Genomic DNA, 142,682 nt, shown 5'->3' on the forward strand with positions numbered 1-142,682 from the left:
CTCAGACTCTATGTTTTTGTGGGAAATGTCCCCACCCCCGCTCCTTCTTAGGGGATAATAATCATTATGTTTCGCGTCAGGAGGGACGTCTCACAGTGCTTTGCAAGAAAGTGTAGTGACTGTGGCTTTATTGGTGAATGCAGCAGCCTATTAGTGCGCATAGCCATGTCCCCGCAAAGAGCCATGAGGTGAAGAACCACCGATTCTTCGGGGGGGGGGGGGGGGGGAGGTCTTTAACACCTCCGTCAGAGGGAACCTGGGTCAAACCCTTGACATGACATCGCGTCTCAACCTTCCTCGGAACCTGAAATCTCCCTGCCCGACAGCGGATTTCTCAAGCAATCCAGTTAAGAAATACCGCAAACTTGCGCAAACTTCCCCTCCCGTCTTCACACAAAGCCAAACAAAAAAAGCACGGCGCTCCTCTCGCTGTTGTGACTGCGAGCTCACGTCTTAACGCTGGGCCTCGACGCCCACGGACTCCGGCGGGGCCGGGTGTTGAGAGCGTTACCGACTGAGCCGAGCTGACACTCGCAGGGACGGCAAACCAACAAGCGAAAGGGGATTTGTTACAGATATAGGGGCTGCCAAGGAAAGTGGGATTGCTTCACAGGTATTGAAATTGGAAAGTGTGCTGCTGCGTTAATGTTCCCTAGTGAGGGCGCTATGGCTCCAGGAAGTAAAGGTTAATTGATCGCAGCCCCTACAACTGTCCCAGACAAAACAGATCTTTTCGAATCCGGGCTCTTTGGTTTCCAACTTGTACCAAAAAAAAGTTTGTGTTCGACATCAGGGATTACAGATTTGGTTTGCCTTTTGTTTTCCACAAAACCACAAAATTTTTTTTTTTTAAAACTGCGAAGCGCAGTGACTGGGTATTTTGTAGGCAATTGGTGGCAGCCGGTCAGTTCGGGTTTACTCATCATGATAATAATCCTTTCGTTTGATAAGGCGTCTTCGAGACGTTTCAAAGAGCTTCACAGAATATGCCGTAAAGTGAATTGACGGTATGTTTTGTGGGCGAAATGTGGCAACCAATTGCGCACGGCAGTGTTCCACAAACGGCCATGGATGGAGTTATACATAGACTGATATCGGCCTGTAACATAGTAATGTCTCGAAGCGCTTCGCAGCTCTCTGTTGTCAAGTGTAGTGACTGTTGGGGGTTTCTTGTAGGCAGACATGGAGGCCATTTTGTGCAAAGCGAGAGCTCACAAACAGCCACAAAGCAAGGAGCCAATTTATCTGGAGGATTGACAGACAGGATACAGAGTGAGTGAGTATAACCTAATGTGCTATCTCTGTCTCTCGCCTCCAGCACTTAAGAGATAAGTTCACAATATGAAAGGTGCTCCGTAAATGTAAACTGTTTGCGTATGGTATTCCATTGCCAAATGTCGGTGTGTCGGCATGGCTCGGAGGTAGTGCACCTGCCTCTGAGTCAGAAGATTGTTGGTTCAAGACGTGGAATTACGTTTAAGCTGACACTCCAATGCAGTGCTGGGGGTGTGTTGCATTGTCGGAGGTGCCGTCCTTCGGATGAACACGCTACTCTGCGTGCGGGGATGCCGTGTAAATGCAAGTCGTTGCCGTCGTTGATGTGACAGCACGTGCCCAAATGATTCGAATGAGTTTTGCGAGAAGACATGTGGGGTTCAGTTGCTGGTCATGTTATCTCATCTTGATGTGACGGTAGCTGTTTTTTGTTGACCTTGAACTCTCCAAACTGGTTATCTTGGCTGCCAAAAACACGACATTTGTCTTTTGCTGATTGCACCTTAGCGGATGATCCGAGCTCTCCCACCCCCCCACCCACCCACCCCCCCACAGCTCAGCAGGACATTAGCTTGTGTTGGATCAGCCCTCTGGTACTGCCTTAACCCCTGGTGGTTTTGCTAACGAAACCCATACAATGGACAAAGGAAATAGTGTGATAGAGCACGCAAAGGAGAGTTATACTCTAACACTGGCTTATATACAGCAGCGTATTGCCTCTGTAATACATATACAGGGGTGCCCTGGCCACTACCCACTGCCTCCTCTAACACTGGCTTATATACAGCAGCGTATTGCCTCTGTAATACATATACAGGGGTGCCCTGGCCACTACCCACTGCCTCCGCTCGACTGGCTAGGGCTTCCTGCTTGTGCCTTGTGCCCTCCGTTCCACCATCAGCTTTCAGCCGCTACATCCCGAAGCCCTGTAACGCTCTTCCTTTATTCCTCCGCCGTGCCCGCTCCTTCCCCATCATCAGGTCGAGCCTGAAGACCTTCCTCTGCGAGCGTGCCTACCTACGGTCAACCTCTCCCCGGCTCAACGTAGTGCTCCGCCACCGTCACGCGGCCCCCCGGCACTCTCCCCTGCGTGAGGGCGCTATATATACACAAGTTGCGGGAGAGGGATGTGATATCTCTGTATGATGCGCAGGAGCGAAATATCTCTGTAACACAGTGTCGCGAGCTCCTTGGTTCGACAGTCAGTCACACACACACACAAACAGTGGTGCGACAGAGCAAACCAGCATCAGACACCAGCTTCCTCTCTTCTGGTTTCCCACAGCACAGAGACAGCTCATTGTGGTCGCTGTACCAAGCCACCTGAATTTGCCAGTTTTTGTCTCGTCTCTGAGAAGGTTTTCAGACACTCCGCTTCCCCTACCATCGCCGGCCCCACCCGCCCTCTCGCTAAATCCCTCTGCCTCGCTATCTCTTTAACTGTGCCTTCATGTCCCCCCGCCTTTTCTAACCTCTGACACTCCCTCCCTCCTCTCCACCAACTCCCAACTCCTGACATCAAAGGCACTGTATCAAACGCAAGGATTATTATTTATTAAAGCCCCCCCCCTCCCCCCAGTCTCTGAGTACTGAGCCACACAGCCCAGAAGATGGCTACGTGTGTGTGTGGGGGGGGGTGTGGTAGGGGGGGGGCAGCACTCGGAGATGGGGCAGGGCGGAGGCTCAGTGCCCTCTGGATTAAGTGGTGAGAAGATAAGAATTTGTCCCGGTTCCCTGCTCCCAAGCACTTCTTCTGATCAAGCCGTGGGATGGGTGTTGGGGAGAGTCAGGACAAGACAGGTCCAGGCTTGGGGTTGTGAAATATCCCGAAACTCTCTCTCTCAGGTTCACACGTGAAAAAAGCAAAACCTGGGCAAGCGGCCAGCAACTTGTGGAACTATCTTCCCTCCCCCACCACCTCACCTCTTTTCCCACCCCACCCACCCCCCCCCCCCCAACCCCCTTCCTTATATCAGTGATGATCTTAAAGCCATGTCCAATGGCTTCTCCCTAATTCCTAACGGTCTCTCTTCCCCCCCTTTCCCAACCATGGTGGGGGACGGACGGTGGGGGGGGGGGCAGACCAATCACTGGGGGCAGCAAATCCTCTCACTCAGCTACTGTTAACCCTACAAACCAAAGCCCTAACGTGTGGGTTGATCCCAGCTGAGACAAGCAGGAGGAAAGCTTGCCAGATGGAGATATTGATGGCACGCTATGCGGTTTTAGCTGGTTAGACTCCAGCAGCTCACCCCAAGCCTTTGGCTCTTGCCAACCTGCACCTAATACTTTCCGGAATTAGGTAAGAAGGATGTGTCCCTCCAGGGAGAGATCGCGCATTCCATTGCAATGATCGGTCTCCGGAATGTCCACGTGTAGGTGGGATGCAGGGAATTCTCAGTCGGGTTTGGATACTCCGAAGTACGGTGATGGGTTTACGCGTGTGTCAGACGCTCAAATCGCCCCTCAAACCCCCCCCCCCACCCCGCTCCTCAGGGCAATTTCGACCACCTCTCATCCCATCAGGGTCGCTTTTGACCCTTCACTACCGACCCAGTGAATAAAAAACAGCCCGGTCTCCCGGGCGTGAAACCTCCCTCCGCCCTGTGCTGGGGAGGGGGGGGGGGGGGAACGAGGTGGGGGTGACGATGAAGAAACAGATGAAATTTGTGTATTTCACAAGTTTGTGTGTATTTCAGAAACAACCTTGCCGCAAATGTGTCAGCCACATTTTTTCTGCAGCAATAGCAGCAGCGCACACACAGACAGACAGACAGCCACATATATATATATATATATATATCCTAGACATAACTAGAGTTTAGGGTTGGGCTGCATGTGGTATTTGCTGTAATTATCGGTAGACATGTTTTGACTACCAGGACTATCTGTCTCACTGTCATCAAGCAAAAGCAATCAGATAAAGCGCACAGCATCACCCACGCCACTGACTCTGTGCAGAATAAATGAAAAGCAAATTCTTCTTTCCTTTGTGGATCAGACTTTCTCACTCCCTCTCCTTTTCACTCTCCCCTGCTTTCTCCCTCTTTCTCTCCCCCCATTCCTTTTCTCACAAATTCCTCCCCCCTCCTTTTCTCTCTCTTCCTCCCTTTTTCTTTCTTATTCGCTCCCTCTCAACACAATTCTCTTCCTCCCTCTCTCTCGCCCTTCTCTCTCTCATTTATCCTTCTGCTTACACACACTCTTCTTCTCTCCTCCTCCTTTCACTCGTCTTTTTCTTATTCCCTCTCCTTCCCCCCCTCTCTCTCTCTCTCTCTTTCCCACCCTCTCTCTCTCTCTCTCACTCCCCCTCTCTTTCTCACACACATTCACTCACTCTCCATCTCCCTCCCTCCCTTTGCACAAGTCAGAAAATGCAAATTGCCGAGCTAATGAGTGGGTGGAAGTCGCGAAAGTTCAGCCCAGCGAAAAAAAAAAGTACAAAACATCTGTTTTTTTTTCATTCGGTTCAACAGTTGAGAAGCGTGTGAGCTGCGAGATTTGGTTTCTCCTCCCCGCCGACCCCACAGCTGGCAGGACTGCCTGGCTCTTTGCCTTTCCTGTCCAACTCCATCCTACAAGCGGACTTTTCTTTTTTTTTTGCACACACATTAAAATTACACTGATTTCCTCTCCTCCCACCCTTCCAACCACCATCGCCGATCTGTCGCCTGTTCTAATGTGTTTCACCAAACCCCCCCCCACCCCCACCCCCACCCCACACGCGCGCACACACACACACAGATACACACACAACAAATTACAGTTGTAGAGCGCCTTTCACGTCGGGGAGGACGTCCCAAAGCGCTGGACGGTCAGGGATTTGGACCCGAACGGGGGGGGGGGGGGGGGGCGGGTTGGGATCAGCGGGGGTGGAGGTAGGGGTAGGAGGTGACTAAATATGCGGTCGAAGAGGAGGGTCTTGAGACGTGCGTTGAAGGAGGCGAGAGGGGGGGGGAGCAATTTAACACACACATATACGCACACACACACACAGTGTTTCATTTTAAATGCTTTATTGGTGACTTCTGCTTAAGAATGGCCAGAAAATGGGGTGGTGGGAGAGGTGGGGGGGGGGGGGGGGGGGGGACGGGGACTTGGTTCCCTTCCCATATAACAAAATATTTTCTGTTTCCCTTCCCCTCCTGCTTTTTTTCTCTCGAGCCATCAAAATTGCTACGGCTGGTAAAGAGCTTTTTTATTTTATTTTTCTCTCCCCCCTCCCGTTTTTAATTCAAAGGAAATAATACCGTTTAATGTTAATCGACTTGTCAGGTTTTAGGATGAGGCTACTCATTCATCGTTATAAACTCAATTGATTGCTTAGAAATTGTGGGTTCGAGCCCCAGTTTCCCCCCCCCCCCAACCACCACTACTTTGAGCTCACAATCTAGGCTGCCGTTCCAGTGCAGTGTTGGGTGGGGTGCGGGTGAAGAGACACCATCCTTTGGATGAAACGTAGGTGTAAACCCAGATATAAAGTCCGTGCCCTGTTCAGACGGACGTTAACAATCCCGTGGTGTTATTGGAAAAGAGACGGGAGTTTCTCTCGACGTCCTGGGTGACCATCCCCATCCCCACCCCCACCCCCATCCCGCCGACGTGGGACGTCTGTCGCTGTATGCAAACTGGCTGCCGCACGTGTTCGCCTACAAGACACACAGCCACCACAACACTCACTGTAAAGTACCTCACAGAAATCGGAGACATTTTTGACGTTGGCATTACAAGGGCACCAATGTTAGGCCCCTATCCCTATCCCTCCACGATTCTTGTTACAGTTTAAAACATTGCTTAAGTTTCTGTACATTGCCATGTAAACCAGAGTCACTCCTTCACTCATCTTTAGAGAGAAAACAACACTCAAGACAAGCTGTGGACACTAATTACAGCACTCTTCCCCCTGCCCCCCCCCCTCCCCCAATGGTGTGAAGACTTTTGTCTAGACTCCAGACAGTGGGGTTTCACAGCTTGGGGTGTCAGTGGGGATGTTTTGACAAGCCTCGTGGCTCTGTATGGTGGGCGTGTACTGGCTAACCCGTGGTGTTAGCAGGCTGGGTTTTGGCTCCGTCTGAAACCCCGGGAGGTTGGGCTATTGGGGCTTGGAGGAGCCGGAGGCACGGGGGGGGCGCTCACAGTGTGGGATAGTCTGCCTGTAAGAGGGAAGGAAACATGAGCTGAAACACTTCCTGTATCAGCTGAGCATGTTTCCAAGACATCAGCCAGTGATCAGTGCTAACAAGCCAACTCAAGGCTCCATTTGTCTCGTGTTCCTCCTCACCCCCACCCTCAGAGCAGCCTAAACCATTGAGGTTTACACAAGGAGACGCAAAAAAATGGTGTTTTTAGAGCGTCTAAAACTATCAAAACATCTCCAAACCGCTTCATGTGGGCGTTTCACCAGCAAAACACACTCAGTCACTCCACTTCACGATGAATCCTGTGAAGCGCTTTGAGACATCTCGAGGACGTGACAAGGCACTGTATCAAATGCGAGTTTTTTTTTATTATTTGGGAGATTGCCTGTCAGCCAGCCAGGGCACCGTGAGAGAGAAACTCCCTTCTCTTTTTGAATAGCGCCGCTAGAACAGGGCACAGATGAGGGGGTTTAGTATCTGACCTCTGACAACACAGTGTTCCAAGCCACTGACACTGAATTGGTGCATCAGCCTTAGACTATGTAAGTTCAAAGTCCCACCTAAATGAGGGCTTGAACCCACAACCTTCTGACTCAGACGTTAGAGCGATACCGACTGAGCCACGCTGACTGTGTTCTGGTAAAGAGGAAAACCACATGTCTGATTATTGGGTGGGTCGGGGGCAACAGTCAGCAAGTGAAACACATTCCTCACTTCCTTTCCTGGGCCATATTTAGAAGCCAGACATCTTCACACGAGAAAGGGCACAGGCTGAGTAATAGCAACACGCTGACTGCACTGTCACCTCAGCCACATCAAACACGCTTCTTGTGTTTGTAGAGCAAAGTGCGAGGAGAGCAGAGCAGAGGTGGGGCAGCGGTTAAAATTTCATATTGATTCCCGAAATGGATCAAATTAACTCGAAGTCGCTAACTAACCCCCTCCCCCCCCCCACCCCACCCACCCCACCACCCAAAGAAGATTATCTTCTAGTAAAATTGGGTGGAAAAGGAAAGGAGAAATAGCAAGTAAAGCTATTTTGTTTTATATATCTTGTGTTCTAGAATAATAGGAAAGTTAAAAAACAAAATAGAGATAAGAAAATATATAGATAAAGATTTCAGCAGTGAAATGTTAGCGATGTTGTGGTCTGGAACTCTTACCCTTCTCTCCACCGCCTTCAAAACACTCTCAGGAAACCTATCTCTTTGACCTCTGATCTGTTTCTCTCACACTGCTCCCCAATGGTTCCCAAAATCCGTCAAACTTTCAAAAGTTTTGTCCAATAATTCGAAGTTCTTTCTTTCCTTCCTTCCCTCCCTCCCTCTCTCCCTCCTTCCTTCCTCTCTTTCTCTCTATCTATCTTTCTTACTCCACTCCACATCTTCTCTCTTTGCTCTCTGTGCAAAGGGATTAAACGTCAGATCTCTGTCGGTTGCGAACACCGACCGGTTGGCCCTGCGTCGGGTCTAATTACTGCCCATCCTCTCCGATATCAACAACAACAACTTGCATTTAGATAGCAGCCCATCATGCAAGGTAGCGTCCCAGAGCGGTTGACAGTTGTGGAGGGGGTGGGGGGGGGCAGTTTGACTCAGGTCAGTCAGACTGTGTGATCATGCCCACGTGTTCACAAAATGTTGAGCGGTCTCAGGTTTTGCTCTGGTCTGCACCATTGTCAGCTGAGCCCTCCTGTGCTCCCCCCTCAAAATACCTCCACTTCCAAACTGTATAAACCTGTCTCCTTGACCTTCCTTTGCTGAACACCCTTCTTTCCCATCTTGCTCGACGGCACCTCTGGGTGAGGCCGGCCCCATTCTGTTGTGAACTCTCATGTGACAATAACAGTATAACTCCAGATAAGTGCAAGGGTTTTGTTGTTGCTGTTGTTGCGATTGAATATTGAATGTGTCCGGAATGGTTTCAAATAAAGTGCTACGGGGTTTCGAGGCTAGGCCGTCTATGTTTATATCACATGACGACCGGCTTGATTTTTTTATATAAAATTGTTTTTTTCTAATGAAACGTGAAGGTTAACGGCTCAGTGGGTGTGAAGAGGAAGTGGCGCTGAGTCATACAGTCTGACATAGTCTCGGGTTTTATTCTGGTCTGTACCGTGTGAGCCAACCTCAGCCGCGCGTTACAACTGACCTCAGTTTCACTAGGTTAGAGGGAGGGGCACAGGGGGGAAACCAACCGTGTCCCCTGCCCCACCACCCATAGTGTAGTGGTTAGTGCGCTCGACTCGCGAGCGGAAGGACCGGTTTCAATTCCTGGGTGGTGTGAAACCTTAGGTAAGTTTTCTTACTGCACACACGTAATGTACGTCTGTTTACCCAGCAGTAAGTAGGAACCCGGTTGTTAGTTGTTAGTGGATCGCTTTCACAGGGGGGTAAAAATCCCTCCAGAAAAATAATAATAAATTGGTCACTCAATCCACGGCTGTTTGTGGGACATTGCTGTGCGCAATTGGCTGCCGCGTTTTTCCAACAAAATACACAGTCAATCCCCTTAAAGTATATCCTGTGAAGCGTTTTGAGATGTTTCGATGATGCGATAAGGCGACCTATCAAATGTAAGGATAAGACATATCCGGTCAGACATACCCTTGGACCAGACATTTTGTGAATCAGCTCATTGACTGTGTTAGCGGAATGGGACCCAGTCATGCCACCCCTCGGGGTGAAATTTCTCACAACCTGTCCATTCCCAGCCAACCACAACCACCGAGCTCACAGCTGTACACGACTGGAACAAGCAGTGACTTGTGCCTCTTCCTGTCAGCGCCTGGAGCTCAGAGAGACTAACTCTTGGCCCTGGTTGCCAAATCCCAGTGTGAAGCCTGCCTGCCTCCAATAGAATGGACGTCTCTCTGATCTTCTTCTACCCCACTCCCCTGCTCGTCCCCACTGCACTGCTCAGCCAACTCAGGCCTGTCTTTCAACAACAACAACAAATTACATTTGTAATAGAGCCTTCCATGTCAGGAGGACGTCCCAGGGTGCTGGATAGTCAAGGAGTTGCACACGATTTGGGATCAAGAGGGGGGTGGAGGGCAGGGAGGGTTCGAAGTTATAAGAAGGTGACCGAAGGTGCGGTCAAAAAGGAGGGTCTTGAGACGGGCCTTGAAAGTGGCAAGGGAGGGTGTGAGGCGGAGGGACTCAACACCTTTCCCCCCCAATCGTGCCTCCCCCCAGCTCAGGCTCCCACTCCAGCCTCTGTAAAGCATGTTGAGATGTTCCCCTGTAGTGAGAGGTGCTGTGATTTGTTGCACCTCTGTCAAGAGGCCATTATTTGCACATGAGCCCAGACGATAAGAGTTGTCAGGGAACTCCAATGGTGGCGGTGGGGGGGGTGGGATGTGCTGAAAGCAAGTCAGATAGCGATGAAGCCAATTGTAGCACTCTTACCCCACCCATCTTTGGCCAAGTGTTGAACCCATGACCTTTCCTGTGTGTTTGGGTCACTGATGGTTGAGGCGCTGGAGAACTTCTTTGCTGATAGAAGGTTGGGCTTGTCTGCATGTGCCGCTGCCACTAACACCTCTTTAAAACACTCAACGGGGCAATAGGCAGGTGTTGGCTATGCCTTTATCTCAGCAGACAGGGCTATTCACATGCTAATGACTTTATGGGACAAATGGTGGCAATTCACATCGAGTCTCAATGTCAGGACGTCTAGGTGCTGCTTGTTGTGAATTCAGGTCAGGTCGCTTTGTAACTGACTTGGTTTGGGGCTGGTTATGTTCCTCTCCTGTGGTGGGGCAGGGAGAAATGACTGCACAGATGCCCCCAGATGTTGTTCACACCCAAACCTCGATGGTGAGATGATCAGCGTTGGAGCAAGGCAGGCTTGGGGTCTATGTCTAGACGTACACATTCCAGCAGTGAAGAGCAATTGCCTTGGCTGACCCCACTCTAACCCTTGGGATGTTGAGTCCTGTAGCGTAGTGGTTAGAAGACTCACCTCGGAAGTGAGAGGATTCAGGTTTGATTCCTGGGCAGAGCGAAACCTTAGACAAGTTTCCTTACTCACACACCTCTGTTTAACGAGCAGTAAGAAGGAACCCGGTTGTTAGTCGATTGGTGGATTGCTTTTCCGGGATAATATATTTTAAAAAATCCACGATTGTTTGTGGGACGCTGCTGTGCACAATTGGTTGCCGCATTTCGCCCACAAAACACACAGTGAATTCACTTTACAGTATAGCCTGTGACGCGCTTTGAGATGTCTCGAAGACCTCAGGTGCTATATCAAATGCAAAGATTATTATGATTATTGTCAGCCAAGACCACACAGAACCGGTTTTGGAGGAGCCAGTCTCTCTGCGTGATCTGGAATTGTTAAGGCCAAACGAACGAACCGGTGTCGCAGGCTAAGACCAGGTGGAATTTTGGGCGTCCGGTGCTGTTCTGAGTAACCACGGGACGAATAAATACCCTTTAAAGCGATAACAAATTGGTCTTGAATCGCAGGCAAGCGGACCCATAAACCGCCTTCAAAACGTAACCAGCATTACTCAGACCAGTTCCGAGCAGACTGTTTATGTAGTGGGGCGTGGAAACTGGAAGTCTCGATCAAACAATGCAGTTGAGTTTTGCAACGCTTCGATAGCTAATCGTGGGGCTGATACCGATCGCAATGCGAGCTAACACGTACCAGCATCGCCGCCATAAAATGTTTTGCACTGGAAGTACAGTCGGAATACCCGGGACATGTTGGTCAGGTGTCAGTCGGTCGGTTGCGCTCTCGCCTCTAGTTTCACAATATTGTGGGTTCAAGCTCCACGTCGGGACTTGAGCTCACAGTCCAGGCTGACACTCCGGTGATGTGACATCCCTTTGGATGAGACGAGATACCAAGGGAGTGTCTGATAAGACATCCCACGGCGCTGTTGGAAAAGAGAAGGGAGTTTCTCGCCCGGTGTCCTGGCTGACCATCTCCCTCGTCCCCCCCCATAAAATGAGTCACCTGTGCTTGTGGGCACTTAACAGTATGCAAATCGTCTGTCCCAGTTTCCCCTACTAAATGCACAGTCACTACACTTGGCAGCCAGCCTTCAATGTTGCAGGTGCTGTGTCGAATGCAGGAATTATCCTTTTTTTTTTCTGTTAAGAAAGTCCACTTTTATGAGAGGGGGAGAGGGGGTATTAAAGATCATCAGAGAGGTGGGTATTGACCCAAAACGCCCAAGATTTTTTAAAAAAAAACACACAAGCGAGGATTTCATTCATCCTTTCCTTTCGTCGATTGGTAACGGAGAGAGTCCCCCCCCCCCCACCCACAGCGAAATCCACAGAGAGAGAGAGAGAAAGAGAGAGGGAAAGAGAGAGAGAGAGAGAGAAAAAAATACCCTCCCGACCGCGTGCCACAGAGAGCGGTTGTGGAGGAGAAGTGAAACACAAAGACGAAGTGTGTTCTGTGTCTGAACACAGAGAGAGAGAGAGAAAGAGAGAGAGAGAGACACACAGAGAGAGAGAGAGAGAGAAGGTGACTAATCCTGAGAATAAATGAAATCAAATGAACTTTGAGAGACCAGAGAGAGGGGAGAGAGAGAGGAGGGGGGAGAGAAACCCGACTGTACAGTACACAGCACTTGGAAGGAGGTGAGTGAGTGAGTGAGTGAGTGTGCGAGGAGGAGGAGGAGGAGGAGGGGGGCGTTTTGTGTGCAGTGTGGGCTGTGTGGGGGGGAGAGAGGAGAGGAGAGAAAGGGGCTTTAAAATACTCCTTCGAGAGTGGGTGAGTGAGTGAGAGGGAGTGGATACAACAGATAGAAAGAGAGAGAGAGAGAGAGGAGAGAGAAAGAAAGAAATAAGAGAGAGAGAGACAGTGGCCAAGAGAGAGAGAGAGATAAGAGAGAGAAAGAAAGAAAGAGAGAGAGAAAGAGAGAGGAGAGGAGAGAGAGAGAGGAGAGAGAAAGAAAGAAAGAAATAAGAGAGAGAGAGACAGTGGCCAAGAGAGAGAGAGAGATAAGAGAGAGAAAGAAAGAAAGAGAGAGAAAGAGAGAGGAGAGAGAGAGAGGAGAGAGAAAGAAAGAAAGAAATAAGAGAGAGAGAGACAGTGGCCAAGAGAGAGAGAGAGAGGAGAGAGAAAGAGAGAGGAGAGAGAAAGAAAGAAATAAGAGAGAGAGACAGTGGCCAAGAGAGAGAGCGAGAGAGAGAGATAAGAGAGAGAAAGAAAGAAAGAGAAAGAGAGAGGAGAGAGAGAGAGAGGAGGAGGCGGTTCTCTTGGAAGAATCCCCGAGGGAGGAGACTTTACAACGCAGCTTTGTTGGCTCGGAGCCCGAGTCTGACCCGGACGGACGCCCTGTGAGCGGAGAGACCGAGAGGGCAGTCTGAGCTACAAGGTCGGGACGTGCGGATGGATGGGATGGGTGTGCGTGAGGCTCTCAGCCCGTCCAGAGAGGACTGATCCCTCTTTTTTTTTAACACACACACACACACGAGAAGGAAAAGGGGGAGAGCGTCTCTCTCTCTCTGTCTCTCTCTCTCTCTGTCTCTCTCTCTCTCTGTGTGTGTGTGTGTAACAGTGTGTGTGAGAGAGAGTTACTGTGTGTGTGTGTGTTACCGCTTGGAATCTACACCGTGAAACGTCTGCGCTTTGGGATTTTAAAGCACATATATACATATAAATATATATAGATATATGTGTGTGTATATATCTCTGTCTCTCTCTCTGTGTATTTCAAGGGGAAGACTATAAGCTTCAAGAAGGATTTGTCCTGTGTTTGGGGGGAGAGGACAGAAGAACTTATCTACGCCTCCTGGGGCTTGTTTGGTTGGTGCGCGTTAATATTTTTTTTCCAGTGGTGGAAGACGGACAGAGACGCGCACAGACACACACAGAGAGAAGAGACAAGAGAGAGAGAAGAGAGAAGAGAGAAGAAGACGAGAAGAAAATACAACTTAAAATTAACGCCCGACAGCATCGAGAAGGATTTTAAAAACAAGGACTTGACGTGTCTGGGTCGGTGGATGGATAACGAAGGCGACGACAAGAGAGGAGACTGAAAAAAAAAGCCCCCGAGACTGGGAGAGAGAGAGAGAGAGAGAAAGAGACAGAAGAAAAGAGAAAGACAAGACAGACGTCTATTTTTTTTTGTTGGGGCGGGGGGGGGGGGGTGTGGGGGGTGATGTTCTTCTTAAGAGTCCCAGTGACTTGGCTTTGAGCTGCTGTTGTTTCTGGGGCTGAGAGAGGCTGTGACTGAGAGGGTTGAGTACTGTTCTGTGTGTGTGTGAGAGAGAGATTTTGTGGTGGTGGTGGGGGGGGGGGAGAGGAAGAAAGAGAAGGGGTCGCGTGTGTGTGTGTGTGTGAGAGCTTTGTGTGTGTGGGGGGGGGGGGAGGTGAGAGAGAGAGGGGGGGGTGTTAGTTGGAGGGGAGAAGGAGAGGGGGGAAAGGGGGAGAGTGAGAGAGGAGGAAAGGGGGAGTGAGTGAGTGAGTGAGAGAGAGAGAGAGAGAAAGAAGGAGCTGGTGGTTGTGGTGGAGAGGGAGTTGTGTGTGTGTGTGAGGGTGTGTGTAAGGGGGGAGGGAGGGAGGGGAGAGGAGAGGAAAGAAGGGAGTGGGTGGGTGGGGGGGAGAGGAGAGAGAGAGAGAGGGGGGGGTGGGGGGGAGAGGAGAGAGGAGTATGGAGACGGTACCGAGGGCTGGTTACCAGCCGCACCCGGGGCTTCAGCAGACGCTGAAGCAGTTCCACCTGAGCAGCATGAGCTCCCTGGGGGGGCCGGCGGCCTTCTCGGCTCGCTGGGCACAGATGATGTACAAGAAGGAGGGGGTCGGCAAGGAGGAGCCCCTCCTGCACCTCCCGGTCCAGCAGCAGCCGCCGCCGCCGGGGGTGGGGGCCCGACCCCCCCCCACCACCACCACCACCACCCGCCCCCGCCGGCCATGCCGGGCCCCCTGTTCATCCCGTCGGACCGCTCGACCGAGCGCTGCGAGACGGTGCTGGAGGGCGAGCCGGTGTCGTGCTTCGTGGTGGGCGGCGAGAAGCGCCTGTGCCTGCCGCAGATCCTGAACTCGGTGCTGCGCGAGCACACGCTGCAGCAGATCAACGGCGTGTGCGACGCGCTGCACATCTACTGCTCGCGCTGCACGGCCGAGCAGCTGGAGATCCTGAAGGTCATGGGCGTGCTGCCCTTCTCGGCCCCCTCGTGCGGCCTGATCACCAAGACCGACGCCGAGCGGCTGTGCAACGCCCTGCTGTACGGGGGCAGCTTCCCGCCGCCGCGCCGCTCGCGCAAGGAGTCGGCGTCGTCGTCGTCGACGGCCGCCATTGCTGCGTCGTCGTCCTCCTCCTCATCGTCGTCGTCCTCTCACGCTCGGGCCCACCTCGAGCTCGAGGTGACCGAGCGCAGCTTCCAGGTGTACCACGAGTGCTTCGGCAAGTGCCGGGGGCTGCTGGTGCCCGAGCTCTACACGGCCCCCCACGCCGCCTGCATCCAGTGCCTGGACTGCCGCCTCATGTACCCGCCGCACAAGTTCGTGGTGCACTCGCACAAGGCGCTCGAGAACCGGACCTGCCACTGGGGCTTCGACTCGGCCAACTGGAGGGCCTACGTGCTGCTCGGCCAGGATTACACCCGCAAGGACGAGAAGGCGCGGCTCGAGCGGGCGCTGGAGGAGGCCAAGGCCAGGTTCGACTACGGCGGCCGCTACAAGAGGAGGGCGTCCGGGGTGAGTGCCTCACCCTCACCCCCCCCCCTCACTCCCCTCTCACTCACTCGGTCACTCTCTCGGTCACTCTCACTCAGTCACTCTCTCAGTCACCCTCAACTCTCTCACTCTCAAGTCACTCTCTCACTCACTCTCTCTGTCACTCTCAAGTCACTCTCTCTCTCTGTCACTCCTCTCACTCTGAGTCACTCTCTCAGTCCCACTCAACTCTCTCGCTCTCAGTCACTCACTCTCTCACTCGGTCTCTCTCTGTCACTCTCAAGTCACTCTCTCTCTCTGTCACTCTCTCACTCTGAGTCACTCTCTCTCACTCACTCTGACTCACTCAGTTACTCTCTCAGTCACACTCACTCTCTCACTCGGTCACTCTCTCCGTCGCTCTCAGTCACTCATTCTCAGTCACTCTCTCTCACTCGGTCACTCTCTCTCTGTCACTCTCAGTCATTCATTCTCAGTCACTCTCTCTCACTCACTCAGTTACTCTCTCAGTCACTCTCACTCACTCTCAGTCTCTCACTCGGTCACTCTCTCACTCACTCTCAGTCACTCATTCTCAGTCACTCTCATTCACTCAGTTACTCACTCTCTCACTCACTCTCTCAGTCACTCACTCACTCTCAGTCACTCACTCTCTCAGCCACTCATTCTCTCAGTCTCTCACTCACTCAGTCTCTCTCTCTCACTCACTCACTCACTTCTCTTCCTCATCTCTTCTCTCTCCTCTCTCTCTCCCCCCCCCCCTCCCCTATACTTGTTGTATAAAGTCGTTTTAAGTTTAGGCAAAAAAAAACTTATTATTGTTATTATTTATTTATTATTATCATCGATGATAACCAGCACTTTTAATTCTCTCGTTAATGCCAATCTAATGGCAATTATTGTTTGATTGTTACTGCAATTAATAGCGTTCTTGTTAATCACGAACACTTTGGATTCTCCTATTAATACCAATATAATGGCAATGATCGTTTGATTGTTATTGTAATTAAAAGTTGTTGTTATTAATAACAAGCACTTTTAATTCTATTATCAATACTAATATAATGACAATTATTATTTTATTATTGTAATTAAAAGTGTATTGTTATTAATGGTAATAATATGATAATTACAATTTATCATTGTAATTAAAAGTATTATTGTAACAAACACGAGAGAAAAGCACTCGGGGTAAGTAAAGGGATCACTTTATCATCTCTCTCTTCCAGCCTCAGTTTTATATTATTTTTATTTTGGGGGCTTGCAATTAAAAGTGTTCTTCCAATTATTTATTTTACTATTGTTATTAAAAGCGTTAGTGCTCTCCCCATCATATACAGATTCTCTCTTTCCTCTCTCTCTCTCTCTCCACTTTTTAATCTTATCCCAACAAAATCATTAGCACGTTTATTCTGTAGATTTTATAATAACAATTATTGTTGTATATATACATGTGTGAGTAGATATATATATATATATATATATATATATATGCCTGGCCACAATGTCGCTTCCTCCCCCCTACTTTCTCTCTCTCTCATCATTTTTAAAAAAAGTTAATGTTTCTTTCACAACGCGTTCATTATTTACTGCTTAACCGCAGCACTTACTATACCGGCTCTCCCGATTGATGGTTTGGTTAAAGAGACGATTGTTTATGGGGCGGGCGGGGGGGGGGTGGGGAAGAAAGAGGAGGGGACGAGCCATGGTATCAAATCGTGTGCGTTTAAATACCCCCCTCCTCCCCCCTCTCCTGTACCCCTCCCTCCCCCTTCAGGGCTCATGCATGTTTCTGGTTTAAAAAAGAACACACACAATTGATTCTGTTGCTTGCAGGGGAGGGCGGTGCGTGTATTTATAAGTGTTTAGCGCCGCGTCTTAGGGGTGTGTTCGTTTTCTAAGAAATGTGTATTTGTAGGGAGGGGGCGGGGGGGTGGGTGGGGGGAGGAGACTTCTCCGTGTTAACAGGCTGGTCAGTGTAGAGGGTATAATTTTATCCACTCCACCTCTGTTCAGATCTTGGAAGAGATGTCATAGTCGGGGGTGGTGGGGGGGGGAGAGAGAAGACAGAGACTGAGAGAAAAACTCTTAATACATCTCTCCCCCCCCCCCCTCGTCCCCGTCCCTCGAATCAGAGAGAGGGAGGGAGGGAGGAAAAAAAACACAGGAATTTGGTTTTCAGTTGAAAGGAGATGATTTAAATGCACTCAAATCCATCCACGCTCAAACCAACTTATTTTTTGAAGTTGAAATGTTTTTTTTTTTGAGGTGGGGGTGGGGGGAGATTGTTAATAATCGCTTTTAAGGGCGGGGGCGACAGGAGTTAGTCTGTGAGATGATTGAGTTTTTAAAAAAAACTATAAAATATTTAAATCGCGCTTAGTCTCTCTTCCCCCCCCCCGCTCGCCCCCCACCTCCTATCATGTTAGAGACGGTGCTGTGATTGTTAATGGTGGGGGGTGGGGGGAGAGAGGGGATGAGAAGAGGGTTGGGACATGAATTGAGTGTTATCTCTCAAACTGAAATGAAAAGGGAAACTTTTTTAAAAACCAGGCGGGCCGTTTGCATCAATTGTGACTTTTGATGGAAAATGAGAAGAGCAAATGGAGCGGATTATTATAATAATAATAATTCTTGCATTTGATATAGTGCCTTATCGCGTCTTCGAGACGTCTCAAAGCGCTTCACAGGATATACTGTATATTGTACGGGCAGAAAACGCCAGTCAAATTGGATCGATCAGCCCAGATGGGGGAGGGGGGGAATTTGCGGGAGTTTTTTTTAAAAAAAATCATTTATTGTAAAATGATGTTTTTTTAAAAAAAACATTTAAGAGAAAATGGATATGTGTGTGTGTGTGTCCGTTCGGTTCCTTTTTGCTGTGTGTACATTTGAAACCAATTTCCGTTGAATGGGGAGCGGAGAGACGAGTGATGGGCAAACGGAGAGTGAGACTGAGAGGTGAAATACACAAGCTCTCTCTTTGTGTGTGTGTGTCTCTCTCTCTCTCTCTCTCCCCCACTCTCTTTCCTTACTCTATCCCGTGCTACCTCTCTCTCTCCCCCTTTTCTCTCTACTCTCCCTCACGTTCCTTCTTTTCCCCTGCTTTCCTATGACCCTCCCTCTCCACTCCTTCCCTTTCTCGCTTTCCTCAGTTTCTCTTCCCCTCTTCTCTCCTCCCTCCTCTCGTCCCTCTCCCCCCCTCTCCCTCCCTCTTTCCCCCTCTCCATCCCTCTTTCCCCTGCTCTCTCTTCCCCTCCTCCCTTCCTCTTCTCCCCCTCCCCCCCCCACCCCAGGCTGAGAGCTATTACTGCTACACAGAGACAGGAAGCCGCGGTAAGGGAACTTGTCTGGAGATTGCGAAAGAAAGGGAGAGTTTGAGCGTTGCAGGCGGATTGCGAAATACCGAGGACATGAAACTTTACTCTGACTCAGACTTGAACCTTGCATTCAGTCTCTTGCACGCACCTGTTCCTCCAATTCCCAATCCATGGAGAGGGTGGGGGGTTGGAATCTCACATCCCGTTATCTTCCTGCTCCTTCTTGTCATTAAAGTGGGTGGGGGTGTGGGGGAGGGTGAGATAGGAGGGGAATCAGAGAGAATTCCCCATATTACCATCGCGCTCTCTCTCTCTCTTTTGCTTGTTCTTGTAACTAGTCAGTGCAATGGGGGAGACATGTTTTTAAATTAAGAACAACTGCCTCAATTACTTAGATAACCGAGGAACGGATCATGTCCTAGATAAGTTCAGTCGATTAAGATCCATAAACAAAAGCGCAAAAGTTCCCAAATCCTGGTGAGTGACGAAGGTTAACTTGTTGGGGTGGTTGGGTTGAGTGGGGGGGTGGGGTGAGAAAGAAAAATTAAGAGATATTAATCTATCCGACAACTTTTTTTGTTTGAAAAAATGTTTTCAAACTTGCTGTTTAATAATAAACCTTACATTTGGTATAGTGCCTTATCATGCCGTTGAGACGTCTCACAAACGGTTGTGAAATGAATGACCAATTTTGTCTGGGGGAGAAGGGGGCGGGCGGGTTGGTGGGGGTGGGCGCGAATTGTCGTCCAGGACACCAGCAGAGAGAAACTCCCTTCTTCTGTTGCGACACCAGGGGATCTTAACATTGGCCTGAATAGGGCACAAGATGTGGAGCTCGGTTTAACATGTCACCCAAAGGCACCTCTGACAATGCGGTGCTCCCCCCAGTAGAACATCAGCCTAGAAGGGGTAAGAGTACTTTCACTCAGAGGGTCATTACCGCATGGGGAACTTTGCCACAAGAGCCCATTGAAGCCAAGAGCATAACATGCCACCGGCAATTGGATTAATATTTATACAGGAACAGTATTGGAGGAGAGAGTTAAGGACCGTAATTGGGATTGAAGTCCAGTGGAGGAGCTCGCACAGGCTCGACAAGGTGAATAGCCTGTCTTTCTCTCTTTCCGCCCAACCAATTAATGTGTATCTCAACTTCCAAAAACTCAAGAGACAAGGTCTGACTGTCTTATCACCAGGTGAACCAAATTATTTACCAATGGCCAGGCTGCTTTACACAGCCTTTACTCCACATTGGGCTCTGTTCTGGGTTTCACACAGTGATCGTCAACCACAACAAAAAAAGAACATTATGTTCATATAGTGCCTTTCATGTCGGAAAGATGTCCCAAGACAGTGGACAGTTAAAGTTAAGGGATTGCACCTGAACTAGTGGTTGGAATCAAGAGGGGTGAGAGGGCGAGTGTAGGAGGGTGGCCGAAAGCACAATCAAAGAGAAAGTCTAGAGACGCCCTTTTTTTGAAGGAGGTAATAATAATAATAATAATCCTTGCATTTGATATAGCGCTTTTGGGAGCGATTCTACATTATTTAAATAAAGGAGGCAAGGTGTACCCCAGAGGGTGGACGTCTCGAGGTGCTTGATCAGGGCGATGGGGAACATTGAGTACAGAAGGAGGGGTTTTGGGGTGTTGACCAAAAGCGTTGGTTTTAGTGTTGGAGATACCGACTTCAGGTGGGATGTTAAACCCATCTGTGCGTCTGCGCCCTGTTCATGAAAGATTCCATGATGTTACTGGGGAAAAAGAGAAGGGGGTTTCTCCTGGTGTCCTAACCGGTGGTTCCCCCAGATAAATCGGCCGTTCACCTTGTGGCTATTTTATCCGAAAAGGTTGACCATAGCAGATTTTTAATGCAATAATGTTCACCCAATCTGCTCTACAAGTTGATAATATAGCAATAATCCTAATATATGATGCAGCGCCTTTCACATCTGGAAGACATCTCGAAGCGCTTCACAGGATTTACCGTGAAGTGCAGTGACTGTATTTATTTGGGGAGCGAGCACGGCAGCTGGGTTGCCCACAGCAAAAATCTCACCCACAGCCGTGAAGCGAGTGATCAATTTTTAGCGAGAGGACACCAGGAGAGAGAAACTCCCTTCTCTTTTCAAATAGAGCCGCGTGGAGGGATCTTTAACGTCTACCTGAACAAGCAGACGCGATCTTAGTGTCGCATCTCATTCGAAGGCCGGTGCCTCCCAACAATACAGCGATCACCCCCACACCCCCAGCACTGCATTGGAGCATCAGCCCACCTTATGATAGAACGCCACCCTCAGCAACGTATTGTAAACAAGAGCGTGTGTGTTTTTTCAAAAGTAAATGAAAATTAAGCAACGCAGCCCAATGCACTGGCGTTTAGATGGTGCAAACGTGCCTTGAAAGTTGCTCAAAGGAATTTACGCAATTGGCTGCCGCATTTTGCCCACAAAAACACAGTCATTCCACTTCACAGTATATGCTGTGAAGTGCTTTGAGGCGTCTCAATGACGTGATAAGGTGCTGTATCGCATGCACGGGTTAGTAGTATTGTTATTATTATTAATAAGCAATTTCCACGCTGTGGGTTCAAGGTACCAATCATTGTGGTGTAATTCCTCGTGTGTTTTACTCTAAATATTTAGCTCGAGTTCGAATCTTAAAGAATTTTTAATTGTTGTGAAAGCCTCAATGATATGCAAATGAAGTCAATTATATGTCGGGTTTTTAATTAGCAGCCAGGTTCATGTGTGAAGTGGCTCCGATTAATTATGTGACACATCTGCTGCTGTAATTTGCTTGATTCCTGCAGACCATCAGAACGGTGAGATTTGCATCTTTTAGGTAGTTTTAACAAGAAAGGGAAGGATTTGCCGACGGATGAGCCGTGTTGCGCCCCCACTTTGTGCGGTGTTTCGACTTTTCAAACGGGTTGAATGGAGGGAGACGGGGCGCTTTGATTGCGGAGTGCAAATTTGTTTTAGCCTAACGTTCTGATGATCTGCCGCTGCTCACACACGCTGCCTTGCGCATGCTCACATACAAATACACACGAGCGCCCACACATACATGCTCACAAACTCGGATATGTATATACAGACGCCCACAAACTCAATTATGCACCCACATGTACATAAACGCATGCCCTGTACATACGTCAACAACTTATGTATATAGTGTGCCTCACGCAGGGTAACGTCCCAGCGAGCTTCTACAAGCCCACATAGACACGTACACATAGGCACATGCACATACACCTGACCCGAAACGCACACAACTAGTGCATGCACATACACACCCGCGTATATATAATATATAAACATGCAGCCACTAGATTGGTCCCAAAGAGAATTACACCGAGAAACTAAAATCCCCAAACGAGCCTTGTTTTCTTTGAAGGAGAAGGAGACGGGATTGTTTTGTAGGAAGGTCACTCACTCTGGAACATCTCTAGGGGCTTTTCCTTACACACCGGCATGCTTGCTTTGCTGTTTGTTATTCTTTTATTGATTGTAGTGAAACAACTCGAAAGGGTGTGCGCGCGTGCGCTTGCGTGCCTATGGTGTGTACCTACTGGTGTTGGCGGTTGAATGAGATACAGGCGTGTGAAAAGGTACTCTCTGACATGAGCACGGTGACCGAGTTCTTCTGTGGGGAATTGTAAATACACGAGACGGGCTGACATGGTGAATCATGCCTGTATAAATTGCGTGGACTCTCCTCTCTCTCTCTCTCTCTCCCTGAATTTCACAATAATGGTCCCGAACTGCAGGGACTGTGTGTGTGTGTGTGTGTGTCTGATCTACGCCAATCGTTTGTAAGTTCATTGCCCGATGACTGGGTTTGGCGTGATTCTGAACTGTGGAGAGTGTGTGTGTGTGTGGGGTGGGGGGGGGAAGAGAGGGGGATGGGGGGGACAGGACGGGGGAGGGTGGGAGAATCATGAAATCCTCAACTAATTGGGAGTTCTTTTGTGGATTGCTGTCTCCCCACTTGTTCCACCATCTATAGAATTGCCGCTCTTCCTTTTAAGCGCTCAGAGACACTATGTTATTTAAAGTTGTTGTTGTTGTTCCTGTTCTCTCTCACGTGTGAGCTACCGGCTCCGACCCTGCTCCAGCCCCCCCCCACCACCACCACACACCTCCCCCTCCCCTCCCCTCCCGACCTCTTTTGAAACTTGGTACGTCCCTCTTACCTATCGTGACTATCACAGAATCCCTTCGGGTTACCATGACCTCTCGCTGTGTGCTTTGTTGTGTAGTCTCTCTGTGTTGTTATACAGAGAGCTGTGACGCTCGGGGGGGGGTGGGGGGGGGGTATAAAGTTCAGGTGTTTCGTTTTGTTCGGTTACCAGTAAACAATCTTGTCTCTTTCTCCGTCGTGCGGTTAATATCTGACTGTAGGGGAGGTGTGGGGTGTGTGTGGGGGGGTGGGGGGTGGTCTTAGTTTGCGGGTTGGGTAACGGCCTGCGTACACAGTGTGCACAGTCGTGCGAACTAAACGCAAGTGCGCAGAGGGAAATTGCAGCTTCCCTTCACAATCACGTGATTAATCGAGAGCACTAACTCTGCACCCCGCACGTTAATTGCACAATTACATACACGTGTTTGCACGTGGTTAACCCAACCCGCAAAATGTGGGCTGTTAACCCAACCTGGAAATTGGGGTGTGGGGAGGGGGTGGAAGATCTCCTCCCACTTGTCTTTGGTTAGTTGGGTTTGCCTGGGAGGTTAGGGGCTATCTCTAAGCTTAACTTGTCCCTTATCATCCTTGCAATTTGATAAAACACCTTTTGAAGTTGTCTCAAAGCGTTTCACGGGGTGGTGGGGGGGGGGAGGTTAGCAGCTTAGGTGTAGTGACTGTACTTGTAGTGCTCCGAGACTCTACGCTGCGCAAAGGGCGCTCGATGAATGCAAGTCGCCGTCGTCAGCGAACGCGCCAGAGCAATCGATGATAGAGTTAATCTTTGCATTTGATATAGCGCTTTACCACATGGTTGGAACGTCTCGAGGCGCTGCACAGGATAGGCTGTAAAGTGTAAAGCGAATCGACTATACTTTGTGGGCGAAAGGTTGGCAGCCAATTGCGGAGAGCGGTGGTGGATTGAGTGACCGATTTTTATTTGCTAACAGTCCTACAAATGAATTAAGGTTATTAGCAAGCTGATCTCCTCTCCCCCCCCCCCCCCCCATCCTTGTTATTTGATGCTATTGGGAATAATTTAAAGCAGTGTTCTGTGCGCGCGCTCGTGTGTGGGTGGGTGTGTGTGTGTGTGCGGGGCTGGTGCCTAGCGTCTGCCCGGCAGGAACGATGTTCCAAGCACTGACACGGGCAGCCAGTCTGTCTGACTTGCGGAGAATGTTCAATAAAATCGGCGTGGGGAGGGTGGTGGCTCGAAGGGATGGCGGTGGGGCCGGGGGAGGAGGCAGGGGGTGCATGTTTGTTTATGGCACGACTTGGTGAAATGTTTTTGACTGCAGCGGGGAAGGGGGGGTGGGGGGGGTGCGGCTGACTGTGTGTCCCAGACACAATGTCCCGAGTTCTGCTGCAGTGTATCCACTGGCTTTGTGCAGTGATGTGCGCACCATTCCCATGTGTTTCCCGGAGACTGAGAGAGGAGGGGGGGTGGGGTGGGGGGTGGGAAGGGGGCACTGACGCATGACCCTCGTGCCACTCCTGTCCCGCCTCTTCAAAAGGGGTCTCAGGAACGCAGATGTCAAAGGGGGTGGGGAGGAGAGGGGGCAAGAGGACAAAGAAACGATCATTGGCGAGGGGAGGGGGAGGGCGAAAGGGAATACCCACCCCCCGCCCCCCCACTTCCCGAATAAAATTGGTCGTTCTTTCACTACGTGGCTGTTTGCTGTGTGGAAAGATCAATTCCGATAACTTATTTAAGCTGAAGGAGGGCGGAAGCCACTTCAGTAAAACTGCACAAGGGTTAGTCTGTCTGCAGTGAGGTGAGCAACTCTCTCCCTCTCCAGTCCAGCCTCGAAGCTCGACTACAATAAAAATATAAATAAATAATATTAATTAATTAATCCGCGCATTCGATACGTGCGGGCGCCTGAACATCCCGTCGAGACGCCTTTCAGTGTCCGGGTTCATTGACTGTGTATAGGGGTCGGAAACCCCACGTTGTCCTCAGCAGGTTCCCAATGTTAGTAACGAGCGGCAACACTCAACCCCGCAACCCCCTCCTTCCACTCGCTCTCCCCACTCCTCTCCACCTCACCCCCTCGGCACACCCCCTGCCACTCACCCACACAAAAAGAAAAAGTTCCGAAAAGTTCTATCCCACACAGTCGCTGCGGATTAGCATAAGAGAAGAGCCGCGATATGAAAGGAGGACTCGATTCCCAAGGTGCCCCCGCCGTCCCCAGTCGCTCTTTTGTCTGCCCGTTTGAATATTAAAGGAGGAGGCTAGAGTTTCACAGACATCTCGTCAAAAGACTCTTCTCTTCCCCTCCCCCGCCACCCCCACCCACCTCCCCCCCCCTCCCTCCCCCACCCATTCAAAGATTTGTGTTCTGTTAGCCTGGTTGCCAAGTTCCTTCACGCCTCTCCCCTAGTTCTCGCTGTCTGTGTTTTTAAGAGAGAGGCACACAGCACAGAGACCATGCGTGTGTGTGTGTGTGTGTGTGTGTGTGTGTGTGTAAGGTGGTCGCTCTCCCCCCCCTCCCCCCCCCCCCCGATCAATAAGGAGCTGAATGTAGTTACTGATTATTAGGCCGGTTACTGGGTTATTATAGTAAGTCTCCCGCCTTTGATACTGTGCCTTATCACGTCGTCGAGACACACATGGCAAAGCGTTGCACGGGGTTTTAAACCATTACATGGAGTCTCCGTGTGAGGTTGCTCTTGCGAGGTGCTCGGACGTAATGCTCTGTTGGTTACTGTCCTCTCGCTGTGTCGAGGGTTGATTTTTATATTCCGTTGTGTTGCTATACTGTTCCAACTTTGTGTGTGTGTGTGAGTGAGAGATTAGGCCAGAAAGCAAGGGTTAAATTTGGCTTCCATTCCCCTCCCCCCCCCTCTCGTACACGTATACACTCCTGACTTTTAGCTCACCGGGAAGAGGGGGCGGGGAGGAGGGAGAGATGAATGGCACTGGGGTTAGAGTTTAGATTTCTGGGTAAAGTACTTTCGGAGTAATGGCCGAACATGTGTGAGAGCTCAGCGTATGGTTCTGCTGTCCTCTGTGAGCGCTGACTGCACAGTCTATGAATGTTTGCGGTGGCCGGCAGTCTGGTGTTTGTGTGTGTGTGTGTATATATATATATATAAAAAATCTCGTCAACAGATGTGCGGAGACAGACGGTGACCGACCGGGCAGTAACTGTTTACAAAGGTTTAATCCAGTGCTAAATATTTTTGAGTGTGTGTGTTTGTGTGTGAGCGAGTATCTACATATATAGATACTCACACACACACATATATATATATATATATGCTCCGAGACACTGCCCCATGTGAAGGGCACTGTATAAATGCAATATTAATCCAGTGCTAAATATTTTTGAGTGTGCGCGCGAGCGTGTGTGTTTCTACATGCATCTGCGTCCTGAGTGTATGTGTGTGCGTGGTGTGTGGGTCAGAGCAAACCACACTGACACACACACGCACGGGATCTTTTAACTCTTCACAGGATCTTTTAACGTCCACCCGACGGTCACCGTCAAGATTCACCTTAAAGTCATATTTATAGTCGAGGCTCTTTTTCGGGGAACTCACTGGGTGGATGGGATGTGGGGAGCTCCTGAGATGGGACAAAGACAAGATGTCTCGGAAGTAAGATAGGGAAGCATGTGTAAACTCAGCGCTTCTCTTGCTCTCTCCCACACTCTCTCTCTCTCTCTCTCCCTCTCTCTCTGTCTGAGGGAGAGAGACGCCGGGAACAGAAACGTGAGCACGTCTCCGGAAGAAAGACAGAACAGAACTGGTGGCGGGTCAAAACCAAGCGAGGCTGGGGATCTTGGAAGGGGTCGGGTGTGGGGGGAGGGAGGGGGCTGGGGCTGAGGTGGGGGCGGGGAGGAAGCAGGAGACAGATGGGAGAGAGGAACAGGAGGGACAGCTGGGGGCGGGGGGCGGTGGGGGGGATGGGAGGAGGGGTCAGGGCACTAGCCGAATCCCAAGAACAGAGGGGAGCTGCTGATGAAATGCAGCCAAGATACAAAGGTTTGACAGCCTGGGCCAATTCCAAAGCCACTCAGACAAGAGAGGCCATGAATGGGCGGGGAGGGGGGGGCAGGCGAGGGAATCAACCCATCGGCAGGTCTGGGGTGGAGGGGGGGGGGGGGCTCAGTCCAGCAGGACTTAGGAAGGAGGTTCTCTGCCACTGGGCTACACAAGTCTTTTTTTAACATATAAATTTTAGACCCTCGAGCGCGTCACAACAAAAGTATTTTTACGACAGAACTCCCCCCCCCCCCCCTCCCCTGCCCCCAGTGCAGAGGTCACCCTGTCTGTCCGTATTATTCATCGGTGTGAAATATATACTCTTTTTTTTACTCCACCTCCCACGCACACACGCACACTTAGACACACATACGTAGACACACACACACACACAGACAGCCTTCCCTCGAGTGCTCCCTCACACACGTGCGTGCACACAGAGCCCCGTCTGACACGACTGTGATCAAAACTGCTGTGATGAGGGCTGACGTGTGCAGTGTGATGTGGTGAGGTTAGCCCGGGGCAAGCGGGGGAATCTGTGCGCACGTTATGGTTCACGTGTACCTCCACTGGCGGGGTACAGAGCCGGTCAGAGGGATGTGGGTTCGAGCCCCTGAAGGGTGCTTTGATCTCACCAAGAACAGACTGACATGTCAGCGTTGTGTGTGTGTGTGTGTCTCTCTCTCTCTCTGTATGTCTCTTGTCTCTGTGTGTGTGTGTGTCTCTATGTGTGTATATTGATGTGATCGGACAAGGACCTATGTATTAAACAAAAAAAAAACTCCAGCTTAGCCTCTTTGACCTCTTTGCTTTTCACTGGACACTGAACCCATGTACCTTTTTTTTTCCCCAACCGGATTTCTGACCCAATACAATGACCGACTGTATCACAGGCTGGGATCAGCTGCTTCCCCGAACTGTCCCCGTACCCCAGTGCCAGTAACACGATGTGCCCGGCAGCCGTGATCCGCACACTGTTCCATTTTTCATAGATTAGATTAGACTTTTTAGAATTTGGTCGGGTTCTCTAGAAAGGGAGGGGGGGCTGGGGGGAGGTGGGAGGGGGGGGGGTGGAGGGTGGGGTAGCGTTTAAACAAAAGTTGAGAGTTGCTTTTTTTTTTCCGAACTTGGCTCCGACCAGGTTTCAGCCTGGCTCAGTCGCTCGTTCCTGGTTCTGGGTCAAAAGGTTGCAGGTTCCAGCAAACCCGCCCCCCCACCCTTGTTGGAATTTTGTTCCTCCGGAGCAGGGAATGTCGGATGTATTTCTTCTCTCCTCCTCCCCTCTTTCCCTCTCCCCATGCGAGACGGAAGGGGTGAGGAGCAGACAACAACAAATAAATATACAGTGCCCTTCGCCTAGAATAATGTCTCGGAGCACTCGGCAGTGACTGAGTCGGATGCTGAGCATGCGTTACGTGTGTGACCATCGATGCAGTCGGAATTTTTCTGGTGAAATCCGAAGGGAGGGGAGGTGAGGGGCAGGTAGAACGGGATTTGCGGAGATGTGGGGGTACGACGCCACCAACAACTTGCATTCATATAGCGCCCTTCACGCGACACGGAGTGCTTGCGTAGTGAGGAAAGCAGATCAGAGAGAGAGAGAGGTGTCCTTTAAGAAGCCATATAGTTGGAAGTGTCATCTGTTTTAGTTCAATGTAACGTCGGGGCCCTGGCTGTGTACCAAGTGTCAGCCTCAGTGCGAGTGCGCACGAGACTGATTGAGTGAGTGTGTGCGCGCGCGTGTGTGTATATATATATATATATATATATATATAATACACATATATATAGCGTGCATTTTATATATAGATTTTATTTTGAGATGCAGCAGTGGTAGACGAGAGGGTTTGTGTGACGAGCGAAACGTGGTGTGATTGTAGTCCCAAGCACAGAGAGAGGGGGGGAGAGGGTTATGAAAGTGGCCAGTGACAGAGTCCCGTTGTCTTGTTTTCAGGACATGTAGTGAAGTCTAATTGGCACAGGCCAATAAAGCCTCTGTTCTCAGCAGAACTAACACTGTTGACAGCGAAGGCACCTGGCTGCGCTCCAGCCTCCAGTCCCCAGCCTTGGTAATAGAAGCACATTTTATCACTTGGTATTATGCTGCATGGTAGGTATTTGAGCCCTTGTGAACGGCTGTGATTATTCCTCAATGCCAAGTGCTTCAGAGAGTTCAAGCACACACAGAACAGAATGTACAGTCAATACACTGGGTGATCAGCCAGCGCTTGGGATGGGCGGGGGAGGAGTTGGAGCGGGGGAGAGGAGAGGAGAGGGAGGGCGGGGGAGAGGAGTTCAGCGGCCTATTTATTCCCCTCTTTATTTTTTTGCCTCGCCTGTACTTTGTAACTTGACCACTGCCCAGCCTGCTGCCTTATCAGCCAGCGATGCGGCCTGGAAATATTCCATCGTGAAACGCGCGGAGAGAGAGAGAGAGAGGGGGAGAACGAGGGGGAACGCGGGTGTGCGCGTTGGTGTTTTTTTTTCCGCGTGCGCGCTTTGGGGGGAGTGAGGGTTGGGCGCGGGGGGAGAGGTTGCGGGCGGCTGAGATGGTAGAAAACAACTGATCCTATGCCTCGGGGCTCAGGGTGGGCTTGCAAACAAGTTTTTGATGTAAGATATTTGTCCTGGAAATTCTGACCCGCCCGCCCCCATTCCGCTTCCTGAGCGGCAGCGGAATTCCCCACCGTGCGGGAACTTCCTGCGTTGACTGAACCGCTTCCTGTGTAGAGAACACAAGCCCAAGACCCCTCGCCCCACCCTCCACCCCCCCTCGCCCCGCCCCATGTCATAACAGGATCGCCTCGTCTTGCTGTGTGCATCTTAGACCAAAGGGGAGGGATTGTGCTCTGGCCGCTTAAAACTTAAAACATGACAGCTCTGCAAACACCTCATGCGCAACGGAACAGGCTCGTTCCTGAATCAAAAGGAACTTATTGCTTTCGGAGTTATTCCCGGGAGCAGACGATCCGCTCCGGCTGGATGGACGTGACACTTGTGTCTCTCTTGACGGCAAAGACGGGATTTTCTTGACCGGATCAGATTCGCGACAAGCGACTTCTTTTTTTTTTAATGTGTGAGAATTGCTTTTGGGAACGCGCTCCCGTTTTTGATTCGCTTAATTTTTCACGCTGTGAATGTTTACCGTAAGGTAACTGGTTCAGCGCTAGTTAAACTAGTTACGGACTGGCCCGATGTCAGGGTAGGCGGGACATAGAATAATAATAATCCTTGCATTTGATAAAAAGCGCCTTATCGCATGTTCAAGACATCTCAAAGCGCTTCACAGAATACACTGTAAAGTGAATTGGCTATATTTTGTGAGCAAAACGTGACCCACAAATAGTCGTGGATTGAGTGACCAAATTTTCTTTTGAAGGGATTATTACCGATGACCGGAGCGGGCGTGTGGACGGGCGTGCGGGCGTGTGTGGGTGTGTGTGTGGCGTGTGTCAAATTGTGACGAAAGTGTTAATTTAACAAAGGAAAACCCTGCGCGGGGAGGGAGGATTTGCAACAAGCAAAATAGGAAACCAGCACAGATTTTTTGTTGTTCTGTCTGAGATTTTGTTAGTAACAGGATGCGGAGAGAGAGAGAGAGAGAGAGAGAGAGCGTTGAAGGTCGTGCGGGGGTCAGAGGAACAAGCCCGTTACATTGGGCGGCCGAGAGGAACCGATTTGTCCTGTTCCGATTTGTTCGGGGACTGGGTTAGGATTAGCCTCTCGGGTGGGGCGGGGCAGGGCGGGGTGGGGTGGGGTGGGGTGGAGGGAACCCAAGGGGGTAATCTGGTTCAGAGTCGGATTAGGCGCAGTGTCAAGTTTCGGGGATCCACTCTGTTGGATGGGATGTTAAAACTGAGGTCCGCGCCATCTCTGTGTTCCTCGAGCTCTCCGGGACTCTGGCCCCCATGAAAGGGCAAGTTGTCGCCGTGTTTACTCGCTCCTACTCACCCCCCCTCCTCCCCCCCCCCCACCCACCCTCTCCGTTGAGCTGAATCAATGTGAGACGCCAGGGACTCACTCTCCTGTTTACCAGATGTCACGAGCAAAGCTGCAGAAAACCATTTGTGCAAACAATTTACTGCTGATCTCGAGACGGATTTATAGCACAACCCTTTATTGCCAGCGGGGCAGGGTGGGGGGGTGGGGGAAGGGAGAGGTGGAATCCCAGTGGAACGGGAGGGGGTGGGTTGGGGTATATATCCGGAGGGCTCAAACCCGCGGTGGTCTACGCCCCAGAAGTGAGACTGCTGGGGGGTTTCGGTGTTAGATTTTTCGCTCTGGAGCGAAGTGTTGGATGTAAAAGTTTTTTTTCCCCCCTTTGGAAGCGACCGAAAGGTTTACAATTGTTTGCGAGTATTCCGAGTTGTAAAAACTCTGATGCCACAGTTCCGACCTCCTTTCCTTTCCCCCTCTTCCCCACCACCACCACCCCCCGCCCCCCCCGCCCCGGCCCCAATACAACACAAACCCCCACCGTTCCGTTCCGCGGCCATATTAAACGCTCTCTTTTCTGGCCCCTCATGCGCACGAAAAAGTTCCTGTGGCTCTGCAATCAATAAAGGCCCATTCGGGGCAATTAAAGGCATCCAGCTCCTACTGATCACTTTTCAAGATGGGAAGTGAAAGCTTGAACAAATTTTATACATATATATATATATATATACAATATATATATTAAAAAGAAGAACCAGACAGGATTTTTACAGCTGCTTTGCCTCTCTAAACCCTTCTCTCTGCCCCAGTGGGGCGACAGAGTTAGATTTGTTGTGTATATGGTGCGTGTCTCCTTTTATTTATCTCTCTCTCTTCCCCCCCACCTCCCTCTTTATCTCTCCTTCTCTTCTCTCTTTATGTTACCAGTGATGTGTCAAAACAAGTGAACTCTGCCTCTCCCCCCCCATTAAATGTTAAACCTTGAATTGCGTGCAGGCGGAGGGCGGGCGGTTGGAGGAGAAAGAATATAATTGCAACATGAAGAGTTACTTCCAAACTTGTTCCTGTTATTTATCTTCTCGCCCTCCCCGCCGCCCCCCCCCCCCACCTCCACCCCGCCGATTCCTGTAGGGAAACCATGGTTTAAGGAGGGCGTAATTATGCCAAACTCTTCACAGTGTCGAGAGAGAGCGCACTCCATTCCAGCCGTCTATCGCTGGGATTTCCACGCTGCGTAGGTGGGATTCATGGAATTCTCAGCTCGGTTCAGCTTGGACTCTTCAGCACAGTCGTGGGTTTCGTGCTCATTGACACAAGCGTTGCGAAATATCGCAAACTTTGCCCCCGCATAATTGCACTCCTGAGACGTAATCCCACGTCGGAAGGTCGCCACATTAGCACCAGCTCCCGATAAACTATCGGAGGCTTGTTACTGTAGGGAAGGTCTAGCAGACAAGGGAGAACAACAACAAAATTACATTTATAGAGCGCCTTTCACGTCGGGAGGACGTCCCAAAGCACTGAGAAGGGAATAGAGGGGATTGGAAGAGGTGGAGGGAGTTTCCGTGCTTGTACAGGAATTCCACTTGGGAATACACGCATTCTAACTTACTTAGCACTCCATTGTGTCGAGCTTGGGTCCAAATTCCTGACTATCCAGCAACTTGGGACGTCCTCCCGACGTGAAAGGCGGTAAAACAGTGCAATTTGTTGTTGCCGTCTAGAGTTGGGCAAATTCTTACAGTCTCGCAAGTTCTTTATAAGAGCTGAGGAAGTGGGAGTGAGTCTAGACTTTGGTGGGAAGGCGGCGATGCGCGAAGTGGGACAGGATAGTACCCTCTCACTTCACCGGGGATAGATAGGGACCTTGTGGTCTCGGAGTCACGCACGTGTAGGGATAGGGAATTGTGGTTGCGTCCGGCCGAGGCACTGGGGGAACCTCTCGCTCACGAGCTGCCTCGCTGGAGAGGTCACGGGATCAGGTTGAGAAGGGGCTCTGTCACTGGGGACTCGCTGTCCATCTGTTGGCCATAAAACAGTTAATGGCCCGATCTCTTTCTTTTTTTGGAAGACGAGGAGGAGGAGGTTGGGGGGAGCGGGTGGAAGGGTGGGGGAAGTTAGGGGGGGAATTGAGGTGGGAGGGGGGAGACAGAAGGAACAAGATAGAGTCCAGACTGTTTGAAGCTAGTCCATTCCACCGACACACCAAGTGACGGACCCTCGCCCCCCAACCCCCCCCCCCCCCCCGCCTGTATGTCTGGGGAAGGGTCAAAAGTTCGAGAGGGCCAATTTAGAGATGGTGGAGCTGGCAGGAGGCCTGGAATGTTGGGCAGTAAAAGTAAGTTTCTCTCCTCCTCCTCACCCCCCCGACCCACCCCCCACCACCACCGCCCCTCCTCAATGTGTCCTTTCACTGACTGCCATCCTCCGAGCCTTCAGATGCTGTGAGTAGTGAGGAGAGGAGAGATCAGCTGTTGCCCCGGTCATAGAGGGACAGAAACCACTCACTGCCCACTTCCCCTCCACCGCTGACTTAGCCAAGGCTTTTCCATTGACTACACCGGCACAGGGAGGGCAAGTTGCAGAGAGAGAACACGGGGCTTGATTCTAGAGGTACTAATCCCTCTTAATCCCCCGCCCGCCCCCCCCCCCCCAAACAAAAATCCACGACTGTTTGTGGGACACTGCTGTGTGCAATTGGTGACCACGTCTCGCCCACAAAACACAGTATATTCACTTTGTAGTATATCCTATGAAGCGCTGTTGAGATGTCTCACCGATGCAATAAGGCGTTAGGTCAAATGCAAGGATTATTATTGTTATGATGACGTTCGGACGGATGTGCAGGGGTGGGGCGTATTTCGAGGGTGGTGGTGGGGGGGGAAAGAGTCCGGAAATAGGGAGTTGCTGAGTTTGGGCTAGGAAGTCAGGAGACTCTCAGGGCGCTTCCGTTGCAGAGCAAGGACAGGACCTCGAGGGAGGAACCAGCATCAATCCTATATTATAATGGGAAATCTATGTGTATGTGTGTGTGTTCCCGGCAGTCTGCGTACTCTGCTTAATAAACCTTTTATCTTTCTTTTTCCAACTTTCTCTTTTCGCTTTCACTTTTCCTCTCCCTCCTGTCCGGTAGTTTCATTTTCTTCTTTTTAAATTTTTTTAAAAAAAATTTCATTTTCTTTCCTCGATTCTCGATTCCAACCTTCCGACGCAAATGGGCGGGTTGGTTTGGTGGGGGTGGTGGCTGTTGGTTAGATTGGTGGGGTTTAGGAGAGCATTGATCAGATCCACCCTAAACTTGCTCACTCTTGCGAAGGGATGGAGGCTCTGCGCAGCCGGGGGGAGAGTGGGGGCTCACCAGGGGCCGGTGGTGGATGAAGCCGACTCGATCGCTGAGGTGGGGGGGGGGGGGGGGGGGTTGTGCGTTTCACCTTCCTCCTTCCTATTTAATGAAGATCTCCCGTGACTATTTCAGTGTGAGGCAGATCTAGAGGGGAGGTTGGGTTCAAGTGGGGGAAACCATTCAAAGACAACGACAACAACCTGCATTTATATAGCGCACGTCGCTCAGGGGAGCGACGACGGTTTACATTGGCGCTGCGCTCTGCACGGTGGGAGGACGTCTTTTAAGTGCTTCACGCAGCTGCCTGGGATTCAGTGAATTGGTCAGGTTATTACTGAGGTGAAGCGAGGGGGGGTGGGGGGTTGGGGGGGAGAGGGGAGAGGGCCCCTGACTCCACTGTTATCTGTTCAATGTGCATTGAGACAAGAGTTCAGAGGTTCAAGAGGTTGTGACCTCCTCTTTACTAGGCACTGCAGATAGATTCCTGGAACTCGGAGTGTGTGTGTGTGTGGGGGGGGGGGGGGTTGGGGGGGAGAGGAGGAGATGGGGGCGGGTTGGTATAAGCAGCAGTGGGGTTGTATATCACCTTCAAAGCAGCAGGCGACCTTATAACCCTATGTCTACTGTACCTACAGCAAAGCTTAAGTCTGCAGAGAGAGAGCACCTAGTGCTTTGAATTCTGATGCAAGACCAGACGAAAGGCAAATTTAATAACATTTCTCTCCTCCTCCCACCACCCCCCCATTGTTCCTTCATTGCCCCCAACCGACCTTTCGTCCCTAACCGTCCTCGCTCTGGGACTCCCTCCCCTTTCTCCCGTCTCCCTCCCGTCCATTGCCGAAACCTCAACGCTCTGGAGCCAGAGGTGTCGAAAGGTGCTGAGGAATAAGGAGGGATAGGCGCGAGAGAGGGAAAGAGCGAGTGAGTGAGTGTGTGTGTGTGTGTGTGAAGAAGATTAATTACGAAGGTTAATTAAAAAGCTGGGAAAGAGCGAGTTTGCTGGGCTAGTTTTCCAAAGGCTTCACTCCACATCGTTCTCTAGCAAGGTCGACCGTGTTATACCTCTCTGGTTCCTATGCTGGAGAGCTTCGCACGCACGCACGCTTGGCTTGCACATTCACAACCGCCTTCTACCTTGCTGGTACTCATGCTCTGAACTGGAGGGTTTCGCATGCACTCGCACTCGAGCACTTGCACATGTTCTCTGAGGCGATCGCACTCTGGCCAGCCTGTACCCCGCAATCCGCACCCGTTTGCCTACACAGTCCAGCACCACACTTCATAATACGATGTCAAGCACGTTTCAAGACGTCCTCCTTTCAGGAAAGGCGCTGTATCACATGCAAGGATTATTATCACTATTATTATTGTTGTGCGATTCCCTCAGCTAATCTGTCCCACAGGGCGAGTGTGAGAGGAACACTCGGTCGGAGGAATACCTTATTAAATCGTAATGTGTAACTGCACTGCCTTTTGGTCGATGTGGCATCGCGAGAGAGAGAGAGTGTGTTGTCTGATATGGCAATGCTGTTGCTACAAAGCAAGCTAATGTCTTACTCTTTTTTTCCCCCCCCCCCGGCCCCTCTCGTTCCTTTCATGTGCTGCTGGCTGTCCTTCCTCACTGTGCTGTGGCAACCTTTAGGTAAGTTATCTATTGGGGTTTTCTCTACAAGGTGGTGATGGGTGGTGGGTTGGGGGACGGGAGAGACTGTCTAGTGAGCGAGCGGGTGTGCGGAGACTTGATTAACACATTTGTCGTGGCGCCTTCCCAAATTATCTGAGCTGTAACTGAGTTCCTTGTGGTGAAACTGAAATCCTTCTCTTCCCCCCTCCCCGCCGCCCTTTTCTTTCTCTCCCCATCCCGTCCCCACTCCATCGTCGCCCTCCTTCCCAATTCGAAAAGAGTTTTTTTGTTTGGAAAATAATGGGACTTTTAAAACTCTTCATTTTCCTCTTTCGTAATGAGGGTTAAACAAAAAAGAGAGTGGGATAAATACACGTCGTTGTTGTTTGGCCTCTTTGGTGTTAAGGCCAAAGGTGGAGCGGAAGCATTGGGTGGAGGTGTGGGATTTGGTGGGAGGGAGGGAGAAAAATGTTCCAATTCAGGTCTGAATTTGGAACGCCGCCTTTCCCTGCAGTTATTTTAATAATTAAGAGAGAAAAACAAGAGAGAACGACTTTAAACTGTTCAAGAATGGATGGACAATAAGTTATGTCCATTGCAAGACCACTCTTTCCCCCTCCCTCCCCTTCACTCCCAACCCCCACTCGTCAAAAGCTCTTGCGCTTAACGTCAGAAAGAATTTTTCGGGCCTGTGTCTCGGGAAGAGGAGGAGGGCTGTGTAAAACATGCACACAATGGGCTCCTGCTGTCCTCAAACCATTCACCAACCAGGCCTCCGCTCGCTGGCTCCTCTGGAGCTCCGAGTACCAGATGGGCTCTTTATTGCAGCTGCACAGAGCGACCGTAGTCAGCGTCTCTCTCTCTCTCTCTCTCCGACCCAGCTTTGTGCCCTCGCACGGGCTGCTCCAGAGATAACAATAATAATCCTCACATTCAACACAGCCAGCGCTCGTAACATCTCAAAGTAGCTTCCTGGGCAACTGCCGGCAAGTGTAGTGACTGTGCGCATTCTCTCCTCCACACACACACACACACCCCCCAACCGACTACTTCCCGCTGTCCTACCCACCAGCCTATCTTTAATAATAATAAATTATTGTATTTGATAAGGCGCCTTGTCGCCTTATTAAGAAGTCTCAAAGCGCTTCACAGAATATACTGTAGAGTGGATTGACTATATGTTGTAGATTTTAGGGGTTGACCACGGGATATCTTAATTAAGGGCGCAACGCTGCAGCCGATGTTTTAAAATTTAAATGTCTTTTTAAATTTAAATTTCTTCTCAATTTCAAATGTCTTAAATCTGAACGCCTCCTCCTGTACTTGGGAGGTGAGGAGTGAGGGTGGGGGGGGGGGGGGGGGGGGTGGATTTGATCGAGACATTTGGGGTGGGATTAACCAGAAGTAAAAATAAAAAAATTTCAATTACTACCCCCTTTTCTCCCCCACCCCCCCGACTCCCAGTGGTAAATCTCCGGGTGGGGGAGGTGTGAGCCGGGCCGGGTGTTTGGGCTGGCTCCCTGGCCTCTCTGGCCCTCTTGTTGCGGGGCGGGCTGTGTATAAATGGAGCTCTCTCACTCGCAGGAAAGAGAGGCTGAATGTACAGAGCTCCTTTCAAAAGAGACTTTGTGTTGCTAATCAGGCGTGCAAAATTGCTCAGTCAGGCAGCGGTCTGTGGTCACTGGCTTTGGGTGAAAGCCTCACTCGTGGTGTCTGGTTTTAATCTGCCCCAATGTCGCTCCCACAACCTCACAGCACCTCCATTTATTACTGTGTGCAACTGTTTGTCACTGTGTGTGCAACTGTGTGTGTCTGATTGACTGTGTGTGTGTGTGTGTGTGTGCGTGTGACTGATTGTCTGTGTGTGTCTGTCTGTCTGTGTGTGTCTGTCTGTGTGTGTGCGTGTGGGGCGGGAGGGCGTTATTGTATTGTACTCTGCACATAGCCTCTGGTCTAAACTTCCTCTTGTGTGTCGTATTGTGGTATAAAGTTGCCAGAAATCAATTGCAGCAAAGCTCGTCTGTCGCCGTTTGTACACCTGTGGTTAACATTTTCTTAAAGGCTGTGAATTTGCTAAAGTTCAGACCTCCTCCCAGCTGCTCTTCCTCTTTCTCGCTCTCACTCACCTCCCCACACCACCCCCCCCCCCCCCCCATTTATTTATTGCGCAGTTCAGTAGCAATGCGCCTGCATGGTAACTGGTTGCTTGTGGGCAGGCAGCCAGCACAGAGGAGCCGGGTCTGTGAAGACCATTGCGGCTTCAGGCCACGTCTCGGGAGTTGGGGTGCAGAGGCTCAGGGTGGTGACCTGAGCTCGCGGAGAGTCTCTCTTGGTTCCAGTGACCTCTGCCCTCGGGGTGGGGTGGAGGCGGATGCAGACAGGGTGTCGAGAGAAAGAGGGGGGGGGGGGGGGGGAGAGAGAAAAGAGCCTAAACACATCGTCAAATTGGGTGTAATTCCCTGCTCTTCTGGGCGACGTCTGATCTCTTAATTTGTTGCCTTTTTCTTCACCATCAATTTAGTAATCTAGTTGGCCAGTAGCCTTAGAAAGCTCCCTTTGTTTGGCTTTTTTTTCCCACTTCTCCTCCTTTGCTCTTCCTCAACTCCCTCGATCCCTCCCTCCCTCCCTCCCTCCTGAAAACGTCTGTCTCCCCGTTTAATTTGTGGTGTGTGGCGGGGGTGGGGGCGGTTGGCATTGGGGATTTGGGTAATTTAATAAGTAACAGGGACGAGACGTCTCCTCGTGGACCTGCTAAAAATGGGACAGTCGCTCCCAGACCCTGACTTTTCCCCGTGACCCACATTGCAATGCAGATTGGAAGACATTGAGACACGTGGAGAGCCAGATCATCTTCCGTTGCCAAATTTTTAGTGTGTGTGTGTGTGTGTTTGTACGTGTTTGTGCATGCTCATGCGTGCACACGTGTGTGCTTGTGTTTTCCGTCCGGGATAGTAGCAGTGGAACTGAGTTCTGTGCTTTCCTGTGGAGCTTTCAAGATTTATTCCAATCCTCCCTGCGCGCATAGTTCAATGCCGTGCATTCAGTCTGTGTGTGTTTGCGTGTGGGCGTATGTTTTGCTGGTTTGCGGTTCCATGGGTGCTGGTTACTCTCCAAACTCCCACCACCCCCCCCCCCACCACCACCCCCTCTGCCCAATTGCCCAATGTTATGCCATGTGACTGTAGGGGGCGCCACAGCCGGGCCTGACCTCCCCCCCCCCATCCGGCTGCCACGTTGGGAACTTTGGGATCACAGTCCAAACTGACGTGCACTCCATCCAGGTCAACACTGGGGGTGGGGGTGGGGGACTGCTGCGTTGTTGGACGGGATGTTGAACCAAGTTCCGTTTCCCCGAGGCTGTATTGGAAAAGAGAAGGGAGTTTTTCTCTCTCTGTCTCTCTCTCCCAGTGTCCTGACCAACATTCCCTCCCTAATAAAATCGTTCAACTCACTCTTGAGGCCACAGATTGGCTGCCGCGTTCCAGCCTCCGATTTATTAATCATGTAAAGCCGAGTCCTAATACTCTGCCGTTGGGGGTGGGGTTGGGGGGGGGGGGTGAGGGAGCGAGACTGGGATGGTCAGCCAGAGCCAAAAGGGTGCGAGGCTCCGTGTTTTGTTATGTATGAAGGCGTTTGTTCCCATTTGCAAATGAGGGAGAGTGCGTTTAATATCCATTCTGGGAGCGTGACCCCCAGGGCACGAGGGTCTCCGAGCCCCAGTCACGTAGGCATTGTGTGCCTGTCACTCACAGGCGGTCACCATGACGACATCCTTGCCCGTTCCCAGGCTCGCTATTGCACATCGTTCCCTTTCTCCCCCCCCCCCCCCCCCCCACCCCCAACCCCCCTCCACACACACACACACACACACCGCACACCAATTCCTCCCTCTGTTCCCACCCTCTCTCTCTCTATCACCCCGCCTCCCTCCCGCTCTCTCTCTCTCTCTCGCTTCCCTCTCATTTTATTATAATAATAATCTTGCATTTGTTGTAGCGCCTTATAATAATAATAATCCTTGCATTTGATATAGCGCTCTTCACGTCGGGACGACGTCCCAAAGCGCTTCACAGAACACACTGTAAAGTGAATTGACTGTATATTTGTGGGCGAACGCGGCAGCCAATTGCGCACAGCAATGTCCCACAAACAGTCGTAGATTGAAAATGACCAATTTATTATTGTTTTTCGGTTTTGGAGGGATTATTATTAGGCTCTGTGTGGAGTAAGGAAACTTGCCCGAGGTTTCGCCCTCTGCCGGGAATTGAACTCAGGTCTCTCGCTTGCAAAGCGAGTGCTCTAACCACTGAGCTACAGGACTCCGACTTATCCCGGCGTTGAGACGTCTCAAAGCGCTTCACGGAGTGTATTGTAAAATGGATTGACCGTACTTTGTGGGCAAAACGCGGCAGCCAATTGCGCATGGCAGTGACCCACAAACAGTCGCGGATTGAGTGACAACATTTTTTGGGGGAAAGATTGTGCTCTCTCTCTCTCTCTCTTTCCCTCTCTCTCTCTCTCTTTCTCTCTTCATTCCCCCACCACCCCTTCTGCCCCTCTGCAGTGGCTGTGGTTCTGTGTAATAAATGGTTTGTCTAAAACCCTCCCAGTTGGTGCAAATGAAAGTGGATCAATGTGTTTTGGCAAATCCGGGCTCTAATGATAGCTTTTGTTGCAATGAGAATTTCTGTTTTGGATTTTGTGGAGGAAACTGCTGTCAGTTGTGCTTTCAATCCACTCCCCGAGAAGCGATGCCAAGACTCGGGCTCCCACTGGTCTCTTGCTTTGCCCGGTCTTCACGTGATGAAGAACGTTTATCCGATGAGACCTTAACCTTCCTCCACCACCACCATGTCCTGCCCTTTCCGGTAGAACAGATCTTGATCGTCCCCGTTCACCCACAGTGCACACTGTCGCGACACTTGACGGCGTATCCTTGAAGCGCCTTGGGAGACAGCTCGACGACGTGATAATTTGCGGTGGCAAGCAAGCACACAGATTATTATTGTTGTTATTTTCTGGCACAAATGGTGGAAGTGCTTCGCAGCAGAGCAAGCTTGTGTTGCGCTTGTCAATACCAATAATTCTCGCGGTCCCTGCCCCTGCCACATCTCAAAACTGCCCTTGCTGAGAATTGCTGTCCGGTGACCCCATATGTACACTGTGTAGTCCGTGTTAATCCCATCTATAGCCATCCTGTGGTCTGTCTCTCGCCCCCCCCACCCCTATACACACACACACACACAATTGCTGGTAAGTCTCCACACAATGACGATTCACCCAGGTATTTCTTTTATTAACTTCCAAGTTAAGATGGAAAAGAATATATAGTGGGCTTCGCCTGTAAATATATAAAGCGACCCATTGTGTTGTTTGCAAAAGCCTCATTAAAGCAGAAAGTTCTGGAAGTTTTACAAATTTAATTTTTTTTATTGTTATTTCTCGTCGAAACCTCTCTCCACGGTTCAAATAAAGGCTTGCGTTCGGTGCCAGAGACCACAGTCATGCTGTGTGTGTGTGTGTGTGTGTGTGTGCGAGTGCGTGTGTGTGTGTGTCTCTCTCTCTGTGCTGCTGTGTGTGTCTTTCTTTCTCAGTGTGTGTCTCTCTCTCTCTCTCTCTGTCTGTCTGTCTGTCTGTGTCTGTCTGTCTATCCGTGTGTATGAGTCTCTCTGTGCTTGTGTGTGTGCATCTCTCCTGTTCTCCTGTGCGCTCTCTCTCTCTGTATCTTTCATGCTCAGTCTTGCCCCCCCCCCCCCCCCCCCCCCAACCCCCGGCTGTGGCCCTGCTGCTGATTGTGGTTGGGAGGCAGGAAGAGCTGAGGAGAGGGGGGGGGGGGGGGACCTCCACAGTCTGGCCTCAGGCACACTGGCTGGCTTCGCTGGAACTTATTCTGAGTCGCTCACCAGTGCTCCCATCTCTTCAGAGAGGGTTGGCTGTTTTCCATGCCCTTTCTACGTGACCTTGCCTGGAAATAGCACATAGGAATTCTAGAACGAGATGGCTACAGAGTGCAGACACCAGTTTTTTTTTAAAAAAAACACACGCTCGTCTCTTTCTTCCTCTCTCTCTCTCTCTCTCTCTCTCTCTCCCTGTCGCTTCCCCTTTTTCTCTCGCTCCTTTCTTTTTCTCTCTCTCTCCCTCTTTTTCCCTTTTTTTCTCTCTCTCTGTCTACCTCGCTGACTCTCTCTCTCACTGACTTTTTCTCTCTCTCTCGTGTTCTCTCTCATTCGCGTGCACTCTATGTGTGTGTGTGCGTGTGTGTCTCTCTCTCTCTCTCCCCCCTGTTTTTTATGCACGGATGTGATGCGGTTGCCCTTGGGTGAAACAAAACTAAAGGTGGGGGGGAGAAAAAAAGTGTGGTTGTGTAAAACCATCTGTGATTAGAACTTGTTTTTCCAGCTCAGTTATTGTTGTTTATGTCTAGTGCTGTCAGCCTCCCAGGAGCTGAGCTTTCGGGATCTTTATATTTCTGTAATTAGAGTAAACGAGCAGTGCGGATCCTGTGTCTGCGGTCGAGAGAGACATGTAGACTGAGGGAGAGGAGAAGGGTTGAAGGGAACACAAATGTCTTACTGTGGCGAGGTTTCCGTAGCACGAACACAGAGTTTCGCCCACAAAATGCACAATCACTCCACTTTACGGTATATCCTGTGAAGCGCTTTGAGACATCTCGACGATGTGAAAAGGCGCTATATCAAATTGCAAGGATTATTATAATCTCCATCAGTGTAACATAACAACAATAATCCTTCATTTTCCGTCAGGATGGGTTCGTGGAGAGCTTCTTTTACTGTAAAGTGCAGTGTATTTTGTATTTTGCAGGCGAGCGCGGGAGTCAGTTTTGCACGCGCACACACACAAATCAGCGTGAAGTGAGTGATCAATTTTATCCGGAGGGGGGTGGGGGAGAGGGAGATTGTCGGCCAGGACACCAGGGGGGAGGGAGAGAAACACTTCCTTCTCTTTTTGAACAGCGCCTCGGGATTTTTAACGTCCGCTCTGAATGAATTCCCTCGTAAAGAAGCTGTGAGCTTTGCTGTCCAACAACGTCCAAATTGTTGTTGTTGACGTTGCGGCCGTGAGTTTTTTTTTGTGCTAGAGGCGAGCGCGAGGCGGTCAATGTTGCGCAGGGTCATCCTTACAAATAGGCGTGAACGGGGCGGGGAGGGGGGGGTGGTCTTGAGGGAGAAAGTGGCAGGTAACAGAGCTTGTATGGTCTGTGTGTGTGTGTTTGTGTGCAGGGGTTTTAGTGTTTCACCCTATTGTGCCGTGTGCTGACTAAACAGATGGCTGGTTGAGCCCATGCATGGATCAAGCAGGGCTCCGGGCAGACGGGGAGGAAGAGAGAAGCAGGCTGGATGTTGGGGGGAGGGAGGGGGCTCGGTGTGGGGAGGTGTCGCCTCCGCTGTGTAGTCCCACCTGGCTGACACCTGCTTGCGTCTCTCGGACCCGCCAGCCACTGTCTCTCCTTCTGCTCCGGCCTGGGCCTCCGCTGTGCCAGGACGCGCGCGATAGAGAGTGCAGTAAAGCATAAAGGGTGCGGAGCGCACAGCCGCGAGCCGGTGGCGCTTTCCAAACCACGAGCATGGAATTGGCTGAGGGGGGAGGGAACGAATAATGTGGTCACTCAATCCACGACTGTTTGTGGGGACGCCGCGTTTCGCTCACAAAATACACAGTCAATCCACTTTACGGTATGTTCTCTGTGAAGCGCTCTGAGACATCTCAACGATGTGATAAGGCTCGATATCAAATGCAAGGATTATTATTATTATAAGGAGGGAGGGCAGAAGATTGGCGACGAGTGTTCTCCTCTCCATCCCTCCTCTTCTCCACGCTCCTCCTTGTCCCGTTTCCAGCTGGTGTATCATGGCTGTTGGGGCTGAGAGCTGCTGTGTGAAGCGATTGCACAGACACTTAAGTGCGTTAAGCTGTAACCGAGCGCTCAGCCAAAGCTCGCACCCCACTGCATCGTTAATGACTAAAGTAGTCCTGGGATAAGGACTGATTAATACCCTCAAAGGGATTGATTGGCGTGCCTGTCGGTCAAGCCATTTATCAGCAAAAAAAAATAGGGAGTCTTGATTTTTCTCGGGGAGGAAAGGAGAGAGTGAGGCAGACCCAGAGACTGTGGCTCTAACCTGCTCGACAGGAGAAATGGGGGAAAATGTGAAAGAATTAAAGGAGCGGATTCCGCGCTCGGGCTCCTGTGGCGCAGAGATAAACTTGGGTATAAACCCTGGCGTATCATAGAGGGAGGGAGCGAGCGGAGGAGATGGGACGGAGAGAGGAGAAGAGGAGATGGGGGAGAGTAGAGCATCCCAGAGCATGTTTGTGGGGCCGATGCTGTCCGCAAATTGAGGGCCGGCATTTACTCACAAAACACACAGTAACTCCACTGCACCGCAGGTTCCCGTGAAGCATTTCAGGATGTCCTCCAGGTCCCCTTTATACGGAGCCTTTCACATCAGGAGGATTTCTCCCAAGTGTTTCCACAGGAGTTCCTGTAAACTGTAGTGACTGTGTTTGAAGACTTCTGTACAAGTCTGGTTTACCAAGAGACTGAAGTCTGAGCAGTAAACTGCACTTTCAAATATATAGGTCATATAATGGGGAGCAAAAGCATATATGTGTGTGTAGATATGTCTGTATGAATATAGATATGTCTGTTTGATACTTGTGTATACAGAATATATAGAAGTGTATCTATATATAACATGTATAAATATGTATATATATATATCTGTTCTATATTATATATAGATGTGTGTAATATATATATATTGATGTTATATATAATATACAGATGTTGGCCTATTTATAATGTATATAAAATTATTCAAGCGATCAAGAAAAAAATCTGTGTCAAGTTGACCCGGCTTTGATCATTGTACAGACAGCGAAGCGAGCGAGTGAGCGAGTGAGTGAGTGGTGGTGGTGAGCCCGCACTGATGGAGGATTGTATTACAAGCCAAGCCAGCCAGCGCCGCTGAAGTCTGCAGACTTTCCCCTCATCTCTAAAGCAGAGCTTTTGGGCGAGAGCCAAGATCATCCCACTCTGCAGCGCTTCAGCATGCCAGGAATGTACAGAGCCCCGGCAAACACAGGAAATACCTCCTCTGCTTAACAAGCACTGCAGCTGCATTGGGAGGGACTGCGGGAGACAGCTCATTGGAAAGAAAATGGCGAAAGGAATTTTACTTCTAGGGCAGGGGTGAAATCAGGCGAGGTTTACCCCTTCCTCCACCCCCCACACTTCCCTCTGTGGAAATGTTAGGCAAGTTTCCTTACTCCACACGCCTCTGTTTAACTAGCAGTAAGTAGGAACCCGGGTTGTTAGTCGATTCGCTGATCGTTTTTCCGGGGGTTAATAATCCCTCTTTCCCCCAAGAAAAAAATAATAATTTTGTGGCTCAATCCACGGCTGGTTGTGGGACTCTGCTCTGCGCAATTGGCTGCTGCGTTTCGCCCACAAATACACAGTCACTCCACTTTACGGTGTATTCTGTGAAGCGCTTTGAGACGTCTCAACGACGATAAAGATTATCACTTGGACCGTGTTTTAAGTGACCGTTCTCCACGTGGCGAATCCGAGTCCCGACCACCAAGTTTGCTTCGAGACGCAGTTACACAATTCTTAAATTCGCTCTCTGACCAGAGGCTGTTTTTCTGCAGCTCTGAAAACCTCTGACTCATTTGTTGCGTGCGCGCGCCTACCCATGCGTGAGTGCGGTGGTGGGGAAGGGGTGTCCATGTGGGTGTGGGTGTGAGAGCTCACAATTGAGACACACGAGTGTGGGTGTATTTGTGTTTGTTCAAGTGGATGCGGAGGAGTGTGTTTATGTGGCGCACCCGGCAACTGTTGACAAATGGGATGAAAAAAACCAGTTTGGGGGCATTTGAGAGTATCAGCCACGTCTCACCCTGAAACTCAGGGGTGTAGGCGGGGGATCGAACTGTCTAAACCAAACTGACCCAGGGTTCACTAACGAGTCACAACACAGGACCGTCCAAAGAGGGGATAATAATAATAATAATAGTAATAATAATTTTACTTCTATAACTTATTATTATGATAATAATCCTTGCATTTAACATGGAGCCTTATCATGTCGTTGAGATCTCTCAGAGCGCTTCACAGGATTAATTGTAAAGTGCAGCAACTGTGTACTTTGTGGGTGAACCAGTTTGCGTACAGCAGTGTCCCACAAACAGCCGTGGAGTGAGCGACCAATTTTATTTGGGGGATTTGTTGGCCAGGACCGGTGGATGGTGATGGGGGAGAGAGAATTTCCCTTCTCTTTTCGAATAGTGCCATGGGATCTTTAACGTGATCAGGCAGATAGGGAGCTCAGTTTAACGTCTCATCTAATAGACAGCGTCTCCGATAATGTCATCCGAGTGTCACCTTAGACTATGTGATTCCAAGTGCCGACGTGGGGACTTGAACCCACAACCTTCTGACCCCGAGGAGAGAGTGTTAGCACTGCGCCAGGCTGAGATACACACACAGGGGGAGAGCGGGGGAGGCAGCACTGGGCTGTACGTACAGCGAGAGCAATCGCTGAGTGAGCCTGGTGTGTGCCGGTCCGCGCCTCGCGGATTACAGTCTCTCCTGAATAAATTGAGCTGTGGAGTTCAGTGAACGGATTAATGTTTTACACAGATGTTTCTTATCTGGCTCTTGGGATTCGGGGCGTAATCTCCAGTTGGGTCAGTCTGAACGTACACGGTGCTGGGGCCCTGTTACGTAAGGCTAAACCGGCTTTAAATAAAGCGAATCACAGAGGGCGTCTGGACAATCTCAGGACAATGCCCTCACCTTCACTGCACACACGTTGCTGTTTCCTGTTGTCGTCTCTATTCAAATGATGTGGTGCTACTACATAAATACTTCCAGTGATTAGAGGAAAATCTGTTGGAATGGGTCCCAATGTGGCTTTATGCATTGAACGTCTGGTATAATCCTCGCAGCTCCCAATGCCTCAACCCGTCTAGTTGTCTCCCCCTCCCCACCCACCCTCCATCCTCCCAGGGATACCTGGGCTGAGGGTCTCTGTGCTCCTCCGGGATCACTTCAGTGAGCCTTGCGGGGCTTCTGGGCAAAGAATTCCAGGAGGCTCTTTGTTAAGCTTCTCCTCCTTCCTCTATGTCCTCTCTCAAAGAGGCTGAGTCTTACTCTCTGTCGGCTCCCAGTCCTTACTCACTCTGTCTTGAGGAAGAATGAGCAAAGTTGGCCTGTGTGTGTGTGTGTGTGTGTGTGTATGTGTGTTTGGGTGGGGGTGGGGGGGGTGTGTTGGGGGAGTGGGGAGTGTGTGTGGATGTCCTTGGGTTCTCTCTTCTTTCTCCCCCCGCCCCCAGTGTTTCCAGGGAAAAATGGACAGTCACTTATGATAGAGATTCTGCAAATTCTTGGCATATCTCAGTGGGTGAGGGGAGGAACAGGAAGCCTCACCGCTTTTTCCCCCTCTCCAGTGCCCCTCAGCTCAAGTTGATGGCTGTGGTGACTGTGGTGTTTGGAATAATTGTGGGGAGGGGGAGTGGGGGTGCTGAAGAGACCCAATGGAAAATACTGAATAATCCCTGCACCGCGTATTTGTCGTCAGGAGGACGTCTCTCAAAGCGCTTTGCAGGATTTTACTGTAACGTGGGGTCACTATTTTGTCGGGGAACGCAGGCGAAGATTAGCACATGGCAAGTTTCCTGCGAACAGCCAAGCAAGTAGAGAGAGGCATGGCAAAAAAAAAAGAGAGAGAGAGGAAAGAAAGGAGAGTGAGAGGAAAGAAAGTAGGGAGAAAGCGAAGGGGAAAAAAAAGAGAGAGGAGAAAACGGAGAGGGAGAGAGAGAAAAAAAAATGTGCTGCTTTTACCACGCGTTGGGAGTTTGTGCACAAGGATTAGGAGAACAGAAGCCCTTTTCAAACATAGGAGTTGGGAGTCTTTGAGGCCAGTTCCTTTTCATATGTGTGTGTGGGGCGGGGGGTGAGGGGTGAGGGTGGAAGGAATCTTAAATGCTCTGGTTTCGAGAGCTGATCGTCACTGTTTGTCCAGTTGGAGCTTGGCTGGGTTCCACTGTTCTGACGGTTGCCATGGAGGTAAACACTAGCAAGTGGCGCATTCAGAGAGAGAGAGAGCGAGACAGGGAGGGGGAGAGACGAGAGAGAGAGAGAGACAGGGAGGGGGAGAGACGAGAGAGAGAGAGAGACAGGGAGGGGGAGAGACGAGAGAGAGAGAGAGAGAGCGAGACAGGGAGGGGGAGAGACGAGAGAGAGAGAGAGAGAGAGAGAGAGCATGGTCTGGCTGGAAATCTGAGCCCTGGGTTTCAGGGTGTGAATCGCAGGACAGCTTCAGGCAGCAGGAGGTTTCATTTCACAACCTCCCTTTCTTCTCTGTCTCTCTCTCTCTCTCTCTCTCTTTTCCCAACACCCCCCCCCACCCCCATCGAACTAATACTGACAGACAACTTAAATTACCTTTCAACCCGAGGTCAGGTTCCAACACTCGTCAGAGTTTGTTTACAGAACAGCCCGACAGACACAGACGTGGACACAGACACACACGCAGACGTAGATACACAGACGCGCGCGCACACACAACCGCACTCTTGGACAGACACACAGACACGCACACTTAGACAACAGACAGACGGATGCAGACGTAGACAAACATACACACACACAGCGCTTTGCAGGGAGGGGCAGGTCCTGATTGGCTCCAGCAAGTAATCAGTTGAAAGCGATCGTATTATGTGACTGCACCCCCCCCCCCCAAGCTCATTCTGTCGCACCGCAAAAATACTTTTGGGGGTTGTGGAGAGGGTTACTTTCGGATAATAATATATAATAATACTATTTGCATAGTATTTGCATTGGTATAGCGCCTCATCGCGTCTTGAGACGTCTCAAAGCGCTTCACAGAATATATTGTACATTTTGTGGGCGAAGATTTCAGATGAGCCGTGTGTATTTGTGGCACGGGCTGGGGACTGAGGGGAGTTAAAGGGAAGTGACCCTCGGTATACATATAACTGGCCTGTGATTCCCCGGTTAACACTCCATCGCCCCTCTACAGTGGATTTCGGCAGCTTGCCGAGAGTCTAAACTACAGGCTCTGCTCACAGAGGAGATACTATAGAGGTCTCTGAGCAAACTCTCTCTCTCGATCTCCCCTCGCCCGGGCCCTTCTGACAGATGCTCTTTGAGTTAATGGGTGACATGCTTTCTCTGAACTGTTCAAAGTAAAGTACAGCGACAAGCTTTTCTGAAGAGACGGACACTTTCCTGGAAAGAGTAGAGTGTTCTTTGCTGGCGTGGGTAGGGGTGAAATCAAATGGACTGTGTGTTGCAAGGAATCAGAGCCCGACCTCTCCAAACATGTATCACCTGCTAACACCCCCCCCCACCCCTCCCCACCGAGGAGAAATCCCAGGAAAATCTCACAAAGTCCACTGGCATCCCGCCCCCTGCTCTCAGCCTATAGCGGTCGCCTCGGCCACTCTCCGCATCAGCCAAACACAACGAAAACAAAGTGTGGAAGTGTGTGTTTGTGTGTGTTTGTGGAGTAGGCGACAATGCAGTGGATTTAACCTGTTCAGTTGGAGTCCCCTGTGTGGTGGTATAAACCACCTCTGTCCACCCAGTTACACTCCCCTAATTCCCCCCACACTCAAAGGTCACTCCACTTTACAGTGTATCCTGAGAAGCGCTTTGAGACGTCTCAACAACGTGAAAAGGCGCTCTATCAAATGCAAGGATTATTATTATTGATTCCCTGGTTCAGTTGCGCATTTGAGAAGTAACTCCGAGATGCCTTGCAGCGTAAAGCTATATAAGTGCGAGCTGTTGTTGTTGCTTTGCATTGTTGCAGTGGGGGAAGAAGGGGGGAGAGATGTGGGTTTAAATCTCTCTTCTGCTCCCCCCACCCCCCCCAAGTCATGAACTGGCGGGGAGGAAGAGAGCATTGATATACCAGAGGGCAAGAGATTCTCTATTCCACCACCCACCCCCCCCCCCCCCACCCCACCCCGGTTGTCCCGAGCCAGGGCAATAGAGGGAAAAAAAAACATTGGCTGCAAAACAAAAAAGGTAAAGCACCGTAATTGCATTTCGCCATCTCGGTATTATTTTCCTAAGCTTTTGGAGTTGGTTGGATTGATTAAAACATTTTTCAATATTTTGTTCGTTAAAGAGTCATTTAAAAACACAATCATTTGTGGTGACAAGCAGGGATGGAGGCTATGCAGTCATGCACAATAGAACTGAGCTTGCCAAGAATCAGAGAGAGAGAGAGAGAGTTACCCTGTGTGTGTGTGTGTGTGTGTGTGTGTGTTTGTGCGGGTGTGTGTGTGTGTCTTGTTCCAGCCCGCACCAAACACTGTTTTGCGATTGAGCATTCATCTTGAATGATCGAGTGAGGGTGGGGGGGGGCGGAAGGTGGGGGAGAGGAGTCAGAGAGACAGTCCCGGGGTTGGGGGGATACAGCCCCACCGAGGTACTGTGTGTAATTAATATGCAAATGATGTGGAAGAATTGTAAATGAAATCTTAAAAGGCAGTTTCTCAGGGATAAGAACAAGTGGAATTTTGCATAAGAAGTGCTTATAGATATATATTTTAATATGCGTGGAAGGGGGAGAAGCGGGGGGGGGAGAGGATGCAATAAACTTTATAATATGAACGTTATTAACTCCGAATAGTTCCCTGGAGAGATTCCTGGCCTCTATTAATTGTTAAGGTCGATTTTTTTTTTTTGCCTGGTGATTTCTCGCTCTCTCTCTCTCGCAATATTCCCTCACACACCCCCTACATCATCCCCACCGTCCTTGCAATTAATTCAGTTCAACTCCCATGTTGACAGAGAATCCCAGACTGTGAGCTCAACAGACCCTGACGTTGAACGGGGCTTGAACCCACAACTTTCTCACTCAAGAGGCAAGAGCCCTAAGAAGCGAGCCAGGCTGACGCCTCAAATGGGTTATTTTTATGATGATTAAGTTTGTCTTGGGTTATACATTACACATTTGATGGGTATGAGCGGCTGATTGAGCTGTGACATCAGGAGAGAAGGGGGTTGGGTGGGTGTGAGAGAGAGAGAGAGAGAGAGCTCCTCGTTGGGTGAGGAGAATGAGCATGAGAGAGGATTCAGGAAAAGGCCTGGAGCTCCCACACACTAATCCATAAGCGCACTGAGACGCTACCCTGCGTGGAGGGCAGTGCAAGTTGTTGTTAATTGGTTCCCCGATCATTTAAAGCACATTTCCTTTAGCCGAAATGTGCCACCATTTCCTTCCTCTACACTCTTCATCACAACACCCCACTTTCTCCACCACCTCTCTTCCACCCCCCCCACCATCTTGCCTGACACATATCTGCGCGCTCGCTCACATTCTCAATCGCAGACCCTTCCAGTATCACTAGAGACTGTCCGCGAGATCCATAATTGATAGCGTTCTCCTTGAACCAGATGTCTTGTGTACCAGCAAAACCCCAACCAATAAAAGGGCCTGGGAGCCAGACGGAAACTTGGCAAGATCTTCAATCATCAGCCTTTTCCCTCGCAACCAGCGCAGCGATTCAATACATTCCCATCATTATTATTATTATTACTGTAATATTATTTGGGAAACGAGGGGAGCAAAGGAGCCCTTTCCATTTGTGGATATTACTCGCTCCCTTCCTCCTTCCATCCCTCCCCACCCTTCCTCTCTCTCTCTCCCTCATTCCCTCCCTTCCTTCCTCCCTCCTTCATTCTCTCGCTCACTCCCAACTCCGACAATATAATACGCCGCTCCCCACAGCAATGCACTGGAGCGTCAGCCTTGACTGTGTGAGCTCAAAAGTTCTCAACTGGGATGAGGAGGGAGGGAGAGAGAGAGAGAGCGAGAGAGAGAAGGCCTAGGGCACACAACTGTCATGACCCTGAAGCGGGGGTGGACATGTTGTTTGTGTAGGACCGAGTAAAGCCTCGGTTCTGGTAACCATGCGCTCCTCTGGGCAGGGCGGAAGGTGGGTAGCTGGGGCAGGTTGAGCCTGGGAATCTCCTGAGGCTGGCAAGAGGTGCTGCCCCGGCTAATGAGCCACAGCAATTGGCAGCCAGCAGCTCTGCACCACGGCCTTACACGTCTTATCTCAGCCACGCCCAGGCCCGAAAACATTAAAAATCCATCTATTTCCCTAATACGCCAATTATCACCTAAATTATAGCCTCGAAACTACTGGGGCGGCCAATGGGAGCGCGCGCTCGGCAGATGGGAGTTGGTGCCAGGCAACTTTTTCAAGGATGAAAGGAGAGAAACACAATGTACGTTCTGTGGAGAGTTTGGCACCTGACAGGCCAGGGATAGGGTCAGGCTGCCCTTGTCAGCACCGCTTCCCAGAGCGAGGTGGGGGGGGGAGAGGGAAGAAAGAGAGAGGCGGAGGGTGGTTAAACAGCACTGTCTGCTCTCACAGTTCATTCGTAAGGAACTGATCGACCGGATGGTCTGGGAACAAGTTGGTTACTCATTCACTCACTCGCAGCTGTTTGAGGGACGTCGCTGTGCGCTTTTGCCTACAATATACACAGTCACTACACGTTCCCAGTAAAATTCTGCGAAGCGTTTTGAGACGTCCTCCCGTGTGAAAGGCTGTGTGTCTATATGATGTGTATAGAGTGTGTATAAAGTAAATGTCAAATGTGTTCATTTCGTTGGGGGTGGAGGGAAAGGTGGGGGGGGGTGGGGCAGGGTGTTGAGTGCGAGGGAAGGGTATGGTGGGATTCGGCCCCCACCCCAAGTCAGCTTGGTGCCCAGCTCACAGCCAGCCTCGAACGCGGGCTGAGGAGAGGTTGGGGCAGTGAACTGGCCGCCGTCACGCTGGGCAGGCTCAGGCTTGCTCAGTCGGGCTCCCTTTGCGCTCAGTGTGTGTGTGTGTGTGTGCTGAGCTGAGCTGAGCTGCACAAAGGCAGACAGAGATCTGTCTCTGCTGAGACTAATAAGTCCGCACTCCTCCGCACGGCACCGGGTCTCTGCCACAAGGCTTCTGATGATGTTTTTAATCAAGGGGGTCCGGGGGCAGACAAGAGTGCTGGGAGCCGAGAGTGGGGGGGAGGGGGGGAGGAGGAGGGAGGCTATTTCTGGGGACTTTGCTATGCGCCTGCCTACAAAGCACACACTCACTGCACTTTACAGTGAAATCCTGTGAAGCACTTCATAGCTTTGACGTATTCCCGAGTGAGTGAGTGAGTGAGTGAGTGAGTGGAGCTGTATTGAATGTAAGGATTATTATTAGCATTCATTCAGGGAACCTTTGACAGGACTTTACGGAGGCGGCAGGGTTGAGGGGCGGGAAGTGGGGGGGGGGGAAGGTGGTTGAAGAAATGCATGACATGCAGCAGGTTTGAGTTGTCTTAAAAAATGTGGAGAAGGAACATGTGGCTACTCTTACTCTCTTCAGATTGAGACGCTTTCTTTTTCTCTCGCGCTCTCTCTTTCACCCTCGTTCTGTTTCTCTCGCTCTGTCTCCCTCTGTTGCGCTCTCTCTGTCGTCTGTCGCACTCTTGCGCGCGCGCTCTCGTTCTGCCTCTCTGTTGAGTTCTCTCTCTCTCGCTCTGTCTCACTCTGGGTCTCTCTTTCTCTCGTGCTGTTGCTCTCTTTCTACGCATCATTTATGTACGTCTTACTTTGTCCAAAGCAATGTACCAGATTTGTACATTAATCTGATGCAATCATTTCCCCTCTCCTCACCCACGCCCGTTGTTGGTTACTGCAGGCTTGGCTGGTTTAAGATTCCGATTGGGCGCTGCACCTCAGGACTTGACATAATAATCTCTAATAGGATTAAGCGTCGACCCAGTTAAAGATTTTGACCGATGATGGCTAGTGGAAGAGCAACAGACGAGAGGGAGCTAAGTCTACTGAGCACATTTCCTCCTCCTGTCTCGATTCCCCCCCCCCCCCCCCCCCCCCCGCTCAGAGCAGAGCTCGATAAAGCAACGCTCTCGACTTCTGCTCAACTCACGGCCAAATGGTCTCTCGAGACGGTGGAGCCCAGCCGTATCGACCGACACCTTTATACAATGGTGGACATTCACGGTGTAGGGCGAGGCCAATCGGACCATCCAGTCTGTACGGGTTCTCTCGCGCCCTATCCCGTAACCCTTTAAGCCTCGATCTCTCCTATCTATGTGTGCGTGCGCGCAAGAGTGTTTGTGTGAGTGAGAGATTGATGTGTGTGTTGGCGTGCCTTTGCACAAGAGTGAGTGTGTGTGCGAGAGAGAGAGTGATGTGTGAGTGTCTTCGTGTGTGTGTGTGTGTTCCGCACACTTGAGTTACTTTCAGGTGTAATGCCTAGTATTTAATAGGACGGGACGGGGGGCAGTGCAGGGTGGGTGGGCCCGCTGGTGGTCACCTTCTCGAGAGACCATTTGGTCATTTACGAAGCATGAAGAGTGGGGTTGTGGGACCTTGAACGTGACTGAGCCTCGCAGAGGGTTTGCATTATCATCGGCTTCAGCTGCCGGATCCCGGGGGTGGGGCGAGGCAGGGGTTGGTCAGAAAGCGTGAGCGAGGCATGGGAGTGACAGCGCCGAGCGTGGGCCGTGGCTGGCCCTCCTCTCAGCCTTTTGTTCCTCGGAACGAGGGGTGGGCGTTCCGCCAGCTCCTGGGCACGGCGCCTGGCACAGACTCCGACCTGGTGCAGGGGGCCGGCATCCGCGCTCGCACAACAGTCTGCACTGTCTCCTTGGAGGGCACACAGCTGAGCAACAGTCTGACTGTCACAGCTACACACACATACACACAGACTCACAGTCACACACAGTGACACGCACACAGTCACACGAACACAGACATATGGACACGCACGTGCACACGGTCACACGCACGGATAGTCACAGCTTGGTAATGGTCGGAAAGGAGCAGAAAGTCAACGTTAGGTTCTGGAGGCGTATCTTGAACGAAATGAGGGGCAGATTAGCGGGACTGTGGGAGGGAGTCGGTGATCTTCTAAGGGAGGGAAATGTTTCGCGCTCAGCTGGGCAGCGGGATTGCTGGGCTGGGCTGAGACGCCAAACAGGTTTTCAATCGGGTCTCTTGTTGCAACAGACACAGAGAGAGAGAGAGAAAGAGAGAGAGCTGATTTGTTCCAGTAGATACACCCCAGCCCGCAGGTGATTTGGAAGCGAATGTTTGACAACATTCGTGTCTAGTCTGGTTGTGAATTTAAATGTGCGGTAAAGCTCCGGGCTTGTGCATTCCTCCTTCTCCCGCCCTCCGCCTGCATTCAAGGTGGCTGGTTGTAGGTACAGTGGGTTTTCCTGTCTGAGGTGAATGGTACAATGTACGTCAAGGACCACAGCCCAGACAGAACAGAGCAGACCAGACCAGACCAGACAGCGCAGTCCAGAACAGACAGGACAGCTGCTCACAACCAGCACCTTGTGAGCAACGTGTCAGGAGGGGCTGCTCACTGCACTTCGGACAGGCAGGTTTCCTGTTCGGAACAGGCTGTGAGTGTGAGAGAGAGAGAGAGAGAGAGAGAGAAACTCCCTACTGCAATGTAGGAGCACTTCCCTTCTCTGCGTCACTCCACGATCAGAGTTCCGAGCATTCGCACACGCTCACCGTCTATTCCGAACAGGAAACCTGCTGTCTGTCTGTCCGTCCGAGGTGAAGTGAGCAGCTCGTGTGCGAGGTCACCCACCCCACGAGACGAGGCATTAAGATCTTAGTGGAAGGAACAATCTTGGGCGGTTGGGGGGTGGTCAGGGCTGATGGGGTTGAGTATCCTCTGTCCATTCCCTGCGTTTTCTTTAAAAGGTAAAAGAGCAAACGGTGGAGAGTGTTGCCATCACGGAGTGGGTGGTGGTGGGGAGGGGGAGAGATCGAACGTCCCATACAAGAGGATCGAGCAGGGACTGTATCTGTACACACAGCAGTAACTATGTACTTATTTATTGCGAGTTCTTACTCTAACTCTCTGATGAGGCGGAGGCAAGAGGGGGCGGGCGGGGTGGGGGTAATTACGGTATCTGCTTCAAGCAGTCTTCATCGTAAGCAAACAGGTGTCTGTTCTGACCCGGGCTGCTAAATGTAACATCCCCAACCAGTGACGGTGGTTTATATAAACATACATATATATAAATTCTGCCACCAAACAAACAAACAGCTGTGTTTAATCTACCTGGACCAGCCCCTCTCTCTCTCTCTCTCTCTCTCGCAATTACCCCTGCGTGTTCAATCAAGCACCTCGCGGCTATTTGCGGGACGTTGCTGTGCCTACATCGGCTGTTACGTTTTCCTACCCCGTACGCACACTGTCCCAATCGCAATCTGGCAACGGCGGGCTTGTGGCTGGGACCTTGGGAAATTGCGGGCAGGGAGGGAGCTGGAGGAGCCCAAGGGAGAGGAGAGGACCGCCCAGTCCCAACAACAATAATCACCCGCCCCCTCTCCTCGCCAACACTGACTCTAAAGCCCAGAGCAGTCCCACCGGGGGGAGGTTTGTGGTTAGAATCCCAGCCTGGGAATAGTGTGCAGTGTTTAATCATCTCAAAACACACACACACACCTGGCCACCGTATGACAATATAATTGCACCTCCCGATGTGTTTATGTATTGGGTTTGAAGATCGGCTCTGGGCTTTAGAGTCAGTGTTGGCGGAGAGCGGGGGGTTTAGAGATGGTTAATGAGCACGTTATTATTATACGCTGTTATCCAATCCATTTATACAGCGCCTTTCATGTCGGGAGAACGTCCCAAAGCGCTTAAAATGGTTATAATGACTCCTGTGCTGCTAGCCATTTTTTCGGGGGTTTGTCAGCCAGGACCCTGAGAGAGAGAAACTCCCTCCTTTTTTCCAACAGCGCCGTGGGACCTTTAATGTCCGCCATGAACAGGGCACGGACGGGGAGTGGGATTTACCGTCTCACCCGAAGGACGGTGCCATTGGCAATGCTCTCTCTCCCTCCCCCACTGTGCTAGAGGTCGTCAGCCTGGACTGTGACCTTAAAACCTCCCAACATGGTGGTGGTGGGTGGGCGGGGGGGGGGGGCACAACCTTGTGAGGCAGAGTGGGGAGTTGAGTGACTGAACGAGGCGTGCTGAGACAGTGCCACTCAGCGGGCCCTCAGGCCATATCCTTTCATTGATGTATTCCCCCTCCCCCCCCCCCACTCATATATTATGGCTGCTCTGACTTGCTTATTGATCGGCTTTGGAGCCTGAGTCTGATCGAGTTGGAGTCTGGGAGTTGGCAGACTTGCTCAGTCGTCTGAGAGTAAAACCCCTTCGGGCTCCTTGGGTTACCAGTCTCCAAAACGGAATAGGTTTTTGCTGTGATTTTTTTGGGGTTCGCCGTCGTTTCTAAACCCGAACGAGTGCGAGCGGACAGAGCCGTCCAGACTCGGGCTTCGGGTCTTTTTCTTCTTCGAGTGTTTGGAACGATTGTCGAATTGAATTTTGAAGCTGTTTTACTGCAGCGCTGTGTGTGTGTGTGTACACATTTGTGCAGGTGACACTTCCAGATTTAACGTGGGCCTTCAGCGCAGATTATACACAGGACCATACACAGATCAATAAACAGGATTATACACAGGCCTGTATGGAAAGTGTGTGATAAACAGTACTTAAGCGTTAAGAGAGTGCTACCACCAAAGCCCACCCGCCCCTCCCACCCCCCTTTTTTTTTGAAAGAGCTGAGGAACAGTCTTACTCGAGGGATTGTCTAGTATGAAGAGAGTGTATTTTCGGAGGGGTGAGGGGGTGTATTTTGAAGCTGTGCAGGGCGTGTGTGTGTGTGTGTGTGTGAGAGAGGCTCTGGGCAGTGTGTGTGTGTGTGTTACAGAGACAGTTCCTGTACGGCACACATAGTGCAGCGTTTGCAGTTTCAACCTTTCCGTCTGGCTTCCTTGTGCTTCCTGTGACCCTCGCGACGAACAATGAGCTTAAAACTGACTCACAAGTTGCACGTTCTGGCCAGCGGTCTATCCCACCCTCGCCACACACACACACCCACACACATACACACAGGAACACACACACACACACATCATCACCGGCTGCCACATTTGCCATGACAACAAATTAGTCACTAGACTTGGTGTCAATTGCTTTGAAAATGTTTATTGACGAGGCACCGTAAATCCGCCGCAGTCCTTTCACATTGGCGGGGACTTCACTGTCGCGGAAACCGGCTGCGGCGCTCGACCTCGAAACGCTCAGTCGCTCAACGGGTTGCAGTGAGATCCTGTGAAGGACTTCCAGACAACAACTTGCATTTATATAGCGCTCCTCCCACGGGGCAGCGTCCCAGAGACGTCCTCCCGAGGTGAAAAGGCGCCATAGCAAAGGCAACGCTTGTATTATGTATAATATATATATATATATATATGTAGGAGGTTTGCAAGCTGCCATGGGTGGAGTGGGGGAGGGAGACACTTACTTGTGCTACAATGCTGTCGGGCTGTGTGCCGAGGTACGTGAGAGAGAGGATAAGGCACGTGCACTGGGAGCTGATTGCAAAGTGGCTTGACACAGCTCAGAGAGATATAGAGGATGCCTCTCTCTCTCTCTGTCTCTCTCTCTCGGCCCTCCTCCCTCCCTCCCTCCCTCCCTTCCCCGGGCTGTGTTGCGAGCGCATAGCGGTGTCTGCTGTGCAGGGATGGCGTGACGGTGATATCTGAGGACAGCTACAGAGGCTGTCTAACACTAATGTACTAATTGGCTGTCTGGCGAGTCTGAGCTCCGATAGGATTTCTGAAATCATCCGGGAAGAGCGTTGCTGAGTGGCGGAGAGGTCTCGGGTTGTGGGGGGCTGTTATTGGGTTGACTGACTGGCTCTCTCTCGTTCCCTCCCTTCCTCGCTCCCCCTCTCTCTCTCCTTCACTCTCCCGCCCCAACTACTCTTCTCTCCCCCTTTGGGGCTTTTGGTGTTATCAACAACAACAACTTACATTTACACAGCGCCCCTCATGCAGGGTAGCGTCCCAGAGCACTTCACAGTGGCGGAGCACGGCACTGAACCGGGCGGAGGGAGAGGTGGCTGTAGGCACTGTCAAAGAAGAAGGTCATCAGCTCGGAAGGAAGTGGGGATAGAAGGAGAGTGTTCCAGAATTTCGGGTTATTCTGTTTTTTAAAACGATGAGAGGAGACACGGGGGAATTCTGACCCCACACAGTTGTACTCCTCCCTCTTCCCCCCCCCCACCCACCGAGCTGCCGATGAGGTTTCCTCCTCAGTCGCTGGCAAAGACCCTCACACAGCAAGGTGGTAAATCGCGACGTGGGGATGTGATATTTATCACATCCCCAAAGGACGACGACACTCTGCTCTGAGTGACAGCCCAACAACCCATGTTCATACTTCACATCCCGTCTTATTTTACTGACGTCTTTTAAAATATCTTTCATCCACCCCTCTCTCACTGTCTTATCTCCTTTCCTCACTCCCTCCCTCCTTCCCCCCCCTCTCTCTCTCCTTCACTCTCCCTCCCCTTCCCCTCCCTCCCTCCTCTCACTCTTTCTCTTGTTCCCACCCTCCATCACTGTCTCCTTCCCTCACTCGTACACTTGCACGCATGTACACATTCTGTGAAGCCTGTGTGTCTGTATTAGACACACTCCCCCCCCCCCTCCCCACCGCCGCCCCCCTTTGCATTTGGCTTTGAACCACACACTGGTGTACTCAAGTCTTGTGAGGGTGGAAAATCACTGTATGTTTTTTTTAACGTATAAGCGCAGGGTTCTGAGGTAGATTCAGGTGAAAGAGTATCTCAGTACTTCCAAAGAGAGAGAGAGAGAGAGAGAGGGAGGTGTTGGTAATCTTGAATAATATCTTACTTACAAACCCAGCAGTCCTTTTCACACAGATTAGCAGCCAAATGTGCCCACAGAGAGAGGCATTGAACCAGTCCCTGTGCACACAGTGTAAGCAGAGCTCTCTCTCTCTCTCTCTCTCTCTCTGTCTGTCTGTCCATCACATTACTGCTTAGAACGTTATAATCCTAATTCGCTTCCCAGCCCCACTTCCCGGCGAATAAATAATGTAAAAAAAATCTGCCGTATAAATTGCTGTCTTCATAACTAATTTATTTAATTAATTAATTAAATTGAAATCTGGCCGGGCGGAGAGAGGGAGGGGGTTAGAACTAAGGAACTGTCAGCAGCGTAGACTTTGAGACTGTCAGAGTCTGGAGGCTGACGCTCCAGTGCAGAGATGGAGGTGGGGGGGGGGCGGCGGAGGGGAGCTCCGCATTGTCGGAGGTAACATGTAGAGATGTTTAACTGAGCTCCCAGATTTCTGCCCTGTTGAGGTGGATGTTTAAAAGAGAACGGAGAGAATCTCTCCCCCCAGTTGGTGTCCTGGCCGACCGTCTCACTGGATAAAATCAGTCGTTCGTGGCTGTTTTGTGGGGACGCAGTTTGTTCGCCCATGAATACATAGTTACTGCACTTTACCGTGGAATCCCCTGAGACGCTTTGAGACATCCTCCTGATGCGATCAGGCGCTGTAGCAAAATGCAAAGATTATTATTATTATCGTGGCTGTTTGTGGGCCGTTGCTGTGCGCAATTGGCTGCCGCGTTTCGCCCACACAATGCACAGTCAATCCACTTTAGTGTCACAGTCAATCCTCTTGGTACTAGTGTATCCTGTGAAGCGCTTTGAGATGTCTCGACAACGTGATGAGGCGCTATATAACAAATGCAAGAATTATTATTATTAGACACGTGTTGTTAATGAGAGCTCTGGCTCTCTCTCCATGGGGAGTGTGCTGGGCTCCCCCCAGTACTTGGCTCTGGGTCTCGCACACACCGCCTCCCACGGTGGAGAGGAACACAGAGAGGAACACACAACATCAACTCCCATCAGCTGGGGCTGAGGGATTATTGAGACTCCGAGCAGCTTGGCTAGATTTCCTCCTCCTTATCAGCTTGTGCTTTGTAGTGTTCCCACACGAGAGCTGCCAAACCAAACTGCAATAGGAAGCAGAGCTTTCTGCGCTGAGTCCCCAGGCCTGGTTTAGACTAGTCTGAGCCCCTGGCTGTCTGCCAATGCTGCAGGGGTTACAGCATTAGATTACTGATCGGCAATGCCTGGCTCTTCCTTTCCTAACCAAGACGAGAATGCTGGCAGAGAGCCAGGCTTCTCTCTCGCTCGCTCTCTCTCTCTGCTAATGCTTGAGCTCCTCAAACCTCGGGGGGGTGGGGGAGGAGGAGGGGGGTCTGTCGCTCACAATGTCCCAAACCGTCTCTCCCTCTTCTTCACCTCCTCCCCCTCCTTCCCCTCAAACCCCCCCCAGGTTTCAGGGCAAAATTGCATTGGCTCACTCCCTCACTCCTCAAGGTGAGACAAGCACTGCACTCAGAGAATTAAAGGCAACTTCCCTTCTGTCGCCGAAGAGCTGGCACTGGGACTGAGGATTGAGAGAGAGAGAGAGAAATGGAGAGCGAGAGAGAGAGAGCGTGACAGACTGAGAGACAGAGATGGACAGAGAGCAAGTGACAAGTGAGAGACAGAGAGAGAAGAGAGACGGACAGAGGAGGGATTATAATTTGCAGCGAGACTTTGCTGCTTCGGGAAGTGCAGTTACAGACTCGCCTGCTCCATGGCTATTAGTCATCTGTTTAAAATTCTATATAAAAAAAATCTGGAGCCTCGACTGGATCCTTTGTGGTCTCGGGCGTGGGCGGAGTGAGATTTTAACCCTTGCGGATAAAATAGAGGTTACAGCAACAACAAGTTGCCTTTATATGGCGCCCCTCCAGGCAGAGTAGGTTAGAGGACGAAGGTGAAATCAACGTGTAAAAGTGCCATTTGGCTGTGCCTTCGATTTGGGACATGTTCTTGTGATCGCAAACCTGGTTTGTGTTTTTTCTCACTCTTTATAAATTGGTCCAAATTCTTCCTCCCATCCCCACCCCCCCCACCCACCCCTACCCACGGGCTTGTCCAACGCTAACGTACCAGCTTTGCCAGTGAGTGTCACCAGTCAGTGCCTGACCTCTCCCCACGCGGCTGCCACACACGTACACACACGCAACCCAGTAGCGTTGATGCTTTCACCCCGTCCCCACAAAAAAGACAGCCTCGGCCGAGACCAGCAAACTCAGCACGGAACCGGGGATTTCAACCTGTTTTGCCACCGTGCTGTCGGGAGGAGGGGGGGGGGGGCGAGGTGGGGGCCGCCAATACACCGGGAGAGAAACTGCTGTCTCTTTGCCGACACTGCGTGGGGTGATTAATGTCGGCCTGAACGAGCAGCTCAGATCGGTATAAACCTCGTGAGGGTTGTGTGTGTGTGTGTGTGTGTGAACGTTCTTATCTGAAGGACGATGCCTCCCGACAATGCAGTGCTCTCCTCCTCGCTGGGTTGTGAGCCGGGGTGGGAGGGTGAGGTCGTGGGGGGGGGGGGTGGGGGCTGGAGGGAGTCTCCGGCTGTGGGTCAGGAAGCCAGACATCCTCTCTGTGCTTATTGCGTGTTTTGCTGTCTGACTCACAGCCGCACAGACTCGGGCTGTCTGAGTGTCTGGGTCCTTTGACGTTTCAGAGCAACAAACAGAGAGGAAAAAAAACAACCACGACTTGTGACTTTCTCTTTTGATTGGAGCCGTCGTCAACAGATGTCCTCTCGCTCCTCTCTCTCTCTCTCTCTCTCTTGACACCCATTTTCAATCTCTTTAGCTCTCTCATTCATTCTCTGTCTCTCGTGTTCCCTCTTGGATTCTCTCTTCTCTGTCTCACACACTCTTTTTTTCTCTCTCATTCTCATGTTCTATTTTCTCACACGCTCTTTCTCTCTTTTCCTTATCTCTCTCTCTCTCTCTCTCTCTCTCTCACATGCTCTCTCTGTCTCTCTATCTCTCTCGGTAGCGACGCTTCACAACACTTGAGAGGAAGTTTCCGCCCTTCCCAGTCTTAACCGCAGGCCCTGCAGTGGCAGACATGACCTGCCTCACCCCCGCACCCCCCCCCCCCACCCGCATTTCCTGGCTGAAGTGTCCCGGTGCTGTGTGGGCGTATATTTTTTAAACATTCCGGGCATGAAGTGTATCTGAGCTCGAAGGGGGAGAGAGAGGGGGTAAAGACACTACCCCACGTGAAGAGCGCTATATAACTGCAAGTTGTTGCTGTTGTTGCAAAGAGGCTGAGCAGTGTGTGTGGGGGGGGATTAATGTGGGCGGGTGTGTGTATATTGGGGTGGGGGGGGGGGATGAAGAGCGGATTATTTCAAAATTATTGTCACCCGGTTTTTTTTCAAATGAGGAAAGCACCGAGAAACACGGCCTGTTTTAAGTTAAGAGGGTTTTGCGGGGCGGTCACGGGGAGGGTTGTAAAATACTGCGCAGGAAGTTGGTTAATCATCTCGAGGTATTTTCATCCCAAACAGAAGTCTGTGCTGTGTGTGCAGTCAGTCTCTCGCACTCACTCTGCTTCCTGGGTCACCGGGAGGTGGCTTTGCTCTCTCCCCCCCCCCCCATACACACACACACACTTATACACACACACGTTTTGTGGGGGGGGGGGACGACGACTGTGAGCTCACGGTCAAACGACAATCCCCCTCTCCCTCTTTCTCCACCCCTCACGGGAGAGTCGTGGGAGAATGGAGAATCTCTGATCTTGAAGTCACCCAAAAATTCCTCAACGATGGAACGGAGTGAGGCAGCTTTCCTTTGACCCGAAATTTCACGTGCTCCCAGGCCTAACATCTTGCAGCGTGAGGTGGAGCAAAATGATTTTGGAAACTAATCTGCATTTGTCACAATTCGGCCCGCGGAGGGGGAGGGGGGAGTTTACAGGGATGGGTGGAGAGGAGAGATGAAAGAGCGAGGAGCAGAAAGTAGAGTGCGAGCAAATCGCCTACGATCATACTTGCGATGAACTTGCTCCTCGTCTCACCAGAGAGAGACACTTATCAGTCGTTGGCGTCAGCTGGAAAGCTGGCTGGATTTCAAGAAAGATAAAGGAGGGAGAGGAGCGTACTCTTGTCTCGCGCGCGGCCTCGTGGTCACCGGCTCTCATTGGAGCTTGTTCCCGGCCCTTTCCTCGCCTTCTTCCCCAGAATAGAGAGGGGATTGGGGACATGTCAGGCCAGACCATGGCCAGGAGACAACAAGGCACTGCCCTGCGTTAGGGATGCTTTGTAAATCCAATGACGACAGCTATGGTTTATATAGCTCCACTCACGCACCAGCTCTGGCTCCGTGTGTGTCACCCACTCCTCTCTCGCTCTCCCCTCTCTCCCCCCCCCCCGAGAGAAAATAACAAACTTGTAAGAAACCCTTGTTACCCACTCTTCTGGTTTAGGTTTGATTTAAAGAGCACTGTATCTCCCGCTGCCTTTCTGGGCCAAGCTCTGGGGCGAGATCGCATGGTTCCTTTAACTGCCCAGTGAAATGTGAATGTGCTATAAAGCCGCTGTGTGGGGGGGATAACATCAAGGGGTGGGCGTGAGGGGTTTCTCGTTAGGGATGTGGGGGGACAGAGAGGGAGAAGTAGACGCTTTAATTCATCCTGTCTGGCAATCCTTCCACTTGGGCGAGTTAGGGATAAATGGAGACGGATTAAGGCCGGCTGGGATTAAAATATCAGACTGCGTGCGGCTCACATTCAGTTGGGCAATCAAGTCAGTCACAGGAAGCGTTCTGGGTGGTGTGGGGGGTGGTTTGGGGGGGTGCGGGGGCGTGGTTTACAGCTACAATTAGAGACGTGAATTAAAGCCGTCTGACTCTCGCACGTTGCCCGGGACACGTGCGGCGAGAGAGTGTCTGGGACCTGCCCGCCCGCCCACACTCAACAACAACAACTTGCATTTAATTAGGGTAGCGTCCCAGACCCTTTCACAGTAACGGGAGGGGAGGGGGAGGCATTGACACAGGAGCCCGATAGTGGGAGGGAGGTGAAAGGTTACAGCTGGAATAATTAAGACGTCTTGTCCTCCCATGGTATCTGTTCACACTTGACCTACATTACAGTCTGCGGCCCGGACACACTGGGATTATTCTTCTTTATTATAAGTGCGAGGATTATTATTTGCAGTAATCTTTAACATCTTTCTTTTTCTTTTGTCTTTCCCTCTCCTCTCCCCCCCCTACACACACAGGTGCCTTTTGACCAAACTGTGTTTAAGAAGTTGAAACAGGATGAGGCAGTGTCTGACATCAACATCTCAGCTGAGAAAGAGCGACAGGCAGAATGGTGGCGATCGTTCTCCTCTGCATCCAACGCCAAGGTACGTCCCGACTCGTCCCGCTCCGACCTTGAGGTTACGGGATCATGGGTTCAATTCCCCGCAAGCTGATGAGCTCACAGTCTAGGCTACGAGGGTGGGGCGGGCGTTGGTTGGGGTAGAGAGCATTGCATTGTGCTACCCTTTGGGTAAGACATGAAACCCAGCTTCCTGCGTCTATGCCCTGTTTAGGTGTATATTGAAGATTCCCCAAAGATCGGGGGGAAAGGCCCCCTTTTCAATTGAATTATTGAGGTGCAGGGGGTCCAGGATTGGGGGAGTTGGGGGCGGGTGTGTTACATTTGGTGTTCTCGATGTCCTCTGTATGATGATTGGGTTCCCAATTTTACGTGTGGCCCATAGACACAGACAGCCCCCTGCGCCTGTGGTGTTGGGAGGTGAGTTTCTGGCGACTTGTTGTTGATGAGGTGTTTTGTGGTTTATCTCTTGTGCAGAATGTCCTGGGGGGTATCTGTGTGCACCCTCAGCAGAGGCCGTCCGCCTTCCGGCCCTGGTCTCCGGCTGTGTCAGTGAGTGAAAAGGACACTGGTCACCTACTAGCTCTGCCTCGCGACAGGTAAGGCTCTGCGCTCATCTCTTGGCGACTGGGAAGTTCTTTTATACCAACACCCTCCCCACCGCCCCACCACAGATAAACTTGGTCGATCACCGCAAGGCTGTTTGCGGGAACGTCGCTGGGCGCAAACCCAACTGCCGCGTTCCCATCGCGCTTCATAGTAATGTCGGGGAAAAGAAACTTGCCGGGTGGGAGAAAGGCCATTCGGCCCCTCGTGGGTGTCTGTGCCAGGGCAATCCTTTCAGCCCCCGTGCAAAATACACAGTCACTACGCTCTGTGGAGCCTGGCATGAATCTGTGAAGCAGGAAGTTTGAGACGTCCTCCCGACGTGATAAGGCGCTGCGTCAAATGTAAGAACGGTTACTGTTACGACAGTAAAACTCGGCCGATCTGTCTGATCTGTCCAAAAATTGTATCTGACCACCCCACGTTCCCGTTCGATTCTGTGCAAGTTTGACGTAACTCGGTACGTTGCAGAAATGTACGTTCCCAACTAACCCGACTCGCGTGAGGTTGACTAACGAGGGTGTGTAATGTCTGCTGTGCTCTGCGCTTCCCTTCCCTTCCGGCAGTTTCTACGTGTACAAAGCCTACGAGAGCTCCGTGGCCCCCAACGTTGCCCTGGCCCCCATCCCCCCGCAGAAGAGCGAACAGGACTCGCCGGCCGCCTACAACGGTGAGACCCCCGCACACGCCAGCTACAGGTCCTGGAAGAGGAGGGCGGCCGCCGAATGTCAGCCCGACCCCGAGCCGGCCCCGACCCCTACCCCAGCCGCCTGCCCCCCCGAGGACAAGGAGTCCGAGGCTGAGGTCGAAGTTGAATGCCGGGAAGGATGTAAGTCAAGCTGCTCATCGAGGGGGGGGGGGGGGGGGGGGGGAACGTTTTTTGCTCCTGGTCAGCGGCTCTTCCCCCATCCACCCCCAACCGATACACACGTCGCTCGTTCCCCTCCCGGCTCTTTGCGAGACCTCGTTCTGTGCACAAATGGCCACCACATTTGCCTGCACAATACAGAGTCACTACACTTGCCGGTGATTCACTCAAGAGACATTTCACCTGAGTCATAAGACGGGAGGATTATTATTTTTAGTGCCGTGGTTCTCACTGTTGTTGTGGTTGTTGATGTGGGATGTGGCGGTGATTATTTTCCTCTCTGCCTCTCCCCCAGTCGCTTCCTCGCTCTCCTCGCTTTCTTCTCCGTCCTTCACGTCGTCCGGCTCGTCGGCCAAGGACCTGAGCTCGCCGGGAGTTCCGGCCCCGCCCGGGGGTGTGTCGGAGCACCTGGGACCTGGCGAGGGGCACGGCAACGGGCTGGAGGGGGAGCTCGAGCATCTACGGCAGGCCCTGGACAACGGCATCGACACCAAGGAGGCCAAGGAGAAGTTCCTGCACGAGATCATCAAGATGCGAGTGAAGCAGGAGGAGAAGCTGAGTGCCGCCGTACAGGTCAAACGCAGCCTCCAGCAGGTGAGGGGATGGGAATATAACCTTTAATAATAATAATAAATAATCTCCACTCAAAAGATGCCGGGTTTGCTGTCGGCCATCTTACTTTCCGATAGGTTGGTGGTTGGAAGAGAGGGAGAGGGTCTGTTAGATGAGCGTTAGTCATGGCTGGTCACTGGGGTTAGTTAGCACTGGTCACTGGGGTTAGTTAGCACTGGTCACTGGGGTTAGTTAGTGCTAGTCACTGGTCACTGAAGTGTTTGCTGTGTGTTCGTCAGGAGCTGGAGTTCCTACGAGTGGCGAAGAAGGAGAAGCTGCGGGAGGCCACCGAGGCCAAGAGAAACCTGCGGAAGGAGATCGAGCGGCTCCGAGCCGAGAGCGAGAAGAAGATGAAGGAGGCGAACGAATCTCGGGTGCGGCTGAAGCGAGAGCTGGAGCAGACCAAGCAGGCGAGAGTGTGCGACAAGGGCTGTGAGGCCGGCCGGCTGCGGGTCAAATACTCGGCACAGGTAACGCCCATCAACCCCACTGATGGAGAGATAACTCCTCTGGGTTTATTTCTTTGACATTTCGTGCAGTAACATCTCTCCTCTCTTCCTGTTTCTGTCTGTCTCTCCTCTTTCTGTCTCGATCTCTCTTTCTGTCGGTGACTCATTCGTTCTCTCTGTCCCTCCGTCTCTTTCTCTCCGTTTCTCTCGATCTCTTTCCATCTGTCTTTTTTTCTCTCTCTATCTCTTCCCCCCCCCCAACTCACCCCCCTCTCTCTCTATCTCTCCCCCCCCCACCCCAACCCCTCTCTATCTCTCTCCCCCCCACCCCATCCCCCCCTCTCTCTATCTCTCCCCACCCCACCCTCTCTCTCAGTAGTTTTGTTTTGCATTTCAAAGTACGTTTGTGCGTTTGATGGTCGGGTGACGCGGTGGGAAGTTAGAGAGGAGAGGAAACCACAGTCTCGGTGTGGGCGGCAGATGAATCTTGGTGACAGGAACCCAGAGAGTGACCCAACCTCGACCTCCAGACAGACTGACAGACAGACTCGCTGACTGACTTAACTGCTGGGCCGATGGATGGGGGGATTGCCCTGTGTTGCTCTGTCGCCTTTTACCTTTTAAATCCTTGAACAGAGGAGATTTAGAGATGGGGTTTGGGGTGGGGGGGGGGGGGGTTGGGTGTGGTTTGTTATTCAGTCTTAAGACTGTTAAGATGAACGATGAAAGAACAATTTTTTTTAGGGAGGGGGGGAGGGAGATGAGATGACAGTCGCTGGGTTTTCAGCAGAAGAATCAATGAAGGAATTTCTTCACCTGTTGTGATTCGGGAAAATTGAATTGGGCTGAGAAGTTATAACCCCCCTCTCTCTCTCTCTCTCTCTCTCGTGTTATTCCAGATCGCAGAGTTACAGATCAAGCTGCAGAGAGCCGAGGCGGACAGAGAACAGCTCCGAGCGGACCTGCTCCGGGAACGGGAAGCTCGGGAACACTTGGAAAAGATGGTGAAGGAACTGCAGGAGCAGCTCTGGCTGAAACCGTGCGAGGGGGTGGGCTCGAAGGACAGCGAGATCTAGAGCGGGGTAGGGGAGGGGGATTGGGGGGAGTGCCAGCTCGCCCCACTCTCCCCTACATTCCCGTTACGCACCGGTGCTGAACGCACCCCAAGGCGGCACCGAACAAGATTTGACTCTCTTTCGGAGGAAGAATGTTACAGATCAAGGTGCCCGAGAGACAGTGAAATACTGCACACCCTCCCTCCTCCGCCCCCCCCCCCATCCTTCTCACCATCTCTCTCTCTGCCTGTCTGTCTGTCTCCCTTCGCTCGCACAACGCACGTGGAATATTTTGCTGAGATTTAAGTGACGTTAGTCCAGAGGTTTTTTTTAGAGAAAACAAAAACCTTTTTGTTTTGGGGGTCAGTGCTTTTTTCTGTTCCACTCCATCCCCTCTTCTCTTCTCCCCCTCCCACCTCCCTTACGAACCCGATCGTGTGTGTGTTTCTACGGCGATCCTGGATGGAGCGGAACTGGACGGAACGATAGGATCAACAGGTGCTTTTCATTCGCTCGGACACCGCGGGGGGAGATTTTGATATTTTTGTTTATAAGCTGTTCGTTCAAAGCGATGGAAGGGAAAAAAAGGCTCGGGACGGATCAACACACGGGGAGAGACTGACACAGAGCCTCACCTTTCTCAGCCGCTCACTTTCCGCCTTGGACTGACCTCGTGTAGAGATTTCCCCACAGCAACAACAACAATGTCAACCAGTTTCATTTATATTGCGCCTTTCGCATCGGGAGGACGTCCCAAGGGGCTGGACATCAACACGAACAACACCAATTTCATCTGGACCGTCCTAACCACGAGTTACTTTGGAAGAACTTGTGTGTCTCTCTCCCACCCCCCACCACAGACCCCCCACCACAGACCCGTGCCCCATACACTCAGGAGGAAATGCCCGTCACGCACTTTTAACGGCGTTTTTTTTTTACGTTTCTCGAGCACCGAGACGGGTTTTGTGTTGACCGGTCGAGGAGGACAAGAAGCTCGATTCCCCGGTGGAGCTTTGGGCGAAATGTGGGGTGGGGGGGATCCAACAGACAAATTGTCTGACAGTGAGAGACATGACACAACCATCTCACTTTCCGGACCGAGAGTGTGAAAACGGGGGAAAGAAGAGGTGGCGACGGGGCTGTTGGGGGGGGGGGTGAGGGGGGAGAGAGGAGCAGAAAGGAGATTGAACTGAGAGACCTCCCACAAATACGGAGACTGTTCCGACCATTGGAGCCTATTCTACGCGAAACGCAAAACTTTTTTTATTTTTCCGCAGTTTGAGAGACTGTCCGTCACTGGTGCACCCTATATGGTGACGGGGGCCGGCAAGGAGGGGGCTGGTGGGGTTGGGATTGGGGTGGGGGGAGGGAGGGAGGTCTTGTGTTCACAGTATTTACGTCGTTCTCTGTATATTTTTGTTCTGTTGTTTGTTTTGTTGGGGGAAAAATCTCATTGTTTTTGCTCCTGTTTATTTTGGCGACTCTATGAGGACTCGATGGCCGATCGCAACCTTACAGCCCGAGACATACGCAACCGTTCGGCTCATTATTAATTTTATTATTATTATGATTATTATCAATCGCCATTTTATCCTCCTTTCTGGAGAAAGCCCGTCCAGTGGGAAAAACAGGGGGGAGTGGGGGGGGGGGGAGGAGAGAACAGAGCCAGCAATAAGCTCCGGGATAAAGGGGTGTTTTTTTTTTACTGTGGGGGGGGGGGGGGGGGGGGGGCGGTCAGGGAGAGAGGTAAAGGAAGATGTTGACCATTTGCAAATAATAAGAATAAAACACATTGACTATTTTCCCCGTTCCTCTCTTGATCTCGGTTCCACTGGTGTTTTGCGATCCAATCCGGGCAAGGGTTAAAGCCCCAGGAAAGCCCCCCCCCCCCCCCCTCGGGATAACACCAGCTCACGCGTTTTATTATTATTAATAATAATATTAATAAGGCTAAAATGTAAAAGGGTATCACTTCCGTGCGTGGAATTAACCAGGAGAGACAATTAAGTAGGGATTATTAATATCAAATGCAAGGATTATTATTATTATTAATAAGCGAGGTGTGTTCTAGTCCAGTCTCATGGTTACCCAGAGGGTTGTGTGCGTTTATAACTGATCTGTGTTGTAAAAGGCAACACTAAACATATCTTTGGGTGGTGTGGGGGGGGGGAAGTTCACAAGGATTTCCCTCTTCCTCTCCCCCCACCCCACTCCCTCGGGTTCCAACACCCGCACTCCTTGGGGAGATCAAAAGAAATTGCTCTCAAAACTTCCCCACCGTCACCCCATAGGTGTCTGTCGTGTGGTGATGACGGACGGACAGAGGGACAGACAGACAGACAGAGAGAGCTCCGGGTTATGTTAATATTTATGCAATTTTACGTGAGGGAGAGACAGAGAACTATAGAAGCAAATTCCTTTTATCTTTGTGGGGGGTTTTTTAATTAAAAAAAAGAGAAAAAAAAATTGGTATGTTTTTCGTATGCATGGAGTCTTAATATTTCTACAGTACATATATAAATATATATATATACTCCAAACGGGCATTAAACTTGTATATTTAAAACTGCGGGGGGGGGGGGGGGGGTTGGAGGGGGGGAGAGGAGGGAGCGAGGGGAGGGGAGGAGGTTTATGTTGATATAATATGCAAAAAAAATCCTTCTGCCTTATGTGTGTTGGGGTTTATTGGTTTTCACACTATATTGCATTCATTCTGGGGGGTGGGGGGAGGTGAAGATGTTATATTTTAATAAACCCATCTTTTTATTTTCCTGTCCTGTGACCATTTCACGTTTTTTTTTAATGTCCGTAAAGGATGTTTTTTTTAAAAATCGTTACAATGAAAAGTAAACAATAATAGTACAATAAAAAACAAAATGGGGTATTCTTCAGCAATAACACTCCCCTATTGGGGTGGGGGGATGGGGGGGGCCTGAAATTCCACCTTAGTCTCCAGAGGTGAGCGGAGGGAAGTTGTGTGGGGATGTCTTCAGATTCAAGGTGGAACAGGATCGTGAGAACACTCTTCCATTCATCCTTCAATTCAGTAGCCGATATTCCTTTTCTCTCCCTCCCTCCCTCTCTTCCTCCTCATCCCTCTCTCTCTCCCCCCCTTTCTCTGGCTCAAAGAAAAGAGTCCGCCTTCTAAGCCGAGGCTCCATTGATCAAACCATGTTCTACAATCCTGTGCCACCTTCAACTTCTGGACAAAAGTATCTCACAGGAAAACGGGATGAATTTCCAGGAATTTAATGAACTCCTGGGTGAGACTCGGTGATTTTTAAACCAATAAGTCCGGAGCTAATTGATGAGAAACCATCCATCATTCTTATCTCTAACCCCCCCCCCCCCGCTCGCTCCCTCCCCTCCAAAGATTTAATTTTTTTTTAATTCACGTGTGCAAAGTTTTGTCCAAGAACAAAAAGAGCACAGGAAGGTTTTGATGACATTGATGTTCATTCCTCCCTCCCTCGCCCGCCCGTCGTGTCCTTCCTGGGTCAGGTTGTTTTTTTTTGTATGTCAGCGTGGTTTTAATTTGTACTTTTATTTTAATTTTATACCATGTTTTGTGTCCGGGCGCCGGCCATACCCATGTTAGGTGCGTGTGTGCGCGCGTTATCGTAATAATCCCTCCAAGACCTAAAAAAAAATTGGTCATTTTCAATCTACCACTGTTTGTGTGACATTGCTGTGCGCAATTGGCTGCCGCGTTCCCACAAATATACAGTCAATTCACTTTACAGTGTGTTCTGTGAAGCACTTTGGGACGTCCTCCCGACGTGAAAAGCGCTATATATCAAATGCGAGGATTATTATTATTATTATATGACGTGCGCGCACACACAACACGTGTTTAAATCAGTGTGTTCAGCTCCCCCGCGTGTGCGCCACACGCAGAGCGGGGCGTTTCGTTCTGTTTGTTCTGGTTTTCGTTCGCGTTTCCTGCGCTGTGAGCAGTGCTGGCGGAGCGGCAGGTTCAGGTGTGGCTGAAACTCTTGAGACCAGGTCCGCTGTGAGCCCCCCCCCCCCCACACACACACACACAGTCTGTGTTTCTCTTCAAAGGGACTGACTATTGATCTAAAAACCCAGTATAGCTTCCTTTCAACTGCTTTGATACCAGCCAATGTACAAAAAGACCATGTAAATAACTTTTGTATTTTTACGTTCTGTATTATAAAGTGTACATTACTCATTTAAACATGATTCCTTATCCCCCCCCCCGTCCCCTTCCCCCCATTTTCCTTATTGTTTGTCAAAATATGTCCATACTTTTGTGTGTGTGAGGAGGAGGGGGCGGTCAGGGGGTCACTCACTCTGAAGGCTGCATTTTTCAAAAAAAATTCATGCAAATTGTTATTGATTTTTCCAAAAAAAGAGGAAGCAAATTACCCCGGTCCTCCCCACCACAAACACACACACGTACACATTACAGGCCCCCCCCCAAAAAAAAAGTTTGCATTAAATGGCACAATATTCTATTCCCCCCCCCACCACCCCACACACAGACTTTGACGTACCACATTGTGTGCGCGTTACTCTGGGCAGTTCATGTGTTTATATTACTGGGGGTGGAAGGGGAGAGCAAAGTGGGGGGGGGGGGGGGGGGGGCAGGTTGTTTCCTAAGCTGCTGCTAGCAATAAGCGACTTAATTTTCGAACCTAGAACTATTTTTATGTAATAAAATAAATGTATGCTTTTCTCGTTTATAAATGCCTCAAAAAAAAATAACGCTTGGCTTATTTATCTATTGTGCGTTGTTCCCGGTCTCCCATCACGCCTTTCCCTCCATCCCTCCCCCCCCCATCTCCCTCCTTCCCTGTCTGCCGGCAGTAATACTGTAAAATAAAGAGACTTAGCTGAAGTCTGGGTGAATAGCAGTGTGAAGCCACTCACAGTGACTGAATGTACAGTGTATAGATAACAATAAATGAAAAACAAATGGTTGCCTAGAAAGTGACTCGTCTTTGGCTTTTTGGCGACATTCTTTTCTCCGTCCACCCGTCATCGCCTGCTCCCTCGCCTCTGGGCCTCTGGGCCACTCACTTTCAAAGCTCTACATGGCCTTGCTCCCTCCCACCTCCTCTGTGACCTGTTAACTCCGGACTGCTCCCTCTGCTCAGTGGGCTCTGGCCCGCTCCATGCCCCCCGCCCAGACCCACCCCCCCCCCCACCATTACTTTTCTGTCGCTATGCTAACACCAAACTCAAACTCCCCACCCCCCCCGAGCCCTGTCTGTCACTGCGTTCACCGCTAACATGAACGTACAGCTACAGTCTATAGGGCTAAAGATTTTGACCCAACCAGCAACTCCCCCCTCCGCCTGACTAACACTGAGTGATCACTGCTTCCCTCCGAGCCGGGCGCCCACAGTCACGGGAATCATTCCCCCCACACCTCCGCGCGACACCCCCCCCCCCCCGACACCCGTCTATTAATCATTCCCCCAGGCACACATATATTTCCATTATCTTAGGCTGTTCATCTTTTGCCCCCCCACCCCCATGCACTGTTTGAGACCACATTCGGTCACTGTGTTATGTTGCCCCCCCCTCCCCTGGTTGTTCTCCCTCCCCCCCGCCGCCATGGTAAGCCATGTCCAGGGGAGGGATGGGTCACTGCTGGTGTTAGGGACGGTCATTCACCCCCGCACCTGGTTCACTGGCCTTTTGTTTCAATGTTGCAGTGAGTTCCCACTCAATGACAAATCATTCCAAGCTGTTTGTTGTTGTTGTTGTTTAGAGTGTGAGCCCTGACTGACCAGATCAACAGCTACTGACAATGCCAATCCCTATGATGCCCTTCAAAACATTACACTGACGGTTGACCAACCACAGACATTTTTCTTGATTGAATGTTTCTTGACTTAAGGCCGCACCATAGATATCGCTACCTCAATAGCAACTAGAAACAGAATATTAAGTTAACACTTAAGTTATTAAGTTAAGACTTACCTGGTTGAGTGGGAATGTTCGGTGGTCTACCTTAGGCCATTGGGCAATGGGTTGGCCATCACTGCTTTACTGAGCGAGAGGCACTGGGTCAATATGTTGTGACTGTTCAACCCTGAGGGCATTGAACCCAACGGGGGGAAGGGGGCTTTCTGGGGTTAAGATGGAGAGCGAGTAAGTGAGAGAGTTAAGTGAGGGGAGAGAGAGAGAAACAAACTTTTCTGCCAAAAGCAACATTTTGAACGCCGTTGGAATAATTGCAACACGAAAAGCCTTGGCCTTCACAGCTCACAAAGACTTTCTTTTTATTGAGATTATTTATTTCAATCTGTGAGGACGGACATGATGCAACCAGCCAGGTAATGAAACGAGACTTGTTAAAAGAAAACATTTACAATAATAACAAAACCAATGGAGGTTGGCGGCGGCTGGGGGTGTGTGTCTGGTTTGGTGTGTGGGGATAGAGAGGCCGGGCCGGGCCAGCCTGGGGCATAATGGATCCAGGATGAAATCATCCTCTACACAAATGATGTAACTGGAAACTGGAATTGCATCCCACAGTGCCTACACGGTGCTTCGCCTCCCTCGCCTCCTTCAAGGCCCGTCTCGAGACCCTCCTCTTCGACCGCACCTCCGGCCACCCTCCTACCCCCACCCTCCCTGCCCTCCACCCCATCTGATCCCAACCCCACCCCAGCCAGAGTCCAAATTCCTTCCATGACTTTCCAGCGCCTTGGGACGTCCTCCCGATGTGAAAGGCACTCTATAAATTTAATTTGTTGTTGTTGTAAATGTGCCTTTAATTCAGTGAGGAATGTTCTGAATGTGATAAAGGGGCAAATGGACTGTGCTTTACTAGGATAAGCTTGTGGTTTGGGCCTGCGGGCGGTATGAAGTTATATGGTATGGAGGATTGTCGGCCAGGACATGGGGTTGGGGGGAGGGGGAAGAAACTCCAGTCTCTTTTCCCGATAGCGTCCACCCGAACCGAGCAGACGCGCAGCTCAGTTTAACATCTCACCCGCACGACAGCGCCTCCAACAATGTGGATCTCCCACCCCACCCCACCGCCCAGTGCCACCCTAAGGCGTCAGCCTAGACAGTGAGCAAAATGTCCTGAAGATGTCCTGCCTATCGAACCATTGCACAATCCTCGGAAACACTGAGAATTCCTTGTGAGGGGGAGGGGGGGCGGGGAGGGGATTCACATTGTGTATGGCGCTCAGAGAGATGTTTCCCTAAGTGAAAGCTGTGACTGAATAGGGGGGGGTGGGGTGGGGGGGGGGTTAATGGGAGTCTGACATGTCACAAGCAGCCCACACCCTAAACGCTGTTTGCCACATTAAATCCGATTCGAATGTTATCTTCACCACATTAGAGGATAAACACCTGCTAATTGTCGCTTCCTTTTAAAAGGTACCGATTCTCCCTCCATTCATCCAGACAAAAAACTCAGTGATTTCCTGTTGAGCGAATGGCTCATTCTACCCTTAACCCCATTGTAGACTGTGGACTCCCTGATCTCCTCATTGTTTGTGTGTGGTTTCAGTCTAGCCGGTGTGACTGGCGGGGGGGGGGGGGGAGAGGGGGCAGTGAGGAGAATCAGCCAGAGTTGCTGCCCCCCACCCCCAACCCCCACCCCCTCAGAATATGGTAAAATCACTCACTTGCTTCACGGCTGTTTTGTGGGAACAGACATCACTGCGCAAACGGGCTGCCACGTTCGCCTATAAAACATTCACCAGACTTTACAGCAAATCCTCTGAAGCGCTTTGAGACTTTGTCCTCCCGACATGAAAGGCACTGTATCGAACAATAATAATGATAATTTATGCATTTAGTACTCTAGAACACTCTCCCTCAATCCCTCCGCTTTGCCTCCTCACTCCCCTTTTTCAAACCCGCCTGAAGACCTTCCTCTTCGACCGTGCTTACTGCCACCTCCCAGCCCCCCCCCCCGCCCGGCTCGGAGTCAGGCTTCACCACTGTTAAGCGCTCTGAGATGCTACCCTGCGTGGGGGGGGGGGGGAGCTATATAAGTGCAAGTTGTTGTTGTAATGCCCTTCGCGTCATCGAGGCGTCTCTTAGCGCTTTACTGCAAAGTGCATTGACTGTGTATTTTGTGAGTGAAATGCAAAGATTATTATTGTTAGTATATTTACAGGCTGTGAACTTAGGGAATGGGTTATTCTGTAAGCATTTTTCTGTCCCTCTCTCCCTCCATCTGTCTTGCTCTCTCTGCGTCTCGCTCTTTTTGACTCTCTCTGACTTTCTGCCTCTCGCTCTCTCCCCCTTGCACTCTCTCTCTGTGAGGCGGTGTGGAGCAGGCTGGCTGGAGCTCAGCAGAGCTCCGGGCGATCGCTAGTTACAGTAAAGTATTTACAGCGCCTGCTAACGCAAAGCAGACCGAGCAGCAGCGAGACTTCAAAGGCAGTGAGATTGGCCTGCCTGTGCACAGCCCCATCCTGCGGATCCCATTGATAAAAAAAACAGCTCCACATTATATAAAAAATGCAGCGTTCACTGATCAAAAGAAAAGAGAACTTTGATAGACTCAGCAAAGCAGCTTCGCACGAGGGGGGGGGGGGGGCGGCGGTGGGGGTTTGGGGTGGAAGTTACATCTACTTCCCTCCATCGCTGAATGAATCCATAAAAAAAAGGGATTAAAGCAAATGGACTTTTTTTGGCCGAAAATTATTAAGGTCTGCTTCGAATCAGGTCCCTGTGTGTGTGTGGGGGGGGGGTGGGGGGGGGAGGGGGGAGAGAGCTGAGTAAGGGGTGAGTGTTATGGTGTAGCGAGTCTGTTTAATGACCAGTCTGGAAATGTATAGATGTTGCCACAGACTTTCTCCCACCAGCCCCCCACCCTCGTTTCCTCTCTACATTCCTTCATACCCTCATCTCGCCCTTCTTTTCCTCCCCTCGCTCTCTCTACTTTCTCTCCCTCCTTGCTCTCTCTCCTTTTCCTCTCTCTCTCTCTCTCAAGCGCTCCGAGACGCTACCCCGCGTGAAGGGTGCCATATAAATGCAAGTTGTTGTAGGTGTTGTAGGGGATTTCCTGCCCACAAAATACTGTCACTCCACTTCACAGTATAAATACTGAAGTACGTGAAGTACTTTGAGACGTGTCGAAGATGTGATAAGGCACTATATCAAATGCAAGGATGATTATTATTATTTTCTAACGGGGCAGCGTCTCTGACAAAGCAGCCCCCCCTCACCCCCCCCCCCCCCCAAGTGTTGCAGGGTGTGTGTGTGTGTGCTGCGGTGTTGCTGTGGATGAAACTGTGCGCAATTAGCATCAAGTGTAGCTGTTGCCTGTTTGATGTCACCACATTCTGCTCACAAAGCACTGGGAGAAGCCACATAAAGCAGCCAGTAACATCTGGGTCCCAGTGGGACAGACACAGACTCTGCTCTTGTGCTCTTTCCCTCTCTCTCCCTCTCTCTGCCCCCTCACTGCCCCACTTCCTCCCCCCCCGCCCCCCGTTCCTTGCACGTTTTAAATCTGCGCGCCTGTTTTTTGTTTCCTTTCGCCGAGAATGGAAAGAGCTTTGAACATTCCAGGGAGGGAGGGAGCTGAGTGGGCCACTTAAACTGTCTCCTTTATCCCTCGGGATACCTTGCAAAGTCTTGGCTGACGCTCCAGTGCAGTGCCGGGGTGGGAGAGGAGGGGGTGGGTGGTGTTGGGGACAGGGGCAGGGAGTGGGAGTGGGTGGCACTGCAAGCCAAGAGAAGTGAGGGGAAAAACTCTGCATTACTTTGTAATAAAGACTGAACATGGCAGTGATGGTGGGAAATATCTCCAGAGAGACAGGAGCAGTGGGGGAGGATGGATGGACGGGGGATTATATAATAAATAAATAATAATCCTTTCTTTTGATATAGGATTGACGGATGGGGCGGGAGGGGGAGCAGACGAGCGATTGATGGGGGACGGAAGGGTGTGTGTGTGTGGGATGGAGGGAAGCTGTGGGGGGAGGGGGGATTTGGCCGTGAATGTGAGGCCGGAGTTGGCAGGGCTGCTGTTTGCTGCTCACGGCCATGGCTCGCCTCAATAGGAAGCCTCACTGTATCAAGTCTGTTTCCTGCCCTCGTTCCGAGTGCGTGGTATAGGATGAGGAGTCTGTGCTCTGTCTGTAACCACTAATCTGGGGGATAAGCTTCCCGACAGCTGTGTGTCTGCCTGTTCTGGGTACTGGTTCCTTTCACAGTTCTCCCTCCCTCCCACTCGCTCTCTCTTCTCTTTCTCTCTCTCCCTTTCCTGCAATTTCTCCTCTCCTAAAGATGTGGTGTCTTTCTGGGAAGAGGGGAGGAAGAGAGACTGTGTTAAGAGATATTTTTTTTCGGAGGGGGGCGTCAGCCGGATATCTGACACATATGGAAACTCATCACCGTGCTTAAGAGTATCCAAACCAAACCAAGAACTCCAGGCGTCCCACCTACACATGGAAATCCCAGAGACAGATTGTTGGAATGCACACTCTCTATCTCCCTGGAGGGACACACCTTGCTTACTGTGTAAGGGAGAGGGATTGAGAGAGGTGGGTGGGGAGGGGGGGAACACAAGGATTTGGGGAGAGTGTTTAACAGTTGAAGGTTTTTTTCTTAAATCTCTCGCAGATGGAGCGAGCGATTTAAGAATAGTAAATCTTTGCATTTGATGCGACATGGAGGAGAACAGCAGCACAGGCTGAATGGGCTGAATGGCCTCTTTAGTGTACAGTGACGTTGTGTGACTCTAGGATCTCAGGGCCGGGAGAGGAGGGGGAGATTGTCTCTTCTGTCGGGCTTCAAAGAGGTCATGAAACAGGCCAGGCCAGGCTCCCGGTGGTGAGAGGGTTAAGTGGGATGAGCGGTATCAAAGAGGAAGCATCCAGCAGGTGAGGGTGAGGAATGAAAACATCATGTTCCCAGGTGTGTTATGTCTGGGGCCGCGGGTCTGTGAGATAGCATTAGGCAGCTGGGTGGGTGAGGGGAGAGGAGGAGAGTGTGGGATGGGGGGGAATAGAAGAGGGGGGGAGGGGATGTGTGGGGTATATGGGGAAACTGTTACTACTCACAGCTGTCTGTCTGTCTGTTTGCTGTCTATCTCTCGCTCTCCTGTCTCTCTGCATCTGTCTCCATGTCACTCTATCTCTCCGTCCGTCTGCCTATCTCTCCATCTGCCTCTATCTTTACAGAAACCTGTGAATCGCTCTGAGACATTTCGACGTGATAAGGCGCTGCTGTATCAAATGCAAAGATTACTATTATTTAGTCCCACCCTCACCTCAAGTGCAGTTTCCGCAGGGGGCGCGGGTGGGGGGGGAGGAGGGGGGTGGGGTGGGGACTGGAATGGGGGACCTCCCTTCCCTAGCCCAGGGGCACTGAGGGCTGTTTGGAGTCAATCCCCATGCCCTCACTGATCTGCACAGCCAAGTCGTGGGGACAGAGGTAGAGCTGGGATGACAGTGTCCCGTCCACAGACACAAAAACTCTCGATCCAAACCTTGACTCTGTTACACGGTCAAAAACCCACAAAACCCTCACACAGCCACTTGCCAATGACTGTTTCCCTCGATCCCCTTTGGCAATGTCCCTCCCTCCCCATCCCACTCTCACCCACCCCCCACCCGACTCTGTAATTAAAGCCGTGGCTCAGACCTGTTCCAGCATTCTTCCACGCTAATCTTCCATCCACCTCACCCTCCCTCCCACCAGGTGTGTTTTTTAAAGCAATCTTTTTCAGAGCGCTGAGCATAGTTGAGAGACGCCGCCCCCAGCACTCACTGCGCACAGCCCCCGCCGAGTCAGAATTACAGCTCGAATCGGCCTCCACCCTCCCGCAAGGGAGGATAAATAATAATAATAATAATGATGACTCTCACACTCCATACAGTGTTTTACCATGTCGCCGAGCTGTCTCAAGGCGCTTCCCAGGATGTCACTGTGAAGTGCGGCCACTGTGTGTTGTGCAGTGCAGGTGAACACAGCCCTCGGTTTGCACATAGCGATGTCCCCCAAACAGCTGTGAAGTGTTTTTTTTTTGGAGGGGGGGTGGGTTAGGATGGGGGGGGAGGGGCGGGGGGATTGTCGGGGAGATCGCGGTCCGCGTTGGTGCTCCAGAACCAGCAGCGCAGGTGCAAATCCCTGACCGTCCAGCGCCTTGGGACGTCCTCCAGACGTGAACAGCGCTGTGTCAATATAATTTGCGTTGTTTGAGTCTGGCGACAGGTCACCCCCCACCCCCCCCTCCAACGCCTGTGTGTCCTCGAAGCAAAGCGGCCGTTAAAGTTTTAAATGGAAGGGAGGAGGGGGCGATGCAAAGGAATAAAAGAGGGTTGTCAAACTGACCTTTGACAGTTCGGGCCTGGGGGCTGTAATGAGCCCACCCAGAGAGACCCTCCCTCTCACTGCCCAGGACACTGAGAGGAACAATGCAGCGGAGGGAGGGAGGAGGGAGGGAGGGAGGGGAGAGAGGGAGCGAGGGTGATAAGGAGATAGCGAGGGAGGGCAATAGAAAGGGAGAAGGAGGGCGAGAGAGAGGGAGATGGAGAGAGAGAGAGAGGGGGAGCGCTGGCTATCTGAGGGAGGGTCATGTTCACTCATGGTGGGAAAGGCTAGTCACAGGGACCATGGCTGATGGACTGTGGCTGATGGAGACCTTTGACCCCCCGGGGCCCTGGAATCAACTGCTTCACAGAGAAACCAACGTCCAACTGTGGCCACAGCGCAGGGCATTCAGCAACTGTGTAGGTCAGGACCCTCCCCATCACTGAGAGAGGGAGTGAGAGAGACAGAGTGAGCGAGTGTCAGGGAAGGTGGGGGAGTGAGAGGGATTGAGCGAGAGGGAGAGCACGACAGAGGGAGAAAGGGAGAGAGAGGGAGAAAGTGAGCAAGTGTGACTGAGTGAGTGTGTGAAAGAGAGGGTGGGGGGAGAGAACAAGTGTGTGAGTAACAGTGTGCGTGTGTGTAAGACAGAGTGAGAGAGAGAGAGAGAAAAACAGTCTCCCGGGTAAAAGGGGTGGGGAGGTGATGTGTGTGTGAGGAGTGTTATAAATTATATCCAGGCTCCCAGTGAATCATAAAATTCCCTGTAACTTCTTGGGAGAGATTCCCAAACCTTTTACAGATGTCAGTCTGCATGTTCCACTGAAGTGAAGCCTGGAATTCTGTTCTGTTCCCAGTCAGACACAGATCCACACATTCCTGTGATTTTACCCCCCCACCATGCACATAAGACACACACACACACACACAGACATAGGCAATACACACACACACTCATAGACACACAGTTACATACATGCATACACAACAAGATTCCATTTATAGAGCGCCTTTCACGTCGGGAGGACGTCCCACAAACAGTCAAGATGTGAGCGACTGAATTTCTCTGGGGGAATGGGAGGGCAGAGGGGGATGGGCGGGGGGGTCGTTAGTGGAGGTAAGGGAGGGGTGTTCGGGGGAGATGATTATACAGGTTCGACGAGGAATATTGGCTCCTACGTGCCACAAAAGTCTTAACAGCCGAGAGCGAACGGCAGCTTGTCTGTCACAGTACAAGTTAGAACAATGCCAGAGGTTTAAACGGGCCCTTGAGAAGGGTGGGGGGTGGGGGGGGGAACGGGGATCTGGATAGATCCCCTCCCCCCCCTCCCCCTCCCAAACGCTTTTTGTGCTTGGTTCCTTTACACTGAACACGAACTAGACTCAAGATAAGAACACTGTAAACTGGAGGCGTTTCTACTCTGCGCCGTGGGGGGGGGGGGGGGAGGTGGGGGGGGGGAGTCTGAAGACTCTTTGGAAATGCTGACTCTGGCACAAACCAGTTCTGAGGAAGGCACGTTTCCTGGACTCCACACTCAGTGTGCTCGACCCCCAGCAAACCAGCGAGCGGCCAATTCCTCCCCTCCCCGTTCCCTGCCCCCCACAGTCGCTTCCCTCCTGCATGTTATTCATTAGAATCACAATAATAAACCTGCCAATGGCTACAGCACAATGTCTCGTATAACACTTTACGGCAACTGGCTGTAAAGTGTAGTGACCGTGCGTTTTGTGGGTGAACGCAGCAGTCAATTTGCGCAGTCAGCTCTGACACCAGAAGAGAAACTCCCTTCACTTGTCTCACAGTGGGGGCGGGATGTTTAATGTCCACATGAACAGGCACCACAAGCAGAAGGGAATGCGGTTTACATAGATCTACATGCAACGTTACAGGCTGGAAACAGGCCATTTGGCCGAACAAGTCCGTGCTGGTGTTTACACTCCACATAAGTTTATTGCCTTGGCCAAAGAACATCGTCTCTGAACGAGGCGGCGCTCCCCCATTACAGAGCTGTGGTGAACCGGCCCTCTCTTTGGAGGAGCGACGGAGAAAGAAAAGGGAAAAATATTGAGTGTGAGTTTTCGTGTATTGTTGGAGCTTAAGTGGGGGGTGGGTTAAAGATAAGGGCTGGCATGTTCAGGGGCAGCGTATCAAAGACATTTTCGCCCAAGAAATACAGTCCATTCACTTTACAGTATACGTGTGAAGTGCTTTGAGACGTCTCAAAGACGTGATAAAGCGCTGTATCAAATGTGAGGATTATTATTACTATTTTACACAAGACACAAGCTTGTGTTTGCAACAAGGTCAACCATGTGGGCTGCGCACTGCACGTCCCCCTGAAACCTGTGGCCTTGGGCCTATAGTAGGAGTGAGCGGCAGATGAAGCCTTGCAGTTGCTTATTTCTGACTGGAGAGGAAAGAGATGGAGAGGGTTTGGCTGGGCCGTGGGGGCCGGTCGGTCACTGCAAGAGGAAGTGCTGTTGTGGTTCTGATCCAGCTGTTAATGATGAGGAGCTGAAAGAGCCATCTCATGAGAGACAGGAAGCTGGAATGGAATGTGTTGCCCTCCTAGTGCTGGGCTGCCGCCAGCAGCCAGCACTCACACAAAGCCACTCCTACAGCCATCTCTAATTAAAGCCCGCCAAAATTAACCCCCTCTGACCTTCTGCCTTGCCTCAACAACAACACCAATTTGCATTTATACAGCCCCTTTCAGTCAGTCAGGGAGAACGGTTAAACAAAGTAGTTTGTGGGAGCCTTGCGCAGGGTGCGAGATTGGGGAAGCGAAGGGGGGAAGCGGGAAGGAAGCCAAAGGCGTAGTCGAAGAGATGTGCTTTTTAAATGGTTTTGAAAACTGAGAGGGAAGGAGGTGAGGTGGAGGTATTTAGGGAGAGTTGCAGTGAGTGGGGGTGGCTGAGGAGGTGACAGTTCGCCCGCAAAGGTGGGGCGGAGGGAGTGGGCGAGGGACAGGAAGCAGGCCACAGCTCGTTTTATTATAACAGCGTTAATCCTCGCGTTTGATGCAGTGTATAAAACGCCAGAACATCTCAGTGATGGGCCTCGTCAATGAACTATTTACTCCTTGTTTCGCTGCATCAGGGGCTTTGAGCTCACAGTCCCGGCTGACGCTCCAGCGCAGGGCTGGGGGGGGGGGGGCGAGAGTGCCGCATTGTTAAGAGTCATCGCCTTTTGGATGAGATGTTAAACACCGTCTGTACCTTGTTCAGGTGGACACTTAAGATCCCATGGCGCTACTTTAAAAGAGAAGAGAGTTTCTCTCTCCCGGTGTCCTCAATCAATCACTCACTCACTTCATGGCTGTTTGCGGGACGTTGCTGCGTGCAAATCGGCTGCCTACAAAACACACAGTCACTACACCAACAACAACTTGCATTTACATAGTGCCCCTCACGTAGCGTCGTGTCCCAGAGCGCATTAACTACTCTTTACAGTAAAAATGCTTTGAGTTTTGCTCCCTGCAATAAAAGATCGTTCTTATTTAAGATGATTAAGTCGAGGTCTGGGCAGGGAACAAACGGAGCGATGGGTTTGAGTTAAACAGCGGGGAAGTTCAACAAGTTAGGAGGTTGTGGAGAGAGTGCGGGCAGGAGTGAGTTAATGTTTCCTCTGCACTGTGAATGGGTGGCAGAGGAAGGGTTGGATGTCTTGGCAGAGAGACAAGGCTGGATCGCTTTCACCCCAGGTGAATTACAGAAAGGAAATGACAGCATCTCATTTTTTTGTCACAAAAGCGCATAAATCTTCCTTCAAGTAGATTTGTTGATGCCTGTATCAGAGCAGCCCATTGTTTCACACACATCTCCTCCTGCAGCTGTTCATCTCAGCCAGCGCTTAACCCTCTCACCTCCAGGCTACGCTATCACGGTGTCAGTCTAGAGCACTTCCCCTGAGTGTCTCAGCCCACCCCCCACCCCCAACCACCTCCCTCGCACGCACGCCTCTGGGGTTCAAGGTTGTCGACCTGGCTGGTGCTCCAGCACAGTACTGGGGGGAGGGAGGGGGAAGTAGTGGGGGAAGAACGTTGCACTGTTTGAGGTGCCGTTCTTCAGATGAGACGTGAGCTGATTAAACCCAGGTCCCATCCCTTTGCCTGCTCAGCCGGACATTGAAGGTCTCGAAACGATTAAAAAAGAATTTCTCTCGCCCGGTGTCCTGGGCGACAATCTCCCGAGAGTAACTAACTGGGTGTTCACAGGAAGGAATGGCACAGAGTCAGGATGATAAGAGCTAAGTTGAGGGCAGACACCAAGAAATATTTCTTTACACAGTGACAGCTTGGAGCTAACCAGATAAGGCGGTTGAGGTCAGGACTGGATTATTTGACCACGCTTTAGGTCATCGTTCTCCTCCCCCGCCCCAAACCCCTCAGTTCCCACTCCTGCCCCTCAACTCGAGTGCCCAGACCTGGCCCTTTGAGACGCCTGCCCAACGTGAAAGGCAGGAAATCTAAACTGTGATGTATTTAAGAGCGACGAGGAGATGGTGAGGTTACGTATCAATAATAATATAATAATAATCCTTGCATTTGATATAGCACTTTATCACGTCGTTGAGACGTCTCAAAGCACTTTACAGGATATACTGTAAAATGGGAGTGACTGTGTATTATGTGGGCGGGTATTCTGGAAGGATGAGGTCCACAGGGCCGAGCTCTCTACACGCAGAGCCTCGCTGTGTGCACAGGTCTTTTGCTGCTCGTGTTTTGGGTGAAATTGGGTGAACCGAGAGCTGTTTAACGGCCCCAGTGAGAAGGAAATCTATGTAGGTCAGCCTTTGGGGTTCCGTGAGCTGAACAATTGCCTTTTCCAGTCCTGTGGAACTCACAGTTCCCATTTGACTCAAGCCCGTGCAGCGTAGCCAAGTACAAGAAAGCTGGTTATTGTTTCAGTCCCATGTGATGTCTCTAATCCAAAGCAGAAGCACAGTGTGAAATAAACCCACCAAACAAGCGAGAGAAGGAGAGAGCGAGAGAGAGAAAGAGACAGGGAGGGAGGAGATGAGCTCGCTGTGGAACAGCAGCAAGGAGCAGAGGAGAAAATCAGAGCAAGAGGTTTTATTATAGTTGTGGAGTTTTACAGCACAGAAAGAGGCCTTTCGATCCATTGTGCCAGCACCGGCTCAATGCAAGAGCTTTCCGTTAACTTCCATTCCCCTTGTCTGCTCTCTCTCTATCCCTCACGCCCCCACACACACACTCTTTTATGTTGTTCCTTTGACCATATTAGTCTAAATCCCTATTAAAACCATCACAAATTCTGTGCTTTGCTGTGCACGAGAGGAGAGAGTGAACTGGGAGAATGGGGGAAGTGAAGGTGAGGGATGGAGAGGGAGAGCGAGTAAGGGAGTGAAGGAGAGAGGGTGGGATTGAGGGAAGAGGTGAAGGACGGAGGGAGGAAAGTCAGACTAACATGGGTGAGAAGCTGCCGCAGCTCAAGAGGATGATTTGGGGAGCTGTACGTTAAAGAGCTCTGCACACGGCTGTTTTCTTGTTTGCAATTAAAAAAAAGATGCCAGCTGGGGCGGTGACAGGGAGATTGTCCCTCAGTGAGATCAGTGAGTCAGCACAAAACAAGGACGGAGGCTGAGATCAGTGACTGAGTGCTGCAGGCGTGGTCACTGATGGCTGGCGGGACAGACAAGGACACAGAGAGCCTGAGCAATTGAGCAGATCTGGAAGCGCGAGGCGAGAGACGTCCCAGCAATAAACCTCATTCCCTAAACCCGATCAGACTCCCGAGATGCACACGAGGGACGAGCCTGGTCTGGTCCACGTGGAACATGGCGGGAGCGATCAGGCCCCAGGATAAGAGAGTTCAAAGGCTCGGCTTCCTCTGAGAGACCGGACACGGCTCCTCTCTCCCCTCCAACCCCTTCCCACCGCTCCAACCCCCTTCCTCCCTGCCCGCTCACTCGCTCGCTGAGAACGAGATGTTTTTGTCATTATCCCCCCCAAAAAACGGAATGAAAAGTAGCGATCTCTCCCTGAGCAGTGCTCTCTCTCTCTCCTCCCCTTCCCCCGGACTCCCCCGATACAGGAAGCATTTGGTAACAAGTGAAGAATCTGCCCAGATGTTGAGGAAGAAAAAAACGAGGACAGACAGCGTTACTGTAACCAGAACTGGGAAATGTCCATAACCCCCTCCCCCACCCCTCCATTCCAACCCCTCCCACAACCCTACTCAACATCTCCCTCCATTGAGACAAAAGCACACTGGACAGAAAGTGTGGTTCAACGTGTCCTCGATGTGAAAGGCATAGGGCCCTTCACATTGAGAGGGCATCTTAATGCACTAAACACTGCCAAGCCGAGCCTGTGGTGGGGGTAAGGAGGTGGTGGGGGGGGGGGGGAGGTGTAAGGGAGAGACTTGTGCGATGGTGACTGTGTTCATAGGCAAACAGAAAATTGAAAACAGCCCCCCCCCCCCCAACCATACACAGATTAACAGCTAAAGTTGCCAGACTGACAAGCCTCCAGGGACGAGAGGGAGAGTCCTGTTGGAGCTTCTCTGTGAGAGATGATGGCTGTGGACGTGTGTGTGTGCGCCTGTTTGTGGTATGTGCCTGGTATTTCCATGTGTGTCTTTGTGAGTGTGCATATGTGCCTGTGTGTACGGGGCACGTATCTGTTCAAGTGTGCGTGTGGTTGTATCTGTGTACATATGTGTGTCCGCATGTGTGTGTACCTGTGCGTGTGTGTGTACCTGTGTGCGTATCTGTGTGTATGCGCGAGCGCGTGTCTGTGTATGTATTTATGCACGTGTGTGTCTGTGTGTGTGTCTGTGTGTGTGTGTGTGTGCGTGCGTAATGCTCATGCCTCCCCTCGCCTCCCTGCTCTGCCTGGATAGAACAAGCTCTGGCTGACAGTGAGGATCTGGCCAGTGGCCAAACCCACACCGCAGATTATTGCGAATGTTAGCCCATTAACAGTGCGCTCACTGTGCTGAAGGGACAAATCACAAATCCAGCTCGCATCTGCGGGAAAATACGAGTCCCAGCTGGCAAAGCCTTTAACAATTGCAGCCACGCAATGAGGCTGAGGCTGACTTTCTGCTTTGCGCTGGGGGGGGGGGGGGGGGGCGGGTAGGGGGGAGAGGGAGGTTATTCAGCTACAAAGACAGGACTGTGCACGTTCTCTCTCTCTCTCTCTCTCTGCTGTTAGTTTTGCGGAGGGGGAGAAGTGGAAATTTGGGTTGATTTGTTTGATAGAAAAAGAGTGGCTCTTGCGAAAATGTACTGCCCTCTGCTGTCTGCAAATATAGAGTCCATTGAACGCACAGAGTGCCCCCTGCCCCTACACTCACGCCACACATAGCCCTCCAACCACACACCCCCTCCCCACACCCCCTCCCACACGCACGCGCGCGTGCGCAAGGGCCAGGCCGGCTGACTTGATTCTGCTAACTCTGCCTCGGGTCCCTGCGCACACACACAAACCCAGATTGTTAAGACAATCCCTGTGTCCCAGTCTGCAATCCTCCCTATTAACCGCTCATCAACCTCGCTCGTGGCCACGTGTGTGTGTGTGTACGTGTGCATGAGTATGTGTGTGTGGGTTGGGGGGGGGGGAGGCCTTGCCCCTGCCACAAAATGCCTGCAGTGTTTACCTACGCACACGTTAATACACATACTCAAATATGCACGCACACACTCCTGTGGAGTCCTGCAGCTCAGTGTTTAGAGCACTCGCCTCACAAGTGAGAGACTGGGGTTCAATTCCTGGTAGGGCGAAGCCTTGGGCAAGTTTCATTACTCTACACGCCTAATTATAATCCCTCAAGACAACTAATTAAATAAATTGGTCACTTCAATCCACAGCTGTTTTTGGGACCCTGCTGTGCGCAATCGCCTGCTGCTTTTCGCCCACAAATATACAGTCAATTCACTTTTCATCGAAGACGTGATAAGGCGCTATATCAAATGCAAGGATTATTATTTATTATTATAACACACACATTCATACATGCACACAACACACACACACACATTAACACACACGCAGACATGTGCATGGATATATGCACACACACTACATTTGACCCGTGGAGCTCTTTAGAGAAGTTTTAAATGTGATGACGTGTGACAAAACTGTGATTTCCCTCATGAATTAACGCAAATGGACCCAGAGCGAAACTGAATCTGATACACTGAACCCGTGACCTCAGCCAGAGCAGCTCATCGAAACCCGCTGGGGGTGAGGGGGAGGTGGGGGTGAGGCGGAGGATAGGGGTGGGAGCGTGGAGGGGCAGGGGAGAGAGGCTACAGTCTCAGCAAGACAGGAAATACTCACGTGCTGCCAGGTGCTGAGAACCAATTTGGATCCTCGTGACTTTAGGGAAGTGAAAGTGTACTCCGAACACGTGGCTTTATCTGAAGCATTCTTTTTTCCACGTTATCTCAGAAAACAGCAGACTGAGAGAAGTGCTGGTCAGCTCGACCCCCCCCCCCCCGCCCCACCTCCCACCCCCAGAACAGACCCTTGGACCCAGGTACAAAGAATGGCTGAGGGGTGGGGTGGGTGGGGGTGTGCATGGGGGAAGAGTAGACATCATAGGAACAAAGGAATACATGTAGGCCATTATGCCCCTCGAGCCTGTTCTACCATTCTATTAGATCTCGGCTGATCTGTACCTCAACTCCAATTACCCGCTTTTGTCCCATATTCCTTGATACCCTGGTCTAACATCTGATAGATAATTATTTGGGGAGGAAAAGTTTGCAGGGCTATGGGGAGAGTGCGTGGGAATGGGATTGATTTGGATAGCTCTTTTCAAAGTGCTGGAACAGACACGATGGGCCGAATGGCCTCCTTCTGTGCTGTATAATTCTATGATTCAGTCTTGAAAATGTGAATGGATCCAGCCACAATCCACAGCCTTTTGAGGGAAGGAAAGAGAGAGATTTCCAGATTTCCACTACTCTTTATATTAATTAATTTATTTTGACGTTCTTTTACACCAGAGGACTCATCTCTGGGGTGCGGGCGGTGGGTGGAGGGGGGCGTAATCGTTGAGTGTTTCTTTCTAGACCGTCCCGGCTTGCTGACCCCCACCCCTGTTCTCGCCATCCCCCCCACCCCACTCAGTTACCGCGGTGTTTACTGCTGAATTTCATCGTTGTCTTGTGGGACTCCGGGTTGTCCTCTTGGAAGCGTGGCATGACCATCAGGATGCAGAAACCTGGTTGCAGTTTGCGGCCTAGGAATGGCGGGCTGCTGATGTCCTTCACCATGATGATGTATTCACCTGAAATCACAAAGCATCTTCCTCGAACCTCAAGTCAGTTCTCCCGTTTTTTTCCTTTCTCTCTCTCTCTCTCTCTCTCTCCCCCTCCCTCCCTCCCCCCGCCACACAGTATCTGAGAGTATTATTCTGTGGTTTCCTTTCTCAATCCTGGTTAAAATCTCTATCAAGTCAGATTTGCCTTTTCAAGGCTCCCTTACCTTAGTGTTGCTCACAGCTCGTTCTCTATTCACGCGACCGCCAGGAAGGTGGAAGGCGAACTCGATGGACCTTGGTCTTTTTTTCGTCTAACATTTCTTATGTTCTTATGTTCCATAACACTGGGGATCATCCTCTCCTCTCCCCTCTCATCTCTTAACTCGCCTTTCCCCTCCCCTCTCTTCTCCTCCACACTGATTGTAAGACCCGGGACATCCTCTCCTCTGATCAGTGACACGTTGAGCGAGGCCGCTGACATTTCTTACCCGGCCTCACGATCTGAGGGGCCACATTGTTCACCGTCTTCTTCATTTTGTCTCCCAGTTTCTTCCTTAGATTCATCCTGGAACACAGAGGAAGCCGAGCCAACGTCAACAACAATAGCAATAACAGTTTTTATTAAAAGTTCTATAAAGTTGAGAGTTTTGCTAAAATCCTGGGCACATCTGAAACGTGAAGAGTCTAAAGCAATGGCAATGCGGTCGACAAAGCCTTATTCCCGGGAGGGGGGGGAGGCAATTTACAGCATCAGAGCCTCCCCCGTTGCCGACACAGAGAAGGCACGTTGCTCCTTTGAACGTAAGAACAAGGCGCACTGCCCCTTTAAGTGGGAGGACAGGTGAACTCCTCCTTTAAATGTGAGCACAGGTGGCCCGGCACTGCTCACCTTGAGAATAGGAGGGGATGATGTGCGTGCGAGTGTGGCCGGGTAATCGCAGGCTGGTTTCCGGATTGCTTTGTGCTTAACTACCTGGGGCACCAGCCAGGCCACAGTTACAAGCTTCTGATGATCCCCTGAGGCCACAGCGCTGAGTGTCGTGCGCCGGGGGCGGTTTGTGCACAACAATTGGGACGAAAGATCTCAGCGGCAATGCCACAGACGGGCGCTGGATTGAAACTCGAGTCTTCAATCAAGGTTTGCACGTTGCAAATCTCTTCTCACCATCGTCCCCCTCTGACGTGTCCCCAACTTGCTTCCCAAAACCACTCTATGCGGGACGCTGCTGTGCGCTATTCGCTGCCGGGTTTTCTCCCACAAAATACACAGTCACTCGACTTCACAGTACGTCTTGCGAAATGCTTTGAGACGTCTCCACCACGTGATAAGGCGCTATATCAAATGCGAGGATTATTATTACTGTATTATTATCTCCCCGTGCAGCTGTTTGTGGGACTTTGCTGTACGTAGAACGCATCCGCCTAAATGAACGATGGCCATTTGACGGTGAACGCTGGGCGTGTTGCTGACGTTACGGAACGACGCAAATTTCTGATCGCTCTCGTGCGCGACCCAACGTTGGTTAAACCTGAGATGCGGCAAAGGCGAGCCCCCTCGCAAGGCGAGAAGAGGTTAAAACAGCTGGCGGAGCCATTACCTCAGCGGCAGCATCCGCTCCCCGGTCTGTGCCACATTCTGAGCCCAGCATTGCGTCAGGAGGCAAATATTCAGCCCGAGCAGCAGGGATTTAACATTTAAGCCCACAGCAACCAAATCACATCCGCCAGCCCAGCTGGTCTCTGTTCAGGCCTTTACACCTGCTTTGTTTTATTATTTACCACGAGCGAATAGACTGCATGCTGAGACAGGCAGACAAGCAGACAGACAGAGACAGACAGACGGGCAGACAGTCGGGCAGACAGACAGAGACAGGCAGACAGACGGGCGGGCAGACAACCTCTAACGTTCAGCTCAAACCCCGAGAAACACTTTGTGTTTCCTCTTATTTTTATTCTGGTTATGAAAAAAATTCTCCAGGATCTTCTTCTGGATTTAGGAGGCATTGAGTGAGGTGCTTTTACACCGCTCCCACCTCTCTTACAGTGAGGGGCAATACTGCGCTGACCAGACAGGGCCTGAGTGAGGGGCAATACTGCGCTGACCAGACAGGGTCTGAGTGAGGGGCAATACTGCGCTGACCAGACAGGGTCTGAGTGAGGGGCAATACTGCGCTGACCAGACAGGGTCTGAGTGAGGGGCAATACTGCGCTGACCAGACAGGGTCTGAGTGAGAGGCAGTACTATGCTGACCAGACAGGGTCTGACCCCCACCCACACCCCGATTGGAGGCTTCGGCCACAGTGACATGCTCCCCCTAGTGGTACGGTCAAGTACTGAACAAGAACAAAGTTCTCTGCATGGTCAGATATGGGGGGTGTGGGGGGTTTGGACGTCCACACTTTTACTCCTGCCCCTCACTAGCCTGGGGGATGCTTAGGCCAACTGCATAGCCCTCGTCGTTAACCCCCCCCTGCGCCTCGGATAAGGCTAATAATTGGCTTGCGCAATAGGCTGCCACGTTTTGCCCACAAAATGCAGTCACTACACTTTACAGTATATTCTGCAAAGCGCTTTGAGACGTCTCAATGACGTGATACAGCCCTATATCAAATGCAAGGATTATTATTATTATTAATCCTCTTGTTTGATACAGAGCCTATAAACATCGCGGTGTCTGGAAGCGTTTCAGAATTTACCCTGGCTCTCTGGCTGTGCTCTCCCCCCACCCAGCTTTGCGCCGGTTACAGTTGATGTGTCACCCTTGCTCTGCCAGCTCATGTTATGACACATTGCTGCAAGGCGCTAAGTCTGTTGTTGTCACAACACGCTTCCTTCCCAGCTTGGAATCCAGTGCCACACTCGGAAGCAGAGCAGGCTTTGCGCCTGAACTTTGCGTGGGAGGGAAATGGCAGCAGCAGCCAGTGGCGTGTCTGGCTGGTCTGAGCAGCTGAGATGGCAGTTTTTGTGAAGTCTGCAGATCATTCAGTTGAACCCAAGTCCAGCGTGGAGGGGTGAGAGGGAGGGGAGTGAATGCTTCATTCTCAGCTTGATCTATGTGGGGGAGGACGTCTCAGAGCGTTTCCTGGGAGTCAGCGTAGAGGGAAGCGACTGTGTGTTTCGTAGGAGAATGATAGAGACTAGTTCCGGTACTGCCTGGAACCGATGATGCTCTTAATTGTGTGTCAGATCTCAGACCTCGCTACTGGGAGCCAACCTGGCCATCCGGCTCTGGGAAAGGTGCAGTTTGCACTCGGGAACCACATTCTCTCTCTCTCTCTCTGTTCACTCTAAGCTTCCTCGGAGGCTGGCTTCCTATCGCAGGGAGCTCAGCTGAAGAACAGGAGGAAAATGTTTCTCTGTCAGCTAACAACTGGCTCCTGCCTGTGCTCGGCCCGGGCCATTGTGTTAGCGTCTACACAGAGGCCTTTGTGCTGTGCTGAGCTGTGCGCACACACACCTGTTTTCACCAGTCTTGTCTTGCAAGGCTGCTGCTTTCTCGATTATCGTTCGACTAATCGGCTTCTTGGACACTTTCTGCATCTGGGAGAGAGAAGAAAACAGAGCCAGTCATCATGTGTGACTCAAAGAACAACTCACATGGCATCATTCTCTCCTCTGCCCTTCTCCTAAGCCGCAGTCTCATCGCTTAACTTTAAAATCCAGTGTCAGCCCGGCTCAGTGTGTGTCAGCCCAGCATAGTCATTTTGCTTCTGATTCAACAGGTTGTGGATTCGAGCTCCACGTTGGGACTTGATTTCAGTCTGTCCAAGCACAAATTTTCTGGGCACAAACTTGCTGCTGGGTTTACTTAAACAATATACAGTCACTACACTATAATAATAATAAGCCTTGCATTTGATATAGTGCCTTATCACGTCATTGAGACGTCACAAAGAGCTTTACAGGATATACTGAAAGAGTAGTGACTGTGTGTTTTGTGGGCGAAACGCGGCAGTCCATTGAGTACAGCAGCGTCCCACACACAGTCATGGATTGAGTGGCCAAATTATTATTATTTTTTTGGAGGGATTATTACCCTGGAAAGTGATCCGCCAATCGACTAACTTACTTACTGCAAGTTAACAGAGATGTGTGTGTTACTGTGAAACATTTTGAGGTTATTCTTTGTTAATTACCTTCTCCTGCTCGTCGGAGATCATGAAGGGCCTGTAGTTGGGAGGCGGACGGGCCAACGCGATATCCTGAAAAGCAGCACAGCCTGCCTCCACCTTGACCTTGCTCTGCAGTGTCTGGAAAACCTCGGATAAAGTGTCAGGACTACCTGCAGAACAGGGATAGTGTCAGCATTCACAAGGACCTTTGTACTCAGGCTAGAGGGGAGCGATGATGTTTTTTTATATATAGATATATTATATATGTGTGTGTTTGTATGTTGGGTTTCTTATATGGAGTCCCGTAGTGAAGTGGTTAGCGTGATCGCCTCGCAAACGAGAGGACCCGGGTTCGATTCCCAGCCAAGGCGAAACCTTAGGCAAGTTTCCTTACTCCACACACCTCTGTTTAACCAGCAGTAAGTAGGAACCCGGTTGTGAGTCGATTGGCGGATCACTCTCCTGAGCTAATAATCCCTCCCGCAAAAAGAAAAATATGTGCTGACTCAATCTACGACTGTTTGCGGGACACTGCCGTGCATAATTGACTACGAATTTTGCCCGAAAAATACAGTCAATTCACTTTACAGTATATTCTGTAATGGCTTTGTGATGTCTTAACTATGTGATAAGGCTCTATGTGAAACGTAAGGATTATTATTATTTGCAAACTGAATTTGCTGCATTAATTATGACTCGTAGCATAAGATCCTCAATTGCTTGTGCTGGGCTCGGCTCAGATGGCTGTGGATCCAAGTCTCACGAGTTGCGTTCTCACTGCGACAGACAGTAGTGTTGTGATATGCGTGTGAAAACACGTACGCGCGTGTATTTATACCTACACACACATAGACATCTCGTACCACTGATAACGGCTCGCACCATAATCCTTCGCTGTCAACAGTGCAAGCTCGCGAGTTAAGATGCAGTGAAAAACCATTTACCACTATAAGTGCTAATGTAATAACTGGATGGCTTAATTAAATTTTGAGTGGGTAATCAGTGATATCGACTATTCATTACGGTGCCTTTAAAGGGACGTGGTGGGGGGGGTCAGGAAATGGTGCAGATCATTCACCACGCATTGCCAATGTGACCTCGCTGACTGGCTGGCGTCTCGCCTCGCTCCCGGCAGCTGCTCACAAGCGTTCTATTTATACCCCATTACGTCATTGTCTTTTGAAAGTAGCTGTCACAGGGGGTTCTGCTTCTACACGCGATGGAGAGAGGGTGGGGAGGAGGGGAATGACTTCTGATTCAAACAATGAGACCGTCAGTCATGTGCTGGCTATGACAAACCTGACTTTCTCAAAACAAAACTGCATTAAGTCCTCTTTAATTGCTCCTTGGTGTTTCATCGTTTCGACCACACAATATGCAGTCAATTCACTTTACATTATACTCTGTGAAGCACCTTGAGATGGCTGCAAGACATGATAAGGCGCTGTATCAAATGCAAGGATTATTATTGTTATTATTATTATCTTATTGGATGTGTTCTCCATCAGCTCCCTCACTCTGATATGTTGCCCTCTGTCCTTGTATCAGTAGCTCCGCGCTCTGGAACTCTCTCCCAAAACCCCTTTGGGGAGTCCCGTAGTGTAGTGGTTAGTGCGCTTGCCTTGCAAGCGAGGACTCAAATTCGATTACCGGGCAGGGCGAAACATCAAGCAAGTTTCCTTACTCCAGCTGCCTGTTTACCTAACAGTAAGTAAGAACCCAGTTGTTAGTCGATTGGCGGATCGCTTTTGGGAGATAATAATCCTTTCCCCCAAAAAATGTGGTCACTCAATCCATGACTGTTATTGGGACACTGCTGTGCTCAATTGGCTGCTGCGTTTCAAAGTCAATTCACTTCACACTCCACTCCCATCAGCAAAGTAACAAGGGATTATCGATCCCAATTGTTGTGGTGAAGCTGCACAACATTCATCCCAAGAGAAAAAGCTGTATCATATAAAGTCCGTGCTTTGGATGAGACATTAGAGCTTCCCAGGAGTCTACGTCCTGTTTAGGCGGATGTTAAAAATCCCGCGGCGTTGGCTGACAATGCCCCAGAATTAATTGGTTTTTCACCTCATGGCTGTTTGTAGGACATTGCTGGGGGCAAATTTACTGCTGTACAAGTCTACAAATACAATCACAGATAATTGCTGTCAAGAGCTGTGAGTTCGCTTCTCAATTTCACTTTGCATTTTATATACCTGTAAAAGGTCTTTCTCCTCAGAGATAACCCTTTGAAGACTGAAGAGCTTTGCCTAACTGGTCAGTTTCTGTAGCTCATCCCTCTAACATTGAGGATCATCCTCCTTTGTACTATCTATGTGGCCTGAGACGCTCCCTTATATGGCAGGGACCAGCCTCCGTGAACGAGATTAATAATAATAATAACACTTGCATTTGATACAGCGCCTTATCACGTCTTCAAGACGTCTCAAACGCTTCACAGAATATATTGTAAAGTGGAGTGACTGTATGTTTTGCAGGAGAAATGCGGCAGCCAACTGTGCACCTATTGGGTTCTTTAAGTGAATCGGTTCTCAGATCAATATGATGTCGGCCATTATCAGGCAAAACAGCAGCTGCCCCGAATCAAATGCAAGTATTATTATAAATTACACCCTGATAAAATTGTCTGCAGTTTCAAACTCAAGTTATAGTTCCTTTCACTTAAAGTGACACCTTCCTCTGTCACTCTGCAGGGGTGGATGACCATTTTGCCTGGAGTGCTTTAAGACGAAAGGTAAGTGACTCCCTCACCCCACCCCCTCGCTCTGAGTGAGACCGTCTCTTTACAACAACAACAAATTACATTTGTCAGCGCCTTTCACGTCAGGAGGACGTCCCAAGGCGCTGGACAGTCAGAGATTTTGACCCGAGCAGGGGGGTTGGGATCAGGGGCGGAGGGCAGTGGAAGGTAGAGGTAGGAGAGTGACTGAAGGTTCGAGCGAAGAGGAGAGTCTTGAGACGGACGTTGAGGGAGGCAAGGGAGGGATCGAGGCTTTATTCTCTTGTCTTCGAGAAACCTGCGGAGTTTCAGCTCGGGTCACAGAGGGAAGCAGCCAGTGAGCGACTCCCCGTGTGTCTCCTTTAATTAACACAGCCATAACTAACACAGCCGCCCAAGGTCACACACTCACTTTTAGCCGAACGGCAGGAGGAGCAGCCGAGAACAGCGGGGCTGAGAACAAGGGAATTGACCTCTCCAGGAGCAAAATGTCAATTAATTATACTTTTACTACCCTCTCAATGATTACACGCTGATAACCTGAATAGGATATCCGAATACTGCACTAAATCACCAGGCACTCCCTGGCTGGCAAGTACAGTGTGACAATTACCATAAAATTCACAGATGTGGTGCCTAATAATGGGACATAAATAGTTATAGGCTGTTTATGGCCTAATCCATACTCCTGTCATTTTTTGTCTCTTTAACTGAACTCATTGCCACAGAACTGCCCTCTGAGAGTGGGGATATGGGCTCACATCACTGCTTTGAAGTGCACTGACTGTTGTTATGTAGGCAGGACAGGACAGAGCCAGGCTAATGGGCCCATTGTGTTCGTGCTGGTGCTCTCTCTCCACCACTGGAGCTCTCTGGTCTAACTCCATTAGGAACAGGAGTAGGCCATTCAGCCCCTCGAGCCTGTTCCACCGTTCTATTAGATCATGGTTGATATGTGCCCCATCACCTGGCTGACTATTCCATTTATCTCCTGTGTAAGATCAGATGGGTCTCTGTGCTCTCTCTCTCTCTCTCCGGATGGCAGAAAGCTGTGACTGCCCTTTGTTTGGAGTGAAGCCACTTCGTCCTCGAAGTTCTGCTACAGCAAAGTCACAGGCGCCTGTGGGCAGACGCTGATTGCCTAGTTCGACGTTAACAAGAGCCAAAAAAAATCAAAAAAAATCTCAGTACAACCAAAGTGATGCAGTGAGTCACCGTGCCCTGTACCTGGGAGGCAGCCTGCCAACATGTCACGTTAGGCAGTCAGGGCAAGGTCAGAGAATGCTATGCTCCCATTGCAGCACTCCTCCCTACGTGTTACTAGGAACAGAGGCTAGAGCTCGAGTGGGTTTGATGTAGACAAGGGGGAGGCTTTGGGTGATGCGTGACCCTTACATCTGACATGCCAATTTCCTTTCAAGCAGACATGCCTATCACACAGGAGCGCGAGGCACAAGGAAGGGCATCTCAGAGCCAAAGGAAATTGGGCCCTAGTTAACTCGTTTCACTCTGCTGTTCGTTCACCAGCAGAACTTCTAAACCTCCGATGCTGTCAGCTTCCTTGGCAGGGGCACGGGTAATAATCCTGCTCATTGGACAGAGTGTCGGAACGTTTCACAGCGCTCCACGGGCAAATCGTTCTGGTGTAGTGACTGTGTATGCTGTTTTGCTTGCAGCAAGGTCCCACAAACAGCTATGAAGTGAGCGACTGAGTTTATCGGGGTGGGGGAGAGGAATTGTCGGGCAAGGACACCACCAGAGAGAAACTCCCTTCTCTTTTCCACTGTGGGATATTGAATAACGACAACAAAAAATTACATTTATATAGTGCCTTTCACGTCAGGACAGGTACAGAAAGGGGGAGCTCATCCGAAGAACCATGCCTCTGACGTGAGCCCTGCAGTCCTGAAATAGCTCGGCGCGATACAGATCAATTAACTGGGTCGGCAGCGAGAGAGAGCGATGTGAGAGCCGGGTGATTAAGGTGCCTCATTACTCTCTCTCCGTACCCTTGTTATTAATCTTAGTGGAGGACAGCGAGAGTGTGGCTCATCCCAGGCTTAAGCTGCTTTGAGGCCAACTCCCTCCGTATGTCACAGCCTTTATGTCAAAGCCGAGGGCTGAATGCTCTGAATCTACACGTCTGGTTCGTGCGTGCAGTTGTTGTTCTGTGCTCTGCCCCTGAGGCAGAGTGACTTTATTTAGTGACTTACTGAATCGCACAGGCAGGGATGAGTTCAGGTTCCAATCCAGCGCCTTGAAAGGACTTCAATCCTCCCGACGTGAAAGGTGCTATACAAATGTATTGCATTGTATTGCTCTGAGTTGAATCTGCCAGGCTACAAAGGGCTGAGTGGGAAACAGACTGGGAATATGTCACATGAAGCTCTTTGAGACGTCTAGAAGACGTGATGAGGCGCGCTATATCCAATGCAAGGATTATTATATTACTATTATGATTAGCATAAGGAGGCGTAGGAGCAAACACTGTAGTGACTGTGTGTTTGTGGGCAGATAATGAGATGGGGTGAGGCTCTGCAATTGGGGATCTTGATATCTGTCCCTTTCGTCCACCTAGAATCTGACTGCTGGTGAATGTGCTGAGGTGTGCAGAGATGAAGCCAGGCAGTCACTGCTGCCTCCCTGCACCTGACGCGATTGACAATCAGGATCACTCCAGACATGCGGCAATAAAACGTGAGCAACTCTGGGAAAACTGAAGCAACTTGGAATGAAATGATTGCGGGGAACTCGGGCAGGAGTGGGTGAACTGGATTTCCACTGCAGATATTACAAATTGCAGCCCATAAAACACCCGCGAGGGACAGAGAGATTCCAACTGCAGGAGGTCAAGCGGCAAGGCAGAGCTGTATGAATAATTGCGTGGAAGAGAGCGATAAATTATAATAGATTTCCCAATTTCAACTCTCTGTAATAATCCTTTTTTATTTTGCGTCTGATTTTTATTCGTCTCGAGAGCTATTGCCTTCATCACCTTCAGTGCAGAGAGCAAGGCACCGTTCCTACTCCTCCCCCATACCTGAGCAATTCTCAATGCTTTCCTGCCACACCCCCACCCCTTCCTCTCATTCTTTCTCTCCTTCTCTCCCTCTTTCTCTCTCATTCACTCTCTCGTTCCCTCTATCACTCTTATTCCCCCCCCTATCTCTCTCTCTCTCTTGTTCTCTCTCATTCTCTCTACACACCCCTTCATAATAGACCTACAACAACAACCAATTACATTTGTATAGCGGCTTTCACGTCAAGAGGACGTCCCAAAGTGCTGGACCTAAGCTGTATAAAAAATCTCTACGGATGGGCTGGTCACTGTGCCCGGGACAGTACCTGCCACACTTACCTACGCGACATTCTACATCATCTTCAAGTTTATTATTTTGCAGGTCATCATCATCATCATCACATTTTTCAATTGAGTCATTAATTTAGATCCCGCCTGCATTTTGTGGTTCAGGTGGATGTTAAGGCAAGGCTCCCTCCCCACGCCCTCATCCACCCCCCACCCCACTCCCCGACACAGTGCTGTTACTTCAAAGAAACCCAGCGCTTTCTACCCAGTGAATGCCTCTCTCTGCCAAGTGCACCCCACAAATTAAAATTAATTAGCTCAACTCGTCGTTGTGTGTGGGAGCTGCTGGCAAATTAGCCTCTGTGTTCGCCTCCACAGCAACAAATCACTTTGTTTCCAGTGAATCTCATTCTGGGAAGTGCTTCAAGACAGTTCTTGGGACAAGATGGGGGTGAAAGCAACTTGTACACTGAGTTTCACTCCCGTACACTGAGCCGCTGTGTGAAGCGCTTTGAGACGTCCTCTCGGTGTGAGAGGCGCTGAATAGTATGTGAATAGTTCGGGATGAGAAATTGTTTAAAAACGAGCCTTGTGGGCTCGAGCTCACCCAAGCTCCAATTCCTCATTTCTGCGAGTTTCCCTCTCCTGGTAGACAGGCATGTGAAAGAGAGGGGATTTCAATGAAATCCAAGCTCCGTGCCTAAGAGGGTGCAGTCATCAAACCGGCCCAGTTACACTGAGATCCAGCTCAGTAATCCAGACTCAGGGAATGGAATCACTCAGGGGCAGATTAGTGAAACTCCCTGAGCTCAGCGGTTTGAGTAACAATCTCCGATTGAGGGCAATCTCTGCTCCATGTTTCAAAACACATCGAAGAGGTGGGGTGGCGGAGGAATCCAACCATATCACAGGTCCCAATGCTTTCCCTCAAAGGTTGGTCCACTTGTGCCTCTCACAGGTTCCCCTGTACCAATGCAACTCACTTCTAATGATAATAATCCTTGCATTTAATATTGCGCCTACAATATCAAAACTGCAATTGCTGCCACGTGTAGTGACTGTGTACACGTAGTCTTTTGCTTGCAAAAGGCAAACGCGCAGCCTTTTGCACACAGCGAGGCCCCACGTATACAGTTATGAAGTGTATGACTGACTTACCGGGAGAAACTCCCTTCTCTTTAATGGAGCACAGACTGGACATTGGTTTAATGTCTCATCTGAAGGACGGAGGTGCCGCACAGTGCCCCACCTCCCACCCCAGCACTGCACTCACATGTCACCCGAGACTGTGAGCTCCAAGTCCTGACGTGGGGGGGCTTGAACCCACAACCTTTATGATCCAGAAGTGAGTGTGTTACTGACTGAACCCAGCTGAAACAGTTGTGAGTGAGCAGTGTGAGTGACAGGCCTGGCTTGGTTTGCCCTCCAGGGAGTGTGAACTTTAGTGCGGCTGCCTTGGTTGTAAATCTTTTCACGGTGACACTTTAGTTTTGTGGCTGAGGCTTTTTGTGATATTGGTTTAATCTTGGCATCGCTGCCTGAGTTTCAGCCTCTTTGTTGTGGTATTTAATCTGCCTCCAAAGATGATGAGGAGAGAGCTGTGCGAAGCAGCCTGGCCTGGATTTACACACTGCTGTTAAATTTAGTTTCAAACTAAATCGTTGGTGTAGAACTGTTAATATTTTAACCCTAATTATGGCATGGGGTGGGGGGGGGGGGGGGGGGAAAGAGAGTGAGAAGGGAATGGGATTAGACTGGGTGGTAATTGGGGAGAAACACACTCCTCTATTTTTAAATTGGCTGCTGCGTTTCGGCTACAACATTCACAGTCACTCCACTGTATATATATATACAGTATATGCAGTGAAGCGATTTGAGAGGTCTCAACGATGTGATAAGGGGCTGTATTAAATGGAGTCAAAAAAAGACGCCCTTGCCAACAATCCTTCAGATTGTTGGTCACTTGTTTAATGGCTGCTGCATTGGCCTACAAAAACAGTCACTACACTTGAGAGCGATTAGTGTAAAGCGCGTTGAGATGTTTGAACAACCGCAACAACTTGCAGGGTAGCGTCCCAGAGCGCTTGGCAATGGCGGAGCACGATGCCAAGTCGAGTGGAAGGGGATGTGACCTTAGGTACGGTCGAAGACAAAGGTTTTCAGGCGTTCGTTGAAGGTGATAAAGATTTGTAGAAATGTCAGTTTGTTAATGCTGTTTCCGCAGAGTTAGGCATTTATGTGTTCCACACACACATACACACACTGAACATAAAATAACTATTTTGTACACACACTTTTTTTAAAAAATCATGTTTCTTTTGCCACCTGCAAAGGAACAGAGGAACCTTCGCTGTCTCTAATCCGCTTGCTCCTGATGCGAGCAGCAGGATATGATTAGTCAGTCTTTTTTTTCGCGAGCTCTATCTCTCCTGTGGCTTTACTGTGCCAGGTCAGAGAAGGCAGGCGGGGGGAAACATTGCGTGAGAGACTGTCTGGAAAATTGCCACATAGCGTTATGGGAAATGACAGGCTAACAGATGGCAGTCTCTTTCTCTCTGGGGAATTTATTAAATTGCTCTAGAGGGCGAGTGGATGTGTAGCGCGCAGTTTGTGTTTACGTATTTCATCTCTCGTGCATTTAAAAACACATGTTGTATCACCTCAGCGGCAAATTGTAAATCTCGGACTCTTGTCTTGTAGGAAATGATAGAATCCTACAGACTCAGTCGTTGATTACTAACTCTGCCAAGAGATGCACTAGTGGGAAAAGGCAACTTCTGTACTCCTGCGCTCAATTATTCTCTTGCTCGATAAAAGCATGTGTGCGCTTCGTTCAGGCTCCAGATATTCCACCTGGGGCCAGGCACGAGACGTTTATATTATTTCACTTGATTTTATTTTCTGGAGCACGCAAATTGTGGACGATACTTGAATGCGGTCGGAATTTTGAAGCCAGCTTTCCGTAAATATTTGAAAAATGGCTTCGATGTTTGAGCCTGAATTTGAGTCTCTCAAGGTGTGTGTGTCGGCCAGGCTCAGTGGGAGCGCTCTTGTCCCTGAGTCAGAATGTGGTGGGTTCAAGCTCCATGTCGGGACTTGGAATCACATAATAATAAATTGGTCACTCAATCCACGACTGTTTGTGGGAGACTGCTGTGTGCAATTGGCTCTTGCGTCTCGCTCCAAAATATACAGTCAATTCAATTAACAGTATATTCTGTGAAGCGCTTTGAGAAGTCTCAAAGATGTGATGAGGTGCTATGTCAAATGCAAGGATTATTATTATTACATAGTCTAGGCTGACATTAGTGCTGTGACGGAGAGCTGCATTGTCGTAGGTGCCTCCTTTGAAACAGACATTAAACTAAGATCACACGATCTCTGCCAGTTCAGGTAGAAATCTAAAGTTTTAAAGACAAAATACTCTGAAGAGAGGGCAGAGCCTGATGAGGTGCTGGGGCCGATGAGTTTAAAAGGGGCTTTTTTTAAAGGGGTCGGAAAACGAGTGAGAGCCTCCTGAATCCTGGCTGCTGTGAACAACAACAATGACAACTTGCATTAGCTCACGCAGGGTACTGTCCCAGAGCGCTTACAGCACTGACTCCAGTGGAATATCTGGTGCCTGAACAGCACTGCACGCTCCAGAGAGCAGAACGGTTCCCAGGCTCGGTGCAGACCAGAGCTACAGAGAGGATCTCATCCCTGCCTTCGCTTCACAGCTTCGGCTGATCCATCGGCTGTTACATTCCCCCCAGCCCCCCTCCCACCCCCACCCCCGCTTCACACCCAAGTATCATCTGGAACAGATTTGCCACGGATACCCTACAGACAGGGTCAGTGGAAATCTGTGAGAACCTTTGCGTAAAATCTGCTGGGATTTTGCTCTTGAGTTACGAAAATCTGGAGTTATGTGTGGGAAACATCCCCGACCCTATTGCTCTCCTCCGCCCCATACCCCTCACCCGCCCCCACCCCCACCCTCGCTGGATTTCCTCAGCGATTTTGTCGGCACGAGCGTAAATGCGCAGGAGAAATGTCAGAGTAAATAGCAAAGGTGGCCGATTGACCCATCATTCTCCCACAAAAAAGTCACTACACTTTAGAGGAAAGACGTTATTTTCTGTAGCCGTCACTGTTGCTGCACAAAGCAAGGTCCCATAAATCACTGGGAGTGTATAATTATAATCCTTGCATTTAATACAGCTCATTATCACGTCTTCGAGACGTTTCAAAGCATTTCGCAGAATATACTGTAAAGTGAATTGACTGTATATTTTGTGGGCTGCCGATTGCACACAGCAGCGTCCCACAAGCAGTCATGGATTGTGTGACCAAATTATCAGGCAGGAAAATGGGAGAAACGTTTCAAAATCATAACTTGGAATTATTAACATCCACCTAAACAGGCAGATGGGCAGCTCAGTTTAACGCCTCATCTGATGGGACAGTGTCAATTCCACTGGGGTATCAGTTCAGATTGTGGGTTCCAAGTCCCAACATGGGGACTTGAACCCCCAAACACTTCTGCCTCATTAGGCGAGAGTGCTATCAACTGAGCCAGGCTGAGACCTTATGATAGAAAGGGAGAGAGAACTATCTAACAAGACGCCTTGTAATACACACTGCAAATGTACCTGTATATTAAGCAGCATGAACTCCCAGACCATTCTCGAGTGTGTCTACACTAGGCCACGCTATCATTACACCTTATTACGCCTGTACCTCTCGATCACAAACCGCTGCCCGGTCGCTGTGGAACTGACAGGAGAGGGCTGACCGCAGAAAGTACATAAAACCATGTTGTGGAAAATTGACCTTTCATGCTGCTGAAAAACACAAGCCGTTAATTATAAACTATAGCGCCATTTCAATTATTTCCCTCTTTTGTCCTTAGTAATAAAAAGGTACGTTAAGGTTATCTGCCCTTCTCATTTGGCAAGCCGCTTGACAGTACACCAGTAATCTGAAATCCAATTAGCAGAAGCAGGGAGACTCGAGTCTGTATTGAGGGTTGGATCTTGCCTTGCGCATAACATTCGCACTGTTACCAGCGCCCTGACTGGAACACGCTGGGTTAAGAAACAGACAGGCTTGTCACAGACCTCCTTAACTGGCACCAATTAAGTGAAGTGAAGAGAATTTAAGTTGGTGGTAATGATCGAGAGGGGATGAGACGGAGGGGGTATTGGAAGTAAGCACTGTTAAATTATAATGGAGAAGTAATGGCTCATTAATTTCTGTTATTCACACGCTGGTGCAGACGCAATGAGCTCTCCTTTAGTGCCTTACCCTCAATGGGAGGTTATGGGATGATAAGGTCAGATCGCAGGACTCGATTCAGCGGCAAACTGTTAATCAGGTGGCATCGGGAAAAGAGATTTTTTTCCGCAATTTTTTTTTCATTTTTCATTTTTATGGGTCTGAGACGTTGCCGAGAGCTGCTGACAAATTGCCGAGGGCAGGAGAGAAAGTGAGAGATAATCCTTACTGTCGACCAGCCACTTTAGCAGGCGGCCTCTGATCAGAGAGGCTGATCAGCAGAGCACATGGCTGTAACACAGTACTTCCTATACCGCCCAAATCCCCCTCCCCTCCCCAACTGCCCAACCCATAGCCCCCGGGGAGGAAAGCTTCCAGTGAGGGAGGGGGGCAGATGTGTTCTAATCAAGCCAATAAAGCAGGATTTAATAATAATATAATAATAATCAGCGGCTCTAATGATGGGAGGACGTCTCAGAACGCTTCACAGGCAATTGCTGTCAAGCGTAGTGACTGTGACTATAGGTTAACATGGCAGCCATTCCTGTAAACAGTCCGGTCGCACCGACGGGAGCTAAGTGAATGATCGATGACCTTGGGGTATTGACAGCACTGGATACCAGGAGGGAGAAACTCCTGTCTGGCTTCCAGTATTATCTCTGTATTTATCCTGATGTTAAGGTGTCAGCTGGGCTCATGGATAAAAAGTTAGCATCTGGGTCGGTAAATAATAATAATAATAATAATCCTTGCATTTGATATAGCGCTTTTCACGTCGGGAGGACGTCCCAAAGCGCTTCACAGAACACACTGTAAAGTGAATTGACTGTATATTTGTGGGCGAACGCGGCAGCCAATTGCGCACAGCAATGTCCCACAAACAGTCGTGGATTGAAAATGACCAATTTAATTATTGTTTTTGGTTTTTTTTTGGAGGGATTATTATTAGGCTCTGTGTGGAGTAAGGAAACTTGCCCAAGGTTTCGCCCTCTGCCTGGAATTGAACTCAGGTCTCTCACTTGCAAAGCGAGTGCTCTAACCACTGAGCTACAGGACTCCACAGTCCTGTAGCTCAGCTCAGATGCTGAGTTCAAGCCCTGCATCAGGACTTTGAGCCGACACTGTAAGTTCATGTAGCATCCGAGGAGAACTGCACTGCGGGAGGTGACATTCCTCTTATGACTTGTTAAACCAAGACCCTGTTCTTCAAGACACGAGAGATCTCTGAGATTGCTCTTGAAAAAGGAGTGAGTTTGTCCAGCTGTCATGACCAATCATACTCCCCATTAACTGGCTGCTACCCTCACGCCTTCCCTACGTCATCTGGGACCGGAGCAGGAGCCAGAGTGACGTCCAGGCTTACGCATGTTACACATTCCCAGGTTTTACTCCAGAGCTGAGTTGGTTCCAATCCCATCGTTACAGCTTGCTAGCATCGTAACATAACATAACATAACACATGAGACACAAACTCGATAATATCCCCTGTCCTGAGGAATGCAGCATTCAATCCCTGGAGCTGTTGTCAGTGCAAACGGTTAACACTACACGCACACACACACACACACACACACACACACACACAAACAAACACATCACCCACACACAAACACATCACCTACGCACAAACACACACAAACACACCCATCCACAAATACACACACACAAACACAGAAACACACAAACACATACCCACACAAGCACGAACACGCGCGCACGCCAATGCCAAACAGTTAGTGACTTTATTTTAATCTATTCCTCCCTGTAATTATTGGTTTAATTGGTGATTTTCTACTTGGGTGGTAATGCATCACATCTGCAATTGTAATCGCAGTTTGGGACAATGGCAAGTCTCCCCTCCAGGACAGAACAGTGGGCTGCAATGGGCAGGGAAGGGAGGGAGGGAAGGAGAGGGCGAGGAACATTTTAAAGTGCTCTCTCTGCAGCCATCACTGATGTGAACAGGCCATGTGGACCACAGTGTCGCAGGTTTAGAATCTTACTCTGCTCTGGGCTGAGTCAGCTAATCTCATACAAGGCACACCACAATACGATGTTATAATTGACCAGAGTACCCCTTGCGTTTGGGATTGTACTGTCACGACCTCTGCCCCTCCACCACCATATAACACACACGTGTGGACTGTTTGGGTGAGGACAGAATCAGTTTTGGCGGTGATGTTTCCCCCACCCCACTCACACATCAAATGTCCTGCCAACAGCCCTGTCACCTCGTGGCTGTTTCGTGGAACCTTGATGTGTGCCAAAATGCCTGTCACACTCAACCACAACAACTTGCATTTACATGGTGCTCTTCCGGCAGGATGGTGTCTTGGAGCTCTCTGCACAGTGGCGGAGTTAGACACCAAGCAAGGGGGAATGGGAAGGTACGGTCGAAAGGTAAATCTTCAGATGGGATTTAAAGATAGATAAAAAGGGGGCGAGATGGAGGAGGACAGGTAGGGAGTTCCAGCAATTACCCATAAAGTGCCTCGCCAAGTTTCGCCTTATGCCTTGCATCAAATACCAAGGATTGTTATTTTCACTCGCTATTTCAGCAAATGCAATTTGCAGATATTAATCCCAAGTACACACACTTAATATAACTGATGACACAGCCATGATTATAACGCAAGCAGTGGGTAGCGATTCAGACACTGATGCCTGTGAACATTCCATGTCTATAGTTAATGAGAAGTAGGTGGTGTAGCCTTATGACACTGAGTTTCTCTGTCCCAGCCTCGTCCCTGTCAATCACTGAGCTGAGTGATCAGGGGAGCGTTAGTCATCGCAAATTCAGTAGAGGCATGAAAAGGGCATGCAGAGACAACAACAACTTGCATTTATATAGTGCCCTTCATGTGCGGTAGAGTCTCGGAGCGCTTCACGGTGGCGGAGTCCAACAATAAGCCAGGGGAAGAGGGAGGGGGGCAGGTCACTGTAAGCACGATCGAAAAGGAAGGTCTTTAGGCAGAGCGGAGGGATTGAGGGAGAGAGTTCCAGAGGTTCGTGGCATAGTAGTAGTAGTAGAGACATGCAAATAATACACAGAAACATGGAAATAACATGCAGAGACATGCAAAGTGTAACCAGAAAAGACAGAGGGAACCCGGGGTCAATCTGTTCTCTCGGGGGTGAGCGAGCGGTCTGTCTAGGTGTCGGTGAGGATTCTCGAGCCAGAACATGTCAGGCTAACCTTCACTTCTGTAAAATCTAATTGGATTCCAAGCTAGTGGAGAAACGTGATCTGAGCGGGATTTTATTCAGCAGGAAACAGATCTCAAGAAGCACCTGGCAATGTGGAGCTGTACGTGTGCAGAGCCAAACCAGTCTCGGTTCTGCTGGCTCGTCGACTGGATTCCTCTCACCACACAGTTGTGAATGGCTGTTTGAATCTAAATGAGATGGAGGAGTACAGGTAGGGAGTTGCAGAGATCAGGGGCGTAAATACAAAGTCGCCACATTGAATGTCTGTGCAAATTTAGGATGAACTTTCACTACAAGCAGTGCATACTGATGCTGCAACCATCACAGAATTTAACAGGGAAATGGGATGAACATTTGACTAGGAGGAATGTGAAAGGGTACACGGGATAGATAGAGCAAGGAATCGGGATTAGAGTGGTCAACTCGGGCTAGCACCAGTTTAGGCTTGAAGAGCTGAGTGGCCTCCTCCCACATGCTGTACGTACTACGAATGTGACACACCCGGATCCCATAGACTGGACATTGTTAGCCTGGCTCAGTCGGCCACACTGTCGGCTCTGAAGGTTACGGGTTCAGAAGAAAACAGATCTCAAGAGCCATCTGTGTACCATACATACTGTAGTGTATTGTTTGTGTGCGGATCAGAACCAGACTCTGTTCCGCAGTCTCATCCACTGGATTCCTCTCACCGCACGTTGAGGACTTTGAGCTCATGATCTAGGCTGATACACCAGCACAGTGTCCCTCCGATAAGACGTTAAAACCGAGCCATTCAGCACTGAATGCTACTTTAAAAGAATGCCAACGCTAGTCTGGGAAACAGATGTTGTTGCCTCTTGTGTTCTCCTTCAGAGTCCTGCCCAGGTGCCAATAGTAACACATTTCTACATGAGGTCACATCTCTCAATTATATATTTTTTAAAAATCCTCATTAACTGTATCCTTGCAAGTGAGTCTCCCCTAATGAGTTGCTTCAAAGTTAAACACCTCCAGTTTAGATGCTGGATTGGAGCCCGGTAGGGGGGTGGATTTAAGAGGTGGCGCAGTCTTGTTTACTGTAAATGGAACCCTTGTGCATCTCTGGTTTTTTTTACAGGGTCTGCCTCTCGCCTCTGGGGCAAAGGAATGGGTTGAGCTCACAATGTTGGCCCTCACTCCTCCTGAATCCAACCCACATCTCAAGTGAAAACCCTCGACTGTCCAGCGCCTCCTCCCGATGTGAAAGACACTATAATAATAATAATCCTTGCATTTGATTTAGAGCCTTACCACGTCTTTGAGACAAATCACAGAATATACTGTAAAGTGAATTGACTGTATATTTTGTGGGCGAAACTTTGTTGTTGCTAAACCTTATACCATTATTAACCAATAACCGGTCACCTTCCTGATGCTGCCGTTAATGAATTAACTTTGTACCTGTTGCCTAGCAATCCACACTCCTCGCTCACTGTGACTCCCCCGCTGGAGCATTGTGTGGTGTAAGATTGATGGCGCAGACGTAGAATGAAGGATTTATATCAAGGATTTTCCTGTCTGTTGGCGTTCTCGCGTGTAACAGATAGCTCGGAATGAAACACAAAGGTGTCATTTAATCTCAGGGTTCAGGTGTACCATTTCTCACCTGAACCCCTCCTTTATATTGCCACTGTGCTCCACTCCCTGCTATCCATCACTCTACGCTGACACTGTAACCAAATCACTCCTTTCATTCTTCTGCAGAGGCTCATCATTTCTTCCAAATGCCATTTATTCTTAAGCTTTCAAACTCGATATGGAGGTGTGGGCGGTTTCTGTCGGTCTCTGCTCTCTCTTTTTGGCTGTGGATCCCTGGGGGTGGTGGTGGGCTTTGGGGGTGGGGGGAGAGGGAGATGGATTCTCTGTCCTTGTTCCCAGTTCTGCAACCGGAGACATGGGAAAAGGACGGAGCCGCTTATTGGGTTTTTAAACTACTAATTCCCGAGACTCTCTGCACAGCTCTGAGTAAATGCACACTCTTAAACCGCACACAAGACAGTCTTGACACCTAATAAGAAGACAGGGTTTTGCCCAAAAGGTTTCCCAATGGGTTGTAAACAGGCCGTGCTTGGAACGTCTCAAGCTAACAAGCTAACCCATCGTTCCTGTGAACTGTAAGCAGAAGAGACACTAAATAAAATATGATCTATGTTGGATTAATAGAGGGGAGGAGGGGGAGAGTGAATCTTCACAAAAGGCACTGGCATCACAATGAATCTACTGGGCGCTGATGGAGTGGGTTGAAACATTCCCAGATAGTGAGAGGCTGATACCTGGCTTTGTGCTGTGTAACCTATTCCAGTGTCACAGCCATCTGTGAACCATCGGCTCCTGACTGCACTCTGCACTATCTGGCATGGGAAGCATTCTCAAGGTAAACTTCCCCACCTGGCGTTCTTCTCTGCGCTGGTGCCCAGCGTCAAAACCTCCGTCACAGACCCAGAGCTAAACGACGCACGAACATAACAATAATCAATACACGGACCCAGCGTTAACCAATACAGTCCCAGCAATAACTAATATGCAGTCCCAACAATAGCTAATAGCGCCTTGTGACATCCACCTGACATGAAAGGCGCAATACAAATGAAATTTTGTATTGTATTGTGTGTAATACATGGAACCAGCATTAACCAATATGCAGTGCCATCCTTAACCGATATAGAATGCCGAATAGATGAACAGTCGTATTTTTGTGAAATGAGGACACACAGGGTGAAAGGTGTCATGATTAACAGGCTGGACATGTTAATTCTCCATGACGACGTTTAGCACACCCGACCAGAACGAAATGATTGTCAGAGGAAAGTTAATGAGCACCAGCGACAAGTGTAGAGCAAATCGGTGAAGAAATCACAGCAAATACCACGCCGTTCTTTTTATTGTCCTCTGAAAATTCAGTCCCTCTACAATTGTACCTCGTTTGCTGACCTGAGTTTCTTATTTCTAACTAAGCGATTTAACAGAGTTATTTTAGGGCCTGAGATTGAGATGAGCTAATACTCCACGGGTCCCAGTGGTTAGTGCGTTGCTTGGGGGGGAAGTTGTCTGAGAAGAGAAGGAGGCCAGGGTTGTGTAGAGGACAAGTAGGGAATGGCTGAATGTCCAAGTTTTTCAACACTGCCTTGGGGGATCAGACTACTTCTATTCCAAGCTTTCCCCTGGGGGGCATTAAGGGGGTGAAGCGGAGTCCACAACAGAATAGGCCTTTGCATGGCTGTGGAAGAGACAGACTGACTGACTCGCTTTGAAATATTCGTTATACAAAAGGCAGCTTGTTTTATATTTTTTTTTAAAAAAACAACCCTGCCCCGACCGAGATTCCTAACCTCCCCTACACAGTGGGTACTGTAGTCAATTATACACCGATTAAGGCAACTCTGGGTGTTTACTCAAACTGTTCACCGGGCACTGCCTTTATTTACCCACTCAGCTGACGAGAGAGAGTTAGAGGTTGCGATCAATTTTGATCGTGTGTTTAACAGCGCGTCGGGAGCACATGGTTTATGTGTTCCTGCAGTGCACTGGCTGCACCAGTGAGCGCCTGATAACACAGCGCTTTGTGGCCAGGCAGGTTACGCGTCACCAGCAGGAGTGACTGGGTTCCAGAGGTCACCAGCTGATGCAGGGGTAATCTTCCACATCAGCCGGCCGGCCGGCCTGCCTACGAGTGTGCAGGGGAGCGAGTTCCGAGCCCAGGGACGTCCAGCTGTGGGAAGGACAAACGTCTCGTGGAAAACTAACAGCGTGTGAAACGCACACGGCCTCGGGGACAGCGCTACACACACATGCTCCCACCGTTCTTTCCCTCTATCCGTGCTGAGGCCACAGATGTGAGACATGCATCTGTGTCGATGTGCACATCACCTGCATTAACTGTTTCACAGCTGTTAACCCGATACAACCAACGCACGTGTGCGTATAAAGAGATGTTGGTTAAATAGCGATCTTTAAGATTCTAAGGCAGCGAGACAAGATAACTAAGGAAGAACTATTTTCTTTACTTGGCTGATACTCCGATGTAGTGCTGGGAGGTGTGTGTATGCGCTACATTATCGGAGGCACCATCCTTCGGATGTGATGTAAAAGCAAGGTCCTGTCTGCTCGTTCAGGTGGCTGTTAAAAGATCACTTGATCACTATTCGAAAGGAGAAGGGAGATTCTCTCTCCCGGTGTTCTGGCCGACAATCCCCCAAATAAAATTGGTCACTCATTCCATGGCTTCATTTCACTTGAAGTGCTCTGAGATGTCTTGATGACGTGATAAAGTGTGACATTGAATGCAAAGATAATTATTAATGATTGTTATAATCAATGAAGGGGAGGGTCATTGGATATTGGACAGCGATCAATAGAAGGTCTTCTAGCTGATTCCCCCACCACGCCCCTCCCTCCCGTTTCTCTCCTTAAACCAGGGGTTCAATGAAGCCAATTGTAACACTGACTGCTACCATGGTTTGAGAACAGTAACGTGGAGATTCAAACGCAGTGTGAGTGTCAGTTCCACACCAGGGCTGTGACTTTAAGGTGCTGCATCTAATTTATCAGATTAGGTAGGTGGAGACAGAAGGATAGATGGGGGGAGAGAAAAAGGAGAGGAAGCGATGAATCAAGCAGAGGAATTAAATTGTTGTTCAAAAACTATCCGAGTGCTTATATATGGCTATAATTCTGCACTCGTATTAAGCACAGCCAAGCAGCTAAAGCTCCAGTGGAGAGTGAGTGGATGTGCCTAGCGAGACAAATTGCGTGGGAAAAGCACATACTGTATATTGCAGGAAATAAATTGGAATTAGATGCAAGCACCTCTAAATTGTGAATCATTAATTATGTCATTATTTTTCCACACCATCTGGCTCGTTGGGAGCCATCAGCCTGCTGAAAATGTGATCTCTTAGCACAAACGGCAACTCCACCAGGTCTGTTTGCACAGAAGCTGTTATTTTGGATTAGCTCAGCTTTCACAAGCGCTGGCTGGGGTAAAGATTAAAACCCTGTTTTGCTCTGTCCTTTGCTTATAGCATCCTGAAATTCATCTCTGATACCACCACCCCCCCCACCCCACCCCTGTACAATCATGGCCTGACTGGGCTGAAAGATTCTCACTGCATATATTATCGATGATTATATAACAATCTGTGGAGCCCTGTATCTTAGTAGTTAGATCACTCGCCTCGCGAGGGAGAGGACCTGGATTTGATTCTGGGGCAGGGCGATACCTTAGGCAAGTTTCCTTACGCAGATGCCTCTGTTAGTGAGTAGGAGCCCGTTTGTTATTCGTTTGGTGGATTGCTTTTCCGGGGGTAACAAATGCGCCCAAGAGATCACTGCCCAGTCACTGCCAGCTCACTGATTGGAGATCAATCGTCTCATCGCAGAAATGATGCGGGCGGTGTGAGTCACAAACCAGGAGAGCTGTCCGGCGTGGGAGCTGCAAGTCAGTGCTGGAAAGGTCACTTTTTCCTCCAGACATGAGACAAAGTCAGAGCCAGTGAGAGAAAACATTGGAGAGGAAGGGGCAGGTGGGTGGGGGGAGGCCCTTGATCTTTTACTTTCTTTGCACCAGTCTCGTTCCTCCCGACCCCTTTGCTCCTCGTAAAGAGAGATGAGGAATCCTTCAACTACGGAACTAATCAAGCATAAAGTCAAAGCCCGTGCCCACATTAGAATGCCCAATCTTGTATGAAAAGACTCTGTAATAAATATACATCAAAAATGATATCTTTAAGGTGCCCTTTGAAGTCGATTGGAGCTGCAGGACATTGCTCAGCACAGCACAGCCCTTCATGAATGAGGACACTCGAGCTGACTCTGCCTGGGGTGAGGGGTGGGGTTGGCCAGTTCCCGGATGTAATCGCCAAATGCAAAGGCGATGATGTGGCTTTCATCTCACTTTGCTCTCTGGTGCCTCTCAAGATCCTGCAGCAAGTTACGCACATTCAAAGTGTCAGCATGATAGATTAGACTTTTTTTGGGTGGGGGTGGGAGAGTGAGTGGATGGTCAGAAAATTGTGGGTTACAAGCCTCATGTCAACCACAACAACTCACATTTATGTAGTGTCCTTTTGGTAGGTCAGGCTATTAAGGGATATGGGGAGAAAGTGGGAAATTGGAATTGAAAGGATTAATTGAGGTACAGATCAGCCATGATCTAATTAAATGGCAGAACAGGCTCAAAGGGCTGAACAGTCTCTTCCTGTTCCTATGTTCCTAAATGTTAAGCTTTTTACATTTGCGAATTGGCTGTCATATTTCACCCACAAAATAGTCAATTCACTTTACAATCTATTCTGTGAAGTGCTTTCAGACGTCTCGAAGATGTGATAAGGCGCTATATCAAATGCCAGGATTATTATTGTAATATTGTAATTTCACTGGTCGTTTGGGAGATTGGCTGCTGGTGAGTTTGCCTACACTGCATAAGATATTACTCACAAATTTATTATGTATTTCCTGATGGTCATTTCCATTCTCTGATTGTACTATTGATTTGAGGTTCCTGTCTGCCTTGTGCTTCAAGGCAAGCCTTGATAAGCAGAATCATTCTCTTGGTTAGATACTCCCTACCTTATCACATCGTTGAGACGTCTCAAAGTGCTTCACACAATTTTACTGTAAAGCGTAGCAACTGTGCACTGGGATGAGTCGTTCTCCCGGTTATATACTCTCCTTCCCAATCCAAATTTACACCCAAATGTTCAAATAAATTGCCTGTCTTGTTTATGGGACGTGACTGGCACAGATTAGCTGCCGTGTTTGCCTAGATAAGAACATTCAATTCATTTGTGATCAATCATATTTTATGAATAGCTGGAAGGCCCTTTCTTCCAGTGAGAACGCCCTCTTCCCCCCCACCCCTCTGTATTGACTAAAACAAGTGGCTTGCTTGCTGTCTTTCAAGGTATCAGCCTCCACAACAAAACAAAAAAAATTCCTTCCTCAACTTGGCTGGAGGCTCTAATCAGTAGAAACAACATGGTTTAAATGCATTATTTAAGCAATAGATGGGGTGGGAGTGATTACAGAGAGGCAGAGAGAAGGAAAATAAGTTTCACCTGGAGGCCAGATGACAAAATGCTTGAGTTTTGCTCTTGTAAATACGTTGCTCTCCAGTGATCTATTTGCAGACTTATTTGTGTAGGTTGCACTGACATGTACTCTTGCCCGCACTCCACAAACCCCACCCTCCACTTCAAGTTTTTGCTCCCAATTCACCCCTCCTGCCCCAATTGAACACCCGCATTGGCTGCCGTGAATCTTTTTCCTTTTCTTGTTGTTGCCAAGAGGAAAGTATTGCTGTTACATCGGCCATTACTGAAAAGGGCTCTGCACAGAGTGAGCTGCGAGGTCTCAACAAAATTAATTGACCCCCAAAGCTTTACTGTGCCACGTAAGCATTAAAATGTGGACTGATTGATGGATGCACCCATTGCCAGACTGTGAAATAACAGACCCTCCGTCGCCCGATTAATCTTCCACCGCTTTGCTCAAAGATTCTCTCGATTAAGATGTGTTACAAAATAATTGTGTTAATCGTTTTATTCAGTTAAAGTACCTATAAATGTCAAAAACGTCTCCCAAAGAACTTCATGGGGAATTGCCTTTGCGGGTTGGAGGCAAATGCAACCATCGATTTGCACGCGCAAGGTCCGATAACAACAAGAACAAATTACATTTGTGTGGCGTCTTCCATGTCGGTAGCACGTCTCAAAGCACAAACAGCCATGAAGTGAGTACAGCAGGAGAAAGTCCCTCCTCTTTTCCAATAAGTGTCACAGGATCTTTAAGTTCAGGAGCTCAGTTCTATGTCTTAACCAAAGAACAACCCCGCCAGCAATGCAGCACTTCCCCCCCCCCGTACAGCATTGGAGTGTCAGTCAGCCTGGATTGTAAGCCCAGATCCTGTTATGTATGGGTCTTGAAACCACAACTTTCTGACTCAGAGGGGAGAGTGAGACCAGTTAGTTGATGATGATGATGTGAGGCTATCTTATCAGACTGTGTAATGGCCCCATTATTGGAAGCAAAGTAAAATATTGATAGAACAGCCTCATGTTTCTAACCCTCAGTCTGGAGCAGAGATCAATAGTGTTTTTCTTTCTGGCAGACTGTTGACAGAGTCAGCTTCTCCTGTCTCCTAGTTAAGGGGACCAGCGACTGCAGTCTGTAAGCTGCCCAGGCTGTCTGCAGACTAATGTGTTGCTCCCAGACCTCTTGGCAAAGCTCCTGCGTTGGGTCCTAAAGCTGCTTTAGCTTCAATCATCAGTAGTGCAGAGTTCATCAAAACACAAAAACACAGCCTCAACCCACAAGTCATCAGCGACGAGCATTCAAACACACACAGGCTGCGGAATCCTTCAGAGTTTGAATTTAACAAACGCGGCAACATACTGTAACCTTCCCAATCTTAAAGACCTCTTTTGGCTCACTCCTTAACCTCCTCATCCCCAGTGGTAAAAAGCCCCAGCAAGTCTCTCTTCACCTTCCTATAAAGGGGTGCCAACTTGGCTGAATTGGTAGTGCTCTGTCTCGGAGTCAAAAAGGTTGTAAGTTCAAGCTAAACACTGGCACTAGACTGAGCTCACAGTCTAGGCTGACACTCCTGCAAAGTGTCTGAGGAAGCATTGCATTGTCAGAGGTGCCCTTCTTCGGATTAGACATTAAAACAAGATCAATTTGCGTTTAGCAATGTCCCACAAACAGCATGAAGTGAAAGACCATTTTTTTCATCCAGGGGTTTGTTGGCCAAGACACCGGGAGAAGCCCCCTTCTCTTTTCAAATAAAGACATGGGATCTTTAACTACACCTTGGTTTAATGTCTCATCTGAAGGACAGCACCTCTGACAAAGCAGCTCTCCCCCCCCCCACCCGGCACTCAACCTGTACTGTCAGTTTAAAGTTCCAAAGTGGGGGCTTCAACCTAGAACCTTCCGACTTAAAGTCGACAGTGCTACCAACTGAGCCAGGCTGAGAAATCTTACAGTGATTCTCAAAAAATGTCTCAGTGGATTCTCATTCACTCCAAAATTCTGAAAGTAAAAGGGCTAACAGTGATCAGACAACTCACACAAGAGGCCTTGAGTGCTGAAAAGTAAAACTACTAGAAGTGGTTAAAGCAGTTTAAGCACAATCTCCCGGCGATTCGCAGGGTAACTGAATGAGCATTTCACTTCAATGCCTCACAACGTGGAACCACTTGCTGGAGTCTCTCAGTCATGGCTCAGTCTACGCACTAACCCCGGGCTCACAAGATGGGTTAAAAAATGCATTAGGTCCACGCCTCAAATGCATTATTCACTCGCGTTTCCATATCTGGGAAGCTTCACCTGTGGTTGGTACATCAAAGCGCTGCTTGGTAAGTGCAGGAATCAGTACAGGAGGAGCACAGGTAGCGAAACCCACAACTCTCCTATGCTAGTTTATTAATAATAATAGTGTCTTATCACATCGTTGGAAACAACCGAAAATGCTTCACAGAATGTTACTGTAAATACTAATAATCCTTTCATTTGATATAGCGCCTTATCACATCTTCGAGACGTCTCAAAGCGCTTCACAGAATATACTGTAAAGTGAATTGACTATATTTTGTGGGCAAAACATAAAGCGTAGTAAAGTCACGGTGTAGGCTAACGCGACAAACAACTTGTGCACAGCAATGTCTCACAAAAATTTCACATGAAATGAACCATCAATTTATCTGGGGGAGAATTGTTGGCCAGTTCACTGGGAGAAAAAAACTCACTTCTCTTTTTGAATCGTGCCATGTCGATCTGAAAAACAGGCAGACAGGACCTTGGTGTAACATCTCATCTAAAAGGACATACCCACCAAAGCAGCGCTCAGGTTCCCTGGAGTGTCGGGGGGCGGGGGGGGAGGGCGAGAATGCACCTTTCAAGTAACATTCAAAGATTTTACAGACAACAAAAGGTGGGCGTTGAAGGGGGTTGGGGGATGGAGGTGGATAGAGAAAAGTTACACCAGAGTGTAGAGAAGCCCTTTAATTATTAACATGTTTCTCTGAATAAATTGCACGAAGCTAAAAACACATCACGTTCACTCATGCGTTAATAGATGCACGACCCATCTCGGAACACTGTGCACTTTCCCCCACTCTAAACATCAGTTATCTGTCTGCTCACCGCCTTCTTAAGGCAGCACTCAAGACTATGGACTAGGAGCCGGAGCGAGGGATGTGTGCGCTGCGCAGTTATTTATTATTAATGACTGCATTTTCACGTACAAAGCAACCCCCCCCTTCCCCGATAACAATCAGACCACACCAATTTGTCAATTTGTCTCCAGTGAGCTAGAGACGCTTATATAAGCACTATATATATGTATATTTTTTACACGCACATACGCACAGCATTAAAAAATACACAGATGGGATTTGGATTCAAAAAATTTTTTTTTTTTTTAAAAATCACTTTTAAAAATCACGCACGTTTATTTTATTGGGGTTGTGTTTTTTCCCGCATTCATTCAATTTAAAAAAATCACTTTCCAAATACCATATATAGATATATATATATAAAAATAACCTAAATGGGAGCAGAGAGGCACAGTTCCGAGTCTGGAATGCTATAAAGTCAGCAGCTAGCAGCCACTGATCTTCCCCTAGTTTCTTTCACACAATTGCCATGTGAACGGCTTGGAACATTGATTGTGGATGCATTGATATATATATATATAAAAATAACCTAAATGAGAGCAGAGAGCACATATGATATACCCGATTCATGCAGTACATCACATTGGATAAACTCTGTCCCCAACCATCGCTGGGATTAACATCCACTGCTCTTTCTCAGTGGGTTTTACCACAAGGGAGTATTGGGATGAGCACGCCGCAAGAAATTGGCTTCATTTTGATCGTACTTCTCAAGAGACGCATGTTCACCATGTTTCTTCTGTTTTCACCAATTTTCCCACCTTGCTCGGCGTCCTAAACCACCCGTGTATAACGCTTTAAGACACTTAGGAGCCCTGTAGCTCAGTGGTTAGAGCACTCGCCTCGCAAGCGAGAGACTTGGGTTCGACTTCGGGCAAGGCGAAACCCTGGGCAAGTTTTCTAACTCCACACGCCTGATAATAATCCCTCAAGAAAAAAAAATAATAATAATTTGGTCACTCAATCCACGATTGTTTGTGGGACACTGCTGTGCACAATTAGAGTTTCGTCCACAAATTGTAAAGTCAATTCACTTTACAGTATATTCTGTGAAGCGCTTTGAGACCTCTAGAAGACGTGAATAGTGCTATATCAAATGCAAGGACTATTATTATTCTCCTACATGAAAGGCGTTATTTAAGTGAGTTATTGCTCAGAGGTTATTTAAGTTGATGATAATACTTAGGTGCAAGTTGCCACATAGAGAGGGGCAATCTCTAGGCTGCCACTTTCTCTATCAGCAAGAAACTGCTGGCTCCGACCATTGATATGGTAACCGTTTCAGCCGGGAGTAGATCATTGGTCCATTTAGCATCCTCATCTATTTCCTAACTGATTCCTTCCACAAATCTATCTCATCGCTGAACAAGTCCGAATCTGAATGGATAGTACCAAGTCAGAAAGTCTTTGGACTATTGACTTGGATTTTGAATATAATTGTTACTTGCGCAAACCAATTTGACGTCCAGGTCAACCTGCCCTACCTATCTCTCATAACACTGACCTGCAGGATCCCAGCCATGCATGTCACCCTGCCCTAGTCTTATTTACACAAGCTATGCTCTAGCTTCCCTTTGTTACACAATGAGATGGATCATCGTGATTGTTCTCATTTTTATTGAGAGCAGCTTCCATCGCTTGGCTTTAAATCCTCCGGCTAAATCCCATAAGCCGACAGGTACGGGCTCCACACCGCTCGATGCTAGTGAAATGGCAAGAGCAGATGAATCGTACCTTGAGAAAGGAGCATGCTTTCCAGTTTTCTTAGCCAGGGCAAGACAGTGTGTGTTAAATAATTAAAGTAAAACCACTATTTGGGAATTTAAAACCCCCCCCCCACAATATTCATAGACGCGATACTACAAAAACTGAATAATTCAACGACCATCTATTTTAGATGTTTCGGGATAAATGTATCAGTTCACGAAAAGATCTGCTAACATCAGGTAAATACTTATTGCCTCATGTCTCTTCGCTTTCATTTCTACCAGGGTCACTTGGTCTCAGTGCTGGTGTTTGGAGTATTTTTCACTCGCAAACTGGCCAGTTGTAACCGATTAGCCTCAGTGTGCTAGGCTAAAGGAGATGCCCACTCCTTTCACTATCCACTACAGTGGTCAGGGCACTGGGAGAAACTCCCTTCTCTTTTTCAATAATGTCATAGGATCTTTAACGTCCATCTGAACATGCAGACTTTGATTTGACGAACTGAGTCTTTGCCTGGGCCGTGAGCTGAAATCCCAATTTGGGGCTTGAATCCACAACCTTCTGACTAGGATGGAGGCAAGAGTGCTACCAAGCAGACATCCCTCCTGAATTTCCAACCCTGGCGACAGGGAGTTGGCGTGGATGCAAATATTACACAGTGCCAGTTGGAGTATCAGATTGTAACTTGGACGTGTGAAGTGCACACACAAGCATTAGTCGTTGAGATGCAGATTATACATCTCAGAAGCAGATGGTTTAGTTTATGCCCAAATACCGCCACCCAACTTCAGGGGAATGAATGCCTGCTAACACTAGGAGCGGGCAGAGCACAGCGCTAAACTGGGGGAATTTTTCTGCTCAGCCAATTCTAAAGAGCACAGTGCAACACAGCAGCCAGTGGCGCACGGTTCCTCTCCGCTTGCACGTCTATCCGCCCATCTGTTTGCCCGTCCCCCCTGGCCCGCGCACTGTAGAGGCAGCCGATGGAGAGAGGCACTCGGACGGATCAGTCACTCGACTTTTAAACGAGGTAAGCAGATGTGGCGTTTTTTTTCTCCCCCCTTCTTCGAAAAAGATTAATTGAATTATCTGGCCCTTTGGAGAAGAGGATTTGACGGAGCTCAGAGAGAAGGATAGGTCTCCGTTCCCTAACAGCTGTTCCGCTTAAGAAGATTTATAAAACAGCAGGCCCTACTTTTCCGGATTTGCGATATTACACGCGTTGAGACGGTGGTTAGTGGATTGATTTCCAGCTAGTTCAACCTTCTCAGTGGGCACAAGTCCATACTTGGTAATATGGGTGGAAGGAAAATAAACCCAGTCTTTCTCTCTCTCACACACACAAACACACACTTGATATCTCGCTTGTATGTCACATTAAAATGTCTCAAAGTGCTTCACAGACAATTGCTGTCGAGTGCACTGACTGTGGATTTGTAGGGAAACACAGAGGCCAATTTGCACACTGCAGAGTCTCACAAACTGCCAAGAGGTCCATCGGCCAGGACCTTGGGAGAAACTCCTTTTGGTTTTACCTTTCCTTTAACATCTGAAACGTGGCACCTGCAATACAGCAGCGCTCCCCCCCAATACTCCTCCACTGGAGTGACAGCCTAGACTGTGAGCTCGAGCTCCGACTTGGAGCTCGAAAGCTCGAACCCAAAACCTTATGATCCAGTGATTGCAGCCAAGCTGACTGACATTTTAGTGGTTTATAGATCCTTAAAGAGATGCTCATTAATCCCCGTTTGCAGACGATAATGAAATTTATAAGGAAGAAATAAACCCTTACCACCTTGATGACTCTGGACACTGCTGGGCAGGGAAGAGCTATCAGACTTGGCATCGCACGCCAATTCTGACAATTCGGTAAAGTTGGATGGAGACGAACAGAAGGTGAGGGGCGGAGATCTGCACATTGGCGGGGTGAAGCTCATGTTCAGCACACAATGCATCAGGGGATATTCCACAGCAAGCCCGCTGAGGGATGGAAACAAAGGTTGTGACATCTTAAAGCTTGAAGAATATTACAGCACAAAAGTAGACCATCCGGCCCATCTAGTTTGTTGCTTGCTGACTGCTAGCCATTTATTTTTCCTGCCCTCTTTATACAGAAATTTTGTTCATTTCTAGTGAGCAGGACAAGATAAGACAACAACTTACACTAGTTCGGGGCTGTGATGCTGGTTGAACACCTCAAAGAGCTTCAGTAAATACAAGGAGCAGATGAAATAGAATTTAAGGGCAACGATCAAAGACTAGGTCAATGAGAGAGGAGTGAGAGGAAGGGATTGTGAGAGAGAGAGAGAGAAAGAATGAGAAAGAGAGAGTTTAAAAGGATGAAGGTACAATGGCTGAAGGCTTCAATGTGTTGTAGAGTTCATTTTTTTTTTAAACTTGTCTTCTCCGATAGGGAATGTGTGTATCAATATCAAAATTGGGTTAGCGCATACAGCAAAGCACGCCTGGATTCCTCCATTCCCCATCACACTCACAATGGCGTATCAATCAGCTTCTCCTCCAGATCCTCCAGGAGCTTTAAGAAGCTGGAACTGAGGTTCGAAGGGACCTCTATGTTCCGGACTCCAATCCAGAGCTGCAGAATCGATCCGTTTTCAGCTGAAACAACATGAGACCACATTAGCATTGGAAGCTCAGGAACCATTCAGCGCTTCCTCTCCCGTTTCCCGAGATTAACTGTTCTTCATGTGGGAGACCAGGCATTGAGTTTAATCAGAATATCCGACAGTGGGGGCTGTGTGGGTGTGGGGTCAACACAGGCTGCTGTATATGGCCAAGGGCTGCACCTGGCAGGGTATTAGCCAAGTCCTCGATTGTCGGGGGATGGGGGCAGGAGAAGGAACGATACTGCTGGAAGAATCCGAGTGCATCATGAGGAAATTCCCCAGGTCTCGGTGGCTGCACAGTGAATTAGTTTTTCAGGTTGTTAAAAACTAAACCGAATCCCAGTTTCTTCCCCCATAGAATTTTCAGACAGTTTCGTCTCCATTAAGATTTCTCCCAAGACTGAAAGGTCAGGCAGTTGAGCTGTTCCCAGGTCTTTGCCAACGGCAATGGGTAACGAGACGCCAGAAAAGACACTTCATACAGTGAACCAAGCTCTCGGGGTCCCACTTACTGTTCCCAATATATAAGCTGGAACAAATTACTCGATCAGCCCACAGGGAGACAGCCCTCTCCAATATTAATACAAATACAAAAAGATGGATCTATATAATAGCCGTCTCTCTCTCTCTGTATACACACACATATATATATATGTGTAAACAAATTGGATTAGTGCCAGCCTATAGAGACATCCATGTCCCATTTACTTTGCATGTGCTCAAAGCTGGAAACGTGCCAGTCCATAGTAAGCAGTCTCTGCTATTTACTGTCTCTCGTTCCTCCTCATAATCAGCTGAACTAGCACCAGTCTATAGTGCAGCTCGTCTCTGCCAATCCCATTTACGCTCTCGCTGCAATTTGAGTCTCGCTCTCGTTTCTGCATTTGCTCTCTAGTCTTAATCCACTCCCCCATTTTCCCCATCTCTTTTATATCAGCTCTTTCTTTTCATTTGCACCCCCCCTCCATATTTCACAAAATATGTTCTGGTTGACAATCTCTCTCTTTCCCCCCACCCCACCCCAACCACCACCCCCACTGAAAATGTATCCACGCACTTTGTGGCTGTTTGTGGGACGTTGCTGTGCACAAATTGGGCTGCTGCGTTTGCCTGCAAATACACAGTCGCTGCACTGCGAAGCACTTTGAGACATCTTGATGAATGATAAGGTTTTGTACCAATTTTGAAGATTATTATTATTGAATTTAAGAATCTTTCTCCGGCTCTTTTTTAACTCCCAGAGTCTAAGCCCAAATCCTCCATTTTAAAAAAATTATCTCGGAGGCCATGGCCGATTGTAGGATCTTGCTGAGCGCAAAATGGCTGTTGCATTTGCCTTACAATCAAAACTAACAGCAAACCCACGTGAACTGCTTTGAGACGTCATTTAGACACGATATCAAATGCAAGGGTGCTTCAGTGCAAATTACACACATAGACTGATGGTGGGTTCCTCTAGATATTTCCGCTCTCTATATATTTTGCTACGCGAGCTGTCAGTTCTGGTCTGATTCGGATTAGTTTTGCTTGTGGGGAACAAATGTTGCTGGTGACAGGTCCTCGCCATTAGCAAACATTTGCTGCCTGTGAAACAAATTAAACTTGAGCCTTGCTCTTTCAGGTATCCAATGCATACCCTTCGTGCGTTTAAAAGATAGGAAATTGGGTCATTGCCCGCAGGCTGCCATCGCACAACATCCAGCCTCGCACATTTCAGTGTAATGAGATAGAACGGGTGCATTGCTCGGGCCTCCCAGCTCCCGATTAGTCTTTTAACCAAACATCATTTCCCCGCTGTCATCTCCGCGTCAAGAACCACAGCTCTCAAGTGCTTGGGTCTATTCAACCCAACTCGTCTGTGCTGGTGTTTATACTTCACACAAGCCCCCACCCTTTCTATACACAATTCTCCCGAGTCAGACTTTTCACATAATAATCATTACGTTCGTTATGGTGCTGTTATGTCAGGAGGATTTACTGTGAAGTGTAGTAAGTATGTGTTTTGTAGGTGAATGCAGCAGTCAATTTACGCACAGCGACGTCCCCGCAAACAGCCATGAAGTGAATGACCAATTTTCACGTCAGCCAGAACACCGGGAGACAGAAACACCCTTCTCTTGCAGTAATGAGGTGGGATCTTTAACATCCACCTGAACAGGCAGATGGGAACTCAGTTTAGCGTCTCATCTGAAGGGTAGCGCCTCTGACAATGCAACACTGCATCAGATTGTCAGCTTAGATATCCCCCGAGAGAGGCCTGTGCCGAACTGGCAGTAAGGCCCCAGCTATCCCTGCGGTTTTTCTGGTGACTGGGAGCTCTGACTGCATCACTTTGGGCGATGCCAGTGCTGAAATCTATGAAATGAAGATGTTTACTTACTGGTTACAAGTTGTCCGTCATCGTTTTGCAGTTCAACTTGAACGGTGAAAGGAGAGCCCTGTACTAAGTACTGCACCTCGCCACCTCGGATTAGGATCTTAGTCGCCATGGCTTTTCCACACGCACGCGCACACACACAAAAAAAAAAGCAGAAATCCAATTAGAATCATAGGAATTTACAGCACAAAGGAGGCCATTCGGCCATTGAGCCTGCACCAGCCTCTCAGAGCAAGGCATTTGTTCAATCCCACTGTTATTGGCAAGACAACAAGCCACCCTGAAAATATACCAACAGAGAAAAGGCCAACAGATGTAAAGGTATCTGACCGCAGGCAATGAATGGCTCAGTGGCCAAAGGTAAACACCACAGAGTGAATGGCCCTGCAGGTGGCTGGCGAGTGGCGATGTTTATGTGGTGTGCCTCTTGCTTCTCTTGTGACGTTTGCTCTGTATTCCTTCAGACAGCCATCAAGCAAAAAAGAAGCCATTAAGTGCATGTTGTAACAGAGTCGCAGGAAGCTGCGTCCATGGCCTCTGGCTTTTACAGAAACTGAATCCCAGCAACAGACCTTTCTCCCCAAATCCCTCCGCCTTGCTCCTCATCTCCATGCATTCAAACCCATTAAAAATCAACTCCTCCTGCTCTACCCACTGCTCAGCTCTCCCCCATCATCTCTGAAGGGCTTCAAGATGTCCAGTCCTGCGAGAGATGCTGGGGCAAAAAAAGCGCATTTTCTTGTTCCCAACTGAACAGGGGAGACACTGGGAGCCACAGCAGGGGGTTGGAGAGAGCTAGAGAAAAAGAGAGGGAGAAAAAGAGAGAATAGAAAGGAAGAATTAAGGGGAAAGAGAGCGAGAGAGAAAGAACGATAATGCTGGAGTGGCAACACCCCCACCACCCCCAACCTTCTCCCAAGTTCAAACATGGCATCACCATTGCTCAACCAGTGTTGCTAACAGCCAGAGAAAGAGACAGACATCCCTGTGCCCTGAATAAGTGAGCAGGGAGTGTTCTGTCTGGAGGAATAAGAAACAGCTGAGAAAAGATAACAGTAATTCAACTGGAAAGAAGCACGCATGAGTAATGCATTGAAGGGAATTACCTCACCGTTGGGGATTGGTTCCCCTTTAAACGGTGCAGACATCCCATGAATGTGAGGAATAACTTGGTCAACAGGCCAAAAATCACATCAGTTGATACTTTCTGAACATATCGCAGGCGGAGTGAAGCTTGCAGGTCTATGACCTTCTGCGGCTGTTTCTCTCCGCTCCCCTTTGGTTGAGGAAATGATTGTGATCCGGGTGGAGTTACATTGGCTGGTTGTCTATGCAGTCTGACCAGCGGCGGAGTGAGTGAGTGCGTGTGTGTGCGTGTTATGTGTTTGTGTGTTTTTGTGGGGAAGGTACAGACAGCAATGATCAATCGGCTTCAGCACTTCCCGTGCTAGTTATTTGCTGCTAAAGACGGTTGCCCACCCACTCATCATACAGACAGCATTCTGGGCAAAGTCGTCAAATCAGTTTGAGCTCAGATCCGCAGAAGTCATGCTTGAGATGTGCAGAGCTCCAGTTAGGATGCACCTGGAGGACAGAGTACAGTTCTAGAATCCATGACATAAGGGGTGGGGATCACCAAGGCCCCACAGGCAAAACAGAGAGCAACAATAAGGATGACTGACCCCCCCCCCCAACCCGCCCTCGTGTTAGTGGAACAAGCTACGACAACTGTTTGGATAAGCTAGGGCTCCCCAGCCTTGGGGTGGGGGGAAAGAAAGACATCTCAAAAAGGTACATTGAAGATACAAAACTCTCGATATTATTTTCACGCACCACACGGTCTGAAGGGAACACACCTGCGGGCCTCCCATTGATCCACATTCCATCGTAAACGATGCCACTGCAGTGAGTCATGCAGCCCTGGCCATTAAACAGATCGTTTCTCCACTGGCCCTGAAATGAGGAAAAGCGTTGTAACTTTCCGTTTGTAGTGTCCATTTAGAGGCTGTTCAGTCTGCTGTCACAGGGTCGGTTCGGATGAAGAGGCCCTTCTATCTCATCCTCCCAGAACACCCACCCTAACACACACAACATCTAACTGGGGGTTTTAAACATGATCCAACCCTCTTTCCTGGAATCCCTCTTACAGTTGTTAATAACTCTCTGGGCAAAGATATACTTTCTGGTATCTCTCCTGAAATAGCCATTTGCAGTGTCTAAACCTGTGTCCTCAACAGGCAGACATCAGGACCTCAGTTTAACTTCTCATCCAAAGGATGATAACACCTCGGTCAATGCAGTGCTCCTTCTCTCCCCGCCCCTTCCCACTCCGCCCAATACTGCAACTGCCTGGACTGTTAGCTCAAAGGGCTCATGGGTGAAGGTGTGGGGCTTGAACCCCGAGGTGAGAGTACGAGCTGACACCTGGGAACAAACTTATTGGCAGAGATTTCCTTGTTTACACAAAGATCATTTGGCCCAATGTTGTGAATGGGAACAGGCCAGGTCTGTCTGTGCCAGCTGTTCAGAGCAGTCACAGGTTAGACGCACAGAACCTCGTGGACTGCAGGCACGAGTTTGCAAGCGATAGCTTGAACTCCACGAGCCCCAGGTGACGGGTGTTTGGAGGCGGCAGAGATGAGAATCAGCAAGTAGGTTCACGCTAAATCGAGCACAACTATCTAAATAAAGATTGGCGGGGGACCTGGCCACCTACATAGCAACGCCTTCTGTCAGGCAATCTGGAGCAACATGGGGAGAATCCCCCTGATCCAGGCTGGCCTGACCTCACAGCTCAGCGAAAAGAGGAAAGAAATTCCTTTGTATAACAGAGCAAGTATGTTAGTAAGATACAGCACCTCCATTAAGCTGTCCAAATTTAAATGAATCACCAACTCACATCTCGCTCCCACTTTGAAGAGTGTGGCTGGCACACTATCAGTCTCCATTTGGAAGCGGATTCTCATTAAGAACTGGTGAGAAACAGCTTCCAAATTAAGAGGAGATTTAAGATCTTTTCACAATCCTGTGCAACCTTAAGTTCAATACACAATGGTCTCGCAGACTGAGGTAGGTTTTCAAACCTCTAATCACTGTCCAGTGGTTCCCTGCTGGAAAATAGAAAATGGGCAAGGGCAGGGATCACCTGTCTTGTTTCCAACAAGCTTGGAAGCTCACATTCAAGGCTTAAACATGAAAATAACCACTTGGGCAGAGCATTGGATGTCACCCATGAAACCGTAAAGAGGGGGAGGGGGAGGAAGGCAAGGAAAATGTTGAAGATCTTCAGGAGAGGAGGACAAGGAAACAAAACAAATGTGAAAAGAGTTAAGAGGATTGCCTCAGAGAGAAGCGATTACGCTCTGGGACTGATATGTTAGCAGGCGATGGGACTGAATTCATTAAATTCCACACTGGAAGGTGAAGCAAGACGGCGCTGCCTCTTACACTCCCCACAGCTGCGGGCTGACATCCGGCTGGCACCCTGTGACACAAGCCGGCTGCACTGGACACGCCACTGAGTGGCACTTTTGGCCAGCGACCAGGTTAACCCTTTCAGGACCACAGCTGTTATTTCTCCAGTTTTTAATACACATTTTCTCCCGTCCCCCAAACCGAGGTGAATCACTGGGGAAAAAAGGGCCATTGGAGAGGGAAAAGAGGGAACTTTCGTTCTGTGTTTTGTCGGCAAACATGGCAGTTGTTTCACCCACTACGAGATCTCACAACTAGCGCCATAAATAGAACAACTGAGTGTCAGTGCAACCACAACCATGGTTGTTTACCGGATCTCGCCGTGTGCAAATGGATGTGCTGTGATTGCCTACAAATACACTGTCATGCCCATCCACAGTAAAGCTCGTGAAGCCCCTTGAAACGTCTTCACGACTTGAAAGTCGCCGCATCTAATGTGAGGATGGATCATTATTTGATTATTATAAGCAAAGCGGGTAGCGGAATAGTATAACAGACGTTCAACGTTCAGTTGTAGGTTTTCTTCTTGTTAAGCCTGCGTCCCATCTCGCCATTTTACAGGCGGACGTAAAAAGATCCTGTTCGAAAAGAGAGAGGGGGTGGAGGAAAGAGTAAGGACCTGAAGGGGAACTTTTAACAAATAATACGTGGACTGAATCAGAAGATGAGGTGAAGTCAGGGCACAGGGGCTGTTTTGCAGGACAAGAGAATCCTGAAACTCCTGCAAAATCTAACGACGGCTTTATAAAGTTCCAGCCCTGAAGAGGAGCTTTGCAGCACTGTTGGTCAAGCGGTGGAGAAGGCGAGGGCTGCCACCTAGTGGCCGTATAAAGGATACCTCATAAACAGATCCATCTGCACAGTGGAGCACACCGTGTCCTTGTCTCTGGTCCAGAACCCAGTCTCCCTGATAATGGTCTCCGTTCCTGCACAGGAGAGGAGCGCACATTACACTTTCTCCTCTCAGTCGTGGACTTTGAATACAATATGCCTTGGGTGTATTTTTTTCCCCCTAACTTTTTGAAACGACGAGTAAACAAGCAAAGTAACTTGCAGGTTGCAGACACTCCCAGCCACCTCATCCCTCCACCCCACGCTGGAGACGCCTCTGGCTGGCTGTTGAGCAAAGACAGGACCGAGGCTCGGCTGTGATGAAGTGTCCCGCTCTTTAATTGCAAATGAGCTTTGCCATGAGAGAGCCAGAGTGATTGACACTCCCTCTCAGAAATCTACTCTCACCAGCCCCAGCATTTGATGCCCTCTCTTCATCTTTGCCCAATGGAAGTAAGAGTCAATTGAGAGCACCCTTTCGGGTTGGAGTGCAGGGAGCCACACATTCAGCACAGTGCACAGATCTATTAGGAGTGGACCAGGGAGCAGGTGTGTGTTGTGTATAACATTGGCTCCAGCAAAGTGGCAATGCTGCCAACTGAATATGGGAACATTTGGCGCCAATGCCGTTAAGGGTTTGCTGTAGCTGCAGAACAATAAACAGACCTTCTCTCTGTAGGCTCCAGCCTGTCTACTGCAGCTTCCTGCAGCGCCGCAAGATTCGCTACAACCTTTGCAACCTCATACTGCTGCAATTTCGCCCCCCCCATCCCACTCCCCCCCTCGCAACTTCATGCCACCCTGGCCTCACCTTGCTGCAAGTCTCATTACAGCAAAGCTGCAACTGTGACAGATACACGGTGGCCAGAGATCTCTTGCTTCCCCGTGGGTAAGCAAATCTGCAACTTACAGTTTGTAAAATTCCTAAAGTCCTGTGAGCAATTTAGCTGGGAATAGTGACAACTTTATTTTGCTGGCCTTCTCCCCTGCCACCTGCCTCCCCTTGCAGGACTCGTTGATTTGCTGCCACAATTGATAAAACGCCACGGAATATTCACAAACTGAAAGTTACAATTAGTGCAGCAAATCAGCTTTCTACCAACTTTTATTGGTTTTAAGATGCCACCAAAATAAAAATCAGACGATCAATCAATACTACTGAAAAGTACAGTGGATTAAAGGCATTGAAGCTGTGTTGGGAGTCCTGGTTGCTATTTTGGGAGAAGACAGCCGAGCACTCAAAACCAAGACAGTGCATCAAAACAGTGTAGGAGGTCATTGCAGTAGGACTTGTAACTGGGAAAATGCCAGCGGGTATATGAATAAAGTCCTTCACCGAGGAAGTCACTTGAGATTTGAGTCAATGCAATATGCATCAAAGGCGCAACAAAGGCTTTCAAGGCCCCAGCAATGCTGGAGCCCTTTTCCATCTCAATTTATTCCCCCCCCTACCGCTCTATTAATTTCATTTTACACGTTATCACCTGGCAGGCCCAGCCCTCAGTCTTGTGGGACTAGTGACAGCTGAGGCCACATATTAAAACAGTTCGGAGTTTAGCACACCCTGACAATAATGATTCCTGCACTTGACATCGCGCCTATGATGGCAAAACCATCTCAAAGCAAGGGAATAGCTGTCAAGTGTAGTTATAGTTACCGTGTTTGTGTGCAAGCTTCTGACCTGCTTGTGTGGGCTGACTGAGCCCAGCTGAAACTGGAAAAAATGAGAAACACTCTGTGGTCGGACAGAACGTCCCAAGCAACTAAACTAGTTACTTGGAGTTACTTACTCATAGCTCATCTCCCCTTCTCCATGTTTCTTATCGTTGTGGAAGGATCCCCGATATGTCTGTCTGTGGGAGTCCATCAGCAACGCATGTCCTGGGAGAGAGAGCAGTGTGCATTTAATTCAAGGCACTCGCCCCAACTTGTGTTTATTCAGCACACAAAGAAAGCAACTCTCAAAAGCGCTTTTCGCTTTCAAAATCCCCACGCTTTCCATTTCTATCAAGATATTGGTTCTCAAATTCAGAGCAATACTGCTGAGAAGTGCTTTGAGCTGTTTCGAGGTTAGAGGCTCTATAAAAAAGCTACATCATTCATTCCGAATTATACAAAACAGTATATGAAACCAATGGTATAGAACAGGGAGCAGCACAAGAGAACAGAATCGGAACCTCACCTATTCTGACACCGTAATGAAACTCGCCGTCATACTGGCTTCCGTCAGCATACTTCATCACACCAAAACCTAGGACTTCCCCCTCTTTGAACTCCCCATAGTAAGTGTTACCTTAAAAAACACAGAGGCAGCAGTTTGTTACTGTAGCTTGAAGTGATTTGACAGTTTTACACTGGAATACTTTTACATGATTCCTCTATCCTGGCCAACATTCTCCCAAACAGAATCGGTGGCTGTTTGTGGAACGTTGCTCTGTGAAAATTGTCTATCACGTTCGTCCAATGAAGGCACTGCACTTTACAACATATCCAGTGAAGTGTTTTGATAAGGAAGTGACAGGTGAAGGAGTTGTATAAAATTCAAGAATTATTCTTATTATTTTGTTGTCATTCCAAACGAAAGAGAGACAGACAGAGGGGGAGTGGGGAAGAGTGCAATTAAGCATAAAACAGATAGAGGCATGAGGGGCATAAGCTCACCTGTTGCAGCCCAATAGCGAACCCCATTGCCATTTATTTCTCCATTCACAAACTGCCCCTCGTAGTAACTCCCATCCCTCATCATCAGCTTCCCATGGCCTGACGTGATGTAAACAGTAATAGATAGATTAGTTCTTCAGTCAAAAGATTGCATAAAAAATTCAGTCACCACATTTTGCCATATATGTGATTATTAAGACTTCAATATCCTCACCCTTGTCTTCAAATCCCTCCACTCCTCCGCACCCCCCGACCTCTCTGACCTCCTCTCTCCTCAAAACAGTGCCCGTTGCCTTTGTTCCTCTGGGTCTGGCCTCCTCCTTGTCCCCCGAGTCCTCCGTCAACCCTCGGCGGCTGTGCCTTCAGCCACTATGCCCCGAGGCTCTGGAATCCCCTCCTCACTCCCTTCGCCTCGCTCCCTCTCTTCCTATTTCCAGGTCTCTGCTGAAGACCTTTCTTTTCGACCGCGTCTTTGGTCACCTTCCCACCCCCCCGCCCCCCCCCCACTTCCCCCGGCTCGGCCCCAGGATCCGTTACCGTGAAGCGCTCTGAGACGCCGTCCGGCGTGGAGGGCGCTACACAAATCCAAGTTGTTGCTGTTACTATTAACAGCTGGCGCCGGCGCAATGGGCCAAACGGCCAGCCCTCCGGCCTGCGCTGTAGGATTCCATATTTCTTAAATTCCACACGTACCGTGTTTCTTGCCCGCCTTCCATTCTCCTTGGTAACGGAAGAAGCTGTTTGGGTAAATGTACAGGCCGAATCCTGTGGGGGTAAACAAATAAATGACCAGTCAGCGGACCGCAAGGCTAGAGCTCCGAGCCAAACTGCACGGTCCATTCTTTTCCTATCCTTTGCGAGGGAAGCGGAGGGCAGAGGCTGAATGGTCCGTGGTGGGCTAAAGCGGTCTGTCTACCTCAAAGCACTTCCAAGCACAGCTTGAAGGGGAGGGAGCGCTGCGGAAAAAAAAAACACAATAACATTTTGGCACATCGGAAGAGGAGGAACGATCCGAATCGGATTATGTTTTTTGTTGTTGGGTCACCCACCCCTCCACCCCCCCGGGGTCTGTCTGACCCATCGCTCCGTGCTGTGGCGGTATGCGAAAAAGATAAAAGAATTCAAATTACCCAGTGACACCAACCAGTGAACCCCTCTTCTCCCCTGTGGCGCAGGGGAGTGTGTGTGTGTGTGGGGGGGTGGGGGGGGGGAGAGGAGGGGGCTCTTCTCTCTCTTTGCAAACATTAAAATCTGCCGATTTTTTTTCCCCTTTAATTTGACAGTTGGGACACTGCCCCTTTAATTGACGGTTACATAAACTGCGCGGCGGCTCCGGTTCCCGCTCCTCACTCGGGGCACCGACACTGTCCCCTCGACCTCCTCCGCCTCCGCCTCCTCACCGTCGCGCAGCTCGTGTTTCACCTCCCCGACATAAAGCGGGGATTCTCCCTCCACCTTCTCCCTGCGCGCCATCTTCACCCACCGCGGTCCCAGCTCCAGTAAGCGCCTCTCCCATTGGCCGCCCGGACCCGCGCCGTTGCTAAGGGCGTGCGCCAATCACGGCGCCGCTCGCCACCGGGGTCAACCCGTAAGCCCCGCCCATCCCCTCACAACCCCCTCCCCCCCCAGGGACTGGTCCTCTGCAAGATGGAGGAGATGATGGATGGAGGAGAAGATGGAAGGAGGAGGGGATAGAGGGAGGGGAGGATGGAATGAGGGAGGAGCGCCTTGGGACGTCATCCTGACCCGAAAATGTCATGTGCTGTTGTGGGGAGAGCGTTTAAATGCAATAATATTTGCATTGGATGCCATGCTTAATTCCATCCAGACCCTTCACAGTCGATTGCTGTCAGTGTAGTGACTGTGTTTTTGCAGGTAGCCCATGTTTGCCTTTAGCGGTCCCGTATCAGGGGAATAAATCAGCCCAATTTCCCCATTACTAATCACTATTCCGTGGCCTCCGCCCTCCCATCCCCCCCAAACTGCCTGCAAAGCGGGGTTTGTGTAGATGTGTATCAAGGCTGTGATAATTGGCCACTCGGGAGGGGTGGGGGGGGGGGGAGGGGGTACCTGCAAGATACCAGGACTCAACTGTAGTAAAAAGTTGGCATCTTGAGAAGTGGAGAATTTAAGAGATTTTAATCCGAGCTGAGCTTGATAAAGTGGTGAAAGAACTTAAGATAGTTATAGCATATTTTCAACTGAAATCTGCCAAAATATTTCACAGTGACTGGTTTTGTAGGGAATAATAGCGAAAAGCTTAAAGAATTAACAGTGCATCAACCCATGCAATTCTGACGCTGAGTCAGAACTGTTCATTTGTGAGCAAGCAGACTGAAAAGAAGGGTGCGTCTAGTGCAAGTCTGTACTGGATCACTCCTTACCATTGAACAAGCAAACTCTGAATGGCAGCTGTCTTTGGAATTTACAAGGTGCTGAAACATTCCTTCCTCTGACAATGAAAACTTTGATTTATCTGGCATTACAGGTCTGGGCATAAAGTTACACACAAGAAGGGAAGCGATTGGTGCAGTATCTACATAATTGGACGAATATCACATAACATATTCTACAACTGTAAACTTAACTGTACGGCAATTAAATGTGTTTATTCTCCGTGGAACCAATTGCAATCTTCCTCTTTGACTGTGGAATTATTTGATACTTTAGCTGGGCATGAAATTTGTCAACAAGCCCACACTCATGGACTCTACCCTGGCTCAGTGCTCATCTTCCAGATCAATAATTCATGGCTGCTTTCTACGTACAAATTGATTGCCTCGGGTCAGCTACAAAAACAGTTACTACATTTGACAGCAATTAATTATAAAATGCTTTTATTAATAATAATCCTTGAATCTGATATACGCCTTTCCCCTCAGAAGGACGTCTAAATAGTGTCTCACAGATTTCATTGTGTAGTGAGTGTATTTTGTAGGCAAGTGTTGCAGCCAATTTGTGCAACAACAACAACAACAACAAGATTCCATTTATAGAGCGCCTTTCACGTCAGGAGGACGTCCCAAGGCGCTGCACAGTTGGGTGCAAACAGACAACGAAGTGAACGAACAATTTTATCCGGGGATTTATCAGGAGACGCGGGCAGAGAGAGAGAGAGGGGAAATGCCTTCTCTTTTGGTGTAGCTTTGCTGGATTTTTAACGCCTGCCTGAAGAGGCAGTGTTTGCGAGGTTATAAGATTAATAATATGAATTAATAGCATTAATAATAACCCGATGCAGCGCCTGATCGCACCTTTTGTGACATCTCAGAAGCGCTTCACAGTATACACCGCGAAATGAGTGGGACTGTACATTTTTGTCGGCGGCAGCCAATGGCGCGCAGCAGTGCCCCACGAACAGCCGCGGATGGAAGTGACCAATTTACTGCTGTTGTCGTTGTTGTTGTTGTTGTTATTCCCGAAGTATTACTAACCCCCCACCCCCCCCGCCCCCTCCGCCCGGAAAAAAACGATCCGCCGATCTCCTACTTACTGCGGGGCAAACAGCGGCGCGTGGAGTAAGGAGACTCGCCCCAAGGTTTCCGCCCGGGAACCGACGCCGGGCCCTCTCTCGCCCGCGAGGCCGAGCAGCGCTCCCATCGCCGCGCGGCGGGAGACCTCCCATCGCTCCGCGGCGACCACTGGCCGCTCTCCCTCTCCCCCCCCCACCCCCGGGTCGTCAAAGCGCTCCCTGTTGTCAACCTGCCCTTTGAACCCCCCCCCCCCCCCCCCACTCCTCACTCCCTCCTCCTTTCAACCCGGACGGCGCCAGTCACTTGACCGCGGGGCTGAGCTCGGAAAGTGTGGAGCTCCGCGCCATCGATGCCAAAGGGGAGGGAGGGGGGGGAGGCCGTCGATCGATCGATGACGCCGCGGTTCAGCTGGTCGGGCCTGGCGCCAGCGGCGGGAGCGAGGCCGCGGTGACGTGTTCATTCGGGGGAGCGGAGGCTGCGGCGGAGCGAGAGGCATTGGCTCAGGTAAGGCCTCGATTTCGCGGCTCGGGGTGGAGGGCGTTCTGAGCCCTCGGCAGCTCAGAGCGCTTGGCGAGGAGCCCTCAGATCGAGGCAGGCGGACGGGGTTAGCGCGCTCGCCCTCCCTTCCCGCTCCGTCCTCCTGTCCCCCCCCTCCCTCGCCCTCGGAGAAGCGCCGCGGCCCTCGAACGGTTTCAAGCGACCGGAAGTTGCCGGCGAGGCGGCCGGTGCGGGTTGGGACCTGTAGTTCTTCTGTCTCGTGACGTACGGGGATTACGTGGCGCTACGTCACTCTGAGACTACGACTCCCGTCGTGCACTCCGCAGTCCTTCTCCCTCCCACCCTCCCTGCTGTCTGGAATTTTTCTGTCGCCCATTGAGCAACTGGCTGAAGCCGCGGGGGAGGAGGAAGCTGTGGCGCCCATCGGCCGCGGCAGCGCCTTCCTTTCCGTCTCGAGTGCTCTGTCACGCCGCGAAGGCGCGCTGGGGGTGAAAGGCAGCGATCCCGGGCCTCCGTGGGGGTGACTAACGGCGGCTGTAGTTCTTTCCGAGGCGTCCGATGGGCAGGATGGCGGCGGCGGGACTACAACTCCCATGGTGCGCTGCGTGGGAGGCGCAGGCGCAGTAGCTTCCCCCCAGCACCTGATCTTTGGATCCACGTTGCTTCCTATTCGTATAGCACCCAATATCTGCTCCTCTCATCCCCTCCAAGGTAAAGGTCTGCCACTTGGGTGGTCACAGCTGTCGATTCCTAGCTTTGCCTTTCAAATAACGATTTGTGCACCTAACATAGCGTCAATAATCTTGAAATGGTGTCCCAAGGTCTTCCTCGTTAATTCATTGTCAATATACTAATAGCTCTTGCCTTTGTTTTAGCACCAAATCACGTCGTCGAGATGTCTCAAAAGCACTTGACACGATTTTACTTAGAAACTGAAACCACATAAGGGAGAAGGTGTGCGAATAAGAGTCTAAAATGCCCCAAGTCATTCAGCAAAGAAGCCTCAAATGGCAACCATGGGGTTAATTGTTTGAGGCTACTGCATGTTAGGTGGAAAATGAAATGGGGAAGGTTTCTCTGGTTGTTTGCTGGGTAAAATGTATTTTCCTTCTGCAGGCTGAGAGCAAAGCTGACATTCTTTGAATTTCTCCAGTGGTGACACCAGAGGGGTGTGCTGGAGTAGCATGATAAGGGAATGCTGCCCAAGAGGGTGATCTGATTGGAGCACAGCTTTATGAAGTCCTTGCAGAGAGGAATTGTGCGTGACCTGAGTGTCCTGGAACTGTCCGATTTAAATAATAATCCTTGCTTTTGATACTGTGCCTTATTGCATTGAACTGTCTCAAAGCGCGTCACATAATATTTATTGTACAGTGAATTGACTATATTGTGAGCAAAAATGTTCAGCGAATTGGTGTTTTCAAACTACTGTACTTGATCACCAACAACAAAATACAACAACAAAATTACATTTGTAAAGCGCCTTTCACGTCGGGAGGACGTCCCAAGGCTCTGGAATGTCTCAGAAGACAGGAATACACTAATACTGTGTATATCTCATATATTAGCAAAATGGCAGCATTGGCACTAAGAGCATTTTATTGCACTCTGCCAATGTATGGGAAACTGTACACTTTAATGCAGTAAGCTAATATGTGTGATCGTTTTCCTTCATCTCTTTAAATTAGCCCGATATCCAAGTAGTTGTCCAGTAACTCACACTAGTCTTGAATAGCTCAATATTTTGCAGATGATCTGATTTTTGTGGTTAGCTAATGCATTGTCCTAATGCTATGTCGTGGTTCATCAAATTCTCCATCAGTATGTTAGCTATGTTCTACAATGTATACTTTGCCAACAAACACACAATCTCTACACTCTATAGAGTATATCATGCAAAGCGCTTTGAGACATTTCAACTACGTGATAAGAAGCTATATCAAATACAAGGATTATTATTGCTTCCTATGTCTTGACTTTTTCTAATTATAATAATTTGGTCACTCTATCCACAACTGTTTATGGTTCACTGCTGTGTGCAATTGGCTGTCATGTTTCACCCACAAAATATACAGTGAATTCACTTTAAAATATATCCTGTGACGTGTTTTGAGACATCTTGAAGACGCCATAAGGCGCTATATCAAATGCAAGGATTATTATTATTTTTCATTATTTATGAAAGCATTGAAATGATTGGGTGTAGTTAGGGAACTTATTTGATTTGTGAGTGAGTAAGAGTAATCGGGATTGAATTAGCAGCAGCTCATGTTTCGGAGCATCAATGCAGTGGGGTAAAGTTTTGTATCCTCTCCATGCAATTCTCATAGGGGTGACTGAGGTGGCAGGCGCACAGGCAGGGTTGACTGAATGGCCTCATCTGTGCAGAAAATTCCGTTTTTCAGGGTGTTGACTGTAGGGAGCCTGTGGAGCTTAGTGAGGAATTGTAGTGATAGATTCACGGAGCTGAGTGTGGGAGCTCAGCTCAGCTAACTCTGCCTTGGAGATTTCATGTCCCCAAGTCCGATCTGCCCAACCAGCAGTAGATGAGCTTTCAGACATTCTGCCCCCGCTCTCTGGATACATAACGTTGCAGTAAATTAACATGAGGTTTCCGCAGTTTTGTGCTGCGTGTGTTGATTTCTCTCTATTCCTGTGCACCATGGAATAGTCATGGGCGACTCATTTGCATCTTGTTTGCAAAGTGAAGTCTGCACTTCAGTTTCTTCCTAATGAGAGACATTTAGTCACAAAAGCAATAGAATGTTTGGCTTGTTTTCAAAAATGATCTCGTCTTGAGAGACAAGGAGGCACTTTGATTAAAGGAGATGGCAAATACTGTAATAATATAATCCTTGCATTTGATATACCATCTTATCACTTCTTTGAGAAGTCTCAAGGCATGCACCGAATATACTGCAAAGTGAATTGACTGTATACTTTGCGGGCAAAATGCAAAGGTTAAAAGTTTACAATGAAAAAGATAAATTCTGATTAAGGGAGTTCCGAGTCAACCTGGGTGGGAACCTGCGTCACTGACAGGGTTGTTAATGACTATTTTTACCAATGGGGGAAAAAGGGCAGAAATTGAAGTGAGATAATTCCGAAAGGCTAAGTAACCCATTAGGCAAAGTACTCCAGAAGCTTTTCCATTTCTGTGAATTAGAGTGGATAAGGAATGTAACAAAATATTCATAGACAAATTCAGAGTGAGCAGCCTTTAAGAAGAATCTGGTGTAAGGGGCTTTGATTGACTTTGAATCTATTTTTTCCTCAATGTATTTCAATCCTGGGAATGAAAGGCCTTTTAGCTTGAGTTTATTTTTATGAATGAAGTAACTCGTGGATTTTCTAGAGAGAGTAAAGAGGCATTGCATTTTTTAACTGAGTTACAGCGAAGCTCCCGTGGGTGATATGATTGAAACGAGCCGTGACATTTTTAGTGTGTCACTGTGAATAAAATTAAAGAGTGTCAGATTTGGGCTACAGTAGAGCTCTGTGTTGTAGGGGCCTTGCAAAAAAGCAGCACTTAACACGTGGTCCTGTGTGTGTGGAGCGCCCTGATGTTTAATGCATGACCTAGTGAGGATCTGAGCTCGGGAGATCGCAGGTTTGATCAGCACAGGCTACCAAGTTTACCAACCCCTTTTAGCCTAGACACAGTAATTCAGTTGCCGAGTTCCTATCCCACTCACATGATTGCTCCCCACATCCTTCAACAGACCTCCTTTTCAAGCATCTAATTATTTTTTAAAAGAAATGTGGACTCTGTCACAACTATAGTTTATGTTTCCATATTCTAACCACCTTCTGTGTAAAGATTTTTTTCCCTGAATCTACCATTTAATTATTTTTGTGATCGCTTAAATTTCAATGCTACCTTCAGCACCCTTCCCATCTCTCTCCCAAGTCCACATCGCTTTTTGATTATTCGCTGTCAGCTTTTCCCATCATTGTGAAGCAGAATTCACCAAGCGTTGGAGTGTACAACCAATAATAGGAAACTTGATATAAACACAGAAGTCGCTGGGAACAGGCAGCAGATCAGGCAGCATCTACGGAGAGAGGAAAATTAGCTAACGTTTCAGGTCAATGACTTTTCGTCAGAACTGGGGAGATAGGGAATTTGAGCTGGGTTTAAATGATGGTGAGTAGGTGAGTTTTACTAATGGTATGTTCCCCTCCCTAATGCACATTGTTGAATAGAGAGCAGTATTGGGATCGAGCCAGGTTTGAGACTGAACTATTGTACAGCAAAGTGGGCTTGGTATCTAGTTATTCCAGCAGGTTGTGTTGGAGACTCAAAAACTTATTATTTTCTATTGAGAGTTCAGCACATTTTCGTAAGCATTTGGCCACGTCATCCTCAATATTTATTTTTCTTTCCAATGTTTGGGGGAGTTGCAGGAATACACAGCAAGTCTGTCCTCAATGTTTAATTGGAGTTTCCTGGTGCTGCAACTGGTTCCCATTCAGCAACTTGCTTTTCCACTTTGTGTAGAAATGTGTGTGTGTGTGTGTGGGGGGGGGGGGGGGGGGGGGGATGGTTGGGGGGTTTATTTCCAATCTGAATCACGAGATAGCTGGGAACTAAATTAAGGACTCATTAAAAGAAAATATGATGATCTGGAATGATTTAAACATAAACACACTTTTATCTAACAAACCGGTTACGTAGTTAAATGTCGGGCCCCAGATAATGTGCTTTGTATCTCAGAGTTGAAGTGTCTCAGTGTCAGTGTATCCTCTGTAATATGTTCAAATCATTTAGGGTTTGGATGTATTGACGTTTTAAGATCGGACAAAAAGCACCTAAAACCTTGATTTTTGCCTAAACTGTAAAAACTGTTTCCTTGTCTGTTTCTAAGGGATGTTAACCATCACGTCTTTGAGATGTCTCAAAGCGCTTCATAGAATATACTATAAAGTCGATTGACTTTTGTTTTAATCTCTTCAGATCTACCACTCCACTTGCTGCGCTGCTGTCTTGGAAACGGATTCCTGCTTTATTTACAGTTGACAGTTTCAACTTTTTTTTAAAACCAAACTCCTGATCCATTGGTGGTGTTGGGGGGAGAGAGTAAGAGCAGTAATGTTTATAGAAACCCTCTTCTTTTAGTCTCTAGGCACTCATCACAATTGAAAGAAGAAAAATGCCTGAGGGGGCTTCCCAATAATCGCTGTTGAGTGTAGGAACTCTCTATAGATAGAGGCTGTAGCTGTTTTGTACTCAGTAAGGGCCTCACCCACAAGTGGGAGGTGAATGATCAGTTTTATCTGGAGGATTGTTGCCATCCAGGTATCTCAAGGAAACTCCCTTCTCTGTTCCAATATTGGTGTGGGACCTCTAATATTCACCTGAAGAACGGTCAGGTTGAATGCCGTCTGCTTTTTCAGGTGGACATTAACAACATTAAAGATCCTATGACACTATCTAAAAATCGTCCCCTCCCTTACCTCCTTCAAGACCTGTCTCAAAACCCTCCTCTTCGACCGTGCCTTCAGTCACCCTCCTTCTCCCCCCCTTGCCCTCCATCCTCCCCAATCCCGAACCCCAGTGCTCGGGTCCAAAGCACTGATTGCCCACCACCTTGGGACGTCCTCCTGACGTGAAAGGCGCTATACAAATATAATTTTGATGTTGTTAAAAAGAGAAGGCAGTTTTTCCCGGTGTCCTGGCTAAACAATTGAGATGTCCTCCCGGCATGAGGTGCACTACACCAACGTGAGGATTGTAGTTTACTCCCTCCCCCCACCCATTAGTTGTTTATTTCAAGACAGTCACTACATTTTACAATGAATCGGGTGAAGCAATTTGAGACTTCCTCCTGACATGGAAGGCGCTAATACAAATGCTAGGGTTATTATTATTATAATTAACTAAATGATGTGAGACACTGCAGTAATTCAATTTGTTTCAGTGGAAATTGACCCTAATTGTCTTAATAGTTCAGTGATATTTAGACGCAGGGTGGAGGGGCGATTTCAAGGGTAAGTTTCACTTCACGGAAATGTCTTGATTTATGAAAACGTAACCACTGCCTCCTCGGTCCAATTGGAATAAAAGGCAATAAAATTCTGACGCGTCCGTGCTTTGACCCAGCTCTTCCCAACGGTGAGACTAAAGGTTTATTTGGGTGGCCCTCGCTGTTACTGTGCAGCTTAAACGTTTCGCTGACTGCATGGAAATGATCTGAGCTGTTCTAAAGTCTGCCGTGCTGTAACAATCCGGTTAACAAGCTGCTGATTAATGGGAGATGGAATTGTTTCATGTCATAAAAGGAATATATGTGTACCGTAAAACCTGGTGTATAAGACGCATCTGATTGGAAGTCATTTCCTTACTATGTGGTGGAGGCACACAGGAAGCATTTCCTTCCCTCCGAGCGTGAATTTGCCTTGTTTTTGGAGTGGAGCAGGAGTGACAGTAGTGTTGTTAGTGTGGTATGGTATTTTTGAGCTTTTGTTATAAATGCGTGTGCTCATGTGAA

The 142,682-nt window shown here is 49.6% G+C and overlaps 3 protein-coding genes and 1 long non-coding RNA gene across 7 annotated transcripts in view; 3 read left to right on the forward strand and 1 right to left on the reverse strand.

Annotated features, from left to right (window-relative positions):
• The first annotated feature begins 12,584 nt into the window (after positions 1–12,584).
• LOC121850710 lies at positions 12,585–13,466 on the forward strand. Its single transcript, XR_006085718.1, has 2 exons — positions 12,585–12,759; positions 13,103–13,466. It is a non-coding gene; the product is annotated as an uncharacterized LOC121850710 (long non-coding RNA).
• Positions 13,467–13,990: 524 nt separating this feature from the next.
• Positions 13,991–68,454, forward strand: skia (v-ski avian sarcoma viral oncogene homolog a). The gene is made up of 8 exons (XM_042343694.1): positions 13,991–14,222; positions 14,285–15,083; positions 64,542–64,670; positions 65,123–65,244; positions 65,818–66,080; positions 66,415–66,713; positions 66,971–67,201; positions 68,080–68,454. The coding sequence occupies exons 1-8, from the start codon at positions 14,038–14,040 to the stop codon at positions 68,254–68,256; spliced, it is 2,205 nt and encodes a 734-aa protein (XP_042199628.1). The 5' UTR covers positions 13,991–14,037; the 3' UTR covers positions 68,257–68,454.
• A 20,981-nt stretch (positions 68,455–89,435) lies between these two features.
• LOC103184214 (MORN repeat-containing protein 1) lies at positions 89,436–133,726 on the reverse strand. 2 transcript variants are annotated; one of them, XM_042343766.1, is made up of 14 exons: positions 133,621–133,726; positions 132,914–132,985; positions 132,221–132,319; positions 131,742–131,852; positions 131,350–131,440; positions 129,567–129,654; positions 127,111–127,207; positions 125,258–125,368; positions 122,746–122,869; positions 122,046–122,230; positions 93,874–94,019; positions 93,195–93,277; positions 90,225–90,301; positions 89,436–89,763 (listed from the first exon to the last, which is right to left on the reverse strand). In XM_042343766.1, exons 1-14 carry the CDS (start codon positions 133,691–133,693, stop codon positions 89,600–89,602), a joined length of 1,521 nt encoding a protein of 506 aa, XP_042199700.1. In that variant the 5' UTR covers positions 133,694–133,726; the 3' UTR covers positions 89,436–89,599. The 2 variants fall into 2 exon arrangements, with proteins under 2 accessions (XP_042199700.1, XP_007900299.1); XM_007902108.2 differs by having other exon boundaries at positions 122,043–122,230.
• A 2,370-nt stretch (positions 133,727–136,096) lies between these two features.
• Positions 136,097–142,682, forward strand: part of rer1 (retention in endoplasmic reticulum sorting receptor 1) — an 11,020-nt gene continuing 4,434 nt past the window's right edge. Inside the window, exon 1 of one of the 3 annotated variants that reach the window (XM_007902109.2) lies at positions 136,097–136,197. The gene's annotated coding sequence lies outside the window, so the exon portion shown is untranslated. Of the gene's footprint in view, positions 136,198–136,747; positions 136,903–142,682 lie in introns of those variants that run through there. The other 2 variants (XM_042343696.1, XM_007902110.2) reach the window with 2 other exon arrangements.

Source organism: Callorhinchus milii, unplaced genomic scaffold (assembly GCF_018977255.1).
Source record: "Callorhinchus milii isolate IMCB2004 unplaced genomic scaffold, IMCB_Cmil_1.0 Scaffold24, whole genome shotgun sequence".
Taxonomy (NCBI): domain Eukaryota; kingdom Metazoa; phylum Chordata; class Chondrichthyes; order Chimaeriformes; family Callorhinchidae; genus Callorhinchus; species Callorhinchus milii.

Coding starts and splice junctions, on each gene's coding strand:
- skia (XM_042343694.1), top strand. CDS start 14,038: ATGGAGACGGTACCGAGGGCTGGTTACCAGCCGCACCCGGGGCTTCAG. Junction 66,714..66,970: donor TCAAACGCAGCCTCCAGCAG/GTGAGGGGATGG, acceptor TGTGTTCGTCAG/GAGCTGGAGTTCCTACGAGT. Junction 67,202..68,079: donor GGGTCAAATACTCGGCACAG/GTAACGCCCATC, acceptor GTGTTATTCCAG/ATCGCAGAGTTACAGATCAA.
- LOC103184214 (XM_007902108.2), bottom strand. CDS start 133,693: ATGGCGCGCAGGGAGAAGGTGGAGGGAGAATCCCCGCTTTATGTCGGG. Junction 131,853..132,220: donor TCGCTATTGGGCTGCAACAG/GTGAGCTTATGC, acceptor GTGTTTTTTAAG/GTAACACTTACTATGGGGAG. Junction 129,655..131,349: donor GAAGGGGAGATGAGCTATGA/GTAAGTAACTCC, acceptor TCTCCTGTGCAG/GAACGGAGACCATTATCAGG.